The 138,164-nt window shown below is 37.6% G+C and overlaps 7 protein-coding genes across 12 annotated transcripts in view; 4 read left to right on the top strand and 3 right to left on the bottom strand.

The window, feature by feature from the left end:
* rnf122 (ring finger protein 122) overlaps window positions 1-17,021 on the top strand; it is a 22,279-nt gene extending 5,258 nt beyond the window's left edge. The window contains exons 2-6 of one of the 2 annotated variants that reach the window (XM_030144018.1): window positions 2,934-3,090; window positions 9,780-9,825; window positions 9,914-9,955; window positions 12,401-12,480; window positions 15,375-17,021. In XM_030144018.1, coding sequence (XP_029999878.1) covers window positions 2,934-3,090; window positions 9,780-9,825; window positions 9,914-9,955; window positions 12,401-12,480; window positions 15,375-15,489 — 440 coding nt within the window. In that variant the 3' untranslated portion in view covers window positions 15,490-17,021. Of the gene's footprint in view, window positions 1-2,933; window positions 3,091-9,779; window positions 9,826-9,913; window positions 9,956-12,397; window positions 12,481-15,374 lie in introns of both variants that reach the window. The other variant, XM_030144017.1, reaches the window with a different exon arrangement.
* Window positions 17,022-18,281: 1,260 nt separating this feature from the next.
* On the top strand, window positions 18,282-30,900 carry LOC115425170 (chondroitin sulfate N-acetylgalactosaminyltransferase 1-like). The gene is made up of 10 exons (XM_030142542.1): window positions 18,282-18,551; window positions 21,300-21,912; window positions 22,025-22,125; window positions 23,177-23,355; window positions 25,759-25,975; window positions 26,841-26,942; window positions 28,227-28,408; window positions 29,735-29,829; window positions 29,950-30,031; window positions 30,417-30,900. The coding sequence occupies exons 2-10, from the start codon at window positions 21,550-21,552 to the stop codon at window positions 30,698-30,700; spliced, it is 1,605 nt and encodes a 534-aa protein (XP_029998402.1). The 5' UTR covers window positions 18,282-18,551; window positions 21,300-21,549; the 3' UTR covers window positions 30,701-30,900.
* A 3,809-nt stretch (window positions 30,901-34,709) lies between these two features.
* LOC115425341 (phospholipid phosphatase 1-like) lies at window positions 34,710-43,460 on the top strand. The gene is made up of 7 exons (XM_030142804.1): window positions 34,710-34,838; window positions 34,982-35,175; window positions 38,108-38,259; window positions 38,386-38,666; window positions 40,553-40,610; window positions 40,883-41,059; window positions 41,865-43,460. Exons 1-7 carry the CDS (start codon window positions 34,813-34,815, stop codon window positions 41,988-41,990), a joined length of 1,014 nt encoding a protein of 337 aa, XP_029998664.1. The 5' UTR covers window positions 34,710-34,812; the 3' UTR covers window positions 41,991-43,460.
* A 4,356-nt stretch (window positions 43,461-47,816) lies between these two features.
* LOC115425340 (ATP synthase subunit alpha, mitochondrial-like) lies at window positions 47,817-51,873 on the bottom strand. The gene is made up of 11 exons (XM_030142803.1): window positions 51,721-51,873; window positions 51,161-51,236; window positions 50,503-50,672; window positions 50,160-50,333; window positions 49,575-49,741; window positions 49,162-49,462; window positions 48,831-49,055; window positions 48,639-48,746; window positions 48,383-48,527; window positions 48,133-48,283; window positions 47,817-48,023 (listed from the first exon to the last, which is right to left on the bottom strand). Exons 1-11 carry the CDS (start codon window positions 51,778-51,780, stop codon window positions 47,945-47,947), a joined length of 1,656 nt encoding a protein of 551 aa, XP_029998663.1. The 5' UTR covers window positions 51,781-51,873; the 3' UTR covers window positions 47,817-47,944.
* A 1,499-nt stretch (window positions 51,874-53,372) lies between these two features.
* ark2cb (arkadia (RNF111) C-terminal like ring finger ubiquitin ligase 2Cb) lies at window positions 53,373-68,690 on the top strand. Of its 5 annotated transcripts, none has more exons than XM_030142705.1 (8): window positions 53,373-53,603; window positions 54,504-57,532; window positions 57,699-57,830; window positions 59,327-59,456; window positions 59,642-59,746; window positions 60,148-60,243; window positions 60,855-60,958; window positions 65,010-68,690. In XM_030142705.1, the coding sequence occupies exons 2-8, from the start codon at window positions 57,102-57,104 to the stop codon at window positions 65,125-65,127; spliced, it is 1,116 nt and encodes a 371-aa protein (XP_029998565.1). In that variant the 5' UTR covers window positions 53,373-53,603; window positions 54,504-57,101; the 3' UTR covers window positions 65,128-68,690. The 5 variants fall into 5 exon arrangements, with proteins under 5 accessions (XP_029998565.1, XP_029998567.1, XP_029998566.1 ...); XM_030142707.1 differs by having other exon boundaries at window positions 57,702-57,830; XM_030142706.1 differs by having other exon boundaries at window positions 54,565-57,532.
* Window positions 68,691-69,476: 786 nt separating this feature from the next.
* Window positions 69,477-101,871, bottom strand: loxhd1b (lipoxygenase homology PLAT domains 1b). The gene is made up of 43 exons (XM_030143362.1): window positions 101,202-101,871; window positions 99,947-100,061; window positions 99,495-99,575; window positions 99,123-99,307; window positions 98,162-98,260; window positions 97,902-98,050; window positions 96,075-96,198; window positions 95,549-95,658; window positions 94,676-94,816; window positions 94,454-94,589; window positions 93,074-93,234; window positions 92,884-92,970; window positions 92,411-92,546; window positions 92,170-92,324; window positions 90,937-91,097; window positions 90,751-90,827; window positions 90,465-90,661; window positions 87,778-87,970; window positions 86,818-86,978; window positions 86,541-86,685; window positions 86,367-86,489; window positions 83,337-83,488; window positions 81,446-81,579; window positions 81,185-81,303; window positions 80,340-80,444; window positions 80,125-80,253; window positions 79,865-80,029; window positions 77,181-77,362; window positions 76,986-77,102; window positions 76,612-76,774; window positions 75,290-75,444; window positions 74,984-75,193; window positions 74,780-74,906; window positions 73,504-73,712; window positions 73,089-73,274; window positions 72,866-72,993; window positions 72,647-72,764; window positions 72,383-72,560; window positions 71,357-71,542; window positions 70,974-71,144; window positions 70,704-70,836; window positions 70,253-70,408; window positions 69,477-70,163 (listed from the first exon to the last, which is right to left on the bottom strand). Exons 1-43 carry the CDS (start codon window positions 101,869-101,871, stop codon window positions 69,683-69,685), a joined length of 7,110 nt encoding a protein of 2,369 aa, XP_029999222.1. The 3' UTR covers window positions 69,477-69,682.
* A 17,828-nt stretch (window positions 101,872-119,699) lies between these two features.
* ptger4a (prostaglandin E receptor 4 (subtype EP4) a) lies at window positions 119,700-123,569 on the bottom strand. The gene is made up of 2 exons (XM_030144378.1): window positions 122,452-123,569; window positions 119,700-122,152 (listed from the first exon to the last, which is right to left on the bottom strand). Exons 1-2 carry the CDS (start codon window positions 123,232-123,234, stop codon window positions 121,607-121,609), a joined length of 1,329 nt encoding a protein of 442 aa, XP_030000238.1. The 5' UTR covers window positions 123,235-123,569; the 3' UTR covers window positions 119,700-121,606.
* Window positions 123,570-138,164: the final 14,595 nt, after the last annotated feature.

Below are 138,164 nucleotides of genomic sequence, written 5' to 3' on the forward strand. Positions count from 1 at the left end.
CCTGGACTCAGGATTCATATTGACAAATTTGAGTAGATGGGAGGGACTGGTAGTGTGTATCCCTTTATTTATTTCTGTAGCATGCATGGAAAGGAATCCAGTTTTTCACTTGGTTGTCATTGCTTATAACTTGTAGTAAACAACATGAGAATGTGAGGGAAAAGTATGCAAGATGTGCTTTATGTAGTCCATCATCAGGATGTCATAGTTCCATAACCTCAGACCCATGTGATATCAGCCAACTGTAAGTACAGTCAGTTTCTCGGCACCGCTGCATCTTTATTTAGTCTCTCTTTTTTTACCCCATGACATTTTAGATTAGATTAGATGCAACCTTTGTCCTCATATATTTATCAAATGCAGTATGCCAGAAATATCAGGTTGTCCTACTACATCTAGTCACATTTTTCAGTAAGGAATCCAGGATGCTTTTGTGGTTATTCTTACCCGCAGTGCATTATGTCCCTGCTGTGTGCAAACAGTGTGTATGTACACTGTAAGACCTAGTGTAACAAGTACTCAAAGTAAAAAAGAAAAGGGAGGCAATTTGCTTTCCCAGGTTCTTCACTTTACTTCTGCATTTACAAGATAGCCTTATGTTATGTTGAGTGCACTTTGCATCTGTGTCTAGTGTACACATCACAGTCTGTCTGTCCTTGTCTCCATCTTACCATTTGCCCATTTATAAGTCAGTCCATTTCTTCATATTTCTGCCCATTTATCTCCATTCAGCCCCCTGTATATTTTTCTGTCTTGGTCAATTTATACCAACAGTCATCTGTCCATCCATCATCCATTCATTCATCTGTCTGTCCAGCTGTCGCTGCGTGCCAATCCACTCTCATTAATCCAACCATCAGTCCTTCTGTTCATCCACCCCTTCATGCACCCATCTGCCCATCTATGCATCCATCTGTATGTCGCTAAAAACATGTCAACAGAAATAATGATAGGCTGGTGAAGTGTAAACTCAGACCCCTCTTGCTGTGAAGAGATGATAATAACCACCTGAGCATTGTTTGCACTTTGTAATCTCAAATAATGAACTTCTTGTTTTGATTCAGAGTAGCTGAATGGCTTGGGTGGCTCACAGCCTGCAACTTCGTTTTTTGATTACTACTATAGACAGGCTGATTTCAGTGTTTACCACTTTTTTGAAGGTCTGCCAATCAGTGAAATCAGCTCTTGTAGAGTTTGATCAAAGTGAAAGCCTGCAGACTCTCTGGGCCTTGTTCTTGTTCCTGCGATCTTTAGAGGCTCAAATCAGTCAAGTGTGATGACTCTGAGTCCGGTGTTAGCCCTGATTCACCATCACCCACTGGTTGAGTGTGACCCCACTCTCACAAAGCCCCCTCTTACATGCAGATACTGACCTCTCATTACTCACAAACACACAAAACACACGCAAGCTGTTCCTTTCCATTCAAATGACATTATTTCTTCGCATCTATGTCTTGAATCTAATATTTGCACCTCTGAATGCTTAATTATTTACTATATGACCAGAAACAGCATCTTAATTATTGTATACTCGCACTTAATAGAGAGCTATGTGCTGCACACTAATATTTCGCTGCCACATTTGTTCGTCAGTGTTCACCCTCCCCCACCTTTCCTACCTCCGACCTTGAGTGCAGACAGCGGCGCTACAATGATAATCTATTTCATGGTAAAACAAACACACACAGTAGTTAAGCACTGTAGCAAGTAGCACGAGACAAAGGAGGGCACCTTTAATCGAAATACCATCTGTTTGGACAGAAATAGACTCCAAGTTCCCTGAAAAGTACTCTGCTCAGAACATGGAAACATTAGGTTATTGCATAAGCACTGTATGTCGTGCTTTTTGCAAATAAAAAGGGTCTAACTTTGAATTTTTGTTACTGTTTCATGGGGGTGAAAACATATCATCTGTTAAAAATCCTGGTGCTCCCGTTAACTAGCTAAACATTACTGGCCAAAAACATCTACTGACCTAAAATGTTTAATAATTTCTGAACCACTAATCCTACCAATAGATGAAAATAATTCAGGTAAAATGCAGTTTATCAGCTTTGAGCCTCATCAGATATGACCCATTTGGATGCTTACAGACTCCATAGGGAACATGGAAACATTGTCATCTTCTGCAACATTGATTCCATGTAGTCTGACAAATGACAGTGGATTTAGATGCTTGTTTTTATGTTCAATTAATTATATATTTTGCTGAAATGTAGTTTTCCCTGCTTGGGTATAATTACCTAATTTCTGAGCTTTTATGAACATCTACCTGGTCTATAGATTATATATAGTTAAATACCTGATTTTCTTCAAAAAATGCAAAATGCAAGGGATATATTATAAGAAGTGATGATAAATCACGTAGAAAATGTTAAAGAAGACACTAATTCACTTGGAAGTTGCCTCGGAAATAGCTCAGATCTTAAATAGCTTCACTTTAAATAACATCAGTCCTAGTATAACGGTCTTCTGTGATATTTACTTCGTCCTCCATCCACTTTAATGGCATTAACTAATGCTTACCAGCCAAAAGAAGAGAATTAAGGGTCCATCTTTTCAAGAGACATGAGCAGGTTGCTTAGATACAGTATTAGAGTGTTTAAATGTTTAAGTATCACATTGAAATAGATGCATTTGCCACTAAAGAAGAGTGCAGTTGCTTTTTTTTTTTTATCTTCTCTTTTTCTATTTAGGCTTTGTGTCAGTGCATGCCTGTAAAGCTTCAGTTTTTGGCTTCCATTAGAGACTGTGCTGCAGGTCTAACCCTCAGCTGCACATGAATAGAAAAGTGTACAGTTGCATTCAGTTGTGTTTGTGGGTTAGATATAGGGTGCAGGAATGTCAGGCCTTTATTTTATCATACATCTCTGCTCATGGTTTGAAAACTGCAGATGTGTGTTGTTATATGTTCTCACTCTGTTTCGATGCAGGGTGCTTCTGTGGTCTGGGACTGGTTTACTCCAACAAGTCATGCACCATGCCGCCCATCACCTTCCAAGACCTGCCTCTTAACATCTACATGGTCATCTTCGGCACAGGCATCTTCGTCTTCATCCTGAGCCTCATCTTCTGTTGTTATTTCATCAGGTAAATGTAAATATGTGATTAAAAATAACTGCGCAGTAAGGAGAGTTTGTGGGTGTGCAGGCGAGAAACTCAGAAAGGGAGGGAAGGGAGGGAAAAAGAGGAACAGTGTGACCTCCTGCTGTTGACTGTGAACTCCCTGATGAGCTGAAGGGACGTTTGTGTCTGAAGGACGGGATATGAGGCAACAGGAAGCGGCCCATCACAATGTGTGAGGACAGCAGTGCAGGGGAAAAAGGCTTGACTGTGGAAAACTAGTGAATAGTCTGCTCAGGACAAACTCGGTCTAGATAGGACACACAGGGAGCACGCAGAATGATCACATATGAACGTCTGTGAAATCTCAGGAGGAAGCAACACCTGCAGTGGGAGCTGTTTGTCATCATAAGCTTTCTTTGGATGACCGAGCAGCTATTTCTGGCAAAAATTACCTCACCTCGTCATGGGTTGTGGATATATGATTTTTTTTTTTTTTTTTCATTTGCAGTCTGAGTCACACGTGTTATTAAAATGTCAAACAATTTAAAGCAGGTATTTGTGAAGACTACAGATACAGGGCTAGTGTGATGTCTGCAAAACATAAAGCACAAATAGAAGTGTCAGAATACAAAAGCGTGTCAATAACTGTGGTAGTCAGTGCTCTTGGCTTGTACGCCTCCTGAGTGGGTTCATTTTCTATAATTAGAGTAACTCAGTTCCAATGAAAGTGCTTTAAAATTACAAAACATTTGGCTCATTTTTTAAGAAAATGAGGAAACACATGAAAGGATGACAGTAAATTCAGTTCATTTGTGAAATAGGTTAAAGAGAGAATCAATACTTAGATATTTTTTTCTATCTGAGACAATTTTTGCAGTGCTTTATCTTTATTTTAAAATGTAAATTAGGGAAAATAAAGATTAAAAAAAAAGTATCACCAGACAACACCTTGAAAACATCTCCATTATTCAGTGTGTTGCTTAATCAGATCTAAGTTGTAGTACTAAGGATACACACATTTCTGTTATCATGACTGTTTTGTTTGGGTTCTCTGCTAAATTTACCATCAACTTTGTCAGAAAAGCGCAGATCCTTCCCGTTTCTCTTAAAACACTTGCCATGAATCATAAGCAATGAGTCACTTCCTTTGGACCCATTAAAATGCTGAAGGTAGTCTTGGGTAGGAGTGTGATTGTGAATTCATTTATAGACTGGGTGATTCATCAGATGAATACTGAGTGATGAATGCCACTCTCTGTTGGGGGCAGATTTCCCTTTATCCCTCTCAGGCAGGATCTTTCTAAACCCCTGTGTACGTGAGAGACTCTGCTATGTTCTACTAACATTACGGCGAGATGGCTGACTCCAAATCTCTGTTATAGTAAGCAAAGTTCCCTCTTTGAGACATCTGGGAATCCTTGAATTAATTTTTCCTCTAAAAGAACTAGCGATGGCATGTCTTTGCTGCAGACACACCATCCTTTCAGTCCTGCTTCAGATTCAGACATGCTGTTCTAATTTTGGCACTAACTGGGGGTGTACTCTGCACCACCTGCAGTACACAGGAGTGCAAAACCAGAAGGGCGCAAAAGCACACACCAGATACATAATAACTTTAATTATACCCCAATCTGTCGTAACAGAGCTGGGTTTGTATTTAGTTTGAGGAATAGCCGAGCAGCTATTCAGAGAGATATTTTGGAACCCACAGGACCAAGCAGAGAGTAATTTACCAGACAGTATAGTGACTTAGAGCAGAGGCAGTGAGCAGACACTGGAGCGGCTTTCCCCAAATAAAGCTACTGACTCATTTAATTTGCTGTCAGTGATCCTTGAGACCAGACCTGTGAAATCCCCCGAAGGCCTGTATCCCAGAGGAGAGGAAAGCAACAGGCGGTTTCCAAAGCTTAATGCACTTGTTCATTACCCCACAGCAAATATAACACGCAATCTAACAGCTCTGGTATGACCTACAGATGTTCTGCGAGGGGATGATAAACTGGAATAATTTAAAGATACATCTCAAATCTCTACTGGCACCGTGCAACTGGAATTGACCACACGGATATGATCTTGTCTGCAGAGAATTGGAAAATGTAATTAAACCATATAGCAGCGAAGAGGACAAGCCGGAGGTCATTTTGTAATGTGTGGATGTAGAGCCGGCAGCTTATCAGAGAAGACATCTGTTAAATCATAGACAGAAATGAATAAGTAACAGAGCTCCGCCAAAATAATCTTTTATTGCCTTAATAGTCAGCTAGTAAATTTATCAGACCTTTGGTTGGCCGGCTGCCTTGTTTTGACAGCAGACGAACCAGGTGTGAGATGGATTTTTAGATGCACAAACATCTGAAAATGAAGGAGATGATGAAGGAAATAGTGAAAAATCAATGAATAACTCAGCATCGATTCATTAAACCCCACAACTGATTTTTTAATCCACTCCTTTTCTCCTTATTGAATAAAGTTTTAGCCTTACTCCCTCAGTCATGCCTGCACTAAACCACATTTAGGTCATGTTAGATAAAAAGTACATTACTATAAATGCTATGGGGATTTTTGCTATTTTTAATAATACATACATTTTTAAGGGTTTCCTGTACACTTTAAAGAATTCATTCTCTGAGAAAAATGTGTATTGTACCAGCAGTACCGCCAAATGCATCTAGAATTATTCCAGACCTTATGAATCAGAGTTGAATCAGTTTTGGAAATCAGAGACGATACTCAGCTGTAGAAGGAACTAGACTCCACTTAAAAGAGAAGCTGACACATACCAGGTACCTGTTAAACATATCTATGTCAGTTTCCTGTTATATGATTTTTTTTTCCTAAGTAGGATTCTATTTTCTAAACTATGACACACAATACGTATTTATATCTATGTAAACATGAACGCACCATAAAGCATGTGAGTCTGAATCACTACAGGGTCATAGTATACCTGTACATTAGACTGTACAGGGGTTTAAACTAATATTTATGAATCCGATCAAACGAAAGTAAACATCAACACGAAAAAGTAAATTTGCACACATCGTTTATCAAGGGGGCTCCTTTTTAAGATAAAGATCTCTGTTTTATAAAACTGTTATCCTTTTTAAAATACCACTTGTAGAAAAAAAAGTTACAACCAACTTTATCGATTGTAGTTTTTACACCATAACCATAGCTCAGACAAAAATATAGCTCAAATTAGGTGCTAAAAATTATATAGATTATTGTTAAATTTCAAGTATTACATTTTCTTTATTTTGTGCATATTATTGATATTTATGAGTTTGAACATTTGTGAGTTAAATTTAAAAGGCCCTGCCCAAGAGTTATTATTAAATACATTAAATAAAGCATTGTGATTATATCTGGCTTGTTGTTTAAAAAAAAAAAAGTAAACATTTTTGGTGATGCGTACAATGGTAAAGAGTCATCCACGTGTTACTATGTCAGCCTGTCCACATGTTACCACATTCTCATGTCAATAAAACAGAGACTTTTCAATATTTTACTCCAAAATGTATTTTCAGCATAGTTGAACTTAATATCTAAAAGGTTTTGTCCTACTTGATAGCAATTTCTGTCAAGAACCGCATGTTTTGAATGTTTGCGTAAAGCATAAAAAATTGATATCCGTTTCAAGTCCACGCGTTACCGAGCAGTAATTTGACATTTTTCGCCTAAAAATTTTATCTCCCCAAATTTTGTTATGTATAATGTTAAAGTGTTTATACATACCTACTCAAATATGTATAACACATGCATATAAGTTACTCTGCTTACATGACAGAGACTGTTGAACACAAAATGTGTCCACGTGTTACTGCTTGATCGGACCCTTATTTATTTTCCTGTGACCTTTTAGGTTTGACCTCTTGCCCCTAACATTCATAGGTGTCCAGAGTCACTAATGGCCAAGTTTGATCATTTTAGGTCTATTTGTTGTGGAGAAGTGTGAACATAATGACAAAGAAACACACAAAAAGATCCACTGACTGCGTGGGTGGAAACTGTAAATGTCAAAACATGTGCATGTAATTTTTCAAGTGACTGAAGAATTAAAGTAGCAATTGAGGCTGAAACAGAAATACAACATGTAGAATTGAGAGATTTAACAATATGTGCCTGTAAAAGCTCATAAAGTTGGATAAAATATATTTATATATTTTTACCTCTTCTCATGATGATGTGACAATGTGATTTATTCTTGATAATCATTGTATAATCATTTCTCTTTATCATCAAATATGCAGTCATTTCACTAACTGATGTGTATAAATAGGAATAAAAAGAGGAACATGTCTGAAAACAAAATATTCTCACTTTATGGGTAACAGTGTATAAAAAAAACATGGTGAAAAAAGTCTACAGATATTCTAGTGGTTATATCTCACATAATCTGTACAAGCAAGCCGAGGTCAGTGTCAGGATACATAAGGTTTAGTTTCGACATTTGCTGAGATTCACATAGAGCTAAAAACTAAAGCGACCCCAAACAAGCTCAAAGGGAGTCTGAAGTTTGAGGCACTTTTTGTTTCTTGGACTGTTTGCACAATCGTTAGAGTCATGGGAGATGCACAACCTATGTGTTTCTAACCGAGTCAGACATAAAAACAATGTTGCCTCGAGGCCAACTGGATGCCAGATATAGAAAGCACAACAGTAAGACTGAGAAATATGATATCTGAGATGTAGAAGTAAAATTTAGCTTTGCTTTTATTCTGGAAAAAGATGTGCAGCGATTGTTTTCTTCAGTGTTTGTTTTATTTACACCTGTTGATTTGCATTGTTACCTTATACAACAGGAACTAATCAGTAGTAGTTCTAGGACTTGCTATTCTGGTGCACAGGTTACAATAGGCAGTTCGGAGCTCTGAAATCTCCATCTTGCCTCCCTTTCACCCACTTCACATCATTCTCTAAGCATGGGAAACCTCAACTCGTGTAAAACGCGTATCCTCACATTGTTCTTCACGGAGGATTGAACCAGCAATCAGTGTAAACAATAAACCGGGTGACAAAAACAGCGAATAACTGTCATTTCCCCTCTTTAAGCTCCGACTAACTCATTTATGTTCTTTTAGCTTCAAGAGTGCTCTGGTAATAAATAAAGATGCACCTTTCATTATCTCTCAGAAAGTCGCCCTGCCTTATTTTTCAGGCTCAAACCTCACAGACAGTGACAGACATTAGAGTCTATGTTTAGTTGTGTAAAAACAGGAGGCCAAAAATAACCCCCTGAACAGACATGGCTCGCCAAAGCGATAAAGATCTCCTCTCCATTGTTGGTTTTGGGGGTGGTGCAGGGATTCAAAGAGTCAACGTACTCATTAGCCGTTATTGTGTGTATGTACGCACGAGTGTGTTGTTCTGTATGTGATTACTTTCCTTGTCTTTCTTTGTGTGCATAATGTTTGTATGCTTGCAGGAGATGCCTGTATTTGTCCACGACTGTGTGGCCATTGTGATTGAAGAGACAGTTAATTATCAAAGCATACCCTGCAATTATACAGCCTTAGTTACTGAGTCCCATAATTTAACCACACAAACCTGAATCTCTGTCTGAGACATGAAGATCAAGTGCAGTTTTAGGGTAAATATAACACATCTTCATGTTTTAATAAATGGGTAGTGCGGAAAGTAAAGGCTTTAATGGCTAATGTTAAGTATTATATGATCCACTTGTACCTTTCATCCTTTAGGTCTACATGGGTGAATATGATGGGAGTTAAAAGAACAGGATATTTTTTTTATTTTTTAACAATATCTTTATTGAGCTTTGATTTAGACTTAGACTTAGACAAACTTTATTTGTCATTAAGATTTGCATCAAAAGGAATTTACAATGCAGTGGCTCAGTGCACAACAGGAACAATGACAGTCTTTATAAAAAGGATAAATATACATATTAAAAGTAAAAATAGAAAAACTTGAATAAAAGATAAATAAGGATGAATATCTAAATATATTCTAAAATATTGCATAGTTAAAAAAAACACGTATTTACATATTAAACATTCAGTATTCCTTTGTACAGTATTGTCTTGAAATAAAATACATAGTCTATACACAGATATTCAAATAGAAACATATATGGTACCTTAATTTTAATATTTTATTTTACAAGGCAGGGAGAAATACAAAAAAAAGCAAAAACTTTCCAATATTGTTCACATTCAAACACCAAAGAAGATAAATGATAATATCATACATCACACAATGTACCATTTGTCCAATATCTGTTTAATTAATAAATTGTACATAGTGTTTCCAGATACCTTCATATACTTCTACTTTATTTTTAAGAATATATAGTAGTCATATATTGTGCCATGGCATTAAACCAAGCTCCTATTGTAAGTGGATCAGACATTTTCCAACATAGAGCTATCACCCATTTGGTCTGTAATATTGCAAAGTCTATGAATTTGCATCAAATGGGATGTTAAAAGATAAAACTGCCTTAGTCAAGTGCCATTTTAGGTTAAATATAACACATCTTCGTCTTTGAATAAACGGGTAGTGGGGAAAGTAAACGCTTTAATGGCTAATGGAATGTATTATATGATCCACTTGTACCTGTCATCTTTTAGGTCCATACGGGTGAATATGATGGGAGTTATGAGTACAGGATAATTTTTTTTACATTATACACACACTTTACAGCAAATTTTGGAAAATTCTATTTATTAATGTGTTTATCTTGTTATCTACAGTAAATTACGACACCAAGCCCAGAGTGAGCGGTTTGGATACAGAGAGGTAAGTCTGATATAAATACCAGACAATTCATGGTTCATTTAAGAGAAATCTGTTCTGAAAATATTTACTTCTTTCATTTTATCTACAGGTGGTTTTAAAAGGAGATCCAAAGAAGTTGAATCTTCATGGGGTAAGAATTTTATTGCCATGAGTTATCATACTGTACATCATCAAACATTAGAAGGACACTCAGTCGAGTCCCCACAGCTAACCTTTCAACCAAAAATATTATGTCTGCCAGGGATACAATTGTACACAAATATGTCACGAATTTCCAAATGTCTACATTTTTACTGAGTCTTCCACAGTCAAATGAATGTTAAATTAAACTGACTTTGTTACAATGTTGAGATGTCAGCAAAATAACATAAATAATTCCATTCTTCTGTAAATATATATTTATACATTGTATAGAGGTTTATTACTTGCTACTGTAGTACTGTTATTACTATGTTTTATATTGTTTGTCTTTTAAACTATCTTCATGCATGCACATTTTTTCTTGCACTTTGTGTTGCTACCTTGACCAATGAATTTCCCCATTGTGGGATCAATAAAATCTAATGTAATGTAATCTAATGTAATCTAATCTAATCAACAATCATTCTCTAACATAGACATGTAATGTTAACTCAGCAACTAAGACACATGAAATAAACAGAAATACGACTGACTTTTCCACTGTCAAAACACTATCTGAAAGTCTCTTTTGTGCATTGCTTGTACTGTATTATTCATCTTTTATGTAGTATTTCAAATATCTTTTGCATCTTTTCTAAGATGATGCTTTTTTTTTTATTTTTTTTTTTACATTTTTATCCTCTTACACCTTCTGTATCAGTTTCATTTTGTTATGGTTTCTTTTGTGTTTTGCTCTTGGAATGTCTTGTTTTGTCCTTTTACCTCTTCTATGCTTAATTTATTTAATTTAATTTTATTTCATTTTTTTATTTTGGAAAAAAAAGGGGAAAAAAAAAGTTTAAAAAAACATTCGAAAAGGAGCGGGATGAAGTACAACTTATACACTCCTGTCCCCTTACCCCATCTTTTTCTACCGATCACAAAGTCCCATGTCAGTTCCTCAAAGTACCTTAACAAACCTTACACATGTCAAAATAAATTCTAAACAATCCTGCACAAAACACTAAAAATATTATACATATCAAAAATAAACTGTCCATTTCATAGCCGTATTACACATATAGATAGACTTTACTTCAAATATAAGTAGGCAAAAGAAATTCCAGATCCATGTAGTTTTTATGTAGTTTGGCCCATTTTTGTCTTTTACATCATTTAATTATTGATGTATCATTCATATCATTTTAGTCTTTTTTATATTTTTCCTCTTTTTGTCCATTTTTCATTTTATTATATATCCTCCTGAGATCTAGGAAGGTAAAAGTTTTGGCTTTTTTACATTAAATAATAGTCTTGATCAGAAACAGCATGATGCAACAATTTTCCAGACACATTTTTTTTTTTTTTTTTTTTTTAAGGAATGTCCTTTGTAGTGGACAGTGTTTTTTTGTATGTTTGTTTTTTAAGTAAAGCTGTGAAACTCTTCTTCAGTAAAGAGGACAAAAATGCATTGCTGGGTCTCAGGAGAATATTATTGTACTTCCTTTTGTCTTTTTACATCCCTTACATATTTTTCTTCATCTTGTGTATCTTGTATATTATGTTCATTGCATGGCTTTTACCTTGTTGATGTTTATAAACTCTTCCAGAGAACACTTTTCTTCTACTTTACTTGGAAAAATTAATTTACATATCATATTATTTCCATTATTATCATATTGTTTACGTTAGGGAAAGGCAAATATAATTTAATCAGACCCTTTTGTCTCTGATTTAAAAAAACAAAAAACAAACCCTTATGTATAGCGCTGTGCAAAAGTCATCCGCCAACATTAGGTTTGTTGGTTTAGTAAATTTCTAATGACCACACATATGCATTTCAAGATACAATCTGGACATATGTGAAGTATGTACAGCAGTAAAAACAAGTTTCAGGAAAAAAAAAGCAGCTTCTATAAACCAAAGAGGTAGTATTTAATGTAACCTCCCTTAACTCTTTTGTTCAGATAACATGACGTTTATTGCATTCATTTTCTGATGTTTTATACCAGGTTTCATTCAACACATGTCAGATGTTTCTAACTGTTTGTGTTGCTTCTCGTCACAGGGTCAGGGGTCACACTAAAGAGTGACCGACTAATTTGGTTCACCTTTTTGTGTCTTTTAAGGCTGGGCCCATATTCCCAGTATTTTCATCTTGTATCATAATAAAATAAAATGAAAAATAAATATGTATGATCATTTCAATCCTGCAAAAACAACAAAAGTAAAGACTTTTGCACTGTATTGTACCTTTTTTTTTTTTTTTTTTTTTTTTTTTAATGATTTCATCCTTGACCTGTGCCCTACTGTTTCCATTTAGTTTCATGAAAATGGCTGCAGTAGTTGTGGTGTAATCCTGCTGCACACAAACAAAACGTATGCAGGTAATAATTTCATCGAATGACCACCGTCTCATTCTGTCTCTTTGTCATGTCTGTCACTCACACAGCAGACGTGTGCCGTGTGTCTGGAGGACTTCAAAGTGAAAGACGAGCTGGGAGTGTTGCCATGCCAACATGCCTTTCACAGGAAGTGAGTACAGGAGAACACACTGAGGTCTTTGTTTGCTCTTGTTACCGCTTCGCACCTGACTGGGCTTGTTAAAATGAAAATTTGCAATCAGAGGTTATACAAATGGCTATTCTTGACCGCAAAGTAATGAAAGATTTTTTCTATTCAACAGCTTACACCTTTATTTACTTATTTATTCATTTATTTACTGTTGTTCATGGAGGAGGTATCAGTGTTACAGTTTTTCCCAGCAGTGTTCACATCTTGCAGGAGTAATTATGCTTGGTATAAATCACCAGGGTGTAAGTTTAGGGAGATATAGTTGCAGAAATGGAGCATACGATTTATTATCATGTATTCCTCAGTGTGTAACTGACTGAAAATAACAATCATAGTGATTTCTTTGGCTTGGAATGAGCCCTTTAAGACTGTAGAAGGAGTGGGTCCTCTTCCACAGAGCATACCAAGTTTCTACAGTACCTCAGAAGGGACAAACCAAGGACTGGCTCTACCAGGACCAAGGAGTTCAGTTCTATAATCAAGCCAAAGTGGAAGCATCTCAAAGTTGAAAATACTGTCAACAGTCAGCCTATAGACTTATATTGAACTCTTTAAATCTTTTTTACAGGAGTCATTCCAGTCTCATTAGTTTTATTTGTACCATCCAAAAGCTGAAAATGATCTTGAAATGATCGCTCCATTAATCAGATCTCAGGTCAAGTAAAAGGTTTGATGTTGGTACCGTAATGTCATGTCAGGCTTTGATTGACAGGCCTTTATGACAGCTCACTCCTCTACTGACTTTCGGAGTTTCTTTTAACTCTCTAAAATGCCTTTTTCTTGACACATAGGACAGCTGTAATTGTGGTTACCAACACTAATAAGACTGTAAAATGACTTTGTTACATTGTGTTTGATGAAGTTTACTGCTTGAGTAAACTAGCGTTTAGCATTAGCTCACACCTGAACCCTTGAGCTCCTACAGCTCCACCCCTTTTACCCAAATATGGTCACTCCTGATTCCAAAAAGCCAACATGGCCAAATTGCAAACAGGTGTCTTCCAAATAGGTGACATCATGGCTCCTCTATCCAATAAATATGGGCTCCACACAAGATTTTACATTTTTACATTTTTACATTTAAGTGACTTAAAGGGGTCATATTTTGCAAAAAACACTTTTATTAGTCTTTGGTACATTTATTTGTGTATTTGGGGAGCTTAATAGTTAAAAAGTTTGAATTTGAACCCTCCAGGTGCTGCAAAGCTATCTTTATATTCATTTTGGCAAAAATCGAGTGGATTCCTACAACCTGTTTTAATTCCCGTTTAATTTGTTACGTCTGTAACTTGTTACGTCACAACATTTGGACATACAAGGTCAAGACTTCCGACGAACATTTCTCCAAATGTGCCATAATTGTTTGTCAGCATCAGTGGTTGTAGTCCATACTGAAAATATGTCCAAACTTCGAGCCAGTTACCTGAAATATTCAGTTGTTGGTTGAATGGGACAGAGCAACATAGTCAACAACCTGGAGGGGGTGGGGCATGAAATGGCTCATGTGCATTTAAAGGGTGCTCAAAATGACCTTTCTGGTGTCATTACTCAGAAATAGGTTTAAAGATGGGCCTGTGGAGTTGAATTAATGAAGATTTCAGACCCAAGCATAGGATTTCCAGTTTATATAGAGCACAGGGAAACGTTTTAAAATGTATAATTCTGTTTAAAAAAGTAAAATATCATTTCTTTAACTCACTAAAATACTTTTTCCTAACATATAGGACAGCTGTAATTGTGGTTACCAACACAAGCAAGACTGTAAAATGACTTTGTTACACTGTGCTTGATGAAGTATACTGCTTGAGTAAACGAGCGTTTAACATTAGCTCACACCTGAACCCTTGGGCTCCTGCAGCACCACCTCTTTTGCCCAAATATGGTCACTCCTGGTTCCAAAAAGCCAACATGGCCAAATTGCAAACCACTGTCTTCCAAATTGGTGACATCATGGTTCCTCTATCCAGTAAATATAGGCTCTACACAAGATTTTGCATTTTTACATTTAAGTGACTTAACTCAGCTGAAAACGTGAAACATCACAGCTGCACACTGCTAAATCCTGCAGACTGGTCCTTTAACATTCATATACTTCATTTCTTCCGGGTATCTTGAACATGAAAATCATTGAGCTCAGTTCTGGAAAAAGTCTGTTAAATGAAGGTTATTTGCTGGAGAAAGAGACATCTATTTCAGTAATGATTGTCACAAACTGCCGCTTAACAAGGACAGATCCATTCTTCAATTGTACAAAAATATTGACTGAGGTTAGAGAAAAAGCTGACTAGGCGTCCTTGATCTCAAGCATCTTCTGTTAAAAAGTCATTGTAAGAATAGGAGCTGGGGCAGAGCGAGGTAATAATAATGATAGAGTAATGATGGGTAAGAGCAAACCTAAAAGACACAATGTCACAGTTTCCATATTTATAGAGGATCCAATTTCTCCCATAGATGGATTCAATAAAAATGTGGCAAAAAAGTTGGGCCTAAACTTTGTGCATCCTCTCTCACATGTTAATGGAGTGTAGATGTAGCACTTTTCAAACTGTACCAGTTTTCATTAAAGTGTGGTTTAGTATTGAGTTGTAAACATTAATATTCTGTTCTAAAACCTTAGAGAAGAGGGCAGTAACAATTACTGAACTGAATCAGTGTATAGAGTATGTGATGTCACTTTCACTATTTTATATTTATGACTTACTATTGACCAGTTTAAACATTTCTATATCTTTTAGGGTGATCGCAAACAGAGAAATGTTTTTCGGCAGCAGGATGGGAGGGTACAAATTAGAAGAAAAAAGGCCTTCGTATGTGTTTCTTTTTTATTTATGTGGTGTCTGTGTTTTTGTGTGCAGGTGTCTGGTAAAATGGCTGGAGGTGCGCTGTGTGTGTCCCATGTGCAACAAACCCATAGCTGGCCCCCCCGAGCAGCACCACAGCATAGGGACTCTGCTGGATGAACTGGTGTAATCTAACAACCCCTGCCAGTCTGGGTAGGAAACCAAAACTAAGCTAAACCAGCTGGTGTAAGATAGTGACCAACAACATGGACAGAGGACACTGTTTTGCTGTAAAAATAAAGAAAAAGAAACACGGTGAAACGCAGACATGGTGAGAGTAAGTTGGGGTAACCTAGTTACCCCCTGGAAGAAGACTCTGAAGGATGCTGTTGCTTAGCAACCGTCACGACACCTTGTGGTGTCTGAGAGATTATCTTCAGCCACCCACACATCACTCCAGCTCTCTTCTTTCAACATCCCCCTCTTCACCCGTTTCTTCACATCTTCTCATGTTGTCTGAAGTGAGGTTAATGGCACTGCTGAAATGGAGGAGACGCAGTCGTGTTTTTCACAGCAACGTGGACTAATAAGTGTGGACATGTGAGAGTGACGAATCCCTCTGAGCATGTGTGAGTGTTGTTTGTTGTGGTGGGCATTGATATGACATAATCAGTACAGACATAAGTTACTGACACTCTTGTGTAAATTCATACAAGAAGGTGAGAGCTCGTGAATTATTTATGAAAAGTTACAAAAAACTAGCAGACAAATTGACATTTTCTGTTCAGTATCTCACTGAAAAAACACAGAGCAGCAGCACAGACTAACAATAGATAGAGTTCAATAAAGTGAAGAAATTAAAAAAATGGAGCAGACTGGAAACAAACACCAGGAGGAGACAGATTTTAAGGAAACAACTATATTTTTAAGAACATTTGGTTACCTCTCTGGAATGATCTGGTGGTTTAAGCTTTCAAACCCTTAAACTGGTTAAACCTAAAATCAGATTCATCCGCAGGACCTTCATGGTTGATATTATTTCTACCACTTTACACTTATCCAGCTGATACCAGATGTGTTTAGGTTCTACATACTGTATACAAGTTTTTCTTACAAGTTTTCTTGTTCAGTCACATTTTTCTTGTGTTGTAATTGTAACTATTCGGTTCTTTGTTTGGAAGATTTTTTTAGGCATTGCACTTTAAATTCACAAGTGTTTCCAAAAACACGCCAGTGTTCGATCACAGCTTGGGCACACCACACCTGGAGTGTTTCATATAGACTCGTCGATGCTGCTTCACGTGGAGACGAGTGAAGCAGCGGTACAGAGACTTTTCTGTGTTGTTTTTGTGAATCCATCTGAAAGGAAAATTCAGTTTACTCATACACATCACTGCTGGTGATTTACATTCCTCTGTTGTTTTTGTAATTTACAGTGGTTCATAAATCTTAGAGCAAAACACTGCCTGAATTGAGCACAAAACTCACGAAGCACATTATCCAGACACAGCGCACACCTGCACTGTAGTTTGAAGCCAAACACACAGGTGAGGATGCTGAATTCACAGTAGTCTGTGTGTGTGAAGAGAAGAAATTTTTATGTCCTGTTGTAAAACATGAGCTAAAGAAATTCTTTGCTCTGCTTCTGGCCACATTCCACATTTTATAATTCTGATGTAAATAAATTGAAACAATAATAAATGCATTTGTCTGTTTTGTGCAGCCTCTCTTGTTCATTTCTTAGTCTTGTATTTGGCGCCATCATCAGGTGAAAAATATATCAAAGCTTAGCAAATCTCTGAATTAAACATTGCAAGGGGCTCTCTCGTTATTTTTGATTGTGGAGAGCTTTAGTGGGACAGAGCCAGTTTCTTGTAAACTGAATTTTTAATGTCTTTCATGAGTTTCTGTTAAAATAACTGGACTCTTCAATAGTCTCACACCCTGTGCATTGCAGAAACACTGTTTTGAAGGAAACAAATGATGCTCTGATTTTTATTGAGGATGCTGAACACTGAGCAGCACTTGAATTTTAATGATTTTTTTTTTTAACAAACAAAAATAGAAAGCAGACCTCCTTAAAAATAAGCACAATAAGAAGTCATTGTAACCAGGGTGACACGTGTGTACACAAATAATATAACACAAATGGCTGCTTCTGTGTCACCTTTTTTTCTCCTTTTTACTAACCTTATTTTATTTTCTTGTGCTTTTCGTTCAGTCTCTTTATTTAATTTTTATATTGTAGAAGATGCATAGTCATAACTTTCATTCTGTATGCTGTTTTTTTCAGTGAAATTAGCTCTCCCACATGCATTTAATATAATATTTTTTTATTTAAGACACACCAGTAAAGTGAAAGCTCAAAAATACATATTGCCCTCAGGCAGAAAATGAATCCCTGTTACTGTATAGTTACAGGCATATTTTAAAAAAGACTGTTTAAAATATTGATCAAACGATAAATGATTAATACAACTTATAATTCATTCATATTTGGCCTTGAATCTGCAACCCTATTTCCAAAAGAAGTTGATTTAGTATTTTTTTTATTCATTAAATAACCCAAAAAAACAAAGAAGCCAACTTTAAGATTTAAAGGAGTCAGAGCTAAGGAGCTGGAGTGAATGGAAACAAGGACCATCTGTACAGTGCCTCATTAAATGTGCAAGACCCCGTCCTATTGGTGGGATCTGATTGGTACCTAGCTATTTCCCCACAACAGATTGCAGGTGGCAGAGCACCGAAGTCTGAAGGGCATTCCTTACTCCCGTTGCCTTCTAATTAGACTTAAGGGCAATGCAGAGCCTCACAGGACCTAAAAGAGAATTTAGGATGAAGGCAGATGGTGTGAGATCTCGTAGGGGATGGCTGTGAATGCTAGCTAAAAAAAAAAAAAGAAAAAAAAAAAAAAAAGGGAGAGATGGAAAGAGAGAGAGGAGAGGAGAGGGAGGTGTTGGGGAAAGGTGGAGACTGAGAGGAGAGAGGATGGGAAATAGGAGGCACTGGGAAAGAAAGTGTTCAGTTTACTCCACTCAGGTCACATCGACCCTCAAGTTTGACAAGAAACCAGAGAGTACTTTCATCATTAAGTGCATTATCTTGACTGTTATATGATACTCAACCTTTACAGCTTTTTGCACAAGAAGCCTGCAAACATGAGAGCCTTATTTTTAAGAAAAAAAAGGGAAAAAACAGCACACTTTTGGATGATGATCGAATTCTAAACTTCTTGGTGAGATTCAGCAGTTGGTGAGTACAACAACCAGCCTTTAATTAAACCTTACTGTTAATGAGAGCTTTCCGAAGTATGTGTTCACAGATGCTCATTTACAAGCAGTAACATCATGAGAACAAGTAAATCTGAGGAGCTCGACTGGGATGACATCAAGATGAAAGCTTTATAAAGTGTACATGTAAGGCTTTAAGGGAAGATTACATTGACTTTATTCAAGATTTAGGCTGAAAATCTAATAGAAGTGTTTCATTTTGAGTCCAGTTCTGGGCTGCTTCTTCTGCATGTGTTCACACCATGCATACATGCATCTGTAATTACCAACACACTTACTTTCCTTCTCCCTGTCACACGTACACACACTCGAACACAGACAAACACACGTACACACTGCTTGGGTGGACCTGGAAACATAAGCAAGTCTTTCATGAGATCAGCCCCTACCTGAGCAATAAAGACCCAACTGTGCTGTGAATAAACTGATGATGGCAACACACACACACACACACACATACACACACACACACACACACACACACATGCATGCATATACTCAGGGTGGAGATACACACAGAGAAATACTTGTTTCTGTCACTTCCCACCTTTAGCGTCGTGGCACTCAGAGTGAATGTAAGGTCAAGTTAGTTCTCTCTCTGTGCAGTTTATACCAGCTAACCTGTGCTGCAGTCCCATAGCAGCAGGGTGACGTACAACAGCAGGAATGGAATGTGTAACGCACTGATAGAGACGCATTAAGGACATTTGCTTGTTAGCTCTGTCCTATTGGCTTTTTTGTTGAAGGGTGTAATTAGACAATTTACATGCAAATTCTGGTTCTTTACTTTTTGGTCTCGTGGGTGCCCTCTGTTTGTCTTTTTCTGGAAAGCCCTTTGACTTCTAGGAAAGGATAACACAAAAAAAAAAAAAAAAAAAAAAAAACATGGATTAACCCATAAAGACCCAGTTCTACTTTTGTGGCAGTTCCGAAATATTTTTTTTCTCTACATTTAACTTTTCCTAAATGATTGATCACCATTTATTATAATATTATCCTCTGTATTTTGCGTTTTTTTCAGTGGAAATCTGGTATTTTCCTATATTTAATTCACTGATGATGTAAATGTTCATAAAAGCTCAGAGTAAAGATGAGGGTTATTATATCAGAAACAATGCAAATAACTTTATTCAGATGCATTTTTGAGTCTGTGAATACATCGAGGTTTAACCCGTAAAGACCCAGTGTTACATTTGTGGCAGTTCCCACATAATTTTTTCTCTAGATTTTACCTTTCTTAAATGATTTACTACCATTTATTATAATACTATCCTCTGTATTTTGTGTTTTTTTTTTTCAATGAAATTTATGTATTTTCCTATATTTAATTTACAGATCAGGTAGATGTTCGTAGATGCTTAGATTAAAGTTGAGGGTTATTATATCAGAAATGGAGAAAACTGGAAAAAAAGTGATTTTTCAGCAAAGATATCAATCACTAAACATAAACCAAGTGTGCCCATCCACTGTCACTGATCAAACTACATGTGCAACCCAGTCTAATATCAAATGGACAAACGTAGCTGTTTCACAGTTTGATATGAGACTGGGTTGACATGTGTTTTACTTGTGAGCCAGTGTTGGCGAAGATGTGTTTCCACGTTCATTATGGAGCCTCTGAATGTCCAAATGGGTCATATCTGATGACCATGAAAAGATGACAAACTTCATTTTACACCAATTATTTACATGTATTGATAGAATTAGTGGATCATGACATTTTCCATCAGTGGATGCTTTTGGTCACTGGTGGCTGTTTGGGTCTTTAAGGGTTAAAGGCTGGTGCTAAATTAAATTATTCTTACAAAATAGCAGCACAGTCATCTCCAGTTCACTTGTTATAGAAGTTTTTCTAGCACTCTGGATACAACTTGAAGCAAAAACATAAAAGTCACTGAATTGGGGTTAAAGCAAGTATATTTGTACATATGTAAAGATAGGGTTAGTCCTTGCTTTCTTATGTCTGGCTGGTACAGAAATGCCAGGGGTTTTAACCCTTTCATGCATGAATTGTGAGAACCTGAGTCAAGATTTACTTTTTGAGTGTTTTTATTCCTCCTTAGCCATGAAAAAAACAATATGATCGAGTTTTTTTTTCTATGGACAAAAATATTACAAAAAATGTTACAAAAATATCCATGCATTTAATTTTTGAAGTAAAGAAACATGTGTTTAAAACCCAATATCAGAAAGTAATATGAAAACAATGAAATAAAAACATTTTTAATGCTGCTAATCTAATGTCTTCTCACATTTTAACATATTCTAATGCTAGTAATTATTCACTTCATGGGGATGACATGCAAAAAAAAACCCTTTTTGTCTAACAAATAACAATTGATTTACATTCAAACATGTCACTGTAGATCAGGTTTATCAAGAACAGCACAGTTACAGTAATGGTATGAATGTCAGTGTATGAGATGATGCATAAGTGTCCACTGCGTTGGCTGATATGGAACTAAAACAACAAAACCCATTAATATACAAGAAAACAGCTGGAGAATAACTGTCCACTGTAGTGACCTATGCATGAAAGGGTTAAACACTTGGTCAGATTGTCAGTTGCTGGTTTCACATTCCACTTTTCCTTTTACAGCGAGGATGTATTGATCACAACAGGTGGTATATTAAAATGAGAATCTTAACATGCATCGTTGCAATTTCCTTGTCACACTGCATTTTTTTTTTTTTTTTTTAATCAATTCAGGGAGTCTCTGCATTCTGGTGTTGATACCTACACATTACATGAGACATCCAACATGAAGGAGAGACAATTATAAAGACTCCCTGTGAACATGCTACCTATGGATGTGACAGATGAGGACGATGTAAAAAAACAGGTGGATGTCTGCTTCAGAAACTTTATTTCCTGCTATGTTTTGCTCCTCTTTTTGTGGATGCGGTCATGTTTTAATAAACCTCACACATTTTAAACACTGTTCAAAAGACAATCCACCATGTTTAAGCGGTGGCTGCTAGCCCTGGTGGCCCGTGTCGGCCTCATTGTACTGGGCCTATGCTGCTGTTTGTCCCTGTTCTACCTCCTGGCCTGTAAACCTGCATCCCATGGTCACCAGCACACCCAGCTGTGGCCTGGAGGGGCCACCAGCAAGGAAGGATATATGGCACTGCTGCAGGAGAGGGAGGACTCTCACAGACATTACATCAACAGCCTGACAAAGCAGATCGCTCAGCTGAAAGAAGCTCTTCAGGAGAGGACGCAGCAGCTTCAGGAGTCGCTGGATAAGGCCAAAGCCAATGGGATTCTGCCACTGGGGCTGGAGAGTCTGCACAAAACCCCAACGCAGTTTGACATGAAGGTAGGAGCACTTGCCACAGGTGGATGTAGAAGCAGAATCTATGTATGCTGATGACATGAATTAAGTGTGACAGTTTAGATGTAGTGGCAAAATGTTGCATCGTGTCCTGCAGGAGTTCTTTCGCTCCCAGTTGAACCAGGCCGAGGTCAACTCAGGTGTGAAGCTGCCCAGCGAATATGCAGTGATTCCTTTTGACACTTTTACACTACGGAGGTGAGTGAGACGCCTGTTCATCTGTGAGGACGACTGCACAGCTTTCTACCTCCAGGGGCTCTGTGTTTCTGAGTTTATGTCTGACCTTTTCATATTCTTTCATACATAACATAAAATTTCCAACGGCTTCTACTAATGATTCTTTAATATGGATTCTTTGTGGATTTTTTGATTAAACTTATCAAAATTTAATACTCAAACTACCTTTTTTTTTAATCTAAAACCCAAAGCTATTCAATTTAGCTTCAGATAAACTTCAGCTTCAATGTGTGAATTAGTTTTCAATTTTTAATATCAGTTAATCAAGTTAATTAGCTAATCATTGCAGCTCCACTCAAAAAGAATGCTTTTTTATTTTCTGTAGAATACTTACAGATTTTGTAGCTTTCTTTTCATGCGTTAAGTGCTGAAAGGAGGATTTTCTCTGTTTTAAATCTAGAGTTTAAAGCATGCATTTATATATAGGATTGGCAATTTAATTTATTTTATTTTATTCATTTGCACATCATAAACAGCAAGAGGAAAAAAAAAAAAATCATGCAAGTAACACCATTGTGCCGGAGAGGATAGAAGCCAAAAAAGGCTTATGTAAATACCTCCCTGGAAATAAACAATTACACAGGAATAAACAAACAAACAATATAACTGAAATAATTACCTAAAGTAAAATAATAGAAATACAAATCAAATGATATACAGCCTTACATATTTTTTTTTGTAGATTACAGTACTTTTCAGATGCTTTTTAAATAATGATAAAGAAGATGTTGATTGAAGTTCAGGTTATTCCAAAAATATAGTCCATGATATTTTAGAGAATACTGACCGACAGAAGTTCTGCAGTACGGAAGATAAAATTTGCTTGAGTATCGTGTAGGATAATTGTGAATAACAGAAGACAACATAAAAGGCTGTTGCAGTTACATGATGATGGATTCTGGACTTTACATTAATAAGATGTGAATGAACACACTGAGTACTGTAAGTAGTGGTATTTTCATCATATCTTCTCACATGACTGGACTGGAGCAGGTGTTGATTTGTGACTCAGGGTGTACCAGCTGGAGACGGGGTTAACCAAACACCCAGAGGAGAGGCCTGTGAGGAAGGACCGTCGAGACGAGCTGATAGGAACAGTGGAAACAGCTCTGCATGTCCTCAACGGACCTCTGCAACACGTAGACAACACCAGGAGAAAGCACACATTTTCCCCTTCGGACTTCATAGAGGGTGAGACAGACGGAGGAGGAGTTATAACTGGATTCACTTACATGATTCATTTCAGGAGTTATAGTTTCAATGTAAACTGACTGAACAGCTGGAAATTCATATCTTTGAGTAGTTTAGTGTTCACCCGACTTGCACATAGGAGGAAACTTGAGCATCTAACGCAGACCACAAAGCAGAAATAGTGACATATCTGAAGGTGTAAAAACAGTACGACAATGATGTTTCTATTAAAAATCCAAATGCAGTGAATACATTTTTGTATCAATCTGGGGGAAAATGAACTAGTCACTTCTCAAACTAGAGGCAAATCTTCACCTTAGAACAGCAGCCACAAATATAACTTGTGTTAAAAAGCAGAGAGCACTGATCAAGAGTAGAGAAATATTTGCATTATTTTTTTAGTGTTGAAAGAAGAACTGAGATCTGTGTGGCAGTATTAGTATATAAAAAAAAAGTACAAGTAAACGTACTGCCTTCAAAGCTGTACTTAAGTAAGATTATCAAACTCTGTGTAAAGTGTCAAAAGTAAGTCAGAGTTTTTCCTGGATCAAAATGAATAACAAACAAGTGGTGTCAAGCACAACAAACCCCGCTCCTCGCATGTGTTGCAATAGCATGTTTTGGCATCAAACCAGCTGATGTCATCATGTCTATGTATGTGCTGATGTCATCATATCAACTTCCCCTATATATGTGCCAAGTTGGAAGTAAATTGAAACAAAATTGGTGTTTTTATAGACACTTGAAATGTCACCCATTATAAGTGAATGGGGAAAAAAAAGATTTTAAAAAATTCATAAAAAATTTGGACTTTGACCTACTTTTCCCAAAATGTAATCAGATCTATTCTGGGCCACTGGCAATATATAAACTCAATTTGGTATGTATTCAACCAATAGTTTTGCTGCTAGAGTGTTAACAATCAAGGAAACAAACTGAACCAAAACCAATATCCCTTTTTATTTTATTTTATTTTTCCCCCAGGGTAAAAATAAATTTCAGAAATCATATTGATGCTATGATTTTTAAAAAAGACAATTATCACACTGAACCAGAATGTTAACCAATTGTACTGTTACTGCACTAAATACCTCTGCAAATAAGCAGAATACAAATGTACTGTATATCATAGTGTCTGTGTTTGTGGAGTTCCTGATTATCTCATTATCTCCACCCTACAGTGTAGACAGAAGGTAACATTTATTGAGGTCTCGAAGAAAAACGTAATCAGTTTGATGAACGCACCCCTAAAGTAATGCAGTAATAACTTACACAGGTACAACATTGCAATTCACTTGGTTTTGAGATAAATTTTTACCATAAAACACCCATTAAGAGACTCAAATGGCACAAAATTTGACAGAGCGGAACACGAAGGAAAAACCTTGTAACTGTGCAGAATGTTCCACTTCAGAATCAAAAATGTACTATTATTCTTATTATTATGAATATTATTGGATTACTGATGAATTGTGTTCATTGTTAGTGCTGCAGCTGCTAATGGTGAGGCTCATTTTAACACTGTACGTGCACATACTGTTTGGTACTTTTTTTTAAAATAGTTGATTAGTTGATAGTTGTCATTGTGACATTCATGATATTAACCTATAAAGACCTAAACATCACCATTGAACAAAATCGTCAAATGTTTAATACTTGTTGATGCACCAATCCTATCAATACATGTAAATAATTGGTGTAAAATACAGTTTGTCATCTTTCCATGGTCATCAGATATGACCCATTGGACGTTCAGAGGCTCTGTAGTGAACATGGAAACACCGTCATCTTCTACAACATTGATTCACCAGTAAAACTCATGGAGTTCGATAAATGACAGTGGCTGAAAACACTTGGTTTATGCTCAGTTATTGATATCTTTGCTGAAAAAGTAACTTTTTCCTCAATTTTCTCTGTTTCTAATATAATAACCCTCAACTTTAATCTGAGTTTTTATGAACATTGACAAGATCATTGAATTAAAAATAGGGAAATACAGGTTTTTCACTGAAAAAAGTGCAAAATACATTGGATACTATTGTAATAAATGGTGATAAATCATTTAAGAAAAGTTAAATGGACAGAAAAAATATTTGGGAACTGTCATAAAAGTAACACTGGGTCTTTATGGGTTAATCTGCAAAGTAACATGCAAGTCACTAAAGTATCAGAAAATGTCAAATACTTCAAACGTGTACACAATAAATGCCCTTGGTTACATTCCACCATTACCTACATGTGCAAAACCATCCAGTGTAAACTTCATTCAAGCTTCAGTGCTTTGGTTTTGGGTTGCACTTGGTTCGTTTCACATAAGACACAGTAGATCTGAGTAATAATCCGAGTGTTTATATGTTTCGTCTGTATAATGTGTTTGATTTTATTTTCCTCTCTCTGCCTCAGGACTAACTCGTACAGAGAGGAACAGAGGAAGTGTTTACGAGCTGATGTTTAAAGGTGACGGCCCACAGGACTTCACTCAGCTGGTTCTCTTCAGACCGTTCGGCCCTGTGCTGAAGGTGAAGAGTGACAGGGTGGACACACGCAGCATGCTCATCAACATTATTGTACCTCTTTCCAAGAGAGTGGATGCTTTTAAGCAGTTTATCAGCAACTTCAGGTATTTAATAATCCATACACGCTGGGTCCTGACATTACTGATGTGTAACTTAACCCTTTAACCCCTGACGTGTCTGTGGTGAGCGTTCTGAATGAGGATTTACGTTAAATATTCATAAAAATTCAACCGTTTGGTCAATAGGAAAATTAAAAAAAACATGCTTATAGAATAGACCTTGTTCTCTCCATAGACATTTGAGCATGCTCAGTGCCGGTGGAATAGGGAAAGCACAGCGTAGTGAGTGAAACAGACTCGCTATAAAAATAGACGGTGTGGGCTTTATTTTTACTCAGTTTCCTTTTTTCTTTTCTTTTTTTTTTTATTGTGTTTTCACTAAATTTTGACTGTGTAACTGCTTTTTGGAGTTCAATCAGGTGCCAAAAAGTAGCAGCTGGGTTGATTTAGAAAAAAAAAAGAGCCCCAAAACACAAAACTACTTGGCCAAAATTCAAATACTTGTTGTTCAGTGTGTTCATCCTAAATCTCTAATTGATGTACATGCCTTATTTAGTAAAAACATGTAAAACTTCAATTCCTCTTTTTGTCTTTTTCTGTTATTCCACCCTGTTTTGACCCCAAAACACACAGTAAAACAAAACACTGACGAAAAGGAACACAAGCACGTACTCACAGCAACTTTTATGACACTGAAACAGATGCAAATTCACACCAGTACATTTACCTGGAATAACATCTCAGGGGTTAAAGGGTTAACTAAAATTTAGTGAATGCTTAACTTAATGGAATAAGATATCAGTAATAAGTACAGAGACATGACAAGTTACGAATCAATGTGTTGTCCACCAGTGCCAAAAGTGAATTTAAATGAATCTAATGAAACTTTGCGCTTGTGTTTGTGCTTCAGAGAAGTGTGTATCCAGCAGGACGGCAGGGTCCACCTCACTGTGGTCTACTTTGGTCGTGATCAGATTGACAAGGTGAAAGGCACGCTGGACCAAACCACCAGGTAATGTAGTCAATTCACACTTCACTCTTTAATCCAGGTAAATTATTCAGGATACAAATAAAGTCATTGCTGGCATGGACGTGTCTGGGTTTGGAAGAGGGAGAGTTCATGTCAGCTACACCAAAACCATGAAGAATGCAGAGGAAAAAAACTCAATACTGTTTAAGAATGAACAATTAGACTAAAATCTCCCTCTGACTTTCAGAAGGAGATACAAGAGCCTTAAAAGCAGAACAAACTAAACTAAAAAAAAAAACAAAAACAAAACATTTTATGTATGGGCAACCAACTTCAAATAAAATCACTATGTTTTCAGCATTTTTATCAAAATATACAATTTCAAGTATATGCACAATATCATTATGTACATTTAATTATTCCTGTACAGTCAGCTTGTTGCTTAATACTTAACTTCAGTGGTTTTTTTTCTCTTTTATTTATTCATCTCTTCAATTAAATATTATTCTATTATGATTTATCTATACTATGTTATCCAGAATTCTATTCTATTTTGTATATGTTTTTATTCTTGTTTAGTTGGGTTTTTATTTCAATGCATTTTTCAGTTGTTTCTATGCTCATTTTGTTGTGTTGGTGACTATATGTTGACAACAAAGGTTATTTTATGTTATGTTATGTTATGTTATCTTATCTTATGTGTTTGTCAATATTAAATTGTGTGTTTTTGTGTCAGTTATCTGACTAGTGTGTTACTGTCTATCATCTAACATTACTTATCAGTGTCACACACCCTTGTTGACATCATCCTCCTATCCCTGGTTGACATTATGACATCCCAGCAAAGTACATTTATTCATCTGATGATGTAGTTTTGTAAAGTTGGATCCTGAGCTGAAAAACTTTGGGAACCTTTGGTCTACATGATTGGAAAAAGTCAGACAAATTTACTGTCACCTTTTTGCTGCAAGGTGTCTTGCTTACAATAAAGTTTTAATTTCACTTTGTAAATTTTGTGCATCAGTTACTGTGTTTATCAGTGAAGGGTTTTGGAGCTGTCAGCTGATAATAAACTCTGAAGTCTATCCTCCAGGGGACACTACAAACTGCTTTATTGTATATTTAGGCTGGGATAAAAAAAAAAAAAGATGTATAATTTTGATGCTTGAGGCTTTTAATCATAAAGACACTATGGATCCTCCAAGATTTTGTTGCAACATCTGTGCAGTATTGACCCAAGGTGAAACCCATCAGAATATGTTTTTACACATCATCACAGATGGTGTCGTCCCATGGCTGTTCTCTTCTTACTTTTATCTTCTTCAGGGAGACCCGGTTCAGAGGCTTCACCTTGATCCAGCTCAACGAGGAGTTTTCACGAGGGCGGGGCTTAGAAGTGGGTGCCAAGGCTTGGAGGCGGAGCCAGAATGTGCTACTCTTCTTCTGTGATGTTGACATCCACTTCACAGCAGACTTCTTAACTTCCTGTCGCCTCAACGCGGAGCCTGGTGAGGGACAGATTGCCTCACTTCCACTTCTATTCAACACTTACACTTTCTCAGCTCTGATTCACAAAGTCCATGTTTCAGTCATAGTTCCCTTTCACTGATTCACACACAGACCTGCGCTGTATATAAATCAAACCATCTACATCAGTGGTTCTCAACCTTTTTTGGCTCATGACCCTATTTTAACATCACAAATTTCTGGTGACACAGGACATTCAAAACGGAGTCCCTCTCAGATATTATATCCTGCATTTTATTTGAACTTGATTTTTATAGGAAAAGTGTGTAGTGTTTTAATTATAATGAAATATATATTGAATCATTAAAAACATTTTTTATTAGTAATTTTTTTATTTTTTTTTAACCCTTTCATGCACGAATTATGAGAACCTTAATCAAGATTTTTTTCCTGAGTGTTTTTATTTCTCTTTAGGCACGAAAAAAACAATGCAATTGAAAATTCTCTTATGAAAAATAAATAAATAAATAAACAAACAAAAACTATATAAAAAACAAAAAATAAAGTTAAAAAAAGACATACAACTACTACTACTAATAATAAAAATGATCTTATGAACCTATTTTACATGAAGTTGCAAAAATGTTCATTCAGCTGGACACGTTGCATTTAATTTTTGAAATGAAGAAACATGTTTTTACAGATAAATTGTGTGAAAACTGGGGGGGGTGGGGGGGCGATCTACACGATGTTACCAGTTCATGACAGAAAAGATATGTAGTGTCTTAAAACTTTAATACAGATATGTGCAAAAACAAACACACAAACAAAAAAATCCATGAATATATAAGAGAACAGCTGTAGAAAAGCTGTCCACTGTAGTGACCAGTATACATGAAAGGGTTAATTACTAGATTACTAGAAATTTCAGGTGACCCTATTGGAATTCCAGGCGAACACATGTGGGGTCGTGACCCCAAGGTTGAAAAACACTGCTCTACACTATCCAGTACATTATGTTTACCCTTAACCAGCTTATTTATGTGCCTACATTTGGACTTTGAAAAGTAATAGGTCAAGATGTTTCAACTTAATTCACATTATGGTGTGTTTTGCATGTACTGACATTTATTTCTACACTATTTCACATCACTGCTTATTATAGAATAAGCTACAACAAAATAAAACTGAATGAGGGAGGGATTTCTGAGATTGGTTTACTCATAGGGAGCCTAAATACATTGCTGTTTTACTCTATCCTCTGCTGCTACCAGTTGTTAAAATGTGACATTTAGAGTACACACTTAAATGTTAAATACCTATGAGTTGACATTTTAAAATATTTCTTTAATCTGTTTTCTTACTAGGTAAGAAAGTGTACTATCCAGTACTCTTCAGTGAGTACAATCCATCCATCATCTACAGTAATCAGACAGTTCTACCGCCTGTTCAACAACAACTGGCAAGTAAAATATGCATACAGTATGTACAACCAGCATCAGATCACAGTATATAGTAAATGACACATGAATGTGTCAGAGGAGTGTAAAACATTTCCCAATACGTCTACCTTTTGTCTTAGGTGATTAGAAAGGATACAGGCTTCTGGAGAGACTTTGGATTTGGCATGACGTGCCAGTACAGGTCTGATTTCATCAACATAGGTAATGACAAGCCTCTTGTTTTGTAAGATATGTACACACAGAGGCTATATTTTCTTGTTTGCTGCTGCAGTTGTTCATTTCAGAGTACATGTAGACACAAGACAACTCACAAAAAGCTGGAATTTGTGTGAAGTCAGATGTCATTGTAGCTATGATCTTCCATAAACATACCAGCTTTAGATGCCTGTTCTTCATATAATAATGACCACAAAACAAAAATTAGTCTCTGTGTTACTGGTGCTGTGTTAGTTTACACCTTTGAGAGATTTTCTTTTTGTTCTTGTGTTAACAGGATAAGATTTGAACATCATACCCCTACATTATCAGTTTCCTATGAACTTTCAACTGTGTGTATTTGTGAATAACCATTTGCATTTCCTGTCAGGTGGTTTTGACCGTAACATCAGAGGCTGGGGGTTGGAGGACGTGCACTTGTACAGGAAGTACCTTCACAGTAAGCTGATGGTGATTCGAGCCCCGTCTCGTGGCCTTTTCCACTTGTGGCACGAGAAGAGTTGTGCAGATGAACTTCCTCCAGACAAGTACAACATGTGTATGCAGACCAAAGCCATGAGTGAGGCCTCACATGGCCAGCTGGGGGAGCTGTTCTTCAAAGCAGAGATCGACGCTCATATGAACTCTAAGAGGCAGCTGAGCAGAGGGAGCTGATGAAAATAATATCTGAGTAAGAGGTAGAGATGAGATCTTAGACTGTGATGTGTGTTTTGGTTTTACTTACAGTATCTTATATGACGCCCATAAAACAGGGTGTTAAGGTTCTGTAACAAAAGGAGGTTTATTCTGGTTACTGACCTCATCTGGATGACAAATCTGTACAGAACTGACATGGAAAATGTTATTTTATTTTTGTGCTAATTAAAGAATAAACTGTATGAAATGTTTCCATGTTATTTTTGTTTATTATTTTGCTAAGAGGCAGAATTGTGCAAAAATATTGTTCGATCAATCTTCATTTTATACCTTTAATGTCATAATTTGGTATGGGAAGGTAGAAAGAGAGATTGGGAGTAACGTGCAACAGATGTCCACTAAGACTCAACCTAATGCTGCAGATGGTGATCAGTCTCCTTGAGGAGTGTGATTTTATGTTTTTTTTTTTTTCTTGCATTGGAGTTTACTTGTTAAAACTATTAATAAATCAGACTACCCTCTAAATCTCGAGCGTGAAACTTATGGTACATGGGTCAAATCTGGCGCACCAAAGGGTCCAATTCAGCCTGTGGGATGAATTTTTGAAATGCAAAAATTACACTGAAGATATCAACAGTCAAAGGTGTCAAAATCATTTTAGTTAAGGTTCCACATACTTACCAATTCAATCTCAAGTGGGTCACACTAATAAAATAACATAAAACAAATAAGTAAAAAAGTAAAATTACATGAAAATTTTTACATTTACAAACTATCCTTTTACAAAAAAAGTGAAAAACCTGAACAAATATGAACAACCTGAAAAGTCTTAAGAGAAGTAAGTGCAATTTTTTACCAATATTCTGCCTGTTACTAAATATTTTTGTATTTGTAGATCCACTGTGATCTGCAAGTTGTAATGCACATGTATAAATGATAAAGTGAGGAATAAAATTGTTAAAATTGCATTTATTTGTCCTATAACATTTCAGGTTGTTCATGATATTCAGATTTTTGAAGAAACTTTGTAGATGTAAATATTTTCATACTGTAATTTTGTTATTATTTTACTGGTTTGGCCCACTTTAGATCATATTAAGCTGAATGTGTCCCCTGAACTAAAATGAGTTTGACACCCCTGCATTAATGGTCAGCATCAAGAATCACATATATCTTTTGAGGCATTTTTTTTAGATGCAAACTCACAACTGTTCATACACAGCTATCTTATGTACAGAACAGGTTTTTCATGTTTCTTGTTTGAGCTTGTCACAGTTTCAGACTTTTTCCATACATAACATCGTGGCTGCAAAAAAGAAGAGGGGGAAGTATTACTGATGAGTCTGTTCCTACAAAGCAACAATGAGTAATATCATCCCATGTCTGAATATCAGCACTATACCTGTATGTTTGTTTGCATCCATTCTCTCCTTTTCATGTGTGTTTTAGTAACACAAGCATAAGCCAATGTGATTAGAGCAGTTTGTACTTTACCTTCATTCCATCATTTTTCCGTTTAGTTTGCCATCAACATCAACACGTTAATGATGAGCAGAACATCTTCAAACTTAAACTTGACTCCAAAAATATCAGGCGCTGCACATCACAGCTGAAAATACAGTTTATACCAATTTACAGAGTGTGTTGTGTTCTTACTTTATCACATAGGACACATGTTTGGAGTGTGCGAAAACAAGAGTGAAAAACTAGGACTTTGTGATGAAAATGTGTGTTATGAATTAAATGGCTGTTGGTCAGCGTTGTTCTGATAAAAATGCACTGGGACATGTGAGTATTCTGAAATGCACTATATGGACCAAAATACTGAGACACAAGTGTATTCAGGTGATCCATGAGTGACGGGGCTGGGCTAAAAAGCAATGACAAATGTCATAATGTTATATTTTGTTAAATCCTTATTATTTTGTGTTTAAGGTTAATTTTGATTACATTGTCATCTAAAACGCTAAGAAAATGACTCACGGCTGGTTTTCCTGGTTTTAAATGTCCTACCTCTAGATTTCTGAAATATTTCTCATGTTGCGACCACAATTAATAACTTTAAACCACAGGCAATGGCAGATTTATCTACTGGCGCCTTCAGCAACACACCCTCTCATTTGAAAATCTGCAGAAAAAATTACCGCATTGACTGGGAATCGAATCCTGGTCTTCCATGTTGTAGTCCAAAGAGTTACCTACTGAGTTCAATTCCAGTTGTCTTAAGGGTTGACCTACGTGCTATCTGATTGTCTTGGTACTTTTCAGGATGTGACGTTCACATCTAAGCCTCAGGGTTAAGATTAAAGTACATATTGTGTTGTGAAATAGGACCGTAATGCACAATATGTTCCGTAAGCAAAGCAAGCAGACCTGCTGAGCAGGAAAATGACAATTTGGAGAAGGATATCATATATGTATGTCTATATAGCAGCCCCCCGCCCCACCCCCCTCGCCCGTTTTTTCTCGATCCGCCACTGCACAAGTAACTGTCTGGTTTCCTCAACTGGGACTCAGTATGTGATTATCACACCTTGTCAAATGTGATTACTGACGTGTAGAAATAAAAAGAGGAATGTGTCTGACAACAAAAGTATTCTAACTTTATGGGCAGCAATGGAGAAGAAGAATGATGATGATGATGATGATGATGATGATGATGATGATGATGAACACTATTAATGAGCTTTATTTACGTAGGATTTCTTTTTACGTTTTACTTATATAATAAAGTTTCATAAGAAGAATAAAAATGTGTAAAACACATATATATATATATATATATAACTTACAAATATAGAATTACAAAAATAAGTAATACCTTTAAGTGTGCACTGATAGTAGCTGACAGTCTACCTCTGATGGACCATTGAATATTAATATAATAATATGTTAATATCATCTGTGTAGATGTGGGCTGATCTGTCAGTCATCTATAAATACTTCTGCAGACTAGTCTCCTTACCTCCGTCAGGGCGGAGCACTTCGGCATCTTCCGACGCCTGTCGTAGAGGCACGCGATAGGTCCGAAGGTCTTCTGCTATTTGGCAGTCATGCGTTGCCTTCAGGTAACCCTCGGAAAAATCACCACAAGCGTCCTGAATGGACACGTTAACTGAAATAAAATGACGTTTTGCGGTCATTCTGTTTACTTGACAAACCCGGACTTTAGTCTGGTCAGGACAGCTTTGAAGTAGTAGACTACATGTGATGACACATGAGTGTCAATAATCATGTTACCTATTACAGGGCATTGTCCTACATTTGAATAAAACATGCAACTTGTTCATTTATATATGGTTTAGCTGTTTTAAACTAACATACCAATACTTCAAACTACTTCAAAACACTGTCTACACATTACAATACATTCGCTTTAAAAATAAAAATTATTATATAAAAATGTATGAAAAATGACACTAAATATATTAACAGTCAAGGGTGTCAAACTAATTTTAGTTCCAAACAAAATTGTAATAATATTATGCCTGTTACTAACTGTTTTGCATTTGTAGATCCACTGTGATCAGTAATGTTCATGTATACATGGTAAGTTGAGGCATAATATTGTTAAAATTGCACTTTTTCCTAAGACATTTCAAATTGTTCAGGTTATTCACTTTTTTGTGAAAGGATAGTTTGTAAATTTACATATTTTTATGATTTAACATAACTTTTTTGGACAAAAAATAAAAGAAAAACTTGGAGTTGTCATTATTTATAGGTTTTATGCAATTACTTTACTGGTTTGGCGCACTTGAGATGAAATTGGTCTGCATGTGGTCCCCAACAATGAGTTTGATACCCTTTGGAAATATCACTCTTTTATTTTCCACTTCATCTTATTAAAGTATGAAGAATCTCCGAGGCTTTCTAAAGTAAAGGTTTAGTCGTATGCCTGTAAACACACACGTGAAGGACGTTTTACTGCCCATTTGCGTGACGTCACCTCTCTGCATCTCAGGTTTCACTTAACTACAGTAACCGACGTCTGTTTTTTCCCAGCAGTCCTCGAAGGCAGCATTAATCACAACCGGAGAAGAGCGCGGTCCGTGTCAGTGGATTTCACCGGTGAATCTCACGTCAGGACGGGGACGGTGTGTCATGAACAGAAGGAATCCTTCGGTGTTATGATGGTTTATGAGGAGTTGAACGGGTGAGGCTGTTCCCTGTGTGGTGTTAGACTAGTCCTACCCCAGTGTTTCTGTTTAGACTCATAGGCTCGTGGACCTTTGAACCCCGTTGGTTTTAGTCTCGCGGACAATGACACTGGTGTGTTTTAACTTTTATCCGGAATAGCGAAACATGTGTGGCAGATAGGCTGCGTCTGTCTGTCCCAAACCCACACCCACACCCACGGCTGCTCAGTCCGGACAGGCGGTCATTTTTTACACAGACAGGGACCGGGACCAGGACCAGGACCAGAGGTAGCACCATGTTCGAAGCCTCAGGGATCCCTCTCATCCTCCTGGACATTAGCTGTCTTATCCTGGGTATGTAAATCTCTTCCGCCCCTGTCTGGTTAATCTGTGATTATTTATCAGCACTGAACTACTACACTGCTTTTCTCCACTCATTTCGTTTCGTTTCGTTTCGTTTCGTTTATTGGTGTCAAACTCATTTTAGTTCAGGGGCCAGATTCAACTAAATTTGATCTGAAATGGGCCAGACCAGTAAAATAATAACATAATAATATATAAATAATGTCAACTCCAAACTTTTCTCTATGTTTTAGAGCAAAAAGAGTTAATTTACATTATGAACAGGTTTACATCTACAAACGATCCTTTCAAAAGATGTGAATAACATGAACAAACTGAAAAAATAAGTGTGTTTTTAACAATATTATGCCTCAGTTTATCATTTACACATGTACATTATAACTTACAGAACACAGTGGATCTATAAATACACAAAACATTGAGTAACAGGCAGAATATTGTTAAAATTGTACTTACTTCTCTCAAGACATTTCAGGTGATTCACATTTTTTTTGCGCAAAATCATACTTTGTTTTAGTGTAAATACATGAAAATATTTACATTTACAAAGAGAAAAATTTGGAGTTGTCTTTATTTTTATGTTATTATGATAGTATTTTACTGATCTGACCCACTTGAGATTGAATTGGTCTGAATGTGGAACCTGAACTAAAAGGATTGTTAATATCTTAGTGTGATTTTTACATTTCACAAATTCATCCCAAGGGCTGGACTGGACCCTTTGGCGGGCCGGATTTGGCCCCCGGGCCACATGTTTGACACCTGTGGTTTAGGTTATTTCGAAATATGCAACAAAACAATGTAATCTGACTTAGTCTTTATAGATGAAATAGATTACAACAAAACAAACAAACAAAACATAAAAACCTATACATATACATGAAAACACAGTATGACTTCATTTGCACATTCGAAAAGGAATGGGAGGAAGCGTAATTTATTTAATCCCACCCCTTCTCCACACAACAGTCTATCTTTTAGCTTTCTGTCAGCATAATATATGAAAAATCAAGTCCCTTTTATCAGTTAACCTCACTTATCGTCTTCACATACACATCCATACATGCACAGCTATATTGGCATACCAGAAAAGTAAAGAAAAACTAACAAACGAAAAAAAAAAAACATACATCCTTGAAGGCAACACAAAATGAATACACAATGAAGTAAACAATAAGACAAAGGGAACAACAACAGCAATCAAACAAAACAAAAACAAATCAACACACGTAAAAAACAAACAAACAAGAAAACCACACACAAAAAACAATTCATATATGATTCGTCGTACACAGTGTACAGTGTATGTTTTGTGTGAGGATATAATGAGACTAAACGTGAAGGAAAATAGTCCGATGATTTGCATAAACGTCATGTAAATACTATGTGAAAGGTTTGAGGTTTAAGGAACCAGGCAGGAAGATGGAAAAAGGCATGAAGTCCCACCCTGTGTATTTTTTTTCCTTGCAAAGCTGTATTTTTAGCTCAGTGTTTGCAGTGTAATCATTGCACACAGACATGGAGCATGACTGTAACTGTCTCAGGACTTTACCCTGTATAGTCAGACAGCCCGGTTTGATAGGTTCCATATTTCATCAGGACAGACAGGTTTAGACACATCTCTACATAGATTTTCCTGTGATTAGTCTGCACTCTTATTTGCTTAGTCAATCTCTTGTGGTTGGTGCAGATGCTGACTGGGTTCCAGTCTCCTGGCAGCAACAAACACCCTGGAAAACAATCAAGTCTAATTTGATAGAAGACTATTTATATTCACTAATGTCTAAATGAGGCTGCTTTTATTTTGACCACCGCTGATGTTAGAAGATTTTAAAACTCAGATACTCTGTGCTATGTTCCATTTCTTATATACTGTTTATATGCCTATTTTACAGCCTGTCTTTGTATTCTTTTTCTTGTATTACCCTCCTCTCCCTCCCTGTTTAATCTAATTGTACCGTTAACTTACATAACAGAGAGCTGCAGTGTAAATTAAAAATAAGTCAGAATTTAGAAATAGGTTAGAGCAGATACAACACAACTTGGAAACCCAAAACTTTACAGCAAATTATTAGATCCAATTTCTTGTAAGTTTGAACTGAAAATACAATTTACATATGAGTTTGTGCATTTTATTTATTTATTTATTTATTTCTAGGGACAGTGCATATTAATGAACATCTACAACAATTGCAGCTGTAAATATGCCAGACTGTAGCAGCAGTGCAAATTTCCATCTGTAGTCCCTAGGCAGGTGACACAAAAGATAGATAACAAAAAGGCAAAACATCATAAAACACATCATAAAAAGACAGTTGACTAAAAGGCCAAACGTCATAAAAACACACAGAACAACATAGTGAGGACAATCTACTGATGGTCACAGGCTTAGTTTTCCTTCATCCAATGTTTAAGTTGTGATTTGAAGGATTATTCAACTATTGTCATATCTGTTGCACTAAATAAAGATCCATGAGTGTATTAAGCAGAGTTTTGAGGATGTCATCACCACAGACTCCTCAACTGATCATAACATCATTGGTCTATTCTGTAACATTACAAATACGCCATATTTAAATATATATTTAAATGCCAAACACTTGTATCTCTACAGCATGTTTCTTTTGACTTTGCTCATTTGATTTTACAATATTTATCTATTGTGACTCATGGCCTCAGGATGCATAATTCAGTTATTGTGTAACATTACGCTCGTGTATGGGCATGCTCAGTGAAAAGCCACAATAGACGTTTCTGAAGAAGCATCACCCAGAGTCTTATTTCTCTTTTTTAAGGGCAGAGGTCTTTTTGGGCCAAATGCATCACGTTTCCTGTGACAAATCCACTGTTATCTTTGTGTAATAGACTGTAATTATGCATCAGTCTGTTGTCACTGTATATGCCTTTCTCTTCTTCTCCCCAGTGGGACTCCCGTTTTTTATCCTTACCCCTCAACACAATCCGTTCAAACGAGGTTTCTTTTGTAATGATGAGTCTATACGATACCCGCTGAAAGAGGACACCATATCCTACCAGCTGCTGGGAGGAGTCATGATCCCCTTCACACTTATTGTGGCAAGTCAACCATCCTGTTTTTGTCCTTCGTTTTTTAAATGCCACCACAGAAAAGAGTTATACAGCTTTGTTGACTCAAGATATTGGTTAGTCCAAAGTCTGATATTAATTTCCTTGTTCTTACAGATTGTGTGTGGTGAGTGCCTTTCTGTCTACTTTTCCCGCATCAAGAATCAGGCCTTGGGGACAAAATACATGTCATGTGTCTACAAAGCCGTGGGAAGCTACGTGTTTGGAGCTGCGGCCAGCCAGTCTCTGACAGACATAGCAAAGTACTCCATTGGGCGTTTGCGGCCGAACTTCCTGGCTGTATGCAAACCGATGTGGGACAAAATCAACTGCAAAGCCGGTGGATACATAGAGAACTTCACCTGCACTGGGGACAAGTTCCTGGTCGATGAGGCCAGGTAATGTGTTTACTAAACAAAACCAGTTACTGACACTTTTGTTTTTTTTGTTTGTTTTTTTTTGCAGGTGAGATAGGCATGCCACTGTGATTCCCACATGTTGTACCTACTGTAAAAAAAAAGAATATTATTAACAAAAAGTGAAAACAGATCAGGGCAATAATGTGAGGAGCTTGTAGAGCAGTGGTTCTCAATCTTTTTCTGTTGGGCCCCCCTTTGGAGCACGAAAAATCTTCAAGCCCCCCTCAACCCCAACAACATTGTACCTGTGGTGCAATTATTACTTTTATTGAAAGAAACATCAATATCGTAAGAATACTTTTGGCTTTTCCGTGAATAGTTTGTTGTACAAATTAAAAATAACGTAGATTTTTGATTGAACAATACAAATGAACTCAACAAGACTGCTCCCTGAGACATTATTTTTCAAAATAAAAATAGGAAATGTGTAATTATCTTACAACTTTGACAATAAGGTAAATTTTTTTTTTGAACAACAAACACATTTTGATAACAAAGATAAACATTTTAACAATATCAGTGGCTGCAATGAGCCCGTTTATGTTGCACATCTCAGAACATCAAAGTGCAAATTGTACAAACTGTGCAAAAACAGAAACATTGCACATTTTCTATTCCAGTCCAATCCTTGTCCACTCTCCAAACCTAAACTCTTTGACTAGTCTAGTGACAGATCACCATGGCAGTAGATTTGTTTGTTGTACGTCCCTAAAATGAGTCCAGGGTGCTCCAACACTAAAACATTAGTTCCACCCGCTACATGTTCTAACCTGAAGAAAAATAAACACATAGGAATGATCCCATGCCCCCCCTGGCAAGCCTTCGTGCCCCCCCGGGGGGGCCCGCCCCACTTTTTGAGAAACACTGCTGTAGAGGAACATGTGGCTTTTGTGGACCAACACTTTTAACCATTTAAAGCATTGATTTCAACAATAGATGGAGACTGCAGTTACATAGTATTAAACCACCATTACGTTTTAAGACAAAAACAGCGCAGGCAAAAATGTCCAGATTTAATAAATTACACTCTCACCTTAATGTTGGAAGTTGTTTGTAAGACTTCCCGTTCCTGGTGAATAAATACATCGTTCACATTAGATGGTGGTAGTTTCTAAATTAGGTTTACTTGACAAAATTCTTTGAAGCCTCAAAGCTGCTGAGAGACGCAGTGACATTTAGATAAGCCCCAAGAGAGGAACACAAATGTTTTCACTGGCAGAATAGTATTATATCTAACCCATAAAGATTCAGTGTTACTTTAGTGGCAGTTCCCAAATTATTTTTTTCCTCTATTTCTACCTTTCTTAACTGATTTATCACCATTTTTTTTTAGAATACTATCCTCTTTATTTGGCATTTTTTGGTGTAAATCATGTATTTTCCTATATTTAATTCACAGACCATATAGATGTTCATGAAAACCCAGAGTAAATTCAAAGTCAGTTATATCAAAACAGAGAAAACTGAAGAAAAATGTACTTTTTTCGGAAAGATATTGCTAATTGAATGTAAAAACAAGTGTGTCCATCCACTGTCATTGATCCAACTCCATCTATGTTGTAGAAGATGACGGTGTTTCCATGGTAACTACGGTGCCTCTGAACATCCAAATGGGTCATATCTGATGACCGTGAAAAGATGAATAATTGTATTTTACACCAATTATTGAGATGTATTGGTAGGATTAATGGATCAGAAGGTATTAAACAGTTTACCGGTGGCTGTTTGGTTCTTTATGGACTAATGAACACATTGTAAAATGTTTCTTCGTAACCTTATAAAAATTATGGAACTGTACATTCATGCATTTTTCATTACTCTTGTCTTGTTTTTCCAATCTGTATCTGTTTCTTTATCTTTTGCAGACTGTCCTTCTACTCCGGTCACTCATCTTTCTCTATGTACTGCATGCTGTTCCTTGTAGTAAGTACATATTTTTACATTTCAGTGCAGTCTACAGATAAGATGTTTGTCGAACTTAGCATTTTTTGCCTCTCCCTCTTTAGGTCTGCACATGTTTCACAGGCTCATGCCCACACATGTACTCAGTCATGTTGTTATAATTGGTATTACATAAAGTCTTTACAACCCAAGCATTTAGTGACTGCACCTATAGTTCATAATAGCTTTGTGATAAAAACCGTACACTTATGTCAGTGTTTATTCTCTCCTTTATTCTCTCCTTACTAATGTAGCTGTACATTCAAGCCAGACTGAAGTCAGAATGGGCGAGGCTGCTGCGTCCAACCATTCAGTTCTTCCTGATCGCAACAGCCCTGTACGTGGGACTTTCCCGAGTCTCTGACTACAAGCATCACTGGAGCGACGTCCTGGCCGGCCTCCTGCAAGGGGGGATAGTGGCAACTCTCACTGTAAGTTCAACCACTAATGAAGACCGTTTAAGGAAATAGTAAATAAAGACATTCAGGTACAGTGCTGTTAGAGATCTTGAGTTTTACAGGCTGTGACACACCTTATTTAGCAATGTTAAATATGTAAAGACATAAAATTTATTCATTAGAAAACTGCTCTGTTTTAATAATGTCTAAATTCTTATGGATAATCTACACTGTGGAGAATAAAGTTTGAATAATTTTGTTTTCAGACACATTCCTGTTTTTTGTTTTTTTTTTTCTTCATTTTTATTTACATCAGTATTGACCTTTGACTAGATGCAATGACTACATTCTGAGTCCCAGTTATACTTTATCTACCAAGAATCAATTACATTGTCACAAACATTCAAAATATTATATTACAACTTTATGGGCAACAGTGTATAATATAGCAAACAAATATCACATCTAAATGTATTTCTGTTTTTATACTTAGCTTAACATAAAAGGGTTAAAGTACAGTTATAACTGTTATAACACTGGAACTGTTCTGTGTTTGCTTGTTAGAAAACTGCTTTTTACAAGTTCAGATTTGTACCATTTGATATCAGTGTTAATACACTGTTGAAGGTGCAATAATGTTGTTTACAGACATATTCCTCTTTTTATTCTTCCTTTTTATTCCTGCATACTCAGTCCCAGTTACACTTTATGTATCAAAAATAAATCACATTGCCACAATCATTTCATAAGAAGAGGGTTATTCCAACTTCATGAGCAGAAGTGTATAATCCAATAAATGTTTTAATGCTTCTCTCTTCATTCTGCTTATTTTCTGTAGGTCTTCTGTGTTTCTAACTTCTTCGAACAACCATTTGAACCAGTGGTGTCGCAGGAAGAAGAAGCCTCACACACCAGTTTACAGGAAAACCCTTCAAATGGGAACCACTACGGCAGCACTGACTGAACCGGATGCCTCAGTCTGAACTGTATACGCGCACTGTCCCCTAAAGTGGAAAAAGAGGGACCTAAAACACCTTCTGTCAATGAACTGCTGGCTCTTTGTGCAGCTACAGCCCTTCATCACAGTTTGCCTTTAGCTGGCTTTCGCTGCTACCTGGTGGTAACGTGTCGGTAAACTTCATGACAAGAATGAAAAGTACACTACAGAAGACAGAACTTGCACTGAGATGTAAAGCTTTTACTTAAGTTATATGGTCTGTTGTGAAATGAAACAGAAAGGTGAAAATATGGTGGATCGAATGAAGAAAAAGTTGCTTTATTTAGCAGCATGGACATTTGGGAAATGTGGTTACTAGTGTACAGTATATAGGTCTGATGTTGCCATCATGAATGAATGAAATTCCTTTTGCCTAGAATATAATGAGCGTCTGTGTGCGCACAGCCAGCAGGCTTGTAGAAGGTCTGGAACCTGTGAAAAAGAAAACCAGGACTGTCTTTAAATAGAGACTGAACTCAGATGTAATATATTATTGGTTGTTTTTTTTTTGCCTTAGTCAAATTGTTGCTGCTACCTGCTTTTAAATCTCTGCCCTGGTGTCATGTCATGTAAACATTTATCATGATTTATTTTGTGAAATGCAATGCAATGATTTTTTACAGTTTGTATAAAACTCTTTGGGTTTTAATCAGTAGCTTTTATTATTTAGAGCTTACTGAAAAAAATAAAGAGTTTAATTTTGCTACTTTGTCATAAAGAAGGTAAACCATCTGTTTGTTTCATCTGTGATTTAAGATATGTGATACCGCAACGTAAGATGTGGAAAAGGAGCTTTGGACGTGTTTTTGCTTTCCCACAAAGTACACTTTCATTTGCTGAGAAGCCTGACTTTTTGTGCAAAACTGCAGAGTAAGGTATATCAAAGAAGAGGAACCAGACATGAGTCACAAAGCAAATTATCTTGCAAATGCAGACTCAGAATGCTCTCCACATGTCTGTTTTAGGCTGGTCATTCACTCTGTGCAGACAAACCATACAAACCACCAACATGCAAATATAAAGTTACCTCTCCTGTCATCAGTGGAAGGTCATGTTTGTGGTTGGACTAGTGGTTACGTACTCTTCACCAGTCCATCGCTGCACCTTCTCTGTGTTTCTGAATCAAAGCGAGGTCAGCTTGTCCTCTGTCACCAGACAGGTGCCAACCCTTGGCTGCAAAGGTCCAAGCATCTGCTTTAAGACAAATCCTATTACACAGAGTCTCAGAGAAGTAGGCTAAAGACAAGTTTAACTTGACATGAAAGCAATAAACCAGTGTTTAAATCTGTTCGGTACTTTAGTCTACACATCACAACCTACACCGTAATGTGATTAACCCAAGATGAACTCCAGCTACTTTATGATCTCAAGTTAAACATTCACTTTCAGTTTATGTTAGAAATTCACTTATTCTCGGTTGAGAAGTGGACTCTGCAGCTGATGGTACAAAAACACACTCAAAAGCCTCCCTTTCGTCTTCCTTTATTGATTTTTTTCTCACCAATTGAGATGAAAAATGTTTCTTTCCTTAGTGTAGTATCATCCAAATACTGTACAGAGAGAACAGTCTGTTCTAACATCTGATTTTGCAAAGACAGAGAGAATCAACATAAATAACAACACTTTCAGGAACTGCTTACACCATTTTTCAAGGTTTCATTTACTACACTGAGCAACTTAAAAAACACACATCTAAAAATGTCCTAGAATTGTCATGAGATGTACTCAGATGCTCCAAACAGCTTCTCAGACACACAATATACTGTTGTTCTGTCTGACTGATGGTGCTTTTCCTCAACCACAGGCCAATGTATGAAAGTCACGTGTAGAGTGTAGATACACAAGTGTAGAAACTAGGTAGGGGAGTGAAACACTGGGATGGGCTAAATTGTTGACCAAAAATGTGTAGGCTTTCTACACATGCGACCATCCCTGTAAAAACCCTGAAGTAAAAATGGGGAAAATGTCTGTAGCAAAAATGCCACGCTTGAATGCAGCCAACTGTGATCAGGCAGTCAGGATGCCGCATGCAGGAATGATGCAGACTGACATTGCACGTCACTTTGGTGTCCATCACTCCACCATTCCAAATCCTGTGTGTATGCCTCCCAAAATGTGTGAAATAAGAACAATAACTATAATTGGAAATATAGTCTATGAATTAAAAGTTAAACATTCATGAATTTCACTGTGCGTTTTTATTGTCACTTAGTGTACTATTGCTGCAGAAAAGCTCTGAGCTGTTAAACTGTTATATAGTCTGTAAAATGCGCCTAAAATGTGTGTTTTTTTTTTAACCTTTGTCATTTTACTACTTGCTGTTCAGGACATTCACTGGACTTAAACTGCTTGAATTTAATAAAACTAGAACAATGGGTTTCTTCTAAAGCCTGTAACCAGTAGCGTATCTATTACAGGTAATTTTTAGGAATGTACGGTGGTAATGCATTTTGAAAATGACTCTAGAAGTTTTAAATCACCTCTATTGTCTCTCCATTAACTAAACTCAACTGACACTACTGAGCTAATTTGATTTGGAGGCAGAATAGACCATTTGTTCATATTTACGATACATAAAACATGCAGATGTTGCGTTATCTAAGGGGAAGTTGAGAAGTATTTAGTAGAAGCATTTCCCAGTTCTTTGAAATAGTTGTACATGATGTGGAGAGAAAGCCATGTTGTGATTATTGTGGACACATTTTGGGATTTTGATTGGACGTCCACTTGTTTGGTTATCTGAGGAAACGCACAGAATACTTAATCTTTCATTGAAAGCCCTTTAACCTTTTATTATATCTGATGGCTTAATAGATTGTCTGTGAAGGAAACAAGAACAGTTTAAAAACTATTGTTACAGTATTCTAAGATCATTGGTGTTTGGCAGAGGAATCTGGGAGAAACAAGCAGCTGAGAAAGCAAAAATAATATTAAATCAGCCAACCAGTCCACATTCTGCCAACTTAGTTTGTACAGTTGTATTACAGTCAATGCTATAATGGGACCAAAAGCAAAACTAATCGCTATACAGTCTTTTATTCCTTCTGCTATTCAGCTCTTAAACACAAACTTTACCCATTTTATATGAAATTCACTTTTTTTTTTTTTTTTTTTTTTAGAATTTATGTATTAGATTTTAGTTATGGGTTTTTATTTATGGATTGATGATTTTATGTATCTCTTCATATGTCCTTTCCTTCACTGATCATTGTTGTATGCATGTGAGGAAGCTACAAACTGGAACGAACTGTCCATTTGTTATAAATAAAGGTCTGAACTGAAAGGTCGTACAGTAAATAAGTCTTCACTAAGTATAAATATCAACATACAACAGAAATCTTGGTTGTTTTTCTTTGTGTTTTTTGCAGTTTTGCCCATAGATCACCCTAACTTCTAACAATGAAACTTTCAATTGCACACTTTTGCAATTCTGTCCTTGCACAGGCTAATATCATGATTACAGTTGTGATTCCATTAACTGTGCAGCCCTACTTTGAAACTATTTACAACTAAGTACCATGGACACCGCTGTTACTCAAGGCTCCATTTCTGCTACTGAACACCAGCTCTGCATCCCTTGCATCACTTGTGCCTCCATGTCTGAAATGTAACCGGTCATGTCTGTTTCTCCACAGAGCTTTCTCTTGTTGCCACACTGACCTCAACAATAGTCCTTATTGACAGCAGCTCCATTCACTCTCTGTCACATGTCTCACTTTAACTTGCCAGGCGGTGATGCTGCTGGAGGAGACAGCAAATCACCAAGCCACGTGGGCCACTGAGCCCTCAAAAGTATTATTGCTGGAGCTGAAATAATTACATTGTTTTGTTTTTGATTTAATTTGCAGAACGATATACCAATGTTCCAAACACATAGTCAAGGATCCCATCCTTAGCACTGACTCTTTGTGAAATTTGCAATAACTCTTTGTGTTTTTTACTATTGTGTTTTAAGTAGTTTTTAAATTTAAGTATGTGGATACTACTTGAATCTGTAAATTTCCCTCTGGGATGAATAAAGTATCTATCCATCTCCATCTATCCATCTATAATATTGGTATGTTGGTGCTGGATCTGAGAAAACTACTGTATGTGTTTGATGTTTATCCCCAGAAATGTCTGTCTTGTGATTAAATTAGAAGAAAATGTCCATAAAATCATATTACGTAATAAGAGCATCATCAAACAGTAGTTTAAAGTCAGAAAAAACACAAGAAAGTATTTGACTGAAGCAAAAGCTGATGTATCCTCATTAAACAAAAGTAGAAGTAGAAAAGAGAAATAGACACAGGAGAGAGGAAGGAACAACTGGTCATCTGCATGACATGAGATGTCAACAAAGAATGTGTAGAGTGAATAATATGGCAAATCAGACATGTGCTTTCTGTTAATGTGATGGATGAGGGGCGACAAGATGACTGCAGCTCTGTAATACTGATTACACAATGGTCTTCCTACGACATGTGGAGAGAATGATTAAATAGTAACTGTCAACATGGAAACTAGTCTGATACACATGGGTACAAAACTAAAAGTCCTTTTTTATCTACAGGGACACCATTGCCATTGTGTTTTAACTACATGGTCTTATTTTCTTCATGGAAACCAGTTTGTTTCAACATTATTTATTTGTATTGGTTGGTGATGTGACAGCAGCTTCATGTGTCAAATATATACTTAAATAAGATGAGATTAAAGTATTACTATTTGCTTTGTACATTAGAAGTGGGAGCATGTGTGTTTCTCTCTACAATAATAATATACAGCCTACTCAAAGAAACAAAGGGTTTCATTGCAACATTACAGTTACTTTTATGCAGTTCTGTATTTTTCAGATGACATGGGAACCTTTTTAGTATTTTCCCAAAACGGTTTTTCTGTATAACACTAAAATAAGTGTGTGAATTATAGTATAAGTATGGTAAAATAAAACCAAACCAGAGACTACAGTCCAGTCCAGGCGACTATCAGTGACCTCTGCTGGGAGATACACTACAGAACTAATCTACTTAAACCTCAGTTTGTCTCAGGGGGTTTATAAACTTTGCCAACTATGGCCACCTACTGGACATGAGCAGTGTCTAAAATATGTCAACATCTTGATCCCTAAGAGGAGTGAAGTAATATACATATGATGAAAAAAGTACTTCACTGGTCTTTAAAATGTGGTCATGTCTACATTTAAATTAATTTAAATTTAGCATGTGACTGACCCAGCAAAGCATTTTTATCTTCTGTGGGAAACAAGTTTCACAGCTTTACTAAAAAAAACAAAAACAAAAACCATCTAATGTAAAGGGCATGTCATAAAGAAAAAAACAAAAACAAAAACCCTATCAAAAAAATACTGTTGCTTCATGCGGTTTCCAAATTATGTGCCGTTTTTGGTGGGATGCCTTAAGATAGAAACAGGACAATACAACTTTGATTTGTGACAGTGTCACAGTGTTTATTACCATAGTATCAAACATATCATCCCATCATTTCAACCCAACTTGATAAACAAGGCTTGAACTTTACTCCTTAAATACTGTTAACAGGAAAATATTTCACTCTAAAGCCTGTGACCAGCCATCCTCAATATAATGCTCTTATGAACAAATTACAGAGCAGCAAGTAGGCATCTTGCCTGTGGTATGCACTTGTATGCATTGTCACTTACGGTACTCAAGTTCACCATGATGTTGAACATCAAATGTTTGTTTGTACATGGGTTTCCACTCTCCTGACACCAGTGAAATCTGCTTTGACGGCATCAACCTACACACTAAACAGAGGAATTCTACAGCACGCTCGGGTTGTAAAATTTTATTTTCGGGAATCTGTACATGGAGGTTTTGGCCTTCAGTGTGTTCACATACATAAGCATAATGAGGAAACAGACAGGTGGGCGCACTGAAGATCATGACACGTGCCATCAATTACTCAAAACTAGACAGGAAGGTCAGTACAATCTGCTTCAGTTTAGCATCTGATGCCTCTGAGATCTTGCCATCAGCCCTGAAACACAAAACACAGTCAAATTAATAAATAGTGGTTTGTGTTCATGCATGGTCAAATATGTGAACAGACAAACTTTATTATATTGTGGCATAAAAATGTGTCATACCTGATTGCTGCGAGCAGGTCCTGGTGCTGGCTAAGGATGTGCTGCAGGAAAGCCTTCTCAAACTTTGTGATCTTGCTGGGCTCCATTTTGTCCAGGTGACCTCTGACACCAGCGTAGATGACTGTTACCTGCTCTTCAATGGCCATGGGAGCTGAAGGAAGGGTCAAAGGTAGATTAAAGCTAAACTAATGAGACAGTACAAGTTTATGGTCTTGATAATCTGAGACAAGGAGGAGGAATAAACACTTACAGTACTGTCCCTGCTTCAGCAGTTCAGTAAGTCTGACACCTCTGTTGAGCAGCTGCTGGGTGGCAGCGTCCAGATCAGAACCGAACTGGGCGAAGGCAGCCACCTCACGATACTGAGCCAACTCCAGCTTCATGGTACCAGCCACCTATGAGGTAGAAGAAAGGGATTAAATTAAGATCAGTTAGAAAACACAGAGGATCAATTATGAAGAATTTTTCCTCTTCAGACAAAAGTGCATTTATGATCAAATACATACCTGCTTCATGGCTCTGGTCTGGGCAGCAGAGCCTACTCTGGACACAGACAGACCTACGTTGATAGCTGGGCGGATACCCTTGTAGAACAGCTCAGTCTCCAAGAAGATCTACAATGGATGATGAACGCACATCAGTAATGCAAAACAAGAAACCACAGAAAACAAGACGGCTAAGGAGAGCTTTAGACAAACCTGTCCGTCTGTGATGGAGATGACATTGGTGGGGATGTAGGCAGACACATCACCGGCCTGGGTCTCAATCACAGGGAGGGCAGTAAGGGAGCCGCCTCCAAAGTTGTCATTCATCTTGGCAGCTCTCTCCAGCAGACGGGAGTGCAGGTAGAACACATCACCGGGGTAGGCCTCACGACCAGGAGGACGACGCAGCAGCAGGGACATCTGACGGTAGGCCACGGCCTGACAAGAAGGAGAGGTTAAGATTTAATAAGACAACACAAGGTGTTATGGAGAAATAAGAATGCTTTAACTCAATTTCCAGTTTCACATTGCAATGTTAACTCACCTGCTTGGACAAATCATCATAGATGATCAGAGCGTGCTTGCCGTTGTCCCTGAAGTACTCTCCCATGGAGCAGCCAGAGTATGGGGCCAGGTACTGCAGAGGAGCAGCATCAGAGGCAGTAGCTGAGACCACAATGGTGTACTTCATGGCATCAGCGTCGGTCAGCCTCTTCACCAGCTGAGCCACGGTGGACCTCTTCTGGCCAATAGCGACGTAGATGCAGTACAGCTTCTTCTTCTCATCAGTTCCATCATTGAAACGCTTCTGGTTGATGATTGTGTCAATGGCAATGGCGGTTTTACTGACGGAGGGGAAAAAAAAGATTTGCAAAAAAATTACCACCGTGTCACCAGTCATGCAGTGAAGCCCAAGTTACCTCAATGTTAGTCAAATCATTTCCCTGAAGCGCCTACCCAGTCTGCCTGTCACCAATGATCAGCTCACGCTGGCCTCTACCGATGGGCACCAGGCTGTCCACGGCCTTGATTCCAGTCTGCATGGGCTCCCTCACAGAGATACGGGGGATGATACCAGGGGCCTTCAGTCCCACACGCCTACGGGTATTTGAGCCCAGGGGACCCTATGGGGGGGGGCACATTTGAATATTAAACACGATATTAAGATGCTCATAAGCAGAAAGAGACAAGTTTTTATTCTTTTAAAGCTGCAATCGACATACATAACTTTGGGTTTATTTAATTTGTCGATTGAGATCATTTCTCAAACAATACTAGAATACCAACTATAAAAGCCACCACACAAACAGTTACAATTAGTTTAATATATTCATTAGCTCTTTCCCATTTGCATGCACTCTGATATGGATAAAGTGCATTTGTAAAGATTTTTAATGAGTGGCTATTGTAAAAATTGATAAAGTAGAAAAAAAAAAAAAAAAAAAACAATTCGATAAATATTCCCCACAAAAAAGGTTCACGTGCCAGTTACAAGTCAGTTTTATTAGTGATTTTTCAAATATAAACCATGGCTTGACAAACCTTTCCATCGATAGCATTTCCCAGAGCATCCACAACACGGCCCAGCAGCTCCTCACCAACAGGAACGTCCACAATGGCACCGGTTCTCTTCACGATGTCACCTTCCTTGATCAGCTTGTCGTTACCGAACACCACAACACCAACGTTGTCAGGCTCCAAGTTCAGAGACATACCCTGAAAGAGTCACATGTCAGAGATCAGTTAAAAGCTATACATTGGGTTAAGAGCAACCTTGCAATTTGAGAAAAGGCACATTTTTGTTTTGTAGTGTTAAGTCTTAAAGCACTTTGTCACTTAAATAAAATTCATATTAAACAGTTTTGCACTACTGCTTTAAACATACCTTCAGTCCAGAGGAGAACTCCACCATCTCTTCTGCCTGGACGTTCCTCAACCCGTACACTCTGGCAATACCGTCACCAATGGACAGCACACGTCCAGTCTCCTCCAGGTCTGCAGTGGTGTCTGCTCCCATGATCTTCTCCTCCAGAATGGAGGACACCTCAGCTGTGCCTAAAGAAGAGTAGTTTCACACATTGTAAAAAAAAAAAAAAACAACAAACAAAAAAAAGATGTGACAATACTACTTAATTACTTAAAAATGTAGAATATAAAGTTAATCAGACAGCCAAATCAAAGAAATCTATTAAAATTTTCTTAGTAGACTTATACTCATCAACAATAAATATCAGTGTAATCTGTGATCAGTATTTTAGTGGAGGTTAAATAATTCCACATCTAAACAGCATTGTTAACGTTTGAGTGAACTGAATGACTGAACTGTTACTTCTTTAATGACACCAATTTAATAATCATTTTGATAAAAAGTCTGATTAGCAGGTTAATAGTAAGAGTTGAGCAATAAAGATACAAGTCCCTCAATGCCATTTTGTAAAATTTCGACAATCGGAAACCAAAAGCTATAATGACCTTAGTAAGTCCTATTTTGGTGTTGACACACGGTGTACAGACCCTGTGTTGAAGTTGTGTTTGCCTCTCACCTGTCTTCTGCAGCCATGGTCTGTGTGTGTGGAGGTGGTTGACCCCAACGCAGGCAGCTGGGACAGTCTTAGACACCTGATTCAATGACAGACGTATTTAAACAGACGATTGCAAACAGAAGTACAGCAAATATATTGCAGAGAGCGTTTGATAAAGGAGCGTTTCATAGTCTGAACTAAAGCTACGCTGCAGCTGGGAGGACATGCGCTGTCAGGCTTTCTGACCTTCAAAGCGTGGTTGAATGAGCCGTTAGCATAGAGCTAACTCAGACTTAGCTCACTTGCTAACGTTAGCGTTGCCTATTGCAGGACACGGACCGTGATTTCACAAGGGCAACACTTACAAACACAATTAACATCGCAATTTTAAAGTTGTAGAGAAGAAAAACTAATCTATAGCGTTTATATGCATTCATGTCCGCATTATTAAGTCGATGACAGCTTAGCAAGCGGCCTGCAGCGTTAACGTTACCCTTCACGCCCACAATGTTCACATTACGGTTTGATGCACTTCTATAAACATCAACATAATGTATAGATTGTATAGTTGAAATACTTACAAATCCAGCTCTTCTGGGCAGGGTTCTGACCAGAGCTGCTGCAACTCTTACGGATAGCATTTTGTCGGGTTGCTAATGACCTGTCCTCCACCAGTAGCGGCTTCGACCTGCCTGAGAGTGAATGTAATGGCTGAATGAACTCTTCTTCTATTTATGTCTACAGCTGGGAGGTTTCCTGCTGACTACCTAACACTGCCCCCTACCGTCTAGGAGATGGTACTGCAGCTTTATTTACAGCCAAGATTTGACAAGTCACATAACAAGCATTGTAAAAATTTTGTTGGTCCTATCTTCACTTTACTATATTTATTGACGAACATAATATCCAAATGAAGCCCAATTTATTCAAGCCATAAGATAAAATTATCCTCTTTTATTCTTTAGTAGACCAATATAATACCATGCTGGTGATAGGATTTTAATAATTTAGCAATACAACCCAAAGTTTTGAGCCATTCCATTCAGTACTTGAACATATTATAAATGACAAGCAGCAAATGGACTGTGACAGATGACAGGCATTTTTTTCCCCTCTCTAATAACCAAAGATTCAATATTTTTTTAAAAAAATGTTAGAAACATAATCAAAGAAGCTAAAATAGTATCCTCCTGTATACTATGTATATTTTAGCTGTCTCCACTACTGTAGTAATAAAATCAGTTCATATATTTGAACAATACATCTTCAGTACATTACAAAGACGAAACTGTAACAAACAACATAAAGTAAAATCTTTTACTGAATTCCTTTGCTTTATTCAAAGTCAAACATCATCGAAGACTAACCCTCATTTGCAATGACACAAGTAAAAGACACAAAGTAAAAATAATGATTTATTATTATTATTATTATTTTAATCTACATGCACTTTAGGACAAAATATATAATCCCTCTTGGTTCTGTGTCTACAAATTACATGACACATGGGACTACATGGCCTATTAACAATATTTCCAAAACTTAAATGAATAGTTTTTTTTTTTGGATGTCTTTGTACGATTTAGAACTCGATGATGGAAGAAGATAAAGATGTGGAGGACAAATAGGAAAAAAATTTAAAATCCAATCCAATCCAATCCAATCTAACATTATTTATAAAGCACTTTAAAACAACCACAGTGGACCAAAGTGCTGTACAGAAGATTAAAATAGGAAATAATTGGTATCAAACAGCTTTGACATGAACAATATGCATATTTAGAAATCCTGGATGAGAGATGTATGTAATAAAAATTATTATTATTGTTGTTATTAATACTGATTTATTTCTTACCACTTAGTCCTTGTGAGGGTTGTCCATTATTATTATTATTATTATTATTATTATTATTATTATTATTATTATTATTATATAATTTTCCACAGCTTAGTCCTCGAGAGTGTCGTGTAGTAGTAGTAATATAATATTTTTATGGGAAAAAAAACAAAGGTCCATCAGACACAAATTATTATTTGAAGTATTATTGAGTATTCTAGTTTTGTCATTTAATGTGTCTGAACAGGAGCTTTAAGTATTTTCTACTGTGGGTAAAACTGTGTTTAGATGTTGTGCGGGGTTCGGGGTAAACTACTGTATGTTTTCTGTGAGACGCTGCCAAGTTGGAGGTTTCGCCTCAACATCGCCCTCTTTTGCATCGGACATCAAATGACATGTCTGCTTTTGTCAACGACAGCCAGCCGAGTCAGACAGTCGTTTCATTTGGTTTGCCCGTGGTGCTAGCCAGCCAGCAACAACCAACCGCCTGAATGTAGATCCGCATGGGCTACTCCTACTTTATCTCTCCAAATAACCCAGCGGAAACATAAGACAAGGATCCCAGGATGGTGTTAGTGCATGTCGGATATCTGGTTCTTCCTGTATTCGGCTCAGTAAGAAACAGAGGTACGGTTTTAATATTCATATCAATCCAAAACATGTGCCCTGTTTATCTTAATATTCACTGCAGCTGTTGGCTAGCTAGCTCGTTAGCCGTTGCGTTAGCTCGGTTAGGTGTTTTCGGGAAAACTAACCGTCCAATTTTTCCTTGACAAATTCCGCAACGTGCTACTACGATAATTCGTGCTAAGTCTTTGTGGTTTAAAAGTCAAAGGATTAATGCAGTTTTTCGGTTTGTTTTTTTTACGCATAATTAATAATTTAAAAAAGCAAACGGCGTCGCGCGAGATAAGCTAACTCTCTCTGTGGGTCAGGCTGTACATTGGAACAGAAACATTTCTCACAAAGGATTGCACATACACGGGGCGTACGGGCCAGTGTACCTGGAGCCAAAAACGCATTCCTACACAGACTATCATGTAGGGACAACGTTAATCTGCTGAATATTTTATTGGGGCTGTGTTCAGTCCAATAACATTACGATGCAATGTGTTTTTCCAAGGCGCTATAGTGTATGTGCACTGTAAAATACCGCAAAATAGACGTAGCCTCTCCAGCCAGTCAGCTTATCTGTGCTCGGATGATGTCATTTGAAGATCATCTGCTTCTACTAGCCTCGCCGTTTTTTTTCCATAGCGATTTCGGTAATTATCCGCGTCAATTGGCCGATGTATTAATCGATCAACGGCCAATTGCCCGATGAGATTTGACTTCCGAGTCGTCAATTTGTTTCTGTTCATTGCTAATTGGCCATTCAGCAGCTGTTAAGGCTGCCGAATTGCAAGACCCGAGTATGCGGTCACAGTTAAACAATGATAAAAGCTACAGTGTAACATTAATTTCACAACAGTGGCATCAGTGATTTCATTGTGCTTTTATTTCTGTTCTTATTTCCCTGTTTCATAGTATGGAGGCTGGCTCTACATTCTGCATTTATCAGATCTTTGTCGTCCCCCCCATTGTGTAGCTAATGATCATCTGCTGCTGTGTGGTGTGGCGTGGCCTCTGCCTGTTCTCTGCATTTAGCTGTATTGTGAATCCCTTCTTCATTTCCTCTTTCCATCAGAAGACGACATTGGTATTAAAAAGCACCCCTCCCGAGATGTATTCAGCCATAGACTTTCCATGTTAAACAGACTAAAAATTAGCTAACACCTAGAACAGAGCACCTTTTTTGTCTTTTTTTCTGTCAATTTGCTGTAGCACTGAGTAAACATTTAGCTCCTTTTTAGATATCAGTTGAATGTCATTGTGTACCTCCCATCCAGTCTTTATAGACAACATGCTGTAAATTCCTGTAAAGTGGATACATTTTGCATGACTTCAAATACTGCACTGCATTGTTGAACACCAGAATTTGGCTCATCCTCCTCTTCTTCACACAAGGTGCAATGTACATGATGAAACTGACCTCCAATTGACCATAGCATGCAAATTGGGACCACATGCATGCCATTTGTATTGACCAAGCCTGAACTCATCATTTCGGCAAAAAATGTGATCTATTGAAAAATTACTAACGGTACACTGCACCTGCACACAACAACCTGTCATAACTGTCTCCATTTTTGTGTAATCGTTTTGTTCCCTTTGCAAATTTCAAGCTTTGAATCACACTGAATTGTCGGGGCCATTTGCCCTCTAAGGGCAAATGAAACAATAAACATACAAGTAAGCAAAATGTGCTCACTGGTGGTTCATCACTTCCCAATTTCCCCACTAACATAAGGCCAAAATGCTATCCATTTCACAGGGATGCCTATTTTCCTGCACTGCTAAAGAGATCCTCTATTAGTAATAACGTCTTTATTGTTTGGTTGTGGTCTCTCTTTACCTTTTGTTCTGGTAATAGTACTTTCAATGCATGGTCACATTTATGATTCATAATTTTTGGTTTTTGTTTTTCTACATTGACTAGTTAAAATCCAATGTAATCTTTCTGTAGTAAAGATGTATCCTGCTGTACTGGAATCATGTGCTGTAGCCAACACGTCTGCTCATTGGATGCCGCTTTTGTTCTTTTTAACCCTATATGGAGCATGGTGGGCCTTGCCTTCAGTCTATGTTGTTTATTTTTGTTGCATGGATTTATACTATTATTACAAACAAACAAGAAAGAAAACACAAATTTCACGTATACTAATATTTTTTCAATAAAGAATATAGTGTTTTTCCTAACCTTCAGTGTGCTTCTTGCTGATTCCATTTATTGTCCTCCCTCTCCCTTGTCCCTACCTGCCCCCCCTCCCCACCACCCCCCACCCACCTCCTCCCCCGCTGTGACAAAGATAGACGATTTCCACGCTTCCTCCATCACAGGGCCTGAATAAGTCTATCTGCTGTCATTCATGGTGATCGTTTCACTGAGACGCCTGAAAATGCAGTGTGTAACTTGCAGTCTAGACTTGAGCCTTTGACCCATGTCAGCAAGGTCATTGCTTCTCTGCTCAGCTACACTGACGACTGTCAAGCTGAAAATATTGCTGGAAAGCCATACTCCTTATATTCTTGGGTGTTACAAAATCACACTGCATTTTTCAAGCGTACTCTTAGTAAATGCAATGTAGACTTTGCCAATTTCCTTGTGATTAAAAAGGATCCTTCCACTGTTTACACAGAACTCATGGTTTTTAAAACTATTAAAGACTATTAAGGTGTCCTAAAACCTAACAAGCAATACACATTTTTAGTCTCTAAACTCATAGACGACTGTAAAATTCACTGCCTAGTGTCTGCTCAATGGAAAAAACGGAGCACTCCATTGCAGGCCTTTTGGGGCTTTCATTGGCCAGGGTTTCCTCAAAAGTTTTTAATCAAGATGAAATTTGTTATTCCACTTTTTTCAGCCATTCTTAAATCAAAATGTTCTTTCTAAGCTTAAGTGCACTATTAAAAACATATTGAACCAAAGCATAACTAGTCTTTTTCTCCTTGTCGAGTCTCGACAGCAGTCTGTTCACTGTTCTTGCCAAATAGCTGTGGTCGGGGAGAGTAAAAAAAAAAGGCATTCAAGTTATTTCCTCTCAACTCCTGAATGTTCATATGGGAGAGAATTCAGCGGAGCTTTATTGCATGTGTAAGAAACAAAAGATACAGTTGATTTGAGTGGTATCTATTCCCTGCTTTCATTTTTTTTTTATGAAGGAAAGAATTGTTTAAGGTCATATGGCACCAAAAGTTTAATGAATGTCTTACAGAGCACCAAGTAAATGGGGTTTCTGTTGAGGGCACTGACCCACTGTCAGCTGCAAAATGTACAAGAACTGAGCTGCGCTGAATACCACATACTGGTAGTTGCAGACTTCATCTGTTCTGATCCAGTTTCCTTGTCTGTGAATCAGAAGACCCAGGAGTCGAACCAGAAGTTGGAAATGCAATTAAAGAGAGCTCACGTTCTGTACAGGACCAAAAAACTTGGTATTCATTTTCATGGCACTTGTGATAACCATTTTCCACCCCACAGAAGTATTTTTCACCCTAGGTAAGAGGTAGGGCTTCATTAACATGCTATATCACACACACAGTGACACCACATTTCACCCACAATTAATTCCAGCTAATCTGTCCTCTCAGGTGCCTGACGACTTCTCCTTATCCTCCACAGGATCCCATTTCAACCGGCAACAGCAACAGCAGCAGCAGCAGCACAGCCATGCTACCTCTTGCCGGCACTTCCAGTTAGGTCCTCAGGCCCCGCTGCCCATGGACTTCCCCATGCCCCACCCAGGGCAGCCACAGTCAGGCATTAACCCCCACCTGGCCCCTCCCGGCCACCAGCATGGCCCTCCACTCCACCCACCCCTCAACCCCCTGCCCGGCCCTCAGTTCCAGGACATCCCTGCCCCTCCCTTCCTACCTCAGGCATTACACCAGCAATACCTCCTCCAGCAGCAGATCCTCGAGGCTCAGCACCGACACATCCTGCCACCCTCCAGGTACCTGCACTGTCTGACTCAGTTTTAGGGGAAATTGCAGTACAGAAAATCTCAGCTCATTCATTCAGGCTCCAAGCATCCCATTGGGGAGGATTTTACAGCAACATATTAGTTACAAACATTTATTTCTCCAGGATGTTTTCAAATGCTTGGTTATTTGTCTTAGTAGACGCACCCCAGAGAGAGTTCCTCACCAGCCCCACAGACTGCGGCCCGGTTATGAGTTTGCTCCCCCGCTTCACGTCCCGCCTCAGCCTGTGGTGCAGCAGCCCCGCTACCTAGCTGAAGGAACAGACTGGTAAAGAAATATTATTTTTGTATCTCTTCTTTGCAGTTAAAGGTAAAATGCAACAACTCCGATATCACAGGAAAACATTTTGCACCATCAAATAACATCATAAACCACTCATATCAGTGTCAATACTCAAATTTGGTCAAATGGTTTTCTCGTCAAATTCGCTTTCAAACATGAGCCAAGACTTAATTAAAGTGGCTGAAGAAAAAGTAGAGAATTGGCCCAAGTAAACCAGTACTTGACACTAAACAGTGATGCTTTAAAGGAGTGATATTTTGTTTTTTTAAATGGAATTATACATTTTAAAACATTTCCCTATGGTCTACATAAACTGTAAATGCTATGCTTGGGTCTGAATTCTTCTTTAATTAAACTCCACAGGTCCATCTTCAACCCTATATCTGAGTAATGACACAAAAAAGGTCGTTCTGAGCGCTGGCCCTTTAAATGCACATGACCCCACCCCCTCCAGGTTGTTGACCGTGCTGCTCTGCCCCATTCAGCCACTTGTGTTCGTTAATACAATCAACAACTGAACATTTTAGGTAATCGGCTTGAAGTTTGGACATATTTTTAGTATGGACTACAACCGCTGCTGCTGACAAACGATTATGGCGTACTCAGAGAAATGTTTGTCGGAAGTCTTGACCTTATATGTGGAAATGTCATGACGTAATTAGTTGTAAACTTAACAAATTAAGAAGGAATTAAATTGGGTTGTAAAAATCCACTCGATTTTTGCTGGAATGAATATAAAGATAGCTTTGCAGCACCTGGAGGGTTCAAATTCAAACTTTTTGAACTATTAGGGTCCAAATACACAAATAAATGTACCAAAGACTAATAAAAGTGGGTTTAGCAAAAATATGACCCCTTTAATGTTTTTTGTAATAGAGGAAAATGGTTAGAAACTATAGTAGTAATCAGTAAAACTGTGAGGAAGAACAAACATTTAGATATGAGATAGAAACTGAGAACAGAGAACTCTAGTGGAAGAATATCTCATCCACAAATCATAATGAGAGGTCTGAAACTCGATACTCTCTTGATACTTGAATTCTTTGAAATGTTAAAAATAACTGTGTTTTGGAAATCCTATGTATAGTTTTTCAATACATGATATCCCTGTAATTACTGGAAAGGAAGAGCGCTAGAAACCTGTAGATACTTGACCAATATACGATTGATAAAAATCTTAACTCTTTTATGAGGACTTGGAGCTGTGTGAGACAGAACTAGGAGCTAGTTCTCTTTGAAATCTTCCTAATGTGATGTGACACGTGTCGTAAATCGAGGTGAAGCGCTAGTGGAAGAGAGATTATTCAACAGCATTCAAGGACTGTGGAGTTGTAGTTAGAGTAAACACACATCCTCGGAAATCTGAGAGGCTTCTGTGTTGTGAATAACTCTACTGTTACTGAAAGATGATTTTTCCAAACCACTGTGATATAATGACCTTTGTGCCCTTGAGTGACTCATCTTTCTGCTTTTCTGTCCAGGGATCTAAGCGTCGACGCTGGCCTACCCCCTCACCAGTACCACATCCATCCGCTGCCGCAGCACTATCAGCACTACTTGACCTCTCCGAGGATGCACCACTTCCCCAGAAACAATGCCTCAACACAAGTGGTGAGCTGCCGGTCCGCCTCAGCACAATCAATCATGTTTGTCTGGATGAACTTCCCTGCGATGAGTCTCCCCTGGGTTTCTTACATTAAACCTGACGCCCAGCAACAGGGGGATAACCTGTGTTCCCGTCTGTCTGATGTCCGCCGCAGAGCTGACACTTGCTTCTTTTATCTGTCATCTCCCAGGTTGTCCATGAGATCAGAAACTACCCATATCCCCAGCTGCACTTGCTGGCTCTGCAGAGTCTCAACCCCTCCCGCCACGCGTCTGCTGTTAGAGAGAGCTACGAGGTCTGTGCCGCTTCTTCGTCTCCTCGACAGACACACCAGTCGACACTAATTTATCATTGTTTCTCTGTGACCAAATGCTCTGGGTTGGCTTGAGTGTACAACAGATTTTCTTATTTCCAATTACTCTGGGTAGCAGATGCCCCAAATGATCCAGCTGCCTTTAATCCGAGGACATTTGTTTTCATTTGAAGGAGATCCAATTGTTTTATCTGAGAGGCTTCTTCCTGTTCCTTGAAGCATCCATTTTATTAGTTTATTTTTATATATTTACCGCTTCTATATCTTTTAGCTGTTTATACATCTGTTTGGTTTCTTAATCTAGTGAGTTAATTGCAGAAAAGTTTGTTTTGTTTTGTTTGTTTTACATAAAATGGGTTAAAATGAAATGTCCACGTTTGTAGGAGCTTCTGCAGCTGGAGGACAGACTGGGCAGTGTAAACCGAGGAGCGGTCCAAACCACCATAGAGAGATTCACTTTCCCCCATAAGTACAAAAAGGTAAGGTTGTCTGCTCTGTACCTGCCGGCTATATGACTAATCTATTTTATTTTTGATGCGGTCTGGTACAAATGAAGCACCGGCTACGAAATGAGCTGTTGCACTAGATCTAAAGGAAAGGAAAGAAATGGAAAGAGGTCGGTGCAGGGTCGGCAGGATCAAAGAGAGAAGAAGAGCGCGATGGCGGGGGTTACGACTCTCGCAGGAGTTCAAAGGTCAGACCAATTTCTGCTGGCAGATTAGCGAGACAGGTCTGCAGTGTACACAATACAAGACGAGGGATGACTCATCCAGCTGTCTGCAGATATGTACGTGGAATGAATTTAAAAAACCATCGACACTGAATATGACCCAAATACTTGAGAAAGGGTGTCAGATCGTTTGGAACACTGCGAGTGAGAGGAAATAATTGAGTCCTTTATATCTGATGTCGAAGGATTTTTTGTTTTTTTTCCCTCTCTCCTCTAGTGATGAGGTGCTTCATTTTCTCTCCCGTCTAGGCTGAATCACACTCACCCATGGCATAAACATTAGAAAATCTAACACGTAGTTGCACGACATTAATCCATAATTAAAGGCTGTTTTTCCTCTGTGTGTTTTCCTTTTTGAAGAGAATACCCCAGGACCTGAAGATGTGTCTGGATGATGAGGAGCTGGACACCGACGAGAAGTGCACCATCTGTCTGTCAATGCTGGAGGATGGAGAGGATGTCAGGTACACACTGTTAAAGGGGAGAAAAAATGTTACGCAGCTGTGATGATAATGGAGTTTAGCTTTAACTCGTCCTCCCCAGGGGATGAATGTGTTGTCCTTATTGTTAGTTACATTCTCCAAACACGGATTATTTTCAGTAAACTTGTTGTGTGAGAGCAGGGTTTCCCTTTAGTGTCTTGTGAGGGTTTGGTTAGGCTTCAAAACAAACATTATGGAATGTCATATTTGCTCAAAGTGTTTGTTTTGACAACCAACCTCTACAATGCAGCAGAACCGCTATTTAAGTTTGAGAAAAGCAGGTTAAAGCTGTTGCCACTCTCCTCCCTGCTGAGTAAACTCAAGGATATTGTCTGATTCAAGTATGTAGTCTACTTGCAGCTCAAATGGACACACGGTTATAAAGTTTGAGCTGTTTTTTTTTTTTTTTTAAACTCTAAATTGGTTCTGCCACATGAGTTCAAAGCATCAGGTTTGGAAATCCTGTCAGAGGATTTCTTCCATTGCTTCATCCTGAAAACACTGCCCGAAGGCAACATTAGCATTTCAGAAAATCTTATGATGCATGTCCGGTTGTGATTTGTCCAAGTCGCAACATGAAAAAGTAAAAGGACAAAAATATGACTGAGTTAATGAAAACTTTTTCTCTGGTCTGAAGAATGTAAGTGAATAATATCTGAAGGAAATGCAGACTCAAAGCAGTTTTTATACATCTTCGAAATAACATGGGTGGAGCTTGTTCAGTAATGTCATTTTTGCTTTCTTTTTGGGTGTAAAAGCCTAAATTCTCCACTTTTTCCCCTGTTACTCAGTTCACAGTGTTGTAATTTTCTTAAGGTGTGAGTCATAAGTTTAAAAAAAGGACAACTCTCTGAGAGCATCAAGAGCCTTCGTTTTTTTTCACACCTAACACTAACTGCTATTTTAGAGGCTGAAAAGAGCAGACGGCTTTAAATATACATGTGATTACAGCTGAAATACACAGAAAACATCCTTATAAATGTATTAAAAAAGGCAGATGAGACCGCTCCGCTGCAGTGGCATATTATCAAATGTCAGTTGTGAAGCGAAATCTGATCGCGAGGCCACTTGAGACACATTCTGATGTCAAATGTGAACCACAGTCTGACTCAAATGGAAATATTTCAGACACAATCTGGATACTGGACATGGCAGGGCCTGTTTGTCACATGCACACAGAACATTTAAGGCCTTCTGTAGCTAAGCAGAGTAACCACAGTTGTTTGATCATCGTGCACTCTCCCATGAGATCGTATTGTAGCAGCTCAGAACTGAACGGGCGAGTACAAGTTTAAGGATGAGCCTGGGGATATTATTTACTTTTCTTATCAACAATAGTCCTCTATTGTTGTGCAGGAATGATTAAAAACGTACATGTTGTGTTATGTGGCTTCTTCTTACAAAGTGTAATTACAGCATTGCACTTTGTGGTTCAAAAGTAGGTGTTCTATCTATTTATTTTGGCAAATATTTTAGGAAATTATTAAATCATTTAAAGGAATATGAACATGCATAGCTAATATCTATTTTAAAGAAAGTTAGAGACCTCTTTAGTAGGAACCACATGGCCAAGTGTTGAACAGTAGAGGAAGTATTCAGATTTTTTACTTAAGTAAAATAATGCATTGAAAACATTCTACTGTGAGTAAAAGTATGCATTTAAAACAGCTACAGCTACTTAAGTAAAAGTATTTAAGTACAGGGTGGGGAAGCAAAATTTACAATGAACATTTAGTTGTTTTTTCTCAGCAGGCACTACATCAATTGTTTTGAAACCAAACATATATTGATGTCATAATCATACCTAACACTCTTATCTATACCTTTTCAGAAACTTTTGCCCATATGAGTAATCAGGAAAGCAAACGTCAAAGAGTGTGTGATTTGCTGAATGCACTCGGCACACCAAAGGAGATTTCAAAAATAGTTGGAGTGTCCATAAAGACTGTTTATAATGGAAAGAAGAGAATGACTATGAGCAAAACTATTACGAGAAAGTCTGGAAGATACTATTAAAGAAGAATGGGAGAAGTTGTCACCTGAATATTTGAGGAACACTTGCGCAAGTTTCAGGAAGTGTGTGAAGGCAGTTATTGAGAAAGAAGGAGGACACATAGAATAAAAACATTTTCTATGATGTAAATTTTCTTGTGGCAAATAAATTCTCATGACTTTCAATAAACTAATTGGTCATACACTGTCTTTCAATCCCTGCCTCAAAATATTGTAAATTTTGCTTCCCCACCCTGTATTATCAACAAAATGTACTTAAAATATGAGAAGTAAAAGTAGTCACTGCAGTAAAATGGTCCCGCTGAGTTTTTTTTCATGATGTTTTAGGATTCATTTTCCTGCTGTATTGAACTAGTTTATGCATTGTTGGTGGTTTAATCAACATCTGTGTCATATTCTGTAAGATCATCGTTTGTTTGTACTGATGCTGTCCTCTTCGAAACATGTATCGGTAAAAAAGTCAACTTTTCATAAGCTCAGAAAAAAAGAGCCTGTTTTCAGCTCTGTGATGGTACGTCTTCAAGTGAATCCAAGACTGTTTTTAATTCTCAAAGACCTCAACACCCACCGGCCAACAAAACCATCTACTGCTCTAAACTATTTAATAACTTGTGAACCTCTAACCCTATCAATACATTGAAATAATTCAGGTAAAATGCAGTTTCTCCGCCTTGTGTTAGCATCAGATATGACCCATTTAGATGTTCAGATGGTCCGTAGTGAACATGGAAACACCATCATCTTCTGCAGCATCGACGCACCAATAAAGCCTACTTAGAGATGTGGTTGTAGAGGCTTGTTTTTATGTTCAGCTATTCATGATATATGCTGCAGAAGAGGTAATTTTTTCTTTAGTTTTCTGTAATTTGATAAAATCACTTTTTAATTTAGTCTGAGCTTCTCTGAATCGGTAAATTTAATACAGGAAAAAATACCTGATTTTCACTGAAAAATGCAAAATGCTGCAGATAATATTATAATACATGTAGAGAAGTTGCCACAAAAAGTAGTTGTTGGACTTTTTAAATTAACAAGGAGGAAACTCAAACAACCAATGAAGGAACAATTTATTCTTTAGTTCAGGGGTTCCCAAAGTGGGATACATGGAAGAAGCCCGGGGGTACTTGAAATTTTTTTGGAAAAATACATTAAATAAGTCATCATGTACTGAATACAAAATAAATAATGAGAATTAATGCTGAAATATAAAACACAATAAATACATTCATATAATAGTTGTATTGTCAATCATCTTATTTAAGCTTTGGTAACATTTTACTAACATTCCTATTTTATATTATTCATGAGTTTGAGTGGCTATGTAGTTAGTTATTGTTGATAAAAGGCTCATTTATTAATTAATGACCAATTTATTTATTTTATTATCAGTGAAAGAGGACATTTTTCAGATTATTATTTGCTCACAAAATTTACTTTAAAAATGTGGGGTTTATATATATATATATATATATATATATATATATATATATATATATATATATATATATATATATATATATATCAGAGTTAAATATGTTTTTTGTTAAAGTTTTGGCACAGGAACACATTTTGCCTCATTTTTTTCAATCAAAAATGCTGAAGCAGGAGTTGGGGGTACTTGGTTAAAAAAAGTATATTTCAGGGGGTACTCCACTGTACAAAGTTTGAGAACCACTGCTTTAGTTTATCACAATCATATAAAGTAGATGTGTGGTTTTCAGTGGACAGGATGGGAAAGAAAAACTAATCTGAAAATTAACTAAAGCTGTCAGTCAAGAACAGTGGAGTAAAAGCAGAAAAGCCGCATCAAATGGAGTACTAGTATTTGAAAGTTGTACCTGAATACAGTAATTACATAAAAAGACTTGCATTCCATCACTGAGCCTCAATAGTTTCAGTCAGATTTGTTGATTTTCTATTTTCATCTCTGTTCACAGCGAATAAATAATATCACAAGCTGTATACACCAGCTGTATTCATGCTCAAATCTGCACCTTTTCCCTTTGTTTTTTTCTTTTAGGAGATTACCCTGCATGCATCTCTTCCACCAAGCGTGCGTGGACCAATGGCTGGCCACCAGCAGGAAATGCCCTATATGTAGGGTGGACATTGAGACCCAGCTGACCCCCGACAGTTGATAGCTCGCGTTGACTCTCGCAGCTTTGGATCTGGTCTTGTAATTCTCCATTGCCTCCCTTCCTGGGGGAAGCTCTGCCAAACACCCTTCTTCTTCCCTTCTGCATCACTCAATGAGCCTGCCTTCTAAGACAGCTGTGACAGAGGGATCAACAAAGCACACTCACCTACAACACAACGAGGAATTGGGGTTGATGCATAGATAGGTGGCTGGACTGAAGGTTGGTTGAATGGACTTGGCTGGATGCTAAAGGTAGGAGCGGAAAACGTATGGACAGATGTGCTGAGGCTTCATGCGACACTGTCAGATTGTGTACCCTGTGTGCATTTCTCCATACAGCTAACAAGAAATGACACTCTGACTACCAACCTCCCCAGCTCGTGTGGTGTATTAGGGCCATTTCTCTGCCACTAAACCCAAAACTCTTCCCAGGCCTGTGAAAAATCCTTTAAGCTGCACTCTGCCCAAGCCCTCAGCACATCTGTACAGAACATTATCAAAATGATTAGCATGAGGTTGTTTGGTGTGAAATCTTGTAGCTGAACGCTTGTGGTGTTATGGAGTATAGTACTGAATAAGTATTTACAGAGTAACAGTGTTGTGTAGCAAGCAAAAAGCCTTTGCTTTCAGAAATATGTTTGTGAAAAATAAAACTAGAGGGTGACTACAGCTGTAACAGTGCGAATATTCAGTGTGGTGAAACTTCATAGGCAATGAAGAAAGAGCTAGTCATGTAAAAAGGCCAAAAATCCCTCGTTGTTGTCTAACATGGTTTTGGATTTCCAGTTAGTAGCCATCAGAGTTGATGCTAAACCGCTAACTGCAGGCATGGCTTTCAGTGATCTGTGTAGTGTCGTAGTAGGGCCTCTATAATCTAGAGCAGAGGCCTCAGATGTGCATGCTGTATGGCAGGCTTGGGCTGTGTTGTTATTGTGGAGCAGTAGAAACAGGGACTGTGTCTGTGCATGTGAACCATATACTCTGATGACTGATGATCCCACTCATTCATAGAGGAGGACAAGAATGCACCTAACACCCTTCCCCACCCCCTTACACCCTCTCCCAACTCATCTCAAGTAGACCAAAGTTGCCCTCAGACGCAGATCTAAACCCCGTGTGTAGCGTTCTTTCCTAACGTTAGGACTCACAGAGCTGCTCGTAGGTGTGCGTCTGACGGCAACTCCTCTCTGTTGCCTCATTCATGGCATGATCATGAGAGGCCGGCATGGGCTTGAGGATGCAGTGCCTGAGTCTTGCCATCAAAGGAGAGAAAAATCTGACATTTCTATTACCTATTACCAGAACCTTATTGCCTATCGAACAAGCACATGTGATTTCTATATACAGTGAATCGCCTCCGTTGTGTATCGGCTCCTTTCATTTCAATCTAAGTTGCTCCCACTGTTTGATAAAAAGACTGTGTCTGGTGTTACAGGGAAAATAAAAACTAGTTTGCCTGTGATATGTGCTAGAATGTGTATGATTGTCTCCCCCTCCCATGGTAGTAGTGTATGGTATTGCTAGAACAACTGTGATATGTTCAGTGATAGAAGCCGTTTTTCTATATATCATGCATGAACCATGTTGGCGTAGTTCACTTGAAGGAGTGTGAAAGGGAGAAAAAGCCATCCATTTGAAAAATACCAAACAAATGTTCTTAACATTAAGTTTTAATTTTATTTCAACTTGTCTTTCTGCCATTTGTTTCCTTCTCTTATTATTGTATTTTTTTTTTTTTTAATTTAATTTAATTTTATTTCTGCTCACATGCCAATCTGGACATGGTACTAGTACGCCGAGTCCCTGTCCATTTTAACCATAGTGAAGAAAAAGCTGCAATGCTGCAAAAACATTAAATGTTGTTATAATGTAGCTTGTGTTTGTAAATGCACTATAATATGGAGTTGCCTGATTTTGGTTTGGTGGCGTGGGTTCTTCTTGTCCTAGATTTTGTGTTTCTGTTCAGTTACAAGTATTTTCATGCTTCCTTGTGTATTATTGGAGGGTGACTGTTTGTGTTGCTTTTTTTTTTCTTTTCGTATGAAACCTCCATCCAAAAAATTACAGATGGATGAAAATGGAGGTTTGCTAGTTTCACATAGAATGCTGTGATTAAAGATGCCTTAAGTATTTAACAATCATTATTTATTACTAACTGTAGCTAGCTAGCTATTGTGGTGGAATATTTAATGTCTCTATCTCATAACTTTGCAATTTAATCAATATATTTATTTAAAATAACACAAAATATTAAAAAAAACAATACCTCATTATGCATTGGTCGGTGGGGATGCTTTTGCATGCCGTCTGTGTTTTCTTTTTCAAAGGAGAAAAAAAAGAAACTTGTTGAAAAATTGAGTGGGGGGTGTTCCCAACACATTTTCTAGCCAGCATGGTGCTGTTGATCTGGACGACATTCCATTCATGACATCTTGATTTCCTTTTTCTTTTTCTTTTGTGAATACCATCCTCTGCTTTAATCCAAAGCAGATGGTGGGGTACAGCCCCTTTTGTCTTTATGGCTCTACAGTAGAATTCGCTTGCTGTTGTTACGATACTGCGTTATATCCCATTATCAGTCATATTTGATTTTTTTGTTTTGTTTTGTTTGTTAAATGTGTTCTTTATATTCAATCATATCTGGATCTCAGTTTAGTGCTTATTACTTTAGGACCCACATAATGTGCTGTACTATCTGTTCTTATGTATTGCTGGCAATTGCTTTGTGTGGGATTTCGGGAAGTATCTAACATGCTAACTTGAGCCATTGATCTTATTGAGCAAATTTCTGGTGTACTGTGGTTATACAATATAGATAGCGTGTTTTACACCTGGGTATAATAAGCTAACTACTACGTTTTCGGTGTGCATTTCTTATTAATACTCTACTAATCCTGCAAATTATTATAACATGTATTGGATTGGAATGAAGCTGGCTGGTCTTACTATTATTTCATTTCGTGCTCTCACTGGCCTTACCCCACGTTCTCCACAGTGTATCCCATTACTCCAGAGCGAACTGGACAGTAGCCATAGTATTAACTCAAGCTGATGAACCGGAATGAACAGTAGAACTTAAAGCACAAGCTTTTTAATGCATGTCCTTCTCAGGTTTTCCTATGTGTATGTGGGAGTAGCTCTGTAGATGTGTTTAATATGATGCTGTACCTTGAATATTTCAGATGTTTCTTTGCTGCTGAAAAAATGTTGATTATTAACCTGCCAGTGAAAAAGGGAAGTGGCCATCTTTGTACAACACACTGCTGTTTTGCTGTAACCGCGCAATGTTTTATGATCTTGAGTATTTTATAGAAAAGTAGAAGTATGTATCAATAATATGAAAGCAATAGCTAAATCATAATGAAGAATAACATGATCAGTGAATATTGTGGAAAATCTTTAGATTCACTCTGGGTGGATTTTGTACTGTATTTATTACTAATGATGATGCAAAAAGTTGCATAGCTTAACCCAAACTGTTCTGTCTCTTTTTTATTTATTGTCTTGTATATGATCTTTTTGTATGTGTTTTTCAAATAAACTGCCTAAAATGCTGACAACTAATCTATTCTGTGCTGTCTTTTTGGTGTCCTTATATATCCAGGGGTGTGATTCTTCTGGATAATTCCAGGTTTTCCATTAAAGCTTGCAAAAAAAGATCTGAAAGTGAAAAAATAAGATTTGAAACTGTAAAAAATAAGATCTGAATCTGAAAAGATATAACATGCAACTGAAAAAAACCCTCATATATTAAAATTTATATGAAAGTGAAAAATGAAAATAAATAATTTATTCAAAAGAATTAACAGTGAATCAAAGTTATATTTAACCTGAAAAAACTTTTCATACTCTTATTTTTCATTTGAATGCACTGTTGTATTTTCAGTTTCAAATTGTATTTTTTCATGTACAAAACAGTTCTCTTCCATTGCATCCCTAGTAGGTGCACCGTATATTTTCCTGCTTTTTTGTCCTTTGCCAATCACACCTATGTATACCTATTTCACACAACAGAGACATTTTAGAGCAAGATATGTTTTCCTGAGACAATTTTCTGGCATTGACCATCTTTTTCTCACTCTAAGTATCAACAGATGAACTCTGTGCTGGGAGTAACATAATGTGTTCACTGAAAAACAGCCTAAATTGGCCATTATTACATGAAATGAGACCTTTTTCACAACACATATTTTGACTAGTTAAAGCAAAAAAAACACAGGTGTAATTGGTATCCGGAAAAATAGCCTGCTTTTACAAGCCAAAATGTCTACTGCGAAAAAGGTCTATACAAACAAAACAAAGGAAATAAGGAAAAAAACAAGAATAAATGTTGGAATATCTGCTTCAGGCTCCAGTTCTGAAGTCAGTGGAAGTTTATTTTGAGTTGGTGTAAGAGAGGACAATGGGAAATGGCGTTTTGTGGAGTGAAGAAAAACAGGCCCTCAGCCCTGAAGTCTCCATTTAGACGGCTGCTGTGCAGATTACACCTGCAGTGGGACAACCTAGAGAGTTGGCACAAACATACCTGGCCACTTTTTGATTCGCGCATCCTCCTCCTAATACCTGGGATATAGCACACGCTCAATCTGCCCGTCGGCTTTGCTCTTGTCTAGCCACTTTCCACACTGAAAGATAGTAGTCACTGAGTTGGCTGTGTTGGTCACCTCAACACACTCTAAATACCACCCACTGCTGGAGCCGTGGTCGTCGTGCTCCACTTTGACCCTCAGTAGCTCCCCGAGGTCCAGCATCTCCAGCACAAAACGGTCTGTTCGTCCTCGTTCGAAAAGGTTGCGAAACTTCTGCCTGAGTTGACGTTTGCCCGAGTCACCGTTGACGCCGTAAATGGTGATGAAAACGTTGGCGTCTGTCCCGGCGCCTTTAACGTCTCCAGTGATGACGATGATCTCATACTTGACGGGCACCAGGTTGCGGACTTTGCTTGCGAAGCTCTCGACAGATTTGTAACACTCAAATGTCTGGAATTGGTCCTTTTTGGCTGCCAGGGGAATTTGAGAATCACAGCGGAAGAAATACCTGAACAGAAGAAATGGATTGAAGTTACATCATCATCACAATCAATGTTATGTTGAATAGAACAGAACAGACTTTGTGATTCCACTCACTTGTTTCCCAGCTCCTTTTCTGTCACTACTACCTCCATAACATACCAGAAAGATTCACCCTTTGGCTTTTTGCCGTCTTTCGTTATGTGGCCGATGCAGATGCCAGCGATTTCTCCAACGTGCTTGGACGAAAACTCGAATGTGTCAGTGGCACCGCTGGGAAAAAGACAGAAAAAGATAGCAACATTGAGTTTGTGTAAAATGTGATTTTTTTAACTTATTTTTTTTACTGTCTGTGAAGAGTTAAATTCAGTGGCGTGCAGGGAGTTTTTCTTTTGTGCGTCTCATGGGATTAGCTCTCCTGAGACTAAAGACTTGAAGAACAGAAAGTGAAGCTACAAGATAAAAGAGAGTAGAAAAACAAAACATGTGAAAGGAAGGAGATTATGGAAGGCCACATAATAGGGTTTTTACCATCAGTGCAGCACCTAGACTCTCTTTGAAGACCTACCATAAGAACTTCTTTTTCTTATTCTCTAGCACTAACTCCTTGGAACGGGCTTTTCTTCCCTCCAACACAATCCAGGCATTTTCCGTGGTGGAAGCTTTATCTGTGTTAGCAGTTGTTGTGGCAATTTCATATTCTGTAGTAATGCAGAAACACATTGTTACACTATTATCGTTTCACATCTGGCAAATGGTTGTAATTAGCAGCAAAGTCTTTCATCTGCACCAATTAGATAAGCTGTAATTATGCCCACAGACTTCCATTTTTACTAACTGGTTTTGTCACTGAGATCTACAGAGTCGTTGTTGGCGCAGGCCAACTCCCTCATTATCTGCCCGTCATCTTCATTTTTAGCCAACCAGCGGTCACATGGGAACCTGAACGTTTGGTCCATGGCCTCATCTTTCACATCAATGTACTCGAGGTGCCAGCCTGGACCAGGGCCTATTCACAAACAAATTCAGCATTACACTATTGTATTCCTTCTATACAGAGCTCTATTGTTTTAAAATGAAAAAAAAAAAAAACACAAAACACTGAAGCCAAGAATATCACCATCACTGTAGCCTCTAAAGTCAGGTTATTATCATTTCAGGTGTTTTACAAACATCAGCATCATTCTGTTTCCATACCCACCACCGCTGCTCCCTCCTCACCTTTGTTGTCGTGCCACACTCGGAGTTTGGACAGCTCACCCAGACTGAGCATGTCAGAAAATCTGAACGTATCTTTGCCCTTACGCTCAAACTTGTTTCTGTTGGTGCTGTCCCTCAGAGGCAGTGTCCCAGTGTCTCCGTACTCCCCAAATAAAATCACAAACACATTGGCATCGGTGCCAGCACCTGGGGAATCGAGATAATAAATATTTAGTTTAACCTGAATGAACAGTGTAGAATGGACAGACCCACATGTATCAGTTAGTGGCAGCACTGCTTGTTCTGCTTGAACATCGTAAGTCTTTAATAATCACACAGTGTAAGTCTTGTGTTTTCACAGGTTGTCTACAGCTATGAGACACATTTAACACCTTTTCAAGATAACTGAAACTCAATTTAAGTTGAAACCCAAACAATGTCGTCCTTATTCAAACTGTCTGCTTAAATATGTGCATGTAATATGGAATATAAAATATAATTATATACATATGGTTTTATGTAGGAATTGGATTATTAGGGTGAGTTAGGTTAACTGACATTTTACCAACAGGTAAGTATAAAGATAAAGTTAAAAAAAAACAAAAACATAAAAAGTATATCCTTTTTAAGAACTGCAGGAGCTTTCCCTGTGATCTACTAATGTTTGGGGGAATGATGCATCTCTACTACAGGGACCAGGTCTACATTTAAGTTGTGGGACCTTATTAACCTTATTTTCCCTTTCTGTGAGTTCATTTGTTATTGGTGAGTACACGTTTTATTTCAGCTACCATCATAATATCTGTGTTTATGTGTACAGTTTCTCTTAATGCTTTGACAGGGGGCTCATCTGTGTTGGCTTTCAGAACACAGTGGAAATGGAGTCTGAAGTAAAGTTTTAGTTCCTGGGACTAAACCGAAACTTGAAAATGATAAAAAATAAATATTGCACTGTTGCACTACACAACACGTGTTAACCTTAAGGCTAAATATCAGGTTGCCAAATATCAGGTTGCCTATAGTCTTAAAAAACAAACTCTGTCTCACTTGCGATGTCACTCGTCTGGACTTGAAGAAGGTAGGTTGTTTTCTCCACCATCTCCTCTTCATCCACCACAGCTGCCAGCTCACACACCTTTGTCCTCTTCGGCCCTTTGGTCTTCGACAGCCATTCCTCATAGGTGAACACGTACACTTCTTCTGTTGTCAGGTTCCTCATCAGGATCTAGAATTTATTCAGACACTGACACAATGATGGCAAATAACAAAAAAATATAAAAACGGACAAACAGAGGCTAGTATTTCCATTACCCTGTCAAGAAACCAGTCGGGGCGACTCCCAGTTCCATCTATCCGAACTCTGATCTTCTTCAGTGGAGCAATGTCATCTATTTCCAGGGTAAAAGTGTCCTCTTGACCTCTTTCAAACCTTGACAGAGGTGATTTGTTAGCATTTTAAGACATATGAGTGTTTAATTGTGTCTCACATAAAGCTAATCAAGTTTATTATGTGGTAAGAGGGGAACTAACCGGTCCTCATTTTTAGGTAGAAGCATTTCCTCTGTGCACCCATTGGCTCCGTAAACAGTCAGAAAAATGTTAGTATCGGTTCCTGCGGACTGAGTGTCCCCTGTGACAACTGTTGCAGAATAAACTACCTACAATATCAATAGAAAGAAAAAAAATTCCCTTTCTGTATCACACATTCCCTGAATCCATTCCAAGGTATCATATTTTAGTTGCGGTGACTCACTTTGCGGATAATGTTGATCGTGCTGGAGTCCAGCACGTTGAACAGTCTGGCAGTCAGACCATCTCCCCTGTCTTTAGCCAGCCAGCACTTACATGGAAAGATGTACTTGATACCTTTGGTTGGCACGGCAACCGACAGCTCATTCACCAACCAGCAGCTCTCTGGTGTGACACCGTTATGGCCGAGCTGAGGAAGAGACAGAGAGAGGAAAGAGAGAGACGGAAGAAGAGAAAGGGAAAGCACCACTGGGAATTTATACATCATTTGATTTGATTTTATTTGATGTTCATTCCAGAAGGCACTGTTAGAATTAATTATTGCTGAGCTCGAATGGCTTTATTTAAATTTTTAACATGCGAGAGGGAACTGAAAGGAGATTTCACAGATTTAGCTAAATACGGTCCCAGATTCTCACTTCCACCCTCTTGATCTCTCCTACGTCAGTCCCATAGCACACAAAGTGTTCCATGGTGCCGGCTGTAAAGGCTTTCTTTCCGTCAGGCAGGTCCAGCCACAGTCGGTCTGTTTCTGTGTCATTTGGGCCGAGGATGATAACATAGACCCTGGCTGTGGTGCTGGCATCACGTTCGACCCCCGTGGACAAGGTGAAGTGGTAGGGGATGACTGAGAAAAGAGATATTTATCAGTTCACTTAGCTTCATCTTTTTAATATTTTTTGTCATTACTTTACATGAAGACATTCCCATATTTTCTTCAAGGGTTAGTTTTTTTGTGGGGTTATATGAGGTACTTCATAGTTGGTATATTACCTTCAGCAGAACCCTTGTTTGGAGAAGCAGAAACCATACTTTAGTAACCTAAAAAGATTTTAGCCATCTAAAAATATCTGTCAGTTAAAGTGTACACTGTATTTAGAATATTTTCACTGCATTACCCTTCTCCCAGACAGCCCTGAAGGCCTGTCTGAAGCCCTGAAGTGCTCTTCAGAGGCATCAGGCACCCTTCACAAAAACAAAAATGCTATCTTGCAGAGAGAATTTATTTGTATACTGTTACTGTAGCCTGTAATGGCTGGCCTGTTTGTTAGTTTGGATCCAGAGTAATGTGTTAAAATAACAAAAAAAAATTGAAACAATGGGAGAAATGCAGCTCTTGTTATCTGCAAGGTAAAAAATGGACAGTTTTTTTTGCTAAGTATAGGCAGTGATTTTTTTTAGGTGGGCTACAGTACATTGGACAGCAGTACATCGCTTAATTTCCATACTGGTGCTTCTCCAAACTGAGGCTGTGGGCCTGAATCGACATCAGGTAAAACACTGAATATGGATAGATTCCTCATACAGCCCCCCAAAAAATCTCCTCTAACCCTTGCAGTAATGGAGGAACTGTAAAAAGTGCAGCGGTGAGTCTTAGTATCATTATCAGGATGAAAGAGTGTGTTATTACTGACTTGCGGTCTGTGCCACTGAACTTATTTTGTAGAAGACTAATGTGGGGCACAGACCTTCACGTTAATCTGATGGTTTTCGGCCTTGTGCTGTGTTGAAAGTGATATAGAAATGACACTAGATCCGACTTAGTAACTGTTGCAACTTTTACAGACCAGCAACCAGAGTGCTCAATTGCTGTCAGATTAACAGAAATGGGATATCTAAAAGGGGCTTAAGCTAATCAGTAAAACAAAAGCACGCTCTGATGTGGGAAATCTGCAGAATAAGTCGTCGTCTTACTTGGACCCTCTTCGACTACTGCTGCCTTTTTCTTCTTTTTCTTCTTATTGGCATTTCTGTCCAGTCCCAGTTTGGCCAGGGCCATTTTCTTTGTGTTTGGATCAGTGTTTCGTTCACCCTCATACCCCTAAAGCAGACATAACAACGTTAAGTATTAATAGAATCTGCACAGAAACACAACTCTACATTCTCTATTTAACAAACCTTGACAAAGAAGGTTCTGTCTATGCGTTTGTCTTCTTTCTTTGTCGACAACCAGCGCTCACACAGGAACATGTACACCTCCTCAGAGTCCACATCCTGCACCTCCACCTGGTCCAAATACCAGTCTGCACCAATCATGGAGTTGTCATGACGAATGCGAACCTTGAAGACTTGCCCCAGATCCACAGCCTCAATAGTGAACTTGTCCACCTGAAGGGCAGAGTGACCTACTGTAAACCTGGAGCTGAAATCCTTACACACAAATAGTACATGTTACATAACATTTCACACATTTTCCTCACATACCTCTCCTCTCTCAAACTTGTTCTTGTTGGTTTCAGATTTGGCGAGTTTTCGCTCCCCTGTGTCTCCGAGGTCACCATAGATTGTGAGAAACACATTGGCATCTGTTCCTGCTCCGTACATATCTCCCGTCCGTATCGACACCTTGTAGGTGTGAGCTGTGATACAAGGAAGAAGTTAAAGATAATAATAAAGGATTAGACTTCTATAGCGCTTTTCAAGGCACCCATAGCGCTATACATTATTGATCCATTATTCATTCTGGTGGTAGTAAAGTACATTTGTAGCCACAATTCACGCCAAACGGCCCCTCCGACAAACACCGAACATTCATACACAATCATGCACCAGTGTGAGTGACACTGGAGGCAAGGTGGGTGAAGTGTCTTGCCCAAGGACACAACGGTACTTGACTAGGACAGAGCGGGACTCAAACCACTAAACCTTCAGTTAGTGGACGACCTACTCTACCTCCTGAGCCACAGCCGATGAATTCAGAAGCTTAAAGTACAGCAAGATTTGTATGTACAAGGGGAAGTTCTTATGTTATGACAGGAGGATTTGGTCCTTCAACAGGGTTTTCCCTTCGTTAGATACTCTCTGGGTTCAGATGCTTTTCTTGATGTTCAGAGGCTCCATAGTTATATTGTTCACTGAAAAGATGTTTGTAATATAATGGAAACCATGCGCTAAAATATGAACTTAGATCAGGGTCTCTGTAGGTATCAGCAAATCTAATTTAATGCTTTTTGATGCCACTTTAAACAAATTTAATGCCCATGTCCAACTGCAGATACACTTTTATACATAATTTTATCTATACATGATGGTTTACTGTCGACAGGATTTAACCAGGTTCTGAATGGTTCATCCTCCAATCACTTCTGCTGAAATTTGCATTTTCCAGTTTTTCCAACATTTGCTAATATTCCCTCCACTCTTTCGCCACAGCATGAGCACGCTCACAGCTCGTTGCACTTCAAGCGTCCAGTGTTGTGACTTTGTGCATCAACCATAAACAATAGCCAATTAAAGGGTTCTGCCTGTCAATCATCACACTATACTTCTGATCAAAATTATTATAATCAAAATAAATCGTGAATAGTAATGCTTTTTTTCCATCAAGTGTATTTCATTTTTAATGCCTCTGGACATCAGATTGAATGCTTTATAATGCATTAAAGGCCTTAATTTTCACAAAATCTATTGAATGACTTTTAATGCTTTTTAATGACCTGCATAAACCCTGTAGATTGTGTTAAGCTTTGCACACGCACAGTTGTCACCGCTTAACATCCCAAGTGTAGATGGAATCATAAACGTACTTTCCAAAGCATCCTCCACCTCTGTCTCAGTCCGTTTTAGTTTTCCATCTCGGAGTAGTTTCTCTGTGATGATATCAGAGGGTACCAGCTCCCTCACCGTCTCACCATCGTCCTCTGACTTGGCCAGCCAACGCTCACATGGGAAAATGGTCGTCTCTGAACCCTGTAATTAAACATGGATGAAGCGCGTCCAAACTGGGCCCAGCTATGTCTCTTTTTTAACACTGAGGGAAAGTATATCTGACTCTGAGTGATCTATGAGCCACAAGGTGTTAAATTATTTATCTGTTAATGATTTAATGAAGGCGCAGACAAAGAAACTCTTAATGATGCGTCTGTGCATGTAGGTGTGATCTGGAGATGCTTTGTTCTACCTTTCCCTTCCTGAGTTGCCTTCTGATCTCGACTCTATCCAGGTGCCATCCTGGGTTGGTGCCCCTGTTGTCGTGTCCTATCCTGATCTTCTCTATAACATCGCCAACATCCTCCAACTGGGAAAACAGCACATTGTTCACAGGCCTGCAGCTGCAGTTTTGATGGATCTAATGTCCAAATATACACACAGCTACCTCCACAATGAACATGTCCTCAGCTCCCCTCTCAAAGTAGAGCCGTCTCTCTCTCTTGTTGACACACAGGGATTTCTGCTGTGTGCACACTCCTTTACGCCCGTACAAAGCTATGAAGACATCAGCGTCTGTTCCAGCACCAAACACATCACTGGTGTAGATCTTTATCTCATAAGGTACAACTGAAATAGAAACAGAAGCCGATCAGTGTGTTTGTTTATTATGATAATGATACATATAATATATACAGATTAAAGATGCTAGCATTAGCAGTAGTAATTATTCGATCAGAAATGGTCAAGAAATAAGTATTTTTCAAGCAATAAACTGTGTAATTTGATGCAGCTGGACAAATGTAACAATTTAGCATTTTTCTTTTGGTTATAATTTTTAGAATTTTCATTAGGTTTTTTTTTTATTTTCATTTAGTTTCTTTCAAGAGTGTATAAGGTGTTAGTCATGGAAATTATATTATCAGTCCTTTCCTGTGATGGAAAAGTTGTGAAATTTAATGTAAAAATGTGTGGGATCCAGTTGTGACTGGTGGTAAAACAGTACAATTAAGTGTGTGCAGAGTCAAATATTTAATGTGTGAGTCAGTGGATAATGTGTGTGTTAACGTGTCGAAAAGCGTTTTTTAATGCTTGACTTTGCCTGCATTTTTTTTGTAAAAACAAAACGAAAAACAAAACTAAATTTGCAGGACTTGAATCCCTGTCTCCCAAACAGCTCCATATTCTAATTACTTCCCTCCAGATCATCTGCTGGAGGTCCTACATCATTACCTCTGTAGTGATAATCTGAGACTCTGTTATTCTATAAAGGGCTGAGCAGGACAAAACCTTGTTGTGTGACATCTGGAACAGGTTAATGATGTGCTTACTGTTTATCCTTAACCCTAAAAGACCTACAACTATTTTTGTGGCAACTTCCAAATTAATTTTTCTCTGTATTTATCCTTTCCTAAGTCATTTATCACCATTTATTTCAATATTATTCTCTGGATGTTGCATTTTGCATATTTTAGTTCCTGATCATGTTTAATGTTTTAAAACCTCAGAGTAAATTCAATGTTTATTATGTCAAAACAGAGAAAACTGAAGCAAAAGTGACTTTTCAGCAAAATACATTATTAAATGACGATAAAAAACAAGTATCTACGACCACTGTCATTTGTCAGACTACATGTGTTTTATTGGTGATATTTTAGATCAGTAGATGCTTTAAGTCACTGGTGTTGGTTAGGTCTTTAACCGTTTAAGTGTCTGTATCTCATTTAAAGGGGTCATATTTTGCTAAACCCACTTTTATTAGTCTTTGGTACATTTATTTGTGTATTTGGGCCTTAACAGTTCATAAAGTTTGAGTTTGAACCCTCCAGGTGCTGCAAAGCTATCTTTATATTCATTTTGGCAAAAACTGAGTGGATTTCAACAACCCGTTTTAATTCCTGCTTAATTGGTTACATTTTATAAGTAGCTACATTAGGACATTTGCAAAAATAAGGTCAGGACTTCTGATAAACATTTCTGAGAGCACACCATAACTGTTTGTCAGCAGTAGCGGTTGTAGCCCATACTGAAAACATGTCCAAACTTCAATTACTTAAAATGTTCAGTTGTTGGTTGAACAGGACAGAGCAGCACAGTCAACAACCTGGAGGGGGTGGGGTCATGTGCATTTAAAGGGCCAGCGCTCAAAACAACCTTTCTCATGTCATTACTTAAAAATAGGGTTGAAGATGGGCTCATGGAGTTTAATTAATGAAGAATTCAGACCGAGGGATAGCATTAACAGTTTATGTAGACCAAAGGGAAAAGTTTTAAAATGCATGATTTGAAGTAATCCGATGAAAATCATCCAATGACATAAGGACAAGAAAATACAATTAAATATGACTGGCTACAAAATGCAGCAATTAGCAGCCGAGGTGATTATTTAACTCCAATGATTGAACAGCGTCATGTCACCTGTTCTGCAAATGTTTTAGGAAACCACAAATATGTTTATTTATCTGGGGCCCTATGACGAGGAGGAGAACATATTCACACAAGAATTAAGTAAATAGACATAAAAACAGTTAAATACAACTTAAAAGCTTCCATGAACTACAGGACAATGGATGAGTGCTATATCATAATAACTTAACAATTTTTTTTAATCCAGAGACATTTTTGCTAATATTAACATGGTTAAAATGCTCATCCACTCCATGTAATTTCAAGCGTGGCAGCACAACTGCGCCCCCTATGGTCATGCGGCCACTGGTGCGAGCCCTAGAACTAGTTTGATATTTAATTTGAGGAAATGACTTTACTTTTAAATTTAATTTTACAGTGCATATTCTTGGGTTTTGAAATCGTTCTGTGGAAATAAAACCTGAATGGATTCAGTAGTGTCCATGTTAATAACCAAAGTGTATTAGACTGTTTCAGAATTTGAATGGCATAAATATAGTGTTGACTCTAAAAGGCAGACTGCCTACCAACATTAAAACACTTATTTCAAGCTGCCTAAAAGAGTAAATGCTCCGGTGAGGGCCCTTTTTTATATAAGTACGTTTAAAGTACATTCTACAGTTAAAGCTTTTTGCCTTGTAAAATTTTGCATTAAGTGATTTTCACCCAAGATGCCGTGCTAATTTTACTAATGGATGTAAGCGCTTGTTCTGCTCACTCACTCACATGGCATGAAGAATTCAGTCTGTAACTCTGCAGGGTAAAGATCTCTCACTATGGCACCATCGTCCTCTCCTCTGTCAAGCCAGCGGCCACATGGGAATCTCATTCTCTGACCTTGTGAGGGAGCGTCAACCTCGACCCAATCCAAGAACCAACCAGGTGAACCTCCTAAAGAATGAGAAAAGAGTCACACAGTTTTATGCCCATAACTGCTTATGACAACAACAGCTGCTGCTTGTGTTTGATCAACAGTCTTTTCCCACCTGAGTTGTCGTGACCAATTCGAAGCTTCTCCAGATCGCCTAAATCCACTGCCTCCACAGTAAACTCGTTGATCATCCCCTTCTCAAACTTATTCTTATAATTCTTACACGCCTTAAGGTTGACAATCCCTGTGGATAGTGTGAAAATGTAAAATTCAGACTGGTATCTTTTTGCCAGCTCATACAACATGAGGACGTCTGGTACTCTGTTTTACCTGTGTCATCATTTTCGCCAAAAAGGATAGCGAACACGTTGGCATCAGTGCCAGCGTATTCCTTCTCTCCAGTTTTCAGTTTCAGAGTGTACGTAGTAGACATGGCTGCAAGATCATTTAAAATGTCAGTCTGGTAATTCTTTTTAACTTCAGGGTAAGTCCATCTCAGATCACACAAAAAAATTGTATATTTAAACCTCACCCCCTCCAATTTTAATGACATTTGGTAGATAGGCACTTCATATCCACAAAAGCCAAAATTTAAAATTTGAACTTTATCGGAACAACGGATTTTGAGATACTGCAATTTCATTTTTTCACTTTTTCACGAAAAAGGCAGTGGCAGCCAAATTTCAAATTGCTGTAATTCAGCAACCACTGGTCTGATTTTAAAAAGCAAGGTATTTCTGTAAAGGGGAAACCACAAGGAATCTAAATCGTTCACATTCGTTTGTGCATTTGCATACTTTTGAATTGGACAACCTTTTGATTTATATTTTAACCTTGAAATTGACACTGTGGGACATGCCCGACCTCTTTGACACCATATGTAAAATGTCACCCTATGTGTCAACTACAGCATATAAAAAAATTGAAGGAGGTGGAGTTTAACTCATTGGGTGAACTGAGATGGACTGACCCTTCACACTAACATATTGATGTCTCCCTCCCTCTCGTCTACACCTGCATATCTCACCAGCGTTCTGATTCATTCTTGAACAGAGCTGCCTCTTATCTTAGCCTTTTACTAAAACATCTGGAATTTCCCCTTGTGGGACAAATAAAGGCATATCTTATCTCTTATCTTAAATGTGCATTACATTTTTGCTCGAGTCCCAGAGTACCAGTCCCCTCGTCATCATCATCCTTCAAAATGAAGGCCTCATCCACAGGTACCAGCTCTCTCGCTATCTGCCCGTCATCCTCATCCACTGCCAGCCAGCGGTTACAAGGAAAATAATACCTAAAGCCCAAGGAAGTGAGTCTGATCATTACTGATGGCACAAAAATCGGTTTGATAATTACTAAAAGCAGTTACATTTGTCTGCAGACTGAGTTACATTTAGTCAGAGCAAACTCTACTAGCGTTACACTGTTTCACCCACGTTGTATCATCCTTTTCATCTATTATCTCTACACGATCCAGGTACCAAGCAGAATGAGCCCCTGAGTTGTCATGCCGGATACGTAGCTTCTTTAGAGGACCAAGGGAAACAGCTGTCACCATGAAAACATCCACCTGTAAAACACAACAGCCTGAGACACACTCCTGTACAGACAACAACTCTTTCAGAAACATTTTTCTCTGACATGCAATTAATGTCCTGAGCCTTTTCCCAGACAGGGAATAAACACAGTTTCCTTAGTAGATGGAGTTTGTTAAGTTATAGTGACAATTTATGTATTTCCATTATAACTGAACAGACTTCATCAGAGGGTTTGTGCGCTCAGCTCAAAACTGAATTCAGATAAACAGAATTAATTTAACCTTTAGGGACCCCTAAGGCCATTGTTGTATATTTTTGGCATTTTTCTTTTTTGATTTGGTAATCATTATAGTTGTGTTACACCTTATGGCATGAATTTCAGCAACAATGCTTCTTTTTAGACATTTTTTTAATCTAATGTTAGTTACTCTTACATTTCTGTTATATGCTACTGATACTTTTTGCACCCTCTGGGAACCCCTGAGCCAAAATTACACCCAAAAAACTGTTATAAAATTATTATATGTTAAAAAAAAAAAAAAATTCAATTCTTTTTTGCATAAATCTCTTAAACCACTTAAGCTCTGCTCAAAACTAGCAAATGTTCAGTCATTTTCAGGATTTGAATCATTTAATGCCAATTTGAATACAGAACGCCACTTCTTTTATTAAAAAACAACACAAAATATGAGGTATTTTCTATATAATACATGGTGAAGGGATGTGGCTTTTCAGTTAAGTGTAATGCATACATAATCAATAACACTGATTTCATTGCATAAGCATTTTTTGTGCAGTCCAGGACCCTTACCACAAAAAACACCATCTCGACTTACATTGCAACCACATTTTTTGATCTCACATAATGCAATGACATCAATGCTGCTACTTTTTGGGATATCCAAGACTTTAATCCCGCTATTCATTTTATAAAAAATATCACATTATTTGTGTTTTTTTTCATAAATAATAACTGTGACATCATGTATTCATTTAAAGGGTTGAAATTCTGAAAATGATTGAACACTTGGTTGTTTAGAGCAGAGCTGAAGCAGAAAAACTGACAGAAAAGAGAAAAAAATTGATGTATTATAATCTTATATCAGTTCTTGTGCATGTACATTTTTGGCTCATGAGTCCCCAGAGGGTACTAAATTAAAGTGATGCACAAGGGTTAATTTGATGTCAGTAAATAGAGAGGAAATAAACCTGACCATCTGTGGACATCAGTTCTGTGTTCCTACAGAGCCAGGTGTAATGTAGAGATGAATAATTCACAGGTATGAATTAAGTAATGAGTAAAAGTAGGACAGGTTCAATGACACAGAGGACTCCTCATTGCTCCTCTCAGTCACAGCTGGCTCGCCTGCAGGAGAGCTTGTAATCCTACCAGAATACACTCCCACACACACCTTGGCGCTGCGCTCATGTTGCGAGGAAATACTTGAGTCTTTGACTAACTGCAGTTTACTTTCAACGATATTCTTCCAAGAAATAGGGAACAACTGTAAAAGGTTAAACAAAACCTTGAACCCATGTATTATTTTTAGACGAATAAAGCTCAGTTTTCTCCAGCACCATTAGGAGCTGGATTTGAAATTAAGAAAAAGATCATTTAAGATACCTTTGAAATACATTAATCCATATTATGTGTAGTTTTTGTCTTTATTTAAAATGGACTTTTCTAAACAGCTCTTCTTGTTTTGTTTTGTTTTGCATTTTTTTCTCTTGTTTTCAGCTCATTTATGAGTAGTGGTAATCTCACTGTTTAGCCTGTCACCCTTTGTACCTGTCCTCGTTCAAATTTGTTGAGGTTGCCCGACTTCTTGAGGAAGCGCTCTCCAGTGTCTCCGTTTTCTCCATAAATATTGATGAAGACCCTGGAGTCGGTCCCAGCGCCCATCATGACACCAGTGAAGACACTCACTTCATAGGTGTTGACTGTCAAACAACAATACAAGGGATGAATAACTAACACCGCTTCACCTTCTCCTATAAATCGGTCAGGAAGCTGTGTCAGATTAAACCATGCATGTCCGCTACATCAAACACTACGTAAAGGACACCTGTATAAATAAACTCCAGAAAGGTTTCGAAATATATGTAGAAAAAAGAAGAAATTTTATCTATGTAAATCTATGGAAGGCGTTCATCCATTATGAATAGAAGTTATGTGTATGGGTCAATGTTTATTTTATCTAAATATCTGGAGCTAAAAAAATCCAAATAAACATTTGTCCTTCTTTAGTATTAACACTAATAATAAAGTTCATATTTAATCCAGTGATGTTACTCTAATCTCATATTTGAGGGGTCTAGTTTTCATACAAAACACACTGAAACTCTTTCCAATACAAAAACTTGATACAGTATGAAATACATCTGTTTATGGTATTATGGTAGTGTTTTTCAACCTTGAGGTCGGGAACCATGTGGGGTCACCTGGAATTCAAATGGGGTCGCCTAAAATTTCTAATAATTGATAAAAATAAAAATAAAAACTGACAATCACAAAATCACGATCACAAAAGACATGACAAACTCTGAAGCTGAAACTGAAGCACTGTGGTACTGTTTATCTTTCAAATGTTCATTGTGGTCGGTTTCAGATGCTGCAGCTCTTTCATAATTCATAGTTTGAGTTATTGTTTGTTCAGTATTAATTGTCAGCCTTGTAAATCCAAGCTGGACTGACTGTACATATCCTGACCAAGGAAAATAAAATTCTCACTTTGTGCAGTAATCTACACCTGGCTTTTCTGCCTCCGTCCATAATAATATACATTATATAGACTAAATGTCGTCTAACATTATTGTTTTTTTGGAACATAGTATAGAAAACATGTCAACATGATCAAAAACAAATTAATTTTAGCAAAAACATGTCTCTGTTTTGAATGTCTGAGGTCGCCAGAAATTTGTGATGTTAAAATGAGGTCATGAGCCAAAAAAGGTTGGGAACCACTGGATTATGCAAATAATGAGATACATATAAAACTGGCCTGTTCATTTAAAATTAAACCAAATGAGTCATAAGGATTTGTATTGGAAGTAATTATTTGTGCAATGTTTAGTTTAAAAGGTTCCGAAAAGGAGTCAAAAAGGAATGAAAATGAACAAGAAAATATGGTGTATGCGCCAGGAAAACAAATAACGGATATGTCATTTGTAACTAAAGGATTAGGGAATTTTTTTGCCTTTACATCAACTGGCAGGAGCTATGTGGGATGGATGGGGGATTCACAAAAACTAAGACTTTGCTGCCAGCGATGAGAGTTTGGATTCCATGTTTAGGATTAAGATAAAAGAGCGCTTCATAAATAAATAGAGTAAAAAGGAAATAAAGAAATCCAATATTTTCAAGGTAAGTGTCAATTAAGTCCATCAAGTTTCATGCTGATAACGAATTTAAAATATTTTTTTTTTTTTTACTACAAAAAAGCCCATTTTGACACGCAAGAGGAGGATTAATCTGAAGATTGATTGATTAGTTTTGTATAAAATGTGTCATATCATTAAAGAACTGTCAGTCATTTATCAAAGCCAAACATAAGTCTCCACAAATGCCCTGTTTGGTCCACAACACAAAGATACTCAGTTCACTGTGGCAGAGGAAGAAAGAAACTAGAAAATATTCACATTTAAGGAGCTGGAACCACTAGAATGACTGAAAATAATGAACCAGTTGTCAAAAACAGTTGTTAATTACCCTATTTTCCGGACTATAAGCCGCTACTTTTCTCTCACACTTTGAACCCTGCGGCTTATACAACGATGCGGCTCATATTTAGATTTTTACGGGCTAACAGCCTCCAAGGGGCGCTCTAGCAGGAAACGCAAAAGCGAGACAGACAGGTGGAAGAGGTGATGTGAAGAGGAGAAGTTTTAAGTTTAACTTTTAACAATCATTTTGTGTGTCATGCACAAACCCTCATCATGGAAAACACACGAAGAAATGCATATGATGCAGCTTTTAAGTTAAAAGCAATCGATGTGTCTGTCCAAGAAGGAAACAGAGCTGCTGCACGGAAGTGCCATTGAGAGCGACAACAGAAGAGAGACTGAGAAGGCATGTGACGAAGCCTTTCTGAGGCTGTTCAACTCTGACACTGAAGAAGACAACTTCAGTGGTTTCATTGCACAGGAGGAAGAGGAAGATGAAGATGACAATCAATTACTTTTCTGGGTTTTTTAACCAGCCGTGTTACTGCCGTTTTACAAGCACTGTTTGGAAAAAACCAGTTAAGGTATGTAAATAAATATTTAAATAATCTTTTTGTTACCATCTTTCTGTGTAAATATCTCATGTTACAATGTGGACACCTGCAGCTTATAGTCAGGTGTGGCCTGGTCTATATATATATATATATATATATATATATATATATATATATACACACACAAATATATTTTTCTTTTAAAATTTGGTGGGTGCGGCTTATATTCAGGTGCGGCTTATATTCAGGTGCGCTCTGTAGTCCGGAAAATACGGTAAATTAAAACTGCAGGAGCCAAAATCAGGGGGGAAAATGCTAGATTCTGAAATTACACTGTCCTTCTGTAGCTGCCCCATGTCGGCCCAAACCCAAGGACTAAATATAAACATAGACAGATGAGCTGATGTCATTTCAAAACTATGAAAAAATGAGGCCACTTTTTCCACGTTTCCACAGCAGAGCATGTTCTTTAAGGTAAATTTGCTCAGTATGTACAGTATTTCTATTAATTCATCTGAACCTGAAATGCCTATTATAGTGGCCTTCAAAAAGAATATCCCTATTCAACATGAATTCCAACTTTAGCTCAAACACATCTGTACCTTCCAGGTCCTCTGAGTCCTCAGGCAGCAGCTCCACCACCAGTTCACCATCCTCCTCCCCTGATGCCAGCCACCGTGAACAGGGGAAATGATAAGTCAGCACCACCTCCTGCATCTCCTCTCCTTCGTCGTCCTCATCATCATCATCTTTTTTCTTTTTCTTTTTTTTTTTCTTGTCCTCCTTTTTCTTCTCTTTGGGCGCCATGGCCATGATCAGACGTTTGACATCCACAGTCTCCAGAAACCAGCCAGCTCCGATACCAGAGCCGTCGTGACCGATACGGATCTTGTAGATCTTGCCCACATCTTTGCTCTCAATCTAGACAGCAGAGAGGACAGGTAAGGAAGGATGTGCTTTCTAGCAATGCTAAGGCTCAAAAATCAAAGTATTCAAATCAACTACTTTGCTGCTCCTTTTAACCAAACAAAACTATGAAAAGTGATTTAATACCTTATATATTTCTGTGGTGTTACGTTCATAATTGTTGGATCTGCTTTCGAGGATCATAATCTCTGTCTTCCCTTTGTCTCCATACATCTGGATGAACACTCTGGCATTAGTGCCAGCAAACGTCACATCTCCAGTCACTACAGTTACTTCATAATTAATCACTGGAAAAGACAAGTTAAAGACAAACCAGTTGTTTTGGACAACATTAGAGCTCATACCACTTAGGGTACACATGTACAGTATGTTTGTGTATACACATATGAGCTCATGAGCACGTACATCACAAAACTAAGTGCAAGATCAAAACTACAAATTTATTTTAGCTTTTCATTATTTAACTAGGAAGGTCCCATTGAAATAGTTTTATATACAAAACAGTTTGGCATGGAAGACACACTGAATACATAAAAGCTACCGGTGATGAAACAATTCTTTAACTGAAAAGTTTTTAATTTGAGTTTTTCAAAACTAAATAAAAACTACAATGAATGATACAACATGAACTAAAACAAAACCCAACTGCACTGTTTATGTTTATGCCTTCATTTTGCATTGTAATTGTGCCTATTAGATAATATGGCTTTGTTGAAATAATTTAAAACTTTAATGCACACAGCATGTATTTAATGAATGCCTTTCTATAATAAACTCATATTTTTTTGTAGCTCATATTTGATATAATGCATTATTTTAACATTGTCTAGCCTCTATAAATCAGTTTTTTCTAATATCTGAGAAAAAAAATGATGAAAACTCTGATGTCCATGCATTAGAAATGACTTACAAAGACACAAGAGTAAATTATTTATACAGACCTATGATGAAACCCCTCTTTGACATGATGTTACTCGTTTAAACTCTGATTACTTCTGACTTTAAAAGCTATTTGGAATTGTAAAAATTCATAACCATGCTGCTGTATGTATGATGACGGTATGAAAGTGTGTATGTTTTGCTTACATTGCTCCATCTCCAAGATCTCACTGGGGTAAAGCTCCACCTCTGTTTTTCCATCTGCTTCATCCTTGCAAAGCCAGCGGTGACTGGGGAACATGTAATGGCTTCCATGGGCTGGCACCATAATCTGAACACTGTCCAGAAACCACCCGGCACGCATGCCCTCGTTGGTGTGGCCAATCATCAGACGGTTGATCTGAAATAAAAAGCCAAAGTAACACCAATTTGTAAAAAGCAAAAGAAAAGAACAGCAAAAAGGAAAAAAAAGCACACTAGACCAGAATGCACCTTCATCCTTTTACACCTGTGGATACATGAGTATGTGTGTGTTAACTGCATGCAAAACAGAATTGCTATGCAATGCACACATAAAGCTTCACATTATAGTTTGTTTATGCAAGCAGTGATTAGTATGGTTGCAAAAGACAATATATGAAGAATAAGGGGGAAAAAAGTAACACAGGTTTTACTGACAATTAAGCTGATCCTGATGGAGGGAGGTAAATACACTTAGGGCCGGATTCACAGAACACACTGCACTCAGTAAGTGAGCAGTGTTTATGCACCTATTCAGACAATCATTTCCAATGTTTCATGTGTTTCTCTGCATTTCAGCACACTGATCCACAATGAAAATAACAAAAACCTGCTGACTGCATGTTTTTAATGAGCAGACACACACACACAGAGTTTCTAAAGAATTTCACATCTTTAACAAATCTGATGAAATTTCTTTCAAAATAAGCTCCTGCTATTAATGTAATTCTGACAGGTCTGAGACATGTTTGATCAATGACTGACACTAAAAATGTCTGGGATTTTGCAGAAAATTAGCAATGATGTTTAGTGTCACAGCTGAATGTATGTCAGAGCGCCACAGATGTCCAAAAGAAACTGTGGTCATTTACACACAGGTCTAACTTTACTGACACCAAATCAGTCAGGGTGTGAGGGTCATTAATGTGTGTTCTGTCGCTGTTAAATTCTGGGACTGTGTGATAATAAGGATTCAAAGATATGTAATAAACAGGGTTACTACAGGTTTCTACCAGTTAAATTGAAGACTTTTTAAGACTACTTAGAAATGAATTTAGTGTCCATTTCACAGCCTATTTCACAACCATACAGTCTGCTTTCTCTGGCGACGTGTGAATGACCAACAGTTACATGTGTGTTGGGCTGCATGTTCTGTGATCATTTCTAATAATTGGTTCCTAATTTCAATATAAATCGTCAGGTTGGAACGGGTGGAACTAGAGCGACCAGGTGTCCCGCTTTGTGCGGGATTGCATACTGTTATGACCATTTTTTCCACGTCCCGCAAATTGAGACGATGTCCCGCATTTGACTGGTTCTGGCTCTCCAAAGTGCAGGCCAGTCGCCTTTCTCCAAAAACAGCTTTCATTTTATAGTGGAGACAGCGCTATCACAATTGGCTGTGTCTGCTGTCAATCAACCAACATACACGTGGGGTCAGGAGTCCATCAACCAGTCACTGGCGTCCTCCTGAGCTCCGCCCACTGACACACAAAAAACAAAGGCAAAAGCCTCAGACACCAGCATGCAATTATTCGCAGAAATCATGGAAACTACAGAAAAGAATGGGAAAATGTTTATACTTGGGTGAAAGCAGTTGGGGATTATTCACAGAGGGTGCTCTGCAAACTATGTCAAACTTATTTCTCCATTGCACATGGAGGTGAGTATGACTTGAAGCGATGCACTGTATGTATGTGATGTTTGGGTAGATTTGATCCCTATTCCCTTTTAACCATTTTTAAGTTTGGAGTTTGAACTGAGAGACTTAAGGTGACAAATATGCTTTTGTTAAGTATGTGGATATTTATTTTTTGACAAAATTCCACAGGATATTTACTTTATCTTATTCTTTTTTTATTACTGTGTTAGAATGCAGAATGTTTGACTGTTCTGTGCACGGATGCAAAAAGGTTTTTGGTCCAAGTAATTTCACGTTGGCTGGAAGTGGATACAGCTGTTAAAATGTTGTCAGTTATGCCTTTTTGTTTTATTGAACAAATATTAGTTTGAGGGTTCAGAACATGTACTCAAATAAAAAATAGAAAAAAATGTTGTTGAATCCTGTGCAAAAAAAGCAAAAAATAAATGCCCATTGCAAAAATATGCATACTGTGTGCAACCAAATCAAATTGTTGTTCTTCATATTTATAAGCTCGACAATAAGATGCACATTGTTTAAAAATGTAGACTTTGTTCCAGCATTATGGTTACGTGTCCCACATTGTCCCACACAAACACACTCCTTGTCACACATGTGGCTCGTAAGCATCTGGTCACCCTAGGTGGAACTGAGTAGACTAACGTTACTTTCTTTGCAGCTTAGACATTTCCCAGACACATTTAAACACAATACAGCCAACAAGGTTAGAGCAACATAACTTAAGACCTACCATATTAAGTTTAATACCTTTTAAAGACTTTTTAAGGTATTAAATGCAGATTCAAAAATTCAAGACTTAAGACTTTTTAAGACCCCGCGGGAATCCTGAATAAAGTATTTTCATCCAACAGGCTTTTTATACTTTCAGAATAAAATAACAATATCGTTCAAAAGAGAAGTAATGTCTAAGTGACCTAAAACCATGAAATCCTTCTGTGGCCCTTTCTGGTGTGTTTTAATGGGTCAACACATTAGGTGTCTACTGTGTCACCTGTCCAATATCAAGGGTTTCCACAGTGAAGATGTCAACACGACCCGTCTCAAAGTAGTTCCCCAGGTTGTTGTCAGAGACCACCAGCATCATCTTACTGGTGTCCCCTTTCTCCCCGTAAAGCTTGACAAACACGTTGGAGTCTGAACTGCCTCCAGGGATGTTACCAGTCTTTACTGCAATGTGATAGTTGAAATCTGACAAACACACAGGCACGCACATAAGCGTCAACATAATGTAAACACTGAAATGTGAAAGAATAAAACTAGAAACATTAACAGCTTACTGTAGAGACGCTGCCCATCTGATAAAGGCACCAACTCTCGAACAATCTGTCCATCATCTTCATTACGGTCAAACCATCTGTAACAAAATGTAAACACTGATACATTATGTATAATTTACCTAGAAATGTGGGTGTGAGCATTTCAGAACACAGTTGCCTTGGCGTTTTTACACAAACACAACCCACCTGTTGCATGGGAACTCTACAGCGTGGGCCTCCGCCTGGCCCTCTTCACGCACCATGACTTTATCAAGAAACCAGCCGCAGCCTCCACCTTTGCCATCGTGTCCAATCCTCAATCTGCGGATCTTCCCGATGGATACAGCTTCAATAATAAACTCATCCAACTAAGAGAAAGGAAAACAATAAACAACATATTATTATAATGCCTATTCAGAGGAGTCTGAGGTTAAAGATCACAAAGTCATATCTATCTGTCTGTCTGTCTATCTGTCTGTCTTTCTTTCTTTCCTTCTCTTTCTTTCTTTCTTTTTCTTTCCTTCTGTCTCTTTCTTTTTCTTTCTTTCTTTCTTTCTGTCTGTCTGTCTGTCTGTCTGTCTATCTATCTATCTATCTATCTATCTATCTATGATCACACTGGAATGATCCAATCACATTTGGTGACAATAGAATGACTGATATTACAAAATGTCATTTCAGACATGTTTTCTATATTTACTTATTTGATTCATATATTCTACTACTTTTGCGGAGCTAAGACTTTGATAAACCTGCTTCAAGCGCCAAAACACTTTGTCCACATGAGCGAAAGTGTGTTTTCACAAGAGATTTGAACATTTTCACAAATTTGACTTCAAAGTTTCAATATTTCGGCTGAATTATCTCTTTCTATAGTCCTCTAGGACAGAAATAGACCTCAGTATACATAAAGATCAGAATTTCCGGAACATTATGATATAGAACACTTGGGTATTGTGTCATTTGCAAGTACCTAAAAAAAGGTCAAATTAAGAAAGTATGTGAAAATGTGAGAGTTATTGATGGCTTATTTAACTGAGCAGACACAGAAGTGATCCTGCTTTATGCATCTGTGCTGCTATTACACATGACATTCAAAAATATATGATACTGCTTGACAGATTACTGATTAAAAGATGGTTTGATTATGGTTTTGGCAGGGTAATTTCATCTGTGATTTATGTCTGATTGCAGATTACATCCATAATGAAACAGTTAGTGCCAACAGCAGGCTACAGGTGCAGCTAAATCAGTTAATTCAGTGACACTGATTGGTGATTAGATTCACTGTGGAAGACGTTTTAGGCTTACTGACAAAAATTGCATGAAAATTGGTGTTTAACAGAAAGAAGCAAGAAAAAAAATATTTGGAAGAAACTGAATGAAAGAAATCAGAAAGAATTAAATTTGCTTTGACACTACTCCATTTGCTGTACCCACATTTCCTTTCTCAAACTTGTTGACATTGTTTTTGCAGTTCATCAGCTGTCGATCTCCTGTGTCCCCTTGGTCTCCAATCAGGCTAAGAAACACAGATGCATCTGTTCCACTGCCGCCGATGGTCCCCGTGCAAACAGTCACCCTGTACTTTACCACTGAAAACAGATTAAACCTCATACGGCTTTGTGCACAAGGCAAGGAGAAATCGATTTTGTATTTTTATACATAAATTCAAACATACAGGCCAGCGGCTCGTCAATTTCATCTCCAGTGGCAGGTAACTCCCTCACAACCTCGTTATCGTCCTCAGTAATGTCCAGCCAACGCTCACAGGGGAATGTATACTTTTCCTTAGTTAATGTCTTCATTATAGTTGCCTGTTTACAGAAGAGAAATGTGATGTTTGATTATAGAGGTAAAACAGTGTCTGGATAATCATTTCATCCAGGTCTTGAAACACTGACTAAAACAAATTTGAAAGAATGTTTAAAAACATTCATTAATATAATCATCATCTGCCCTCTAGGTAAAGGAAATGTGAAAATCTTGTTAACACTTGTTACAGTACTGTATTGTATTGTACATTGCCATATAAATAAATAAGTAGTAAAAATGTGCATCATATGATTAATAATCATATTTGTAGTCATATAAACATTGCATTACATAAAACAATGATAATCACAATACAGGAAATCAGATATTGGATTTCACCTTACTGAGATGCCATCCTGCAAAAGGATTTCTCTTCTCATGCCAGACACGGAGTTTGGTCAGTTTTCCCAAATCAGGTAGTTCGATCTGTAAGATCACATTAAGACCAGAGGAAACACCTCCAATACACATCAGATCAGATCTGAATGTGGATATAGATTAGTATCATTCAAAAATATGGGATACTTACCATAAACTTGTCTACCTGTCCTTGCTCAAAATTGTCAGTTTTGTTGTCCAGTCTGATCTCGTCTGATTTGCCTTTGTCTCCATAAATTTGGACGAAGACGTCGGCGTCGGTTCCTGCATTGGGCAGGTCTGATGTCCAGATCCACAAGGACCATGGGTGCTCTATAAGGAGACAAATGAAATACAAAGGATGAAACACAGATTCTACGTGATGGCAAACCAGAGGAAGTACATGACTGCTCTCTATTGTAAGTATTCATTTTTACTGGACAATTGTGGAAATTCACATGGCTTTTAAACTTAAAATATACTTATTACTGCCAATTATAATTGTGCATAGTAGACATTATTGCCTTCTAAGGTGATCTCTAGTATTAATGGCCTTGGCTAAGAAATTAAAATCACACTTGTAGACCTGGGTTTTTCTTATTTACTGCTAATTGGAAAAATTCTCATTTGTGATGATTTTACTTAAATCTGTTGGTCACAGGAAAAAAAACAGTGTTTAAAGGTAAAGGCATAATGTCAAACAAAAGTGTGTAAATTTAAAGCTGCTTTTTTGTATTGAATGCACATAAATAATGTGATTTTCACATTTAAATATTAATTATTTCAAGCTTCAGTCTTAAGAAGAAAAAATGTGATAACTGTGATTAATTACAGCAAATTGTGCAATTAATTAGTCAAAATTTTTATCAACATTTAATCAATGTTGATAAAAATTGACATAAAAATGACACTGACATAAAAATGACAACAAGCTTTTTTTTTTGCTAAGACTGAAGTTAAATCTTTGGCCAGACATGAAATAAAAATAAAAAGGTCTCAGAAATAATGAAGTCAACATCAATGATCCTCCTTGATGTAGAAACAATTATCTGGGTATTTCAGTTTGTAGAATGCAGCCAGTTCTTCCAAATACTTCTGAATAGAAACAATTTTTGCTCATGTTCTTGAAATAATCAAAATTTTCCTGATACATCCACAGTGTACCCTGCCTTTGCCCAAAGGTAGTCGCAATAGGCTCTGTTGTCCCTGCTATCCCCATGACGATTAAGTGGTTCAGAAAATGGACAGATAGAATACAGACTTTCTTTGTTTGTGTAGAAGACGCCACATGCACTGACACCAGATGTTTCATATGTTCTTAAAGGTGCAGTTTTAATCTTTAATGCTGAGTTTTGCTTGACATTTATACCTCGCTTCCCACTTTTCAAATTTAATCTCAACAATTTTACTTCGTTTTCATATACTAACAAAAACTTCCTCCATTTTTTTTCTTCACAGATGCCTGAATATTGCAGCTATACACCACATGTCGTACACATGTAATTGACTTTTCATTGCTGCAGCTAATTACAGCTCCTGACATTCATCTTACTCTTTTGTCTCTTCTGTCTGAGTGACACCATCTCATAGAGCTCTCTCTCTATCAGACCGTCTCCTTCCTTCTCATCCAGCCATTTACTACAAGGGAAGGTCTGCTCAATCCCTGTGAACGGGCAGTACACCACCACCTGCAAGCAAACAGGATAGGCAGCGTTCATGTGGATCAAATTCTCACTGATGAAAACACAGTGTGGTCATTATGGAGTGAGTGTACCTTTTCACAGAACCACCCAGAGCTGACTCCTCCATTGTCGTGTCCAATAGTAACTCTACTGAGGGGGCTGAGGAGTGCAGCGATCTCAACATTGAAAATGTCTGTCAAGCCTCGCTCAAACTTTCCACCCTCCAGAAATACCTGAATTAAATATCCAGAAAAAGTCTGGTTGATCGTTCTGATAATGTACTGATTAACCCATAAAGACCCAAACAACAAGTGGCGACTAAAACCATCTACTGATCTAAAATATTTAATAACTTCTGAAGCACCAATCCTATCAATACATGTAAATAATTGATGTAAAATGCAGTTTGTCATCTTTTCATGGACATCCAGAGGCTCTGTAGTGAACATGGAAACACTGTCATCTTCTACAACATTGATTAACAAGTAAAATCCATGGAGTCTGACAAAAGACAGTGGATGGAGACACTTGTTCTTATGTTCAGTTATTGATATTTTTGCTGAAAAGTCACTTTTTCTTCAGTTTTCTCTGTTTGTGATATAACCCTCAACTTTAATCTAAGCTTCTATGAACATCTACCTGATCAGTAAATTAAATATAGGAAAATGAATAGTTTAAAAAAAAAAAAAAAAAAAACAACACAAAATACAGAGGATAATATTATAATAATTAGTAATAAATCATTTAAGAAAGGTAAAATTGAGAGAAAAAAATTTTGGGGAACTGCCACAAATGTAACACTTAGTCTTTATGGGTTAAACCTGCAAAAATGCATCTGAATAAAGTTATTTGCATTGTTTGTGATTCTTTCATATGACATATGAAAGCCAAAAACTCAAACCTATCATAGTGGCATGATTTATGCTTTGTAAAAGTCTAAAAACGTTGATGTTTCTTCTCGTTACCTTGCCGCTGTTCTTCATGCCTTTGGAGCCATGCATCACAATGTGGATTTTGGAGTTGGTCCCAGCACCTCGGATGTTCCCTGTCACAATCTGGACATTGTACACAATACCTGGTGGGTACAGTTACATGTCAGACTATCAGAAGCTCCGCCAGCAGGTCACTACAGTTCACAGCACCCAGAGTCCCAGAGGAGATGAGCAGGAACCGGATCACAACATTGATACACTGATCCAAGATTTAATGATCACACAGAGGGACAACATTTTGGAGTAAATAAAGAGGCAATAAACAAAGTAAACATCTGGGCCCTAATAAAATATTGCCCTTATTTGCTTTTGCTCCTTTATGCAGACCAGGCTGCAAAAAAATGTCTTCAACTTCAGACAAATCATTTTCAATTATTACACAGAAAACAGAAAATTTCAGTTATGTTTTGCAATGAAACAACTTAACATTCCTGTGTACAGTTAATAAAACACCTCTATTTTTCTTGGGTCTTCAACAAGTGTCTGAATTCTTCCTCACCTGTAGGTTGACTCCCTCCCACCAAAATATCCCTTTGGATCTTTCCATCATCCTCATCAATGGCAAACCAACGATTGATGGGGAATTCATAGACCATTTTGTTGCCCAGATCATCCACAATCACCTGAGTAAAGAAGAGCATGAATAAAACTTAAAACAAAGGCAAAATTAATTTTAGTACTACTTCAGATAGAGTTCACTGACTGATCAGACTTGCAAAGATTTATCTAAGTCACTAAAGTTGTGATTTTTTATTTAGCATTGGATTAACCCATAAAGAGCCACTGCGACTTTTGTGGCAGTTTCCTAAGGAAAATGTCTCTCTATTTAACCTTTCTTAAATGATTTATCACCATTTATTATAACATTATCCTCTGTATTTTGCAATTATCAGTGAAAAATCATGAATTTTCCAATATTTAATTCACAGATCATGTAGATGTTCATAAAAATTCAGAGAAAATTCAAAGGTTATCATATCAGAAGAGAGAAAACCTTTTGACCTTTTCAGCAAAGATATCAATAACTAAACGTAAAAACAAGTGTCTCCATCCACTGTCATTGATGAAACTCCATGGGTTTTACTGGTGAATCAGTGTTGTACAACATGACGGTGTTTCCATGTTCACTACAGAGCCTCTGAACGTCCAAATGGTTTATATCTGATGACCATGAAAAGAAGACAAACTGTATTTTACACCAATTATTTACATGGATTGATAGGATAAGTAGATCAACAGGTATTAAAAATTTTAGATCAGTAGATGCTGTTGGTCACTAGTGGATTTTTGGGTCTTTAAGACCCAAGAAGACACATTTAACTATGATTTTTCATCATCAAAAATAGCAAAGGATAAGGGGGAAGGAAAATATCTTTTTGTCTGTTCTTCAGTTGGAGTCTTCAATATAGAGACCTGTATTGTAATCAAAACTTGTGTTTGGATAATAAAATAAGGGTATATTTTACTTGAAGGAAGGATATTTAATATGTGGAAGAATATCTTATAAGACTAATATTTGGATAATTACTTAGATCAACTGTTCAAAATGAGTTTTATGGTTGGTTGATGCTGAAAACAAACTGTACCTGAAGAATTGCTAAACTGTAGAAACATTTTAAGTTTTTTTTTTTTTTGCTGACTGCCTTGTTGTCAAACATGTTGTTATAATCCTCCGAAGTGGACTGTAAAGGTGTTAACCCACACTGTAAAGCACATAAGCTTGAGATTCCACAACAAAACATGAAATCATTGCTAAATACAAGAATCTCTATGTTGAATGCAAAGAAGACATGATTAATTAATGTCACAGTTGATCTTCGGTGTGCTAGTCACCGGCAAATCTACTGACTTATCCATCTGTTTGCTGTAACACAATCCCTTAATGGAGACTGGTTTCCCTTTACACACAGGGTAGGATGACAACATGTGTGTCCTGTGTGTTCGAGCTTGTGCATGTATCCCCATGTTTAAATTAACTCATCTCTCAGCTGTGTGCACTGTATGTGTCGGAGGAGCAGCTACACTAGTCTCAAATGAGGGAACTGGGAGGAAATTACAAGATCACATGTCTTAAGTACCTCTGCAGAGGCAGAACCAGACTGAACACAGTGGAGTAAGACTCAGGGCAGAGTTCTGATCCTGGATAATGTACTGTTCTGTAAACACCTCTGAGAATGTTACATCTGATGTAACATATGAGTACACCAGAACCCATTCTTATTTTGTACTATGACTAAGCTCAACAGTTCTGAGTATGATTATTAATGTCAGCTCTTTTCTTTTCCAGTTAAAGAAAATGATTGAACAGTATCAGTTGGGTTTTTACCTTATCTACAAACCATCCTGCTGAGGAGCCTTTGTTGTTATGGCCAATTGTGATCTTTCTAATTTTGCCCAAGTTTGGTGCCTCAAAGGTAAACTTGTCCTCTGTGTCTTGTTCAAAGTTATTTTTATCATTGTCAAGTCGTCTTTCCCCTAAAATGGGAGAAAAAAATGGTTTAATCTAAGTGGGAAAAATTAAGCTCATATTTACTTCACTGTATAAGCATGTGTTAAAAAACATGTAAACTTTGGTTATTTATTTACCTGTGTCTCCAAACTCCCCAAAGATATTGATGAAGACATCTGCATCGGTTCCACTGCCCTTTACATCTCCAGTGAAAACACTCACTCCATATTTATTATCTGCAAAGTCAAAACCACACATTTAAAAAAACAACTCAAAATAAACCTTAAGCAATATAACCCCCTTATTAAACTTTTTATAAAAGCATACAAATCAGAACTCCCAAGAGGGATAACATAACAGCTTTATAAGAATATTTCAAATCTTAATAATCATTCCACCAAATACATTAAAGAAAAATGGGAAAAGGAAGGAGGATTTGTAATACTAAACAAAGACTGGGAGCGGATATGCACGTCTCAATGGAAAAGCACAAGATCTCATATGTGGAAAGAATATTGTTGGAAAAATATATCACGCTTTTTCATAACCCCATGTCAGAGTACACACTTTTCCCAGGTAAACAGTAAATGTTGGAGAAACTGTGGCTGTCAGTTGGCCCATCACTACTACACATTCTGGGACTGTCAGGGTATACAAAACTACTGATCTGAGATCAATAAAGCAATGCATTTAATTTTTAAAACATACATTCCCTCTGACTTCAGAACTATGTATTTAGGACTCAAAACTCCTGCTATGAAAATAGATGAATATCTCTAGAATGTTCTTTTGGCAGTAGGGAAAAAAGCAATAACAAAAAAATGGATGGTACAAGATGAGCAAACTGTTCAGCAATGGGATCAAATAACATGGGACATTTACAAAATGGAAAAAAAATCACCTTCACCGTTAATCTAAAATAAGAAATATTTGTAAACATCGGGAAAAATGGGAAAATTATGTGAAACAATACATGCCAAACGTTACCAAAATAAATCTCAAGCAAACAAATAGAAAAGGCTGCCAGGATGGATATAATGTCAACAATAACACTAATCATTCAGTGATCTGCATCTTGCCTCTGCGATCCGTACATACATTTGGGCATGTCCATGGGGTCCATGCTGCCCAGAAGGTCTCGAATGTAAAGATGGTCTCCCTCCGCTTTACTGAGCCAGTTGTTACAAGCAAAGTAGAACCTGAGGTGAGGCCTGATCACATCCGTCACAACCACTCTGTCCAGGAACCAGCTGGCGTTCATGCCGGTGTTGTCATGCTCAATCCTAAAGAAAGAGAGGAGCAGCTTTATCTGGATAAATTAATCTCACTGTCACACAAAGGCACATTGTAGACCCACTAGTCTAGTCTAAATCCAGTACGACAAGTCAGAGTCAGAGCTCACAGACTGGTGGTTTGGTTGATTGATTCTATACTGATGACATATACAGTAACTATTAGGATCAACCGTACCTTATCTTCTTTATGGGTCCAACATTGTGAGTCCTTATTCTAAAGACATCAGTTTTGGCTCTCTCAAAAGCAGTACGACTCCTAAAAATTAAAACAAAAAATGTGTGAGAGTCACTGTGAATTCCAGCAAGCTTAAAAAATGAAAAATGGACATCTACTTAAAATACATATGTAAACAATTGGCATTCATGAGTGTTCAAAAACGATTTTAAAGGGAATCATGCAAATCACAGCACCAGCACACATTATATTGTTCTCTCACCACCGCCACCACCACCAAATACCTTTTTTCTGTGCTGTTGAAGATAAGAAACAAAAAAGAAAAATATCAGATCAAACACTTCAAATCACATTGTGACAGAACTGATAAAGTTTATGTACTATATTTAAGCATAATCATTTCCCCTTACACAACCTAACATCCAATTTTAACCATCTCTGAGGGGACTTACTTGCTCGCCAGATGAACTTTTGGAGTGATGCCATATTCTCCGAACAATGTGATAAACACGTTGGCGTCGGTGCCTGCTCCTCTTTCATCACCAGTGATGGTTACGACTTCATACACTGGAGGGTGAGATGATGTAACACAAGTATGATTACAACAGATTTCACTAGAAGACCTGTCATTGCCTGAAGGAGATTTTTAAAGAATATATTACATTTAACGACAAAAACACAGAGAAACGTATAAATCAGTAAGAATACAAATCAGTGATGAGATTATACTTGATTGTTTGTCTGTCAGTAGGATTGCACATACACCCAAACACTGATTCTCAGGAAACATAGAAAAAGACAAAGAAGAACCAGGGAGGATACTTAAAAAAACAGGACAGGTTCTGCTTTTTTTCTCCAGTTTTTATAACATCAAAAGAAAGAGTGTCTGACAGTATTTGAGGCCTTGATGGAGATATGACTGTGCTCTTGAAGTGTCCTTATTAGTTACTACTTGAACTGACTGTGTTTTTTGTTTGTCAGATTAATTTAATCAAATACATCCCGTTCACTTTCAGGAGGATTTTAGATTTTATTGTTGACTTTAAAGGACTTTACGTGATCAAGTCTCTATATGGAGGATCCAATAACCACCTATGAGCCTATTCACCTTCTTAGATCAGCTGATAGCAGCCTTTTGGTCAATTTGGTTGAGACTGTGGGCTTTTAAACATTTGTTTTAGAATTCTTTTTTTATCTATATGATGCTTCCTGATATTTTAATTATGTATGTTTTGTTGAAGCTGCTATATAAGTGGTATATAAATGAAATATGCAATTACTATAGCAATTACTATAACAATTATTGTTGTTAAAGGCTACTCAGAATGAATGTTTAGAATGGCATGACATTTAACAGTGAGAGCCATAAGTGAAACATTAGAAGATAACAGAGCTCTTATTAGGATGACACTTCCTCTAGCCCCCCTCCTCTTTTAAGATTATTGAGTGGCAGGTGTCATGTAGCTGTAGGATGACGATAACATACTCCAGGTACATGGATACTTCTTCTCTCAGTATGATGTTACATAGAACATCATACTAAACCTGTTACTCCTGAAGCCTCTCAGATTCCAGTTCACTGTCACAAATCAATCAAAGAATCACTTCTCTGCATTTTAGATGTCAAACAACACTTAAATCAAATTCTCTTTGGATAGTTTACATTCACACACTTTCATCATTGAGATAAAACGCCAGTACAATTACCTTTCTTCTTATGATACTCATCCTCGTAGTTCTCCACTTCTTCTGGTTCATAGTTGCGAAGTTCCTTCTCATAGATTTCCACGTAATTTTCAACTTTCTTCTTTTTCCCTTTTGTCTTTTTGGTGTCATCATCACTATCCCCCTTCACCGAACCTTTCTTCTTGCCTTTCTTTTTCTTTTTCCCCTCGTCTTCATCCCCAGCTGCATCTTGATCTTCCTCTACGTCTTTGGATTTTTTATCTTTTCCCATTTTCTCTTTAGCTGAAGATTTTTTTGATCCTGTCTTTGTGGTCTCAATCACATCAGGCAACTTTTCTTTTCTCTTGCTACTTTTGGACTCATTGTTGTTATCCTCAGTATCTGTATTCTGTGACTTGATGCTCAGCTCATCTCCACTCTCTTCTTTAGTTTTCTTCTTCTTGACCTTTTCCTTATCTTTTCCTCTCTTTTTGCTGCTCTTCACATCAGTCACAGACACATCAGAGCTGTACCCTTCTTCATCACTGTCCTTGAGTTTCTTTTTCTTCTTCGATCTGCCAGCATCTCCTGACTCACTCACCTGCTTACTTTTCTTTTTTGGCTTTGGTTCCTGATCTTCCGAGTCCTCGTCATCCACATCTTTGGTTTCCTCTGCTGCTCTCTGTCTTGTTTTTTTCTTTTTTGTGGGCATCTTTAATTTATTTACTACCTTGTAACCGTAACCGATTCCTGTGAAACTTGATTAAACTGACCTGTGACAGCACAGGAGTGACCCACTGGCAGGACAGGTCCGTGTCAGAGATCACGACCAGTGTTAGGCAGCCGGCTGGGGATGCCCCTCTCGGCTGCTTTTACTCATGTGCAACAGTAGCAGATGCTAAGACCTCATTAGAAATTATAATCTGCCTGTCACCTGACCACAAGAGAAAGCCCTCCCACTATATACAGAACTGCATGTAAATTGATCTAAAAAAACAACAGCATATTAATACACAAATTAATGTTAACATTTTTTCTTTTTTTTCCCCACAACACAACTTTATAAGTATAATACATGTAAATATGTTGAATTTTTATATATGTAATGTACAGTACTGTGCAAAAGTCTTTAGCTTTGTTGCTTTTGCAATGTTGAAATGAATATGTCTTTATTTTTAACAAGAAATATGGAAGAAATATCTCTGTCCAGATAATCCCATAGAGCTTCTACAATATTCATATTTTTTTTTCTGAAATGCATTTTTGTTTTTCATACTGTTTACATATTTGCTGTATATTCCAGTTGTACATATATTACTACAAAGACTGAGAAATGCATGTGTGGGCATGCTGTTCAGAAAAAAACGTTGTAGAAGCTATCTGGGATAATTTGGACGGAGAAAAGGATGAAAGGCCACAAAAGCATCTGGAACAACCTGAAGGTGTGCAATATAACACAAGAGTATTTAAGAAAACATCCAGATAGTCACCCTAAGTGACTTAAAGATTTACTGTATTCAAACTGAGATCACACTAAATACTGACTTTACCTGCAAAAGCTGTTTATTTCTGGTTTTTTTTTAATCTTTCCATTTATTGTGTGTGTGTGTTTGTGTGTGTGTTTCAATGTTGTGCGCATATTTCCTGCCTATATCTTATTAAAAATAAAGACACACACCCATTACAACCCTGCAAAAATAACAAAACTAAAGGCCGCCTAAGACTCTTGCACAGAACTGTATGTAGACAACAACTGAAGGAAAACATACCACTAACATTCTCTAGTGTGAATATGAGAATGAATGAATAATGGATCAATAATGTAGTAGTAGTAGTAGTATGTACAAACAGAATGACAAATGTGTAGCCCATACAAGATACATTTAAATATATTCACACAGACATTTAACTTATGTCACATATTTTCTTAACACATATTCATGTATCCTGGGGATGTATATGATAATATATAGCCTTACAACCAAAATTTGCTCATTTTGATAAATTGTCATGTAATTTCTATGTAGGGGGCCTTGACTAATCCGAATGACAAATGGCATGGAATAACGAATGCCCACTAGGGTTCAAGGTTAGGGTTAGAGGTTAGGGGTTAGGGTTAGATCATTCGTTATTCCATGCCATTTGTCATTCGGATTAGGAAGGCCCCTATATGGGTCTACTAATATACTGTCTATTTTAACTCCAATTTCCCACATTAAATTTACAATGTAGCATGTAGTATACGGCTGTCAAACTCATGTTAGTTCAGGGGCCACATTCAGCCCAAATTGATCTCCAGTGGGCCGGACCAGTAAAACAACAGCAGAATAACCTGTAAATAATGACGACTCCAAATGTTTCCTCTTTGTTTCAGTGCAATCAAGATTAAATTATAAAAATATGTACATTTGCAAAATATCCAAACAAAAATGATGTGAATAACCTGAAAAAACTGGAATTTCTTGAGAAAAATAAGTGCAATTTTAACAATATTACACCTCAATTTACCATTTATACATGCATATTACGGATTGGATCCACAAAGGCACAAAATATTTAATAACAGGAAGAATAATGTTAAAATTTCACTTCCAAAATTTCAGGTTTTTCGCATTTTATTGTTAAAGGATAGTTTGTAAATGTTAATATTTTCATCATTTACTGTAAGTTTTTACACTAAAACAAGGAGAAAAACTTGGAGTTGTCATTACTTATTTATAGATGTAATGTAATCTTATGTTTTTCACATTAAACTAAGAACATTTGGAGTGATTATTTTTTTGGTTATTATGCTATTATTTTAGTTGAGATCACATTGGTCTGTGTGTGGAACCTGAACAAAAACGACTTTGACATCCTTGATTGATATCTTGATTCATATCTTCAGTGTAATTTTTTTTTGCGCTTTTTCAAATTCATCCTAGGGGCCGGATTGGACCCTTTGGCGGTCCGGATTTGGCCCCCGGACCGCATGTTTGACACCTGTGATGTAGTAGATACTTTTAACTCATGAATATATAGTATATTGCTGTCTTCACTCACCTTTAGCTCTTCTTTGGTCAACACCATTCATGTATTGCTACCTGTCATGCTACCTGGTAAGCTAGCAGCTAGCATGTACAGTTGTTAGCTTATATTACAAAAAAAAAAAAAAAAAAATGTTACAACGACATTCTGTCAAGTAGGGTGTTAGAAAGTTAAAAAAAAAAAAAAAAAAAACTAGGCTAAACAAAAACAGTGTTTGGTTCACATACTTTCACGTAGTATAACTTGTCAACTGTGCTTTAAATTTGTTATAAATCCAATTTCCTGTTGTGCATTAATTGCTGTGTGCTCTACTGCCCCCTGGTGGCCCGGATGTAGTTAACAGTTAACAGGTTTCTGATACTTCTGATATTTACGGGCCACTGCTCATATATCTGTGATGAAGATTTAAATTTGACTTATTTTGTTGTTTTTGATGTAGTGTTGTAATATTCAGTAACTATTAAATGAATAAAATAAATACTACACCAGCAAAATTAACCCTGAGAAACCTGTAGATATTTTTGTAGTAACTTTCAGATGATTTTTTCCTTCACATTTAACCTTTCCTGAGAGATTCAACACCATTCATTATTTTATCCCTTCCATTTTTAGTAAAAATCATACATTTCTTATTTTTTATTTGCTGACCATGCACAGTAGATGTTCATACATGCTCAGGGTGAGTTCAGAGGTTATTATAGAATGCAGAAAACTGTGGCAAAAGGGAGTTTTTCAACAATGCATCTCAGTGCTTATAACCACTGTCATTTATCAAAGTAAATGGGTTTTACTGGTGAATTAATGTTGCAGAAGATGATGGTGTTTCCATGGTCATTACAGAGCCTCTGAATGTCCAAATGTGTCATATCTGATGTAGTTACAATGCTGAGAAACTGTATTTAATCTGAATTATGTACAATTTTGAGTGGCTATTATCAGTGGTGCATTATTTTAGGTTTCAGGATTGGCCTGAGGAGTAAAAAAAAATGTTGTAGATCAGTAGATGCTTAAGGTTGCAGGCATTGTTTAGGTCTCTGAAGGTTAAAATGAAGACAAAAAAAACAAAAACAAAACAATTAAATGAACAATATAATTACAAAAAGTTTCAACAACAAACAAAACAGTCAGAATTATGGAAGAAAATGGGCAAAATATATATTTAAAAACAATATTCAAGAAAATGAACAAGAAAGAACAAAACCCTGAACAAAATCATCAAGAAAAAGGACAAAGATGAACAAAAAATGTGTAAAATACTCAAGAAAACCAACTCAATAATCAGTGAATTAACATAAATTGACAAAAAAAATAAAAAGTGGGTAAAAAAAAATCAACAGAATAATAAACAAAAGGGTGACCCAGTAAAATTATTCGACTGCTTTGGCATGTGTAGATGCCCATCCTCTGAAATAAAACTACTACTGTCAAAGCTACAATTGTTAATATATATATGTATATATATATATATATATATATATATATATATATATATATATATATATATATATATATATATATATATATATATATATATATATATATATATATATATGTATATATTTAAATCTGCAATCTACCTGTTCTACATTTTCTATTGATATTTGAATAAAATTCTGCTTTAGTTAAGCACAATTAGGATGTCTGTAAAAGTTTAATGTGCAATTTTCATTGGGACCAGTAGATGGTGACACTCATTTGCATTTTGCTGAGTTGCTGGTGTTGCTGGTGTTGCAGGCCCACAGTAGCAGTTGCATCACTCAGATCGCTTATTAGAAAAAAGAAAAACAAAAAAACAAAAAAGACCACCACACACAGCTGTGGTCCCTGCTTTGTGCCTTATTTTCACATGATTGATGAATAAAACAGCCATATTCTGGGAACAAACAAAAGAAAATCAGACCCTCAGTAGGCTACACATGGTAACAAACTGACAGTATGGATGTTTTACTGAAATACACTGCGAACACAATGAAGTAAAGTTAAGTAAAATCTCAGCAGGACAAATAAAGTGTCATTATTATATAGTATTTACAGAAAAGAAAGGGAGGGAAATGGAAATAACAACTGCTCTAACTATAGTCAACAAAGACATTAAAATAAAAACAGCCAAAAAACAAAAAAAAGGCTTCATCCTGGATTCATTTTCTGTCTGGCCCAGTGTTTGTGTGTCCACTTTCTGTTGTGTTTCCCTTGGCTACACAGTGCATTTGATGTATTCAGCCACAATGAATCCCTGGATGCTCTTCCTCATCTTCCTCCTTCTGTTTTGCGTCCTCTCCCTCTGCCTCAGTGTAATACAGATACATACAGTACATAGTGGTAAAGCCCACATTCATCACTCTTGGAAACAGCTAACGTTTGCACCTGAGTGTTGTCAGCGCCAGTCGATTAAAACTAAATGTCTTTAAGTGCTTCTGCAGGTTTTGGTAAGTTTGGTATTTTCACTTACCGCATGTCAGATTCCAGTTTCAGTCTCATGTAAGGTCATCCAGATTCCAAATTAACTGACGCTATCAACATATGCTATTTTATAAGAGTAAGAACGAAAACAAGCCTGTAACTGTTTTTCCAGATATATCACAGACCACAACATGGATTAAAATGGATCACAGCCGTTGTATAACAAAGGCACAACAGTATTAATGCACAGACTAAAGATCTGAAATATTTATATGCTTAAACACGGGGAATGACTGGATAATATTTTCATTTTTTATCCCATCATTCTCATACCAAAATGTCTTAAATTTTGACCATATTTCAAGGAAAAACATAAGTTATAAGACCATAAAAACTGAGAAACTGAAAAACAACATAGTCGGGAAAGCTGTATTAAAGTAAATACACTTGCATTAAGGTGCAGGAAATATGATTGCATATTGAGTTTGGTCTTGTGTGTGCATAAGCAGATATTCTCTTATTTCTTTTTTATTCAAGAAACTGACTGGGTTTTGGATTTTGTTAGGTTTTCCGTTTTTATGACGACAAATGAAAGAATCCAACTTATACATGCTTTATTAAAAATATGTCTTAAATTGTGCAAACCATTTCATTCCTCTTCACCTTGAACACTGTACGAACTTGCTTTTACACACACACATAGGTATACATGTGTATGAGCATATACATTTATATACTTTCATACTGAGCTTTAATTAGTGTATTGAAGGACTTGTTTGTTGATTGGCTGCTTTATGCTGCTGTAAAGTGGCCAATCAGAATCATTCATGTTGAGTTGACACACGTACCCATGTATGAACTGCTGTATAACCTGTAGATACTGTATATTTGAACATACTGAAGATGTTTAATAAAGCTGTTCAGGATTCTACAACGTCTGAGCATTCTCATAGATGCACCTCAGTAGTTTCATACCTCCCAAAAGCAGAAGCATGAAAACCTCATCACATACCACGGTTACACAGATATTCCCATTGAATAAAATATTTTTACCTCTTCTCATGAAACGATTGTGACAATGTGATTTGTTGTTGATAGATAAAATGTATTGTAACTAGTCAAAGGTGATTACTGATGTGTATAGATAAGAAGAAAAAGAAGAATGTGTCTGAAAACAAAATTATTCCAACTTTATGGGCAACATAAAGGCAGGTGTTGAACACAGGCACAAAAATGCCCCAAACTGAGAACTAGTGCTACTTCCTGTCCTGTTTTCAACTGTTGCTTGTTATATGTGTTAGGTAAGAACACTGACATGTTTGTGAGATGCATATCACAATTGCATTCAGGAAAACGAGTTCTGTTAATTCTTTGGAGATGTTTGTCTGAACAACCTAAACAAGCAGCGTTTTCATGATCTTTTCATGGTGTTTCAGATTTAGAGGCAGTGGAGGAAGCTGTTTTAGACTACAGAGGAGCAGATATGCTGCAGTGGGTGTGTATGTCCACAGAGGACAGATACTGAACTTCAGACGCACCATTTATCTGTTCAGTGTTTGAACATAGATTCAAAGTGAAATCCCAACGCTCACGACATCGGTCAGCCATTATCTTTGTTGGTTTGTTCATTGGAGCAAACTGTTAAGGCTGCTGATAATACTCAAAGTATATTTGCTTTTTTATCTTTGGTTCATCAGGTTAGAGCCGGACGACCTCTACAAAAACACTCCCAGACTGACTGTTTCTGTCAAAATAACTGTTTATGTTGAAGGTCAGTGTTTTGAAGGTTTGTGTTTTCATTAGCAGAAATTCAGACACGTAACAGACTTTCATTCAATTCATTCACCCTTCAACCCAATCTGGGAACATAACATTACATAAACAACAAAGGGGTACTAAAAAAAATATTTACAAAAACCTTCCTTTCCATCTCCAGTAATACTTGTACAATTCGTTTACAAAAAGGCAAATTTAAAGGTTTACACTGAATATGAACAGTCACATTTACAATTTAAATCTGTTGTTTTCCAGTTTTGGTTTAATGTACTGTGCATTCTACTTTTGTCATCCTTCTATAGTATTTTGCACAAATTGTATTAGATTTCAAGCACTTGGGTAAATAATTTCCAATGTAGGGGCAAACCTAAAAATAGGACCAATGGCCCTGTATCTCACCAGTATGTTCTATCAAGAATCTATAACAAGTTGAATTTGTGAAGTTGTAAGGTTTAATTCCATATATGTCTTCCTATCAGTGCCCAATAGTATCTTCTATTTTATAAGCCATCAAAATATGGCCCATTATAAGTAAAGGCACATTTTTAATATTTCAAAAAACTGTCAAAAATTCAAAAATCAATTTTTTTGCAAAACTGTAAACAATCTTTATAGACATTGTCCCAAGGAAGCTACATGTAAATTTTGAAATGAATCCAATCAATAGTTTCACTGGAGAAGATGTTTGAAGAAATTGCTAACAAAGACGATGACGATGAAGATGAAGATGATGATGACGACAGTGAAGACAATGAAGATGATTAAGATGATAAAGACGACAAAGACAATGATGATGAAGATGATGATAATGAGGACAATGAAGACAATGAAGACGATGAAGATGATAAAGATGACGAAGACGATGACGATGAAGATGATGATGATGAAGACATTGAAGATGATGAAGATGATGAAGATAACAACAAGGACAAAGCTCCTTCACAATAGCTCATGGTGGTGAGCAAAAAACAAACAAGGAAACAAACAGGAAAATTCTACTGTGTATTACCTTTAAAATATTCTATTCTGATTCATTCAAGGTCTTTAAGAATAAACTGAACCGAAGGACCAGTTTATTTGTAAAACACGACCCTCAGGTGGTGATGTAAACTCAGCTCGGAGTCTGAAGTTTCTCTCCAGTGTGTGATTCTGACTCCTGATCCTTCCATAACCCTTAGATTACAAGCTTAATTAGTTTCCCAAAGACGCAAATGTTTATTTTCTATCCCGTCCAGAAGGAACTTCATGATAACATAGCTGAAGCTCCTTAACACAGAAGACACTCTGCAAACACTCTGCAAACAAACTCACTGGAGGGTCTTACAGTTCATGCAGGATGCGGAGAAGGAAATGAAGAGGAAATAGATAGTCACAGCAGGATACGTGAGGAACAGAGTTGCTGTCATGTTGCTCAGCCAAGAGCCTCAAAAACCCACAACTGTGACCAAGTGATGTTATGACAAGAGGATCAGACCTCGGTGAAATCTAAACATGGATTTATTTGACAAGGGCAAAGCGGTTTGTCCATTCTCACAGTCATGTGAATGTGTGATGGTTATAAAACCTGCAGAGAAAGGTCAACGACTGTGTTCCTTATCTCATTACAGCGGCCAACAGGTGACATCAAGATAAGAAGAAATAAGGCTGAGTTTGGGGATGTTTTGACACCTGCAGACAGTGACGCCACTGAGAGAAATTTTTTACAAAGGGGTGGTAGGAGGTTTATGGTAGGAAGCCCCATGTATATAGATGGCCACAAAAAAAAACTGTGCTCTCTCTCAATTTCTCAGGTCACACTTTGCCTTTAAAAACCTCTACAAAAAATATAATTTTGTCTAAAAAGCTGAGAACAGAAATATGAGTAAACACCTTGTTGCTTGGTAGTAGTGGAAAGAAGACAGAAAACCTACAGTTGTAAATCCAGACGACATATTTCATTACTAATCACTACTGTAATTACAATTACATGGTCTTTCTTAAACAACTGAGCTACTTTAACACCCCAGTGCACATTTTAACACGGTTATAAGATATGGTTGGGGAAGTGACAAAGAAACCAAAAGGTAATGATTTCCTGTAAGTGACGCTTGGGAAATTTAATATACAGCAGGTTGTATAAAAAAAAAAGAAATAAAAAGATGATTACTTCCCAAAAGTGACGCTACGGTTCTAACACCTCATGTTAAAAAAGTGAGTGAGTGGAAGTGAAATGAGCTGTTAAATAAAGGTTTTATATGATTAACATGTCCCATTCAACGTTCTTCATCAACCCATAAAGACCCAGTGCTACTTTTAAAGCAGTTCCCAAACGAATTTTTCACTATTTCTACCTTCCCTAATTGATTTATCACCAATTTTTTAAAATAATATTATCTTGTGTGCAGATGCAGTTTCTTAAAATTTTGCGTCCAGTTCTTGAGCTAAAGCCATTGATGCGAGACTTCTTTGAAAGTTTGAACTATTTACTAAAGAAAATGATTCACATTACAAGAACAACATTACAAAAAAATAAAGAATCTTTCATCCATTACAGGAGATCAATGAGGGCCATGTAGTCGCGGTCAAAGACTGTTGTGCTCTGATCCCCTTCTGGCTGACGCAGCTTACTGTTTTACAGAATAATGGAATACAGATGTTCATAATTAAGCAATATTAAACAACATTAACACTACAAATTAGGTAACAGTTATTTCTTTCAAACATTCAAATTAAACATTGTACTTTACAAATTTCAGTTATTTTCTACTTTTTTGCATTATGGCTTTAACATATGTATTTTGCATTTTTTTTAGTGTAAATCATGTATTTTCCTGTATTTAATTCACAGATCATGTAGACCCTAACCCATGAAAACTCAGAGTAAATTAAAAGCAAATTATATCAGAACAGAATGAAATTAAGAAAAAGTGACTTTTTCGGCAAAGATATTGCTAACTGAATGTAAAAACAAGTGTGTCCATACACTGTCATTGATCCAACTCCATGGGTTTTACTGGTGAGTCAGTGTTGTAGAAGATGGCAGTGTTTCCATGGTAACTACAGAGCCTCTGAACGCCCAAATGGGTCATATCTGATGACCATAAAAAGATGAATAACTGTATTTTACACCAATTATTGGCATGGACTGATAGGATTAATGGATCAACAGGTATTAAACTTTATATGAATGAATGAATGAATGAATATCTTTATTTCAGTTATATACAAAACACATGCATATAAAGAAAGAACATACAATTAATACAATTGGTAACTGAAAAAGGAAGAAGCTGAAGCCAGAGGCTTGTTTCTGCTTTTCCTACTTCCATCTTTTGAATTACCTGAAGTTGCAGCAAATAAAACATTAACACAAATTAGTCTACATTAAGTTTCTTAAGTCACTTAGGGATTATTGCACTTGAGAATTTGACAAATTAAAGCTTTTTTAAAACTCGACAATGAGCTGCACAATTTCAATTCATCGTACAATTGGTTCCATAATTTGACACCAATAACAGAAACCCACCGATATTTAATATTTGTTCTTGCTTTACATGTTTCAAACATAAACATCCCTCTTAAATTATACTTCCCTTCTCTTAACTTAAAAATTTTTATTAATACAAACAGGAAAACACATATCTGTACATACCCGTAGAGAGCTTGTATCACTGGTGGCTGTTTGGGTCTTTATGGGTTAAAAAAGATGAATATATGAAAGGGTGAAACCAGATATGACAGGGCAAATTCAGAGCTATTTGCAGACTGGTTTGCTGTGATTTCATAGCTATGAGATAATTAGTATCTTTTTAGAATTAACATGGCCAAGCCCCGGGCATATGAGTCAGTGTGCTTAACTCCACACAGCCTGTTTCAGCTTGTTAAAAACATTTACAGCAGCAACAGTGTCTGACAAAGGCTGATATCTTGCACAAATGAAAAAAACTGTGCAGCTTATTTTGAACAACTGCTTTTTTTCTTTTTTTTTTTTTTTCAGATGTCTGAAGTTAAGAAGTCTCACTTTTTGCTGCTGCAGTCTCATAGGAGAATTGTTTGGAAAATACATACAGTGGGTGGCAAGTGCAGAGGCGTAAAAGAGCGACAAAAACAGATCCACAGTACATGTCTCCACTCCACATCTGTGGTCTTTCACATCTCTGGTACCTTTTTTTTTGCCTGCTGAAAGTGCACTTAGAAGCGACATCTGATATTTATGCAAGTAAGCACACTTGTTCTCTGTTCCCAGTCGCTGGTAAAACACTTATGTTCATGTTGATCCATGCCAGTGACAATTAGTGGCCCTGGTCCGGGTGGTGGAAATGGAGGCGGGGTCTCATTGCCTTTAGTGGAAGAAACCTGAGCTGTTATGGTCAAACATAAACATGCAATGTACATTATGATTAATATCCTGCATAATTCAAGCGTTTCATGGGTATTTGTTTCAGTGGATCATCAGAGTTTGTTTCTGTTTCTAAATTAGTGTCTCACAGGAGGCTGTAAACCTTTTCAGGTTGAATAAGGAAGCAGATTTATTGCCTGTTGCTATAGTTTTATCTAAGTTGCCAAAGTGACCCAGGCATTAAATCATATATTTGTAACACTCTGTATCTTTGATCCCAAGGTTCCCATGCATTCCACTGGTTTAAAGGTACAACAGACCAGATACACCTAATATAAAAAAATGACATATATATAGGAGCCTAAAAACGCATCTGCAGGGAGATGTGACACACACTGTATGAATCACAGTGCTGTAAAAAAGCATATATGCCTTTTAAGACCATGTGTGTGATTCATAACTGTCTTTGTTCTCCTGCTCTTTCAGTATGTGATTAATGAATTGGTCCAATACATTAGTCACTATTAATGCTGGCCCACAGAGCACACGGCTTTGAGTTATGAGGTGCCAGAATCACAGAACAAATCAGGATATAAGCTGCATTAAAGCCATCAACATTGTTTCAGAGCACTATAAGTTAGAAAACCTCAGAGTTAGATGCTGTAATGTGATTCCTGGACAAACAGCAGCTCTGTTCAGTTCATCTGGAAGAGCTCTGTGGTCAAATTAAACACATTAGAAATGAACCGTTAACGACGCAGAGACACGATGAGGAGAAACTGGGCTCAGTGTGTAATGGTTGATCGTAGAGGTAATCATTTTTTGGAGAAACATATTATAGTAAGACGAAGAGAGACAAAAATCTGCTGACGGTTCCAAGAATCACTGAGTGAGGAGCAGTGTTGGCAGGACAGCAGTGAGAGCTGGGAAACGCTGCTGATTTCCAGTATGTGTGGACACATGACTCTCTGTGGACATGAAACTGTGGTTCAACTGTTAAACATCAGTATTTTGTCCTCAACTCTGATACAAACAGCTCTTTAACTCAATATTTATGGCATTTATGGCACTGAAATTAACCGTGAAAGTGATTACACAATTATGTTTTTTATTATAACGATGTTGAATAATTTATTATGTAGTGATCTGCGGCTGTGTTTGAGAGGTCTGTGGTAGCATGTGTTGGAACAACTGTATTTATTATTTCTTGCTGGCTGATGATCTTCTGTATTCAAGTAATGTTTGCATATGTCTTAGTGCAATAATACTGCAAAAATAGAAAATACGGATCATGCTTTCCATAACTTTCTCAGCCCAGAAAATACACTTGGTGTCTTTACAAAACAAACTTTACAAAAATACATCTAAGATCTACAATTACAAACTATTGGTAAAACACATATAAACGCTGAACTGAACTGAATGGAAATCCTGAATGTATTTAAAAGTATACCAATAATAATATCAATTATAATTTATCAGTTCTTTTTGCTATGTGTAATGTGATGTTTTTAACAAGTGGACAAGAGTTTATGTAAAAAATTTCATTATTTTAAGATAAAAGTCTGTATTATGAGATACTAACTCTAGATTTTGATTTACAGAATGATATTTTCATTTCCATTTTAAAAATGTTATTGGTTACATATAAAAAATGGGACATTGTTATAATTTTAGAATCCCATGTACCCTCCTGAGACCCAGGAAATTTCAGGAAAGCACAAGTTTTGGCTTTTTTTTAATTAGATAATTGCCTATATTGGAAAAATCATGACGCAACAGATTTTTTTTAGATGCAGTTTTTTTTTGTTTGTTTGTTTTTTGTACAAAGCTGTGAAATTCTTCTCCACAAACATGGACAAAAAAACCCATAGCTGGGACTTAGGAGGTTATAGAAATGCTCTGTTGAAAAGCAGTGAAGTCTCAATTATTTACACAAAGGGATATAAACACTTTGGTTTTGTGCAATCTTTTTGGACTTTTATTAGATTTCGGAAGCTACCAGGTACATGCACCCTGAAATCCCTGTTGGGTGTATGTAAATGACACAAAGTTGAAAAAAAAAAATTAAATTTCAGGATTATTTTTTTATACAATTTTTGCGCTATTATTTCTTACTTTACTAATTGGATGAAGTACTAACAAAGAACCAAAACCCATTTAAGTAAGTACCATGCAAAAAGTGTGAAAGTTATGGGTCATTACAGGCCACATATCATTCACTTCGTTGCATAATTGCTGAAGTCATATTTTTTTCAGATCATAGTCAATGATGAAAAGTGAATCAGCAGGGTTAGGAGAGTAAAGCCAACACAATTTGGCCAAAAATATGACTAAGGCAATTCTGCTATGAGACTAATGATGTGTGAGAGTGAAGAGTATTGTGTGACCTCTCTTTTCACTCAATATGTGTTTAATTCTTTTGCTTGAACAACATGTGATTTACTTTAATGCTGTTTTAGTCCAGGTTTGATTCAACATGTTAAATGTTTCTAGTTGTTTGGTCTACTTTTTGTAATAATCATTATAATGTAAGTTAACGGTTAACTGTTACCCGTGGTAACACCATGATGAATGTATTTTGTTTCTATTTTTCACACACGTTTTGGTTAGATTATGTAAAAACTGCTGAATGAATTAATTCTAATTTGGTATAGGCCTACATTGTTCATTGTTCTGGGCTGAAGTCTAAAGACAGGAGTGAGTATTTAAAATGTTATTATGTTAAGTTATTTGATGATGAGAATGGGGGTGGGATTAAATAAGTTTTTCTTCTTCCCACTTCTTTTTGAGTGTAAATGAATGTTTTTGGAATTTGGAACTTGCATGTATTCTGTAAATGCTCAAAATAAACAAATGAATGAATGAATGAATGGTAACAAAAGTAAAACTAAATCCTGACTTTAGCATGTAGAAGCTATTTAGTTCTGATTGCATGTGTATATATAATGCTGTGCACATATTTCCTATATTTTCCTTGTGTATTTGAGGAAAACAGCATGAGAAATGAATAAGTGCATCATTACAGTCCTGCAAGAACAACAAAGCTAAAGGAGGCTTTAGAGTTCTGCCCAGTCCTTTAGCATTCAATTCGTTCATACTATATGTACACTTTTAATGTGCAGGATATGAGGTGTTTTGCTGCATTTATGTTGTTTGTAGATGATGAAGAGATGATTGCAGCTGAGATGTTTTTTTAGATATTTTTGGAGGAACGCCAGGACCAATTTTACTTAAAAACACAGAGTTTGTGAAAGAACTAAAAATGTCTTGGGAGATCAGACATGGGCATGGATTTGGAAATTCATGGATGTTATTGGAACTGATTCTGTCAACTTTCTTTTGACCTACTATGGACAGGGGGAAAAAGAAAACCTCATGAACCTCATAAATACACACCCAGTGATGCACAAGTCACATAACATTCTCAGACAATTTCCATGTTAACTTTAGTCAATCATAAGTCTTCTATCAGGTTTATTATTTTCATTTGTTTATATTTACTGCCTTATACTCTTAGTAAAAGCTGTTGTTTTTTTTGCACACTTCACAAATCTGTTAAAATATGCACAGTGTTTTAAGATCAAACTGCACGTTCCTGTGTGTGAGGGGCTAGTTATCTGACAGGTCATTGGATGTGGTTAAGTTTTTCCTATTTGCAGGGGCATTATATAACAGAAGAGATCAAAGTTCCAATTAGTAGCGCATTTCCTGGGAACTAGCGTGTACTTAATTCTGCTGTAAAACCTTTGAAATAAGTGGCTCTACATGCTGTATATTTGTGCAGGATTTAACAGAGTCAGGAGGGTGACTAATTCAGAGCCTGGAGTTGTTCATATTGTCGACTGGATGCTGAACGGAACAAGGGTGCATGAAATTGTACTCAAGACAATGTCTGCAGATTCATGCATGAATGAAATAATAAATCCAAACATAACGAAAAAGAAAGCTGTTATACCTGTAATTGTGCTGTTATCTGCATTTAGTATTGACTTCCTCTTTCTTTGCATAAGTGTTGTTTTTTTTATGTCAGGTGTCTGACAAAAATGGAAATAAAATAGAGAAGATGTATGATAATAACTGTGTGCAAGAGAAAGACTACAATCACCACAAAACTGTAGCTATTAGTCAAACTTTTGATTTTACAAAGGTGATGCAAGTCAACATGAGTCACCTCGAGTCCAAACTGTAAGTAATATTAGTTGCTTGGGAATAGTTATGGTTTTATATTGAATCTATATTGAATTATATTGATGTACTCTAATAGTGTGCTGATATTATTGGCTTTATCCCAATAATCTACATAAAATAAATAAGAAGTTATAGAGTATATACATTTATATTTCATTATTTTATTTCTATAGACTTTCCAAGCTTCTCCACTCCATAAATTTTTCTGACAACCTTTTCCCTAAAACTGTGCATGATGCTTTCTACTCCTCACATTATCAAAACAGGGCCATTGTTTTTCATTTCTTTTATTTTTATTTTGTTTCATTGAACACCCTCCACATATCCAGACCAATTTCAACCCACACTTTATGGATAAAAGTATTTGGACACATTGATTTCAGGTGCTGGGCTACAAAACGAATGATAAATGCCATTTTATACGTTTATTTTGACATACATATCATTGCAATAAACATTATTATTATTCCATCTTTAGGGGTGATTTTGTTCACACTGTCAACTTACAAAATGTATCAGAGTTTGTACTTACTTAGTTTTTATGCAACATTGACTTTTTGCCATCATTACAATTGTTTTAATTGTTTGACCACTGGATTTCTAAAATATTTGTCATGTTCTGGCCATAAATCATCTTTTAAATTTAAGAATTTGACATCTATTGTTAATATTATTATTGACGAGTGGCACAAACCTTTTTATCATGATAATATTTCAAATATTTAATCATGGATCATGTAGATGTTCATTTAAGCTCTGATTAAAGTTGAGTGTTATTATATCAGAAAAGGAGAAAACTGAAGAAAAAGTGATTTTTGGAGCAAATATATCATTAACTGAATATAAAACAAGTGTCTACATCTACTGCCATTAATCAAACTCTATGGGTGAGTAAATGTTGTAGAAGATGACGGTGTTTCCACATTCACTACGGAGTGGTCATATCTGATGACAATGAAAAGATGACAAACTACATTTTACACCAATTATTTAAATGGATTGATAGGATTAGTGGATCAACAGTTACTAAACATTTTACATCAGTTGATGATTTTGGTCATAGGTGGATGTTTGGGTCTTTATGCATTCATATTTGGAAGTAGAAATACTGCATATTGTCTCTTTAACAGAAACACATCTATAGTTCCCCGGTAGTGTTTCATTTCATGTACTTTCAACCACAGACATAGTCCTTCAGAAATACCAAAAAAAAAAAAACATCTGGTAGCATAAATCTATACAGACAGATACTTTAAAAATGGTTAAAATAAAGTAAAATTACCCCAAAGCGAAAGGGAGAAAGTTTCCCCAGAATTTATGTGGAATACTCCTTTAATTGTTGAAATTCATCACCAAAGAAGGACTTGTTCTGATGGCTGACCCTAGCATTAGTGTGAGAGAAAGTGCTCCAAACATAACATAAAGGATCAGATTTTCTTTCTGAATGATGCGTTCTTCATCATGAGGGATAATAGCACAGGGCAGGACATTTATCAGTTTTTGCATCAGTTCTGCTGTCATCCTGGCATATTTCCAGAGACGGTTTGTTTAGCGTCCTTTACAATCGAAGGTGACAGCAGATACGGTGGCGTGGCAGGTGTTTTCTGCTGTTTATCAAGGCACCCAGAGGTGACAGAGTGCAGAGAGACCCTGTTGATGTAAAGCAGCTTTTCAACGTCACTCAAATGTCGTAACAACGTTCATGTCAAGTCGTGTTTCCCTTGGATCCATTTGTGCAAACAATCTTATGTCACCGACCTCAGCGTATCTGAGAAAAATACAGGTTCACCACTGGTAGTTGGTCTGGAGTTTTCCCGTTGAGAATGGAGGTCAGTGAGGTTATTCTGCTGTGCTGTATGTGAACCTACACCTGTTCACACAGACAGTAAATACCAGCCTCGTTGGTTGCCCATTTATATATACATTTAATTAAATACGGTAGACGGCGGTGAGAGCAAAGAGGATCAAATTGCTGAGAAGTGGAGGCTTTATTTCACACATCACTGGGTCCTGCTACCGTATTCCACCACTTTTCACATTTTAATTCAATTACTGGGTGTTTTTCCAAAGACTTCAGGGTACGCTGACACTCTGTCTTTCAGGCAGCGTGCTTGTCTAAGCCACTGCATTGTTTTCTTAAGCTTAATTGCATCGAGTTAGAGCCTTAAATTGTGTTTATTATTTCAGGGAAGAAGCTTCTCAACCAGGTCCTGACACAGATTATTTTTTTCCATCAGACTGGGACTTTCAGTATCTGTCTCTATCTGTCTGGCTTTTGCCTCTAAACCAAGAACATTGTTTTTTTTTCTATACTTACACAAACCTTAATTTTGTGTAACGTAACCCCGGTGTGTTGACTTTTTGTTTATTTGTGTGTAAACCTTGGAAGTGTTGCAGCTTTCAGGGCCACTTGTCTGTGCTAATGGGGGTCATGAGATAATCTCACTGAACCTCTAAAAAACAAAAAAAAGAGTGTGAGAAACTTTATGCTTACATTATTAACTTCCGCTTTATGATGACGACATATGAAAATGTGTCAGAGGTGATGTTTATGGTGAAGTGAGGCTGTGGGTGTTCATTTACATCTGCACTAAACACTACGAACTCAGACAGTTCCTCAGTTATAACTTATCAGCATCACCACACATTATATTAATGAAAATAAAAACTGACAGAACGGCAAATAACAATGCTTTCAATACTTTCATCCTACTTTACAATGAAATAAAAGGCAGAATTTAAAGACCTTAATGACATATAATGATAATACCTTGTCTAACAGGTAGATTCTATTTCTTCTGCTGAAGTAACACAACACAACACGGATCTACTTTGAGCCAAATATCATTTTACTGTACAGTGTCGAAGGGCATGAGTTTCAGCATTTAATGGCAAGAACATGACATTCAGCAACAACCAGATTTGATAACGAAGAAAGGGAAGCAAACAATGTGTTTCTGAGCTGCTGAGACTAAGACATAAAGCTTATTAGAGTTAGAAAAGCTCATACAAACAGCAGTTCAGAAGTTCATGTAGTGATAAGACATTGGCACTGTCAAAGGAGAAATATTATACCACATTAAAAAATCCATTGCAAAAATTCAGCACACACATACTGACTCATATTAACAAAGAATAACAATTAATACACAATCATTGCAATCACTTTTCAGGCATAAATACTTTCACCCCAAACTCATAATGATGTTTATATTTGAGTGTTTTTATGGATACCTGTGATCATAGCTTGTGATGGAAGAAAACCATTAGTGAATTTGATGAAATACAACTCCATTTAATAATTGTGCATGAACAGTTCATAAGGTGGACGTTCAGAGTTGTGATTTAATGATTAAAGCCTTCTCTTAGAGAAGAATACATTTATAGTACATATTTCACACAGTCATTACCTCCACCAAAGAGGTTATGATTTGACTGTAGTTTGTTTGTCTGTTAGCTTTAGTCTCCACAGTTTTAGACAGATCATCTTGAAATTCGTGTGTGTGATTAGACAGATGATTGTATTTTCATCATTATAGGTCAAAGGTCATGACAAAGGAACATTTTCAAGATTTCAACTCAAAATGGAGCAAAAAAATCACACCTCAGTCAAAACTCTGAGTCGCATTTACCACATACGTGTACACTTTCTTGATTGAGTGCCACAAAAAGTTTAAGCTGGACAGATCAAAGGTCAAGGTCACAGCTAATGACTTTCCAAAAATCACTGTACCACATCATGACTTTATACACATATGTTTTAAAATATTAATTGTGTTATTTTTATTTTCCAGAATCTAAAATAAAATCTTGTGCAAATTTACATACATTTCATACTGTAAATTGTATGCTGTTGTGAGGAGTTTACCTTGGACGGGTGTTTTCTAGTCTAACATAAAATTTTCTCAAACCGCTGTTGAAATACTTTAGTACTTAAGTACACAACAAGCAAAAACAATCTGCTGACTTACACAAAAATTTCTGTGGCTAAGGAAAATATGGCCAACATTTGCCTACTATTAATTTGTGTTAACTTACAATGCAGGACTGTTTGTTCTTTTAGTGGAAGGTGGAAAAAAGTCTTTTTTTTTTTTTTTTTTTTTACTTAAATTGGCATATTTGAGAGTATTCAATGGTAGAGGAACAAAATCTCTCTGTTCACCACACGAAATCACTGTACATTAGTCATAAACCTACCACAATATGTCCTTGAAAGCTCTGCACAATACAATTTGTTCCAAAAAATGACCCTTACTCAGCATAACAACTGCAGATTACTCATAAGGATCATATTAAACACTGCTTTTATTTATCACAGGCTTGTGACTCAATTATTCTAAAATACTGTCCTAAGCTACTTTACAGTAAAGGTTTCCACAGTGATACAAAGTAAGTAAGTGAATAAGGAAAGATAGCTTTTCCAACACTGACACTCGAGTCATGAAGAAGTGGGTCATCTCCATTAAAACAACATCTGTTTAAGGCAAAGTGACAAAAATCTGGTCACACAACCAGAGGCAGAGGCAGTCATTACTGAGGTAGCTGGGTGCTGAAACAGACAACACAGGGAAGCTGAAACTCACAAGACTTCAAGTTTCTTTTTAATATTTCGCATGTGCCCACCTTCACAACTTATTTTATTATTTTTATGTGCCTGTCCCTTTTTTTTTTAGAGGTTTAAAAGTAAGATCACCCAGATAGTGTCCATCAGAGTAATCCTTTAATAACAGATAAGTCAAATGCATTTCTCCTCCACTGCCTCTGTACTCAGTGACACCTGAAGCGCTCTGTCTTTTGGGCAGGGCAAAACTGAAAGGTCCCTGATCACATTTGTTTCTTCTCTGTTCTGAGCTTCAACGCTGCCCTGCTCAGATGAATAAGATGTTTGTGAGTCTTTGGCTGAAAGCTGTAAGTGACAGCTTCCGGTGTACACCTCACTTCCCTCTGGCAGGTAAAGGAAGATCTGGGAGGTGGTGGTCATGTCCCGCAGGTCACGGGACACCATAGAATTAGAGTCCCTGTTAGAGATGATGGAGGAGAGCTGATGAGTGTCTATACAGGGGAAGTTTCCCTGTCTCTGTTGTGTCCTTGCTCCCATTTTGCAAAACAAACACTTGATTTTCTCAATGAGTTTAAGGAGCACAGCTTTGCGGAGAAGGATGTAGATCCAAGGGTCAAGAATGGGGTTGAAGGAGGCAAAGCGTATGGCACGTAGGTCAGGGTTTTTCTCCACTTTTAGCTCCACTGGAGTCTTATAGAGCTGGTTTAAGAACACTCGTGCCTGCAAAGAAAAACAAAACAGGGCTGATATTAGAATTACCAACTTAAAGTGTGTGTGGTTATGCAGCTGTACCAAACTCTTACTAGAGTGGGAGTATAAACCAGAGTGGTATCTTGAATTAGAGGAAAGTTGAAGGAGTAAAATATGTTCAAAGTCTCAGAAAATCAGCACCTTCAATCAAACTGCCTCACCATAACCCCACAAATACAGAAAAAAATAGATGAGTGCGTAAACGGCTGTGCGTAAAACGTGCGTAATGGATAGAAATAAATGTCACGAGAAGAGGAAAGTGCACTTACAACAAGTGGAATTGAGCAGATGAGGATCACTGCCGACGTGAAAATGAGCAGAATGACCATCTGAATCTCTGCACCGGCCAGACGACCAAAGCTGCGCCCTCTCCTCCGCGGGTCCACGTTGCGCCCCAGATCAGTTCCGAGGGACATCCTGCGCACGTAGCGCCGGTGCATCCGGATCAAAGCTACGCACACCAGCACGTTACAGATAACAGTGGCGAGGATAAGAAGAGAGCTAAAACCCGCATACATGTAATTAAAGACAGCATCGCTGGTCACGTTGCTCCTCCACTCCAAAAAACACCACGTCTGCGGGTACTGTTTCTTCACCTTCCCAAAGCCCATGCTCGGCAGGGCGCAGAAAAACGCATTGGAGATGTAGATACCCAAGAGAGTTAAACCCGCCAACTTCTGGTCCACATAGTCATTGTAGAAGTAGGCATGGTTTATAGCGATGTACCTCTCTACCGACATGGCACATATGATGCTGAGCCCCGCCAGGGAGAAGAACAGCATGGTGAATCCAAAGTACTGGCACAGCGGGTCCTCTCCGGGCCACGATCCTTTCACATAAATGGCTATGGTGACCGGACTGGCCAGCAGTGTGCCCAGGAGGTCTGTGATAGCCAGTCCACACACCAGAGTGTAAAACGTGGTTTCTTTTTGTTCCTTCCTAGATTTACACAAAACCACAATAGCAATGACATTCCCGACCACCCCGAAAATAAACATAATAGAAGGAATGGTCGGGACCATGGTCCTCCCAGTCCCCGTCTGATTGTTCATTGCTGCGTCCTTGAAAACGACTTTGATTAATGAAGACTCTTAACGCCAGTATTTCCACTCCAGAGCAGGAGACTTTTCTTCACTTGAAGAAAAACTGAGCAACATTTTCACAAACTGAAGAAACAGGTTGCACCTGATCTACAAAAAAAAAAAAAACTTCTCCAAACTTTCAGACACATTCAGACAGCATCCTCCGACTGCTGCCTCAGTTTCAGTGTTTTCTATCAGACTCTACTTTACCTTTGCAGGACAGAAGCAGATTTCACTCACCAGAACGGAAGATAAAAGCAGGGAACAGACACCGATTGAAATGTGGCTCTGCCTTCTGGCTTCTGCTCAGTCCCTCCCCTCCACTTTATTTCACTTCCCTCATCAGCAGCTCAGTGTTTTTTTTTATATTAGTCCAGGGACATGTTTTTCCCACACTCAGTTTAATCCTGTTCAATATTGACCATTTTTCATCATGAAGTAATGATGAACATTTCACAGGTCCACAATGAAGGAAACAGGGGTAAATTAATGCTTCATTTTGGGACATTTTTAAAACAGTTTTACAGTGAATGGGTTTATTGTTGAAGCAAATTCTTTTAACCTTTAAACTCTCTTACTTATGTATGGAAAAAAGTTACAGAAGACATACAGATTAAAAGATCATTAAATATTTGGTTAAAAAAGAAAAGAAATATCTGATTGATTTAAACATTGCTGAGTAGAACTATAAATAGATACACACATTTTGGCACTGATTTTCAACATAATTTAGTTTGATTTTATGTTTTTGAGATTTATGGCTGTAATTCATCTAAATGTCAAATGTGCTGCAGCCGAGTCCAATCAATTGCTCCAAGGATTAGTGGTAATCATCAGTTTCCATGGTTACGTATTTGCTCTACTGCTGAAAACAGTCTGAGAATAATAACTTGACATGTGTTGCATTTAATGAAAACACAAATAAGTGACTGAAGTATAAAAGTGTAAATCTATTTAAGAGTAGACAGAATAGAACAGAATAGAATAGAATAGAATAGAATAGAATAGAATAGAATATAACTTTACTGCCACTGTCACAGGAACAATGAAAAACAGTTAAGCAGCTCTGTTCTATTTAGCAGCAAAAAGGACTGTATAAAAATATCCCAAAATAAAATAAAAAAACAAAAAACAAAATATTAAAGAAAAATGAAGGCAATGTGCACAAACAGTGTCCTAAGCAACAGTCCATATCAGTGTTCGTGGTCCAGGCCCAGGTCCTGTGGGTAAAAAGGCAAAACAAAATACCTGAAGTCAGACATTTGTTTCTAGTTTGGTCTCATGTAAAAATAAGAGAAAATCATATCAGTATGTAAACTCCCCATGGGCTGTGAGGTTAATTATAGACACTGCATGTGAGCCAAAGAGGAAGCCTTATCAGATCTGCAGTTTCATGTGTTAAGAATATTCAACCAGTAAATGATTTAATCTTTTATTTAACTTCCTTTCCTTGACCCTGACTTCGACATCAATCCATCTCCTTTAAAACTCTGAAGCTGCATTTGTGTCCATTTGTGTTCTTCAGCATCAGTGTTGAAATATACAGATGAGTGACAAATGAAAGAAAAAACCTGCAGTCCATCCTTTATGATGACTTTATTTCATTTTTTCACCTAAACAGAGCTAAGCATGAATTAACTTTACACTCTGAGACTGACTGTTTTATTCTGAAGGGTGACTGAACTCAAACATTTGGAGGAGTGAATGTTATTACAGTTTGACCCTTGACCCTTTTCAGCTTTTTGCCGGTTCAATTCAACTCTTCAATTCACTCTTTGGATGAGTTCAGAAGACCTTTCAACATCCCTTTTCTTTTCATCTGTATAGTTACTAAATTTGTGGGTTTTTTTTTTTTTTTTTTTACTTCACCCAGCCATGTCCATCACCATGTACTGAAATATAGAATAGAATAGAATAGAATAGAATAGAATAGAATAGAATAGAATAGAATAGAATAGAATTGACACTGTCACACATGCACATAGAAAGAAATTTCATTGCTTGTCTCTTTTAGTCATTTGTGGAAGTATAAATAATAATGAAAACAAGTGGTGCCAGGCACAACAAACTCCGCCCCTCACACGTATTTCACCCATTATAAGTAAATGGGAAGATTTTTTAAAAACTATAAAATAGTTGAACTTTGACCTACTTTTCCCAAAATGTTATGATATCTATTCTGGGTCACTGGCAATATATAAACCAAATCTGGTGTGAATTAAACCAATGTTTTGCTGCTTAAGTGGTAACAAGCAAAGGAACAAACAAGTGGTGCCAGGCACAACAAACCCCGCCCCTCACATGTATTGTAGCTTATTTTGGTATCGATCCAGCTGATGTTATCATGTCTATGCGTGTGTTGATACCAGCATAACAATTGCCTCTATATATGTGCCAAGTTTGAAGTAAATTGAAACAAAATTGATGTTTTTATAGACATTTGAAATTTTGCCCATTATAAATAAATGGGAGAAGAAAAAATGTTTTAAAATTTATAAAAAATGTGAATTTTGATCTACTTTTCCCAAAATGTAACCACATCTATTCTGGGGCACTGGCAAACCATAAACCAAATTTGGCATGAATTCAACCAATAGTTTTGCTGCTACAGACATGTGAAATTTTGCCCATTATAAGTAAATAGGGAAAAAAAAGATAAAAAAAAAAAATCATAAAAAATGTTAACTTTGACCTGCTGCTCCTAAAATGTAATTAGATTTATTCTGGGTCACTGGCAGTCTATAAAGCCAATCTGGTATGAGTTCAACCAAGAGTTTTGCTGTTAGAGTGTTAACAAACAAAGAAACAAACAAACAAACTAACCCAAAAACAATACCTTTTGCCTCCCCTTTGGGGGGCGGGCAAAAAAAGGCAATAAATAAATAACTGTAAGGATATGTGAAATTTATACAGAAATGACTTATTGCTCTTAAGATAAACAATTATTGCACAGTATGAGTATGAATCATATGTTGACCATACTTGCAGAGAAATATAGCTGTCAAGTGAGTTTACATGTCATGTTTACATTTCCTCTGATATCGAGGTCATACGTTGTTAGTTCAGCCTTGACATCACCATGCTCAGGTGGGCGGGACCGGGCTGTAACGATGATGTCATGGTGGGTGGGGCCGACTGTTAGCTGTACGTTATCTATAATCTATGACGTACTCAGCAGTAACAGAACAGCCAGTTCTCTCATTCAGAAAAAATACTACTCCTAAGACTTTCAGCATTAGACCTCCTAAAGTTAATGAACTAAGCCATGAGGGTGTGCTGATCCGTTATGGGTGTGTGAAACGACTTCTTTCCTTCAGCTGGCAGCTTTCACGGTACCCGCTGAACTCTGATGACCCTGGGGCCCGCTGCCTGACATCATCCCACCAGCTTGACCCTGTGCTCTTGCAAAACATACTTGTTGCTTTCTTTGTTGCCGATTTCTGGCATTTATTCAAGCACAAAAAAGGGAAAGCCCTCGTCGATCATAGGCGTCAAGCAGCCTTGAAAAAATAACATTTTGCCATGCCATTCAAAGACAGTGTAAAATATAATTAGCTTAAGTTGTCAACGCTTTGAAAAATGCGTGTGTTATGTAATGTGTTTGTGTGTATATGCCTACATGTGCATACCCAGGGTGTGTACTTCATGATTCGGGCCTCCTGTTATGATTCTGTATACGTATATCTGGTTTCCAGCCACAGCAGTATGTGCAGTAAGTAGATTATAAAGATTAGACCTCTCATGAATGTGCTTTTCCTGGATTTGTTTGTCCAAGTCAGATAACCTGCGCTGAAAACCCCAAGTATTGACCACCAGTTCAACTGAAAGAATCCACATTTCTGTATGTCACAAGGTTCCATATTGTAGACAGACAATTGCACAACAGAGTGGGTCTTTATGTTCGTACATTTGCTTTGTTGCTGGACTTTGTTGTCTAAAGAAAGCAAGGGAAAGAAACTTCCAAAACACAGAGTGCTTTCGAGGTCTTTAATTCCTGTGCCAAACAATTACCACATTGTGCCTTGGAGATGTTTTTATTTTTCAGCTTTATAGACCCTAACATTCTACAAGTATCGCCAATTTGTAGAATAACCCCCCCCTATAACTGCACTCCTGTAGGATTCCACTTTATTTCTTACTGCAGAAGTGAAGATTATACAGAAGACAAATTAAGAGCCTTTCTAGTCATGTGGTTCACTCTCACCACAGTATTTAGGTGCAGTTCTGGATGACTACATCTGCAACAATGACACTGTTCTCAGTTTAATGCTACTGCTAAGACTTTGATTTATCGCCCAAGATTATGGTTTGCCACAGGCTCTTCTTCATTTTTTTTTTTTTTTTTTTTAAACTACAATAGCAGCTACATGAAGATGTAAAACACACTCCCCTTGGACAGGTACAGACACATCTAGTGAATGGTGGGACAGGTCAGAGAAACTTGTTTTCATTCCAGGTTTATGTCTGCAGGATTGTTCCACGGATGCACCAACACACCCATAAAACTAACAAAACTGCCTCTGATATCCAAATCTATCTTATCACGATGACTTTATTCAATCTGATAATAAACATTTAAGCAGACATGGCATTCATTCAGATTCATTCACTATAATCTGTTTTGGTGGATTATGATGGATAGTTATGACATTTTACCACTGGATCTGTTCTGATTCAGACTACTTTATTAATCCCCGAAGGACAATTCAGTTCATAGTTACCCTGCCTTATTGGACGTCCAAACAATTAGGGACAAATAAACAAATGCAAAACATTCATAGCAGCATATGACAGCCACATACATACACATTCACCTGTCAGCACCCATAGAACCACAACCAGGCAATAAGTTCAACAGTTAAATGAAATACAATGACTAAAATGCAAAAAAAAAAAAAAGAATAAAAACGCAATAAATAGCAAATCAAATCACCTTCAGTCACTTCCCAGCGTTAAGCAGTCTGATAGCTGAGGGAATAAATGAGTTGGAGTATCTGTTTGTTCAGTAGCTGTTCTGAAGCTTTCAGTCAAATCACACAGAAACTGCGGTTTGACGTAATTATAAATGTACCATTTTACTGCACATTAAGAGCATATCTTTCACAATGGCTTCGAAGCTAGCAATAAAAGTTTATATTTAACCAGTGTCTATGTTGTAGCTTTAAGCTTCACACAAACATGTTACTGTTCAGAGTGAAATGTGAAAGCTACTCTGAACATCTGAAAGTGAACAAATAAATAAATACATACATACAAACATACATACATACAGGGTGGGGAAGCAAAATTTACAATGAACATTTAATTGTTTTTTTCTCAGCAGGCACTACGTCAATTGTTTTGAAACCAAACATATATTGATGTCATAATCATACCTAACACTATTATCCATACCTTTTCAGAAACTTTGCCCATATGAGTAATCAGGAAAGCAAACGTCAAAGAGTGTGTGATTTGCTGAATGCACTCGTCACACCAAAGGAGATTTCAAAAATAGTTGGAGTGTCCATAAAGACTGTTTATAATGGAAAGAAGAGAATGACTATGAGCAAAACTATTACGAGAAAGTCTGGAAGATACTATTAAAGAGGAATGGGAGAAGTTGTTACCCGAATATTTGAGGAACACTTGCACAAGTTTCAGGAAGCGTGTGAAGGCAGTTATTGAGAAAGAAGGAGGACACATAGAATAAAAACATTTTCTATTATGTAAATTTTCTTGTGGCAAATAAATTCTCATGACTTTCAATAAACTAATTGGTCATACACTGTCTTTCAATCCCTGCCTCAAAATATTGTAAATTTTGCTTCCCCACCCTGTACATACATACATACAATAACAATGATCGTTAATGAACTAATAAAATGAAATGCTCCAAAAATGGTCAATGTGAGAATACTGTTCCCAATAAAGCTGAAAAAACATATATATATTTTTACCTCTTCTCATGGAGTGATTTTAAAAATGTGATTTATTTTTAACTGGGACTCAGTATGTAGTCATTGCACCTGGTTAAAGAATATTACTGATGTGTGTAAAAAGGAATAAAAAGAGGAATGTGTCTAAAAACAACATTGTTGTAACTTCATGGGCAACAGTGTGTATGTGATAGTGAATTCATTTAGGTCTAAGGTTTTTCCATCTGTTCGATATATAACATGTGCATGAACAGAAGTTGTCTTCAGTCCAGAAACAAAATTTTCTACTTTTATATATTAGATAGTGAAAGCAGATTACAGTCTCTTTCTAATTTCACATTAAAATTCAACTCCTTCCCTTTAACTTTGGCCTGTGCTCCAGCTTCTCTGAGTCCAGGTGGACAGACTGTCCTTGAGAACACTCCGCAACCAGCTTGTTTTTAAATGTAAAGTTTAGAAAAACTCTGGACGTGTTTATTCTGGGGCTTTGCTAGATTTGTGAATAACATCCGTATGCGATCGCTCTCAACATAACAAAGCTGCAGTGCCGAGAATCAGACGTAAACTGTTTGATCTGGCACTCAGTTTAACATGTGATCCCAGCATGAAAACCGTCTGCTATTTGACATTATTCACAACAAGTGTCCGTCCTTAATGAAGTCAGCAAATTTAGATATGTTGAAGAAAAATATAGATTTAGAGCAGATTATCATTCTGCAGGGTGTGACCATCAAACACACAGTGGATCTAATGTCAACATCTGTCTTTGTACCATTATTGACAGCCCTCAGCTGGCACACAATAAACTCAGAGACCAGAGTTCACCGCTTTCACAACACAAAAGCTGGCTCAGGTTAAATCAAGTCACAAGGACGGCACTTTACGCCTTAGATGAAAGCTTAGATGACAAACATCCTTCTACATGTCTATATCTTTTAAATCACTTCTTAAAACACATTTTCATAGACTTTCCTTTATGTGATGTTGTCTCTTATTAATGTTTTTAATGTTGAATGTTTAATTTTACCCTGTTTTGGTTATTCATTTATATTGACATACATGATGTTGTTTTGTTCCATTCCTTCATTTTTGTATTGATCTGACAGCATCATGTTATATTATTTCTGCCCTCTCCACTACAATACATTCAAATTTAGACATGTTTTCGTGTTTGCTGTACTTATCTCTTTTATTGTGATGTTTTCTATGTTTTTATTCTGCTGTTGTGCCCTTCTGCGTTGTCTGTCAAAGCACTTTGTAAACTCAGTTTTTAAAGGCGTTATATAAATAAAGTTATTATCATTATTATTATTATCATCATTATTACTATTATTATTATTATGACCTTCCTGCAGGACGGTTTATCCCAAAAAGGGTGTGACTCCTCTTATCGTAGCAACAGTCAAACATCAGCTTTATGGAAAACTGCCTTAAAAGTGTTAATCCACCCAAACAGTACTTGGAAAATGTGACACCATGCATCAGTGTGAGCGGCTGCACAAGTTCACCGCTGCCTGTAGACACATTATGTTGGTAAATATTAACAAGGACAGAAAGTCAGCGAGACATTAGGGATTCTTATTGCTAATCTTTACATGACCAGACTGCTGGAGCTGTTAATTAGAACACAGTGGGAAAAAGCAGGATGTTATATTGCTGATAATGCATAGCCAAAGGCCAAACCAGGACAAAAGAGCAAATGCAAACCAGCTCTGGATGTCATTTAACAAGCTCATTTATATTCTGGTGACTGAGTTAGAGGATTCATTTTGGACACACTTGATGCTGTTTGTGAAGTACTGCTGCGCCAACTCATTCATATGGATGAAAGAGAAAAGGAACATGTTGTTTCATTCACATGATTGTTATAAAAGCCTTTTCTTTTTCTTTTTTTGGACGAAACGCTGGCAGCCAATGAGAGCGCAGTGTCACAGAACGCCAGCCAATCAGAGCGCAGCGTCAAAGAACGTCAGCCAATGAGAACGCAGTGTCACGGAAAATCAGCCAATGAGAGCGCAGTGTCACGGAATGCCAGCCAATCAGAGCGCAACGTCAAAGAACGTCAGCCAATGAGAACGCAGTGTCACGGAAAATCAGCCAATGAGAGCGCAGTGTCACGGACTGCCAGCCAATCAGAGCGTAGCGTCACAGAATGCCAGCCAATCAGAGCAGAGTGCCACAGAACATTAGCCAATGAGAGTGCAGTGTCACAGAACATCAGCCAATGAGAGCGCAGTGTCACGGAATGCCAGCCAATCAGAGCGCAACGTCAAAGAACGTCAGCCAATGAGAACGCAGTGTCACGGAAAATCAGCCAATGAGAGCGCAGTGTCACGGACTGCCAGCCAATCAGAGCGTAGCGTCACAGAATGCCAGCCAATCAGAGCAGAGTGCCACAGAACATTAGCCAATGAGAGTGCAGCATCACAGAACATCAGCCAATGAGAGTGCAGCGTCACAGAACATCAGCCAATGAGAGCGCAGCATCACAGAACGTCAGCCAATCAGAGCGAAGTATCACAGAACGCCAGCCAATGAGAGCGCAGCGTCATGGAACGTCACGCAATGAGAACGCAGTGTCACAGAACGTCAGCCAATGAGAGCGCAGCATCACAGAATGTCAGCCAATGAGAGCGCAGCGTCACAGAACATCAGCCAATCGGAGTGAAGCGTCACAGAACACCAGCCAATGAGAGCGCAGCATCACAGAACGCCAACCAATCAGTGTGCAGCGTCAGAAAATGTCAGCCAATGAGAACATAGTGTCATAGAACGTCAGCCAATGAGAGCGCAGCATCACAGAACATCAGCCAATCAGAGCGAAGCGTCACAGACCGCCAGCCAATGAGAGCGCAGTGTCAGAGAACGCCAGCCAATGAGAGCGAAGTGTCACAGAACACCAGCCAATCACAGCACAGCGTCACAGAACGCCAGCCAATCAGAGCATGGTGTCACAGAACGCCAGCCAATCAGAGCAGAGCGCCACAGAACATCAGCCAATGAGAGCGCAGCGTCACAGAACGTCAGTCAATCAGAGCGCAGAGTCACAAAACGCCAGCAGCCATCGAGAGCGTAGCGTCACAGAACGCCAGCCAATGAGAGTGCAGCGTCACAGAACGCCAGCCAATCAGAACGTAGCATCACAGAACGTCAGCCAATCAGAGCGCAGCGTCACAGAATGCCAGCCAATCAGAGCGTTGCGTCACAGAACGTCAGCTAATCAGAGCAGAGTGCCACAGAACATTAGCCAATGAGAGTGCAGCGTCACAGAACATCAGCCAATGAGAGCGCAGCGTCATGGAACGTCACCCAATGAGAGCACAGTGTCATGGTATGTCAGCAAATGAGAGCGCAGCATCACAGAACACCAGCCAATGAGAGCGCAGCATCACAGAACGTCAGCCAATCAGAGTGAAGCGTCACAGAACACCAGCCAATGAGAGCGCAGCGTCACAGAACGCCAACCAATCAGTGTGCAGCGTCACAAAACGTCAGCCAATGAGTACGTAGTGTCACAGAACGTCAGCCAATGAGAGCGCAGCATCACAGAACGTCAGCCAATCAGAGCGAAGCGTCACAGAACGCCAGCCAATGAGAGCGAAGTGTCACAGAACATCAGCCAATGAGAGCGCAGCGTCACAGAACGCCAGCCAATCAGAACGTAGCGCCACAGAACGTCAGCCAATGAGAGCGAAGCGTCAAAGAATGCCAGCCAATCAGAGCGTTGCATCACAGAACGCCAGCTAATCAGAGCAGAGTGCCACAGAACATTAGCCAATGAGAGTGCAGCGTCACAGAATATCAGCCAATGAGAGCGCAGCGTCATGGAACGTCACCCAATGAGAGCGCAGTGTCACGGAACGTCAGCCAATCAGAGCGCAGCATCACAGAACGTCAGCCAATCAGAGCAAAGCGTCACAAAACGCCAGCAGCCAATGAGAGCGCAGCGTCACAGAACTTCAGCCAATCAGAGCGAAGCGTCACAAAACGCCAGCAGCCAATGAGAGCGCAGCATCATAGAACGCCAGCCAATCAGAGCACAGCGTCACGGGACGCCAGCCAATCAGAGCGTAGCATCACAGAACGCCAGCCAATCAAAGCGTAGCGTCAAAGAACGTCAGCCAATGAGAGCGCAGCGTCACAAAACATCAGCCAATGAGAGCATAGGGTCACACAACCTGAGAGCCTGATCCTTACTTTTTCTCTTTCCTGTTGTGCTGTTACACAGTTATAACAAATATTTTTTGTAATAAATAACGCAGCGTCACGGAACGCCAGCCAATGAGAGCACTGCGTCACAGAACATCAGCCAATGGGAGTAGAGTGTCACAGAACGTCAGCCAATGATAATGAACTGTCACAGAACACCAGCCAATGAGAACATAGTGTCACAGAACGTCAGCCAATGAGAGCGCAGTGTCACAGAATGCCAGCCAATGGGAGTGGAGCGTCACACAACCTGAGAGCCTGATCCTTAGTTTTTCTCTCTGCTGTTGCGCTGTTACACAGGTATAACAAACTTTTTTTGTAATAAATAACTTATATATACAAATGCAATTTAGAACAACATCACTTTCATCACTGCATAAATGCATTACGTTATTTCACTTTACATGAATGTGTTAACATGAAACATGAAAATACTGAACATGTAACACTTCAACAAAATCATCCTGCATTGACACTTTCCCTCCTCCACAAATTTTTGTTAAGGAACGATAGTATATTAACTGTTTTCCCCTTTAGTCTGTCCGTTTTTTGCTCAGTACAGACTGACTGAAAAGCGTGACGTAGTACACACTTACCAGGCGGAAGAAGAAGTAGTTCCCATCAATCGCGTATCATTTAGAAAAGATCCCAATAGTTTAGCTACTTTCCACTGTTTTCCTGATATACATTACCAAAAAATGACCAAAGTATCAATAGTATCAATATTTTGATTTGTGAATTGATTCTACAGTGTAAAGATCTGGCATCGGAGGTATCAATATTTCAGTATTGATCCACACATCACTAGTGTCCTGTGAAAAGTATTCTGTTGTATTGGATTTTCTATAGTGTCAGCAACCAAATTCTATAACCATCTATATTGTTGTAGTTTTTTTTTGTTGTGCAGTTTTCAGATGTTGGGACTTTTAGGTAAAGTGTTGTTTCCTAATTTCAGATGGAAAACAAGCAAAAGGATAAAACTTACATAACGGCAAGGAGCTTTAACAGTTACATACGCAGACCATGAGCTGACGTTTGTTCTAAAGTTATATGTGAGCATTTTCTGTGGTTAATCAGTTATTTTATGGCCACAGGAGTTGGAAATGTGCAGATTCATCTAATTAATAATAAATCTTGTTGGCGCCAGGACCAGAAATTATTACACTAATATCTATCAAGGCTGTAACTCTCACAAGGACTAAGTGGTTTAGAAATAGATGGAAGGACGCACGACAACGCCTTTATTACATGGTTACGACGCGTCGCACGACAACACCTTTATTACATGGTTACGACGCGTCGCACGACAACACCTTTATTACATGGTTACGACGCGTCGCACGACAACACCTTTTATTTGCCGGCGTTCTGTGACCCTTCGCTCTGATTGGCTGGCGTTCTGTGATGCTGCGATCTGATTGGCTGGCGTTCTGTGACGCTGCGCTCTGATTGGCTGGCGTCTGTGACGCTGCGCCCTGATTGGCTGACGTTCTGTGACGCTGTGCTGTCATTGGCTGGCATTCTTTGACGCTGTGCTCTGATTGGCTGGCGTGCTGTGACACTGCACTCTCATTGGCTGACGTTTTGTGACGCTCCGCTCTGATTGGCTGGCGTTCTGTGATGCTACGCTCTCATTAGGTAGTGTTCTGTCACACTATGGTCTCTCATTTGCTGGTGTTGTTTTTGACGCTCCGCTCTCATTGGCTGCTCAAAACAAATAAATGAATGAATGAAAAAAAGCCTGTTTTATTTAAAATCATTACTTCCTGGTTCTTTTGAATGCTAAAAACTACAAAAAAAACTGTTCTAGGAAATTTGCAAATGCCCATGTTCCTGTGACTTTAATAAAGGAGAGCCTCAAATCATCGCAACTTTCACCTCAGTTTTTGGAAAAGCTGCTGCAAAATCAGGCATTTTAGGCCACAATAATCCAAAAAAAATCCTGCGAAATCCTGGAGGGACTGATTAGAGAATCAACAGGTATTAAACATTTTAAATCAGTGGATGGTGTAGGTCAGCTGTGGATGTTTGGGTCTTTGTGGGTTAATCCTGTTAAGATTATTTGACTTGTTCCAAGACTTTTCACCTTGAGCTACCCCACTTAAATATTACAACTAATTTTAAGCAATATTTATAACAAAACAAACTACATTGTTGGGAGATGAGTATGGCAGACACAGTAACTGTCGAGAAATTTTTCCTTTACTGGTGAATCAATGTTGTAGAAGATGACAGTGTTTCCACCTTCACTACAGAGCCTCTGAACGTCCAAATGGGTCATATTTGATGACCATGAAAACATGACAAACTGTGTTTTACACCAGTTATTTACATGGATTGATAGGATTAGAGTCAACAGGTATTAAACAGTTTAGATCAGTAGATGCTTTTGGTCGATGATGGATGTTTGGGTCTTTATGGGTTAAAGTAAAGCTACAGAGAACAAACATATCTCTCTTGGTCTCAGGAGTATATACAAACTATCCTTTCACAAAAAAATTACCATGAACAACTTGAAACTAGTGGATTTTTAACAATATTATGCATGTTTACTACATGTTTTGTGTCTTTGTAGATCCACTGTGATCTGTAAGTTGTCATATATATGTGGAAACGATAAGCTGAGGCATAATATTATTAAAATGCACTTTTGCTTTTTTGCACGAAAACAAAGAGAACATTTTCCAGTGATTATTAATAGGTTATTATGCTGTTATTTTACTGGTCCAGTCCACTTGAGTTCATATTGGCCTGTATATGTGGCCCCTGATGTAAAACTTGAAATTAAATTAACCCTTTCATGCACAGTGGTCACTCCAGTGGACAGTTACTCTACATCTGTTCTCTTGTATATTCATGGATTTTGTTGTTTTAGTTCCATATCAGCCGACACACTGGACACTTGTGCATCATCTCATACAGTGAAATTCATACCACTACTGTAACTTTGCTGTTCTTGATAAACCTGATCTGCACTAACATATTTGAGTGTAAAAAAAATTGCTAATCGTTATTTGACTGTAATTAACAGTTTATTTTTCTTTTTTAAGACCCAAATATGCACCATCTACTAAAATCATCTACTGATATAAACTGTTTAATCCCTGATGATCGACTAATCCATATCAGTAATTGGTGTAAAATACAGTATGCCATCTTTTCATGGTCATCAGATATGACCATATTTGGACGTTCAGAGGCTCCGTAGTTACCGTGGCAACACCGTCATCTTCTACAACATTGACTCACCAGTAAAACCCATGGAGTTAGATCAATGACAGTGGATGGAGACACTGGATTTATGTTCCATTAATGATATATTTTGCTGAGAAAGTAACTTTTTCGTCAATTTTGTCTATTTTAGAAATAGTGATCCTCAACTTTTCTCTGAGCTTTCATGAACATCTACATGATTAGTAAATTAAATGCCAGAAAATACCCAATTTTCACTGAAAAAACAAAACAAAACACAAAATACAATAAATAATATTACAATAATTGGTGATAAACCACTTAAGGATGGTTAAATATAGAGAAAAATTCATTTGGGAACTGACACAAATGTCACACTGGGTCCTTATGGGTTAAACAAAAAGTTGCTGTTTTTTTTTTTTTTTGCATATTTTTTCCATGAAGTGAGTAATAGCTAATATTAGAGTATGTAAAACTGGGAGAAAGCATCATATTAGCAGCATTAAACATGTTTTTATTTTATAGTTTTCACACAGTTTATCAGTAAATACATGTTTCTTTGCTTCTAAAATGAAACGCACGGTGTCCAGCTGAGTGGATATTTTTGTGACTCCATGAAGAATAGGTTCATAAAAAATTCAAAAATGGGATAAGGAAGAAATGATTAAATTTTGGTGGTGATCGGGGGTGGGGGGGCCCACGGGGGGGGGGGGCCACTGATCAGCCTTGGCGGAGGTCTGCGCTCTCCGAGTGCTTCTAGTTGTGTTAGTGTTTATCATATAGCTCCATAGATGGTAGAGGTTTCTGTTATTTGTAGATAGATTGATACTTTATTGGTCCTTTGCAGGACATAGTTTGGTTATGACAGCAGTAGTACATGCAGTACAAAAAACACACTGACCCATCACAACACACATCCCACATACAACCAACAATGGAATGAAGACGTGTTTAAAAACAGAATAAAACTAGAAGCACTCGGAGAGCGCAGACCTCCGCCAAGGCTGATCAGTGGCCCCCCCCTGTGGGCCCCCCCACCCCCGATCACCACCAAAATTTAATCATTTCTTCCTTATCCCATTTCCAACAAACCCTGAAAATTTCATCAAAATCTGTCCATAACTTTTTGAGTTATGTTGCACACTAACGGACAGACAAACAAACAGACAGACAGACAGACAGACAAACAAACCCTGGCAAAAACATAACCTCCTTGGCGGAGGTAAAAATACATATATGTGTGTGTGTGTGTGTGTGTGTGTGTGTGTGTGGGTGTGGGTGTGGCTGAAGGTGCTCTCTCTGAACACCTCAAGATGGTGAAGTGGGTGAGATGCATTCCTCTAAACAGAGTCCAGCTTCCTGAGCATTCTCACCCCAACCACCTGCTGAACTGTGTCCAGTCCAGTCCCAGTGACGGAGCTCGCTTTCTTCATGAGTTTGTTCAGTCTGTTTCTGTCTGAAATGCGAGCTCCCTCTTCCCAACATACCACACCAAAAACAGGGCACCAGCCACCACAGTCTGGTAGAAGCTGCACAGAAGAGGCTTGGAGATCTTGAAAGACCTTAATCTCCGTAGGAAAT

This window comes from Sphaeramia orbicularis, chromosome 9 (genome assembly GCF_902148855.1).
Source record: "Sphaeramia orbicularis chromosome 9, fSphaOr1.1, whole genome shotgun sequence".
Lineage (NCBI taxonomy): Eukaryota > Metazoa > Chordata > Actinopteri > Kurtiformes > Apogonidae > Sphaeramia > Sphaeramia orbicularis.

Excerpts from the sequence above, each read along its gene's own strand:
- LOC115425170 (XM_030142542.1), top strand. The coding sequence starts at position 21,550 with ATGTTTAAGCGGTGGCTGCTAGCCCTGGTGGCCCGTGTCGGCCTCATT. Across the intron at positions 29,830-29,949 it reads CGCCTGTTCAACAACAACTG|GTGATTAGAAAGGATACAGG; the intron begins GCAAGTAAAATA and ends CTTTTGTCTTAG. Across the intron at positions 30,032-30,416 it reads GTCTGATTTCATCAACATAG|GTGGTTTTGACCGTAACATC; the intron begins GTAATGACAAGC and ends ATTTCCTGTCAG.
- LOC115425341 (XM_030142804.1), top strand. The coding sequence starts at position 34,813 with ATGATGGTTTATGAGGAGTTGAACGG. Across the intron at positions 34,839-34,981 it reads GTTTATGAGGAGTTGAACGG|CGAAACATGTGTGGCAGATA; the intron begins GTGAGGCTGTTC and ends TATCCGGAATAG. Across the intron at positions 41,060-41,864 it reads GGATAGTGGCAACTCTCACT|GTCTTCTGTGTTTCTAACTT; the intron begins GTAAGTTCAACC and ends TATTTTCTGTAG.
- LOC115425340 (XM_030142803.1), bottom strand. The coding sequence starts at position 51,780 with ATGCTATCCGTAAGAGTTGCAGCAGCTCTGGTCAGAACCCTGCCCAGA. Across the intron at positions 51,237-51,720 it reads TGCCCAGAAGAGCTGGATTT|GTGTCTAAGACTGTCCCAGC; the intron begins GTAAGTATTTCA and ends TCATTGAATCAG. Across the intron at positions 50,673-51,160 it reads ACCATGGCTGCAGAAGACAG|GCACAGCTGAGGTGTCCTCC; the intron begins GTGAGAGGCAAA and ends ACTCTTCTTTAG.
- ark2cb (XM_030142705.1), top strand. The coding sequence starts at position 57,102 with ATGCTATATCACACACACAGTGACACCACATTTCACCCACAATTAATT. Across the intron at positions 59,747-60,147 it reads CTGTTAGAGAGAGCTACGAG|GAGCTTCTGCAGCTGGAGGA; the intron begins GTCTGTGCCGCT and ends CCACGTTTGTAG. Across the intron at positions 60,959-65,009 it reads GAGGATGGAGAGGATGTCAG|GAGATTACCCTGCATGCATC; the intron begins GTACACACTGTT and ends TTTTTCTTTTAG.
- loxhd1b (XM_030143362.1), bottom strand. The coding sequence starts at position 101,871 with ATGCCCACAAAAAAGAAAAAAACAAGACAGAGAGCAGCAGAGGAAACC. Across the intron at positions 100,062-101,201 it reads TGAGTATCATAAGAAGAAAG|TGTATGAAGTCGTAACCATC; the intron begins GTAATTGTACTG and ends CTCACCCTCCAG. Across the intron at positions 93,235-94,453 it reads CAGACAGAAGAGACAAAAGA|AGCACCCATGGTCCTTGTGG; the intron begins GTAAGATGAATG and ends GTCTCCTTATAG.
- ptger4a (XM_030144378.1), bottom strand. The coding sequence starts at position 123,234 with ATGAACAATCAGACGGGGACTGGGAGGACCATGGTCCCGACCATTCCT. Across the intron at positions 122,153-122,451 it reads TCTGCTCAATTCCACTTGTT|GCACGAGTGTTCTTAAACCA; the intron begins GTAAGTGCACTT and ends TTTTCTTTGCAG.